The following is a 139,243-nucleotide window of genomic DNA, read 5'->3' as shown; positions in this document are numbered from 1 at the left end:
CCCCCCCCCCCAAGATTTAAAAAAACCTCTGCCAAATACAAACAAGCAATCATTTTTCCTTGCGTTTTCTTCCATGTTACTTAAGTCATTCTGTTGTGTATGTGTATTTTAAAGTAACTACCTTCAAGAATCAAATGCATTCACCCAGGCTGTGAAGTGCAAGAAAGGCAAAACACTGAATACTCTGTGTATTCCTTCTGCCTGTAAGACTTAATGTTTTGCAGTGGCTGCAGTGCACAGCTCTGCAAAGTGATAGCACCAGGCTGTGATGGAGAAACTCAGTTTCTGTTTAACCCACCAGCTGAGCATGCCATTGATAGTCAAGACAGTGCCTGAAGTTGACTATTTTAAAACCAATCCCTCTAGAAACAGAACATCCCTACAGGTCACCAAGGGGATGGTGGATTCAACATATGGGTTTACATTTCAAATCAAATCCGAATTTTAAAACTTCCTTTTCCTCGATAAAAGCAAGCAAACAAACAAATAAATCCGGCTTTCTTTGATTTCCTGTTGTCATATCCTTAAACCCTAGGAGTGAAATTGCCATTCAGGACCAGCCTTACATACCCGCACTGTTCCGGGACACATCAGAGAGTACTCGGCATCTTACACCAGGTGGCACTGTTAGTCCGTCCTCCATTTGCTAATGAAATCAAAGCCCATCGGCACTGACGCCTTGTCTGTCTGAAAAGCCACGTTACGTTTCTAAGCCTTCTTTATGAGATCTTCTAGATTTTAACTTGCTGTGTGTGAGTAAAAGCCACAAAACGCAGCATCTATTTTATATTTATAGTGACTTGAATTGTGATAGAACGACATTAAAGCTCTAGCAAGGCAGGGAGAAACAACTGATCTGCATTGGAAGATTGACTTCAAAGAATTATACCTTAGTCGAGTGTCCTACGAAGAGAATATTGAGTGGGGGTGGGAAAAGGGGAGGAGGAGTAGGGAGAGAGAAGAGAGATAAAAATGAGGAAAAAAAAAAAAAAAAAAAAAAAAAAAAAAAAGAAAAAGAAAGAAAAATGAAAGAATGAAAAAGGGAAGAAAAAAAAGATGAAAAGGAAAAAGTAAGAAAAGGAAAAAAGGAGAAAGGAAGAAAAAAGGAAAAAGTAAGAAAAGGAAAAAAGGAGAAAGGAAGAAAAAGAAATGAGAAGGAAAGAAGGAAAGAAAGAAAGAAGGAAAGAAAGAGGGAAAAAAGGAAAGAAGGAAAGAAAGAAAGAGGGAGAAAGGAAAAGGAAAACAAAAGAGGAAGGAAATTAAAAAAAAAAAAAGAAAAAACATCTGAGCCAACAAAAAAATTTAAAATTTTATCCACTTCTGATTAACTTCATTTGTGCTGTGGATAATGGGCTGTAATGATGATACATGATATTTACTTTATTTCTAGCCAGTTAGTTATCGATTACTAGAACTTAAAGGAATAGATGAAGTAACAGAGGTTTCCTAATCTTCATCAAGAAAACAATGTGAAAGTCAAGATACCTGAAACCCAGGTACCAGGTATACAGTTCTCTACTGAGAACTGTAAACCAGTGCACAGGGCAGCTGTATCAGCCAAAGTGTTTTCCATGAAGGAGTGTAGTAAAACTTGAATGTGTGGTAAAGCATTCTGAAATCCAGCTATGGCCTCCCGTGTTGCTTGGTTTGGTACTCAACAATTTGCAAGGTTGATTTGGCAAAGGAAGGCAGAAAGAAAAAGCAGATTTTGCTAGATGACAAAGAAAAGCAGCAACTCATTTTCAGACTCTGCTGCATGCCCACAATGTTTTTTGAATACTCTTGGTAAATTACTTTTCCTTGCAATCTCCACAGCTTGTCCCTGGGCCACAGGGATGTTGGGTGCAGCCAGGAGATGACATGGTCTGTCCTCAGCACCAGACTTTATGAAGGAAGAACTGAATAGGAGCCAAAATAAGAAATAGCTGTGGTGCTTCTCACTGCAAACATATTGTATGGGAACTGCTGAGTCACGGCCTGAACCTCTGATTAATCACCTGAGGTGAGCCTTGAGTCAGCCAGAGGAGCACAGGTGAAGGCAATTCACCTGTGCTGCCGGAAGGGGTGGAGCCAGGCTCCACCCCTCCTGGACCTATTTAAGAGCTGGCTACCACAGGGGAAGGATCTCTTCTGGAGATCCTCCTCTTTTGGTATCTTCTAGTGAGCTCAACCCAAGGGTAAGCTCTTCTACTTATTCTCTTTTGCGATCCTTGTTTGCTTTTGCCTTACTCTTTTGATTATATTGCAATTATAACATCTTGGTTATACACATATCCAGTGGCTTCTCCTACTACCTGGGACAGCTGTACATGACTCCTGAGAGTAAAGCAGGCCTGACACATGTCACATATGCAGAGAAGAGGTACACAAGCACTTAGAAATGCTTACAAAGGCCACAATTCCTGTCCAATTGGAGTGCCACACAAATAAAAGGTCCATTCATGTATATATCCAAGACTTCCTAGAGGACATCCTCCATCTTTGCTTAAACCATGGACCAGGTTTCCAAGTGACCAAGAAGTTTTTGGAGGCACTTACCAGTTACTTCTGAAAATCTGGATCTCAGGTGATGAAATAGAAGTTGGGATAAATCTGTCTCTAACAAGGCGTCTGAGTTTTAAATACTAGAGATGAAAAACTCTGTTGACTTATCCCTTATTCCTTCTAGTGGTTTCAAGCATCAATTTTTATTGAGTCAGATATTAATACTTACAGGAACGGGTGCTTTTAAAAACATTTATGTGAGCAGTTTTTTTTTCTTCTTCCAGTTTGTCACTTGCTCGCATATCAGAAGTTTAGAAAAAGACACAAAGCACCACTGTACTCACAAGCAGCTCTCTGAATAGTCCCTCTGCAGATGTAACTCAGCAGGAAAGCTAAGCTGCTTGGATGTGTTAATTAGTTGGCAGCTTACCTCAAATTTTCAGCAGCAATGTTTAGTTCTATAGGGCTGTTTCCAGGCATACACTTTCACTTTGTTTTTTCACCAGGCAAATCCTGTAAAAAGGAGAACAAACCTTAAGTTTAATAGGAGTTAATGCATTACTTCACAAGCTCTTCATGGTTGAGTCTAAAGTCTTCCCTTCAGTGATGTAATTGAGACAGCTGCAAAAAGCCAGTAATGACCTCGGTTAAATGAATCAGTCGGTTCAGTAGAGCTCCCTGTAGATAAATAATGACAGATATATCTACCCATCAGCTATTTTACCCAACTTTGGGAAGGAAATGCTGCATATGAGCCTCATCCTCCTGTGGCTGTGCATGACCAGCTGTATCGAAGTGAGCAAGAGTGAGGTTAACCCTGCAACCAAAACCCTACAGCCACAGAGCAGCTGGGTGCCACTGACATACAGCCATGAGGAAACATGGACAGCATCCGGCATGACACTCAGCTCCATAAATGTGAAAACAACTTTCTGCTATGTTTCTTTTTGTTTTAGTGGCTCATTACATTACCTCTGCCAAATGCATGAATGAATAGTGAGATGGAGACTTTTACGTTATATTTTCTGCTTGTCTTTTTATATAAATAAAACTATCACAATAAACAGTTGTCTCAAGTGGTTCTAATCATGGTCTCTTTCAAAGAAGGGTGCTTAAGTGCTATTTTATATCTTTGCTGATTTGGTTTAAACACATTTTAGAGTACCATGCTTGATCTCCAGAGCACTGACTGTACCTCCAGCAAGTACATTATGGAGCACCTCCCCTGTTTGGTACACTGCAGAAAGTTATCAACATTATTTAAAACATTAGACAAAACCAGAATCATCCATGAGCACAGGATATGTCTGGTTTCCAAAAGACTGGGGTTTTCTTCTTTTCTCTTTCATCAAGCAGCAAGTAATTATCACTTGTGATATTATTTCCACCTCTACTTTCTGGACTTCAGTAAGAAAATACCCACAAACAAGTTTGTTTCTTGAGTAGTTTTACCTCTGCAGTCTTTCCCAATTGCAGGGTAGTACCATAAGAGGACTTCAGTCAGTTGTATGTAGATTACAACTCATTTAATCTGAAATGCTGTATACCACAGTCATATATACTCATTTGTACAAATACTAAATAAATGCATAAGGTAAAAATAGAATACAACACCATTAACACATTCAAAGGTCAGTGAAGGTAAATGAGCATATACAGTTTTGTTTGGATGTTACAGTGTTGAGGCATTTCTCATTCGCATTGGCTAAGTGATATCCTTAGATGAATGAATGCCTGCACTTCCTTTACACTTGAGAAAAGGGTCAGTGAAACAACTTCACCCTTTCTGAGCAATTCTGCAAGATGATATCACAAAAACACCGTTCCCTGTCCCATTCAAACTCCATAAGAAAAACATGCAAGGTGACAGTAAATGTGCCCAATCAAGGCAACATGTCAGGAAGATAAATTTGTGGGGTGTTTTCATGCGCACTGTGCAAAAAATGCAAGGAGCCTGACCAATTACAGGCAATACAAAAAGTCAAGAAGCAGCACAAATGCAATTTGGAAAGTGGGGAAGGGACTGGACACTGCCACCTGTGCTCGTGGTGAAGGCACTCATCAAGGAGTGCCCTCCACCTGCAGGATCCCAGTCAAGGAATATTTGAAAACATTCTCTTCATTATGATTCTATGATAAAGCCTATTTACAACAGATCTGTAGCCTCACTTACTCCCACTGGTACATATGTGCCTTTAAAATGAAGTGTCTGTGGTGAGAAAGAAACTTGGCAGTTCTTGTTCCACTGCAGAAATACTTGATTAGCTGGCCACTGACATGATTCAGTTCTGATGGTGATGCTGCTGATTTTTAATGAAGTCTCCTTAGATTATGTGTGATTCTGTGATTTAGAGCTGAATATGACTTCGACTGCATCAACTGTAAATCTATACCTTTGATATCAAGATATTATCACATGCTTGAAACAGTCTTTGCTGGATACATTTCCAGCCACGATCAGGAATTAATTAGGAATTCTGAAAACAAAGTGTTACCAGAAATCATCCACATTGCTCACCACTGGATCGGCCAAGAGTTAGTGTAGTGAAATTAAACATGAATCATTGGTCTTTTCCTATCTCACACTCAAAGCACTACTTCTATTGTTATTATTACCAATTTTAAGAAGCCAAAGAAAGTTTTAAACTAGATCTTTAAAGCAGGTTAAGTTTGTCTTTAAAAGATTACTTCTAAATGTTCCTGTTATTGTGGGATTTTCAAGGGAACACTGAGCTGACACTGATACTGAGCATCCAAGCACTGCACACAAAGGTCTGCCCATGACACCCTCCCGGAGTGTCGGGCTTCAGCACAGCGAGGGCACTCAGTCACGCAGTCAGCTAGCACTCACTGCAAAGGCAGACATCGATACTGGCTGCCAAATACTCAGATCTACTAATGACATCCCAATCGCAACGTATCTCGTCCACCCAGCTGCATTTCAGGGCCCGCCCAGGCGGTGGCAATCTTGTCTCGCATTTGCGCCGTTTTCACCGGACTCCTGCAGCTGGCTAGCAGCCTATGAACCCGCAGGATGAATAAAGAACCACAAAAACAAGTAGATTTTAAACTGGCAGCTACAGGCTTATTAGGGGCACAGAATCAAAAGAAAAGAAAAAAAAAAAAACACCCTCCTCATCTCTAAAGACAAAGATATTATAAAGTTCAGCCTTTTGACTGGAAACTATTATTAAAATCGTTCTTAGTAGGTAGAATTATTTTGCAACTGTTACTTCTAGTCACTTTTCAGGACTGAAGAGCTGATAGACCTATTTTCACAGGCTGGGTGTTTTAAACACGTGTAATGAAAAGTCTTTGTTTCTTTACCTAAGGTTGAATTTGCCTACCTCTACAAGTGAGTACAAAGGAGCTTTGTATGGGAATGACTCCATACATTTTACTTCCTGGAAGATCCTAGGGTAGGTGTCCGAGCACACATGAAGTTGGTTAGATAGGTATTTGGAAAAAGAGCACTGCACAAAGCAGAGCGGTCCCAGTTTGCAGTCTCACGATTGAAGCTGTCTTGTATGGGGTCCCACATGCACTGCTCTGAGGAACCTCAGCAAGGTAAATGGAACATTTACCATAGCAAAGCCTGTGATCCCTGCTGCACTGGCAGTAACACCTCTTGAAAACCTCTTGGAAAAAAAAACTCCCTTTTGCAATCTGCACAGGAAAATAAAATCAGTCTCTGTAAATGTCTAATCGAGGAGCAATAAGTAATTCAAGATTTTACAGATTTAGACCATTTATATTAGATCATCTACAAACAGCACCAGAAGTGGGGGTTTCTCAGTGTACTCAGCAATATGCTCACAACCAGGGCTGCTCAGGGCTGTCCCTCAGATACAGCTAAGCCAGGCCTCAGTGTGTAGCTGCATTCCTGTCCTCACAGGGACAGCAAAGTGAGCTGTTTTCCCCAAGATCCAACAGTGCTTTGTGACAGAAGCTTTGTCATCATCTTATACATTTTTTCAGAGTCCCTCTTGATACTGTAAGTAGTCGTATTCTAAAAGAAATAAGAACATACTGAAGCTAAAATTATCCTTGGTTCTTTGAAGCATCAACTACTCAAGTCACACTGTGGCTGCTGAATCAGAGAAGTTTTCAGTGCCTGTTTCTGGAAACACTGTGTTAATTGTTCATGCTAGTGTCTATTAGAGTATCAGTCTCCTTGTTCTCTATGAGGGGCAGTGAGCAGTGGTACAGCACAGTAACTGTAATGGATGGAAAACAAGAATGAAGCTAAAAATGCTGTGTGCCAAAGCGCAGCCATCATTATGTTGCACACAGGCATTCAGCTAGCTTAATGAAGAGAGAGTGAAGGCCCTGAGACCAAAGGGTGTGGAAACCTTCAGTCTCCTGCAGACATGTAGCAGCAGCAATCACACATCTCCATATAAGTCCAAAATAAATCACTGAGATAAGAGAATTCTCTCCAAGAGAATGAAAAATACAAGAACATCTGGACAAAAAAAAAAAAAAAAAAAAAAAAAAAAAAAGTTGAATGTGTGTTTTGGATGCTTTGTAGGAAAAATATCTGCAAGAGTCTGTCTTGTCTTTAAGCACTGAACGCTGAGACCCAGGACATTTCCTGAGCATTAATAACTACCGAGGAGAGTTAATGGCCCAGAGAAAAGCTGAGGGTCATTAAAACCAGTCAGTCATCAGCTTGTCAGGAAATGCCCTCTGCTGAGGTTTGATATGGTTGCTCCTCTCTTACAGTAAACACAATATGTTCTGTATAGCCAGAAAGCTCTGCAGACATACCTTCGTGAAGGGAAATGTTTGGGTGCACTATCGCTGTGCAAAAAACAAACAAACAAACAAACAAAAATTCTTCCCTTGCATTTAGATTACATCACCTAGACAGTTAAAGCAAATAAGGTAACATTTTCTTTAGGACCATTCAACTGACAGGGTATATGATGAGCTACTGAGGGTCAAGGCCAATAACAAGTGCAGTGTGTTGACATGGGTCAGAAGCTGTGCTGCTCTTGGCTGCTGGAAAAGCACCACGTCATGGGCAATGGGGGAAAGGAGCGTGAAAACTTTCTTGCAGGTTTCTGCACATCCCTGGCAACAAACACATCCTAACTGACATTACAGAGTAGTTTAAAGCCCAACCATGGAATGCTTCTAAACCTGAGAATGGTTTCTCACTTTTGTACTTCTGCTCAGGGCACTGCCTGCAGCAGGCCCAACCCAATCTGGCCTTTGAAAAGTAGCAAGAAGGAGGAGTAAAAGCCTGATGAAGAACATATAGTGGCAGTGTACGTTTCATGCAAAGTTTTGTGAAAATGTCACTTCTTGGTGATACTCTTGTAAGTCTAGGGCATGGAGGAGAAGAAGAGCATCATTGTGAAGTAAGCCAAATACACCAAAGTAAGCAGCCGTACAAATATTTACCAAAAGGTATTTCATCTATAAAATGAGATGTGCGTGATAAGTCATACACACATATATTAAGACATTTCACATGCTTATTGTTCTGGAACATGTAGTATGTGTGTTTCTGATATGAAAAATAGTATTATTTTATCATATTCCAAAGGTTTCAGATTATGCAAGTTTTGTCTGGAAAGCCCTGGACCTCTATCCAGTAAATGCTAAGTATCCATTAGTTGAAGTATTACTTATGTATAAGGTCGTTTACATAAAATATTAAGTTATTAATAAGTGCACTTGAGGTTATTAATAGCATTTTTATCAAATGAGAACAGGTTTCTGCCTAAAGAGACCTCAGAAATACCAATTACCTGAACTCCCTGGTTTTGCAATAAGCGCTAGGATAAATGCAGTGATGTAATGGATGTCTGGACATTTCATTTGCCTGACAGTTTGCCTTTACAAAGGCAGGTACAAGTCAGTCAGCAACAACAGTCATACCTTTCTTACCTCTCTTATACTCTGTAGTACTGCTTCCAGAGCTGGTATATAAAAGCAATGTCAAGATGGTTCTGAAAAAGCAGCTCTTCCAGGGAAACTCACATGTTGAGTTCTTCTAATTTAGGATGGCCAGCCATGAACATTTGAGATGGCAAAGTTCCTTTTAACATGCAGAAGATTTGGTAATCATAGAATCGTTAACGTTGGAGAAGACCAGTAAGATCAAGTAGTTGTCACCACCATGCCCACTAACCTATGTCCCAAAGTTCCACATCTAGCTTTGGCAGGGGACCTTTAACAAAGATTGCTTGAACAGGAACTATCAGCTGTAGCCATCAGAAGACCTTAAACATGGATTGTAACTCTTAGGCATGCAGGAAGATCCATCCAGGAGGGCACTGACAGTCAAGGCAAGGCAACAGCCCCAGCACCACAGACATGGGTCTCCAGGCTACCATCAGGCTAAGCAGTGGGCAACAGCTGCCCAGGACTGCCCCAGCCAGTTCAATTCAACAGAGACCTGGGATAACTTTGCTGCTCCAAGCAGCTCTGCTGCACTGACCTCCAATGCACTGGGGTGGGCAGCAGAATTGCATGTGAGTGATTTAAGAAACACAAGGCAGGAGTTGTTCATCTCAGTAGGAAAAAAAAAATCATATAGACACCACAGTGTCTGTGTAGTAGGAACATTCTGTAACAGGGAGGCGATTCTTTCACAAGTCTCATTTCATTGATTTATTTGGGTAAATTATTCAGAACTGAAAGAATAAATGTCTATTTTCTTCTGTACAGAATCTTGCTGCACTTTCAGCCGTGAAACTTCCTTGCTTCTCTTGACTGAAGGAGTTTGGCTCCTCTCAAGAGAAACATTATACTGAATTTCTCTTCCTCTGCTTCTCACACAGGAAGGGGATGCCCTGCTCCTCATGACAAACTGTGTTTGGAGTTACCCATCATCAATTTTCAAGATGCGATGGGGGTGAAATACTAAGGACAGCAACTTCTTTTATTGAAGGGAAGAGAAAAGGCATATTATTAAGTGGTTCTACTTTTCAATCAAATGTCTCATCTTTGGGCTATTTTTTTCTCTTATTTTGTTTTTATACTTAGTAAAATCGAAGTTCATTGGAGACATGATCTCTCTCAACAGTGCTAATTAAGCAAATAAATTTCCCCAGTGTTTAGTTTCCTTCCAATCTGTTTTAGCGTGACAACATCAGTATCCTTTACAAGACAAAACAGAAGAGTAATGCAGCTGCTTTCACAGATGAATCCTCCCATGTTAGAGTTCTACCAACATTGACTTCTTGTCACCAATACGCCGGCAAGTGCAATAACTATTTACTGTAGCAGTCTGGCGATACCTTTTAGAAGGGACGGGGTTTGATGGAAGGACTGAAATGAACACAAAGGTGAGGCAAGGAAGAAGGAAGGCTGCCAGCAGTTCCAATATTTGCTCCAATTTTCATGCAAACATTACACTTCTGAGTTAGCTGGGAATCTTTCAAGACAGAGCCCTATCATGAAAATGTTTTTGACTAGAATAGTGGAAATTAGAACAAAATATAAATAAATATAGGCAAACAAATAAATTATAAACCTAATAGTTCTACTGTGACAAACCCGCAAGACTAGGAAATAGGACGAGGAGTATATGGCGATGTGAAATCAGAACTGAGAAGGTTCTGACTTCACTATCATGATGTTGTCAAATATTAAATACTTCACGATGCATGAAGCAGATGTCAGCACAAGAGCCTTGTCAGGTGGCAGAGGGATGTGTTGCACTGAGGTGCAAGAAAGCAGCCCTAGGGCTCTTACCAGTAGCAGCCAACCTTTACCAACACTCCAGACCCTGCTGGGAGAAAAGAAGAACCAAGAGGAGTACTAGGAAGTAGAGCTGGGAGAAATCCTTGAAAAAGTCTCCTGCAAATCAAAATGCGCATGTGGTTCTTTTTAATAAAAGAATAATCTGGCAAAGGTGGCCTTGCAGACTTTGTTCTGCCATCATTTTTCCTGCCACAATTAATGTTTCTACAGGTTTGGGAGACTATAAAACGAAGCACTGCAAAAGCAGCTACAATATGAGAGTAGAAGAATGATAATGGCCTAAGTTAAAAATACGATCTTTGTGACAGCACTATGAAGAGATAAGATTGCACTTGTCAAAGCCAGCGGGAAAAGCAAGCCACAATAAACTCTATGATGATAGCCTTGATGTGAACTAAGGTTCAAACTCGGAGCAGTAACTGGCTGTGACAGGACTGACTTTTCTAAAAATTCCTCTTTAGTCATCATGTGAAAGCAGAGACCAACAACAAATCAAAATCTGAAGACTAAATGTCTGTTTCTCTTCAAATATCAGACCCCTATACACAAAGTACATGTAGTGCGAGAAAAATATTTTAATACATACAGGCTCTCTAGCACAGCAGGAATCAAGAAACAGCACGGATGGAATCAAGAAACAGATAAAGAAAAACAAGAGTGAACAACTCACTGCACATAAATAGGACATTGAGTCATTACTATTGCCAACAAGGCAATTGTTTCGGGGTGAAAAGGGGGTTTCTAGAGCTTGCCTTTCCTACAGCCACCATGACCTGGCAGGACTGACAGTTCAGCCACAGGTTCCAGCTGAGAATTTGCATTTTCCATCCACAGGATCCTGAACCTGACGCCATCAGCAACCAACAGAGTACCCTGCCCAGACTTCCTTCTGAATTTAATGTTTTTCAAGGAGAATGTTTTCCCATGAACTCATGCACACAAAAATAAATGAACAAATAAAATCTCCTCCGTTCAAGATCCATTTTCAGAAATGTGTTTTCAATCTGATTTACTACTCAGACAACTGCTAATATTCAGTCTCTGAATCATTTTACAGAGAAAGGTAAACAATAATTTAATAAAGGGAATATACTACTGTACAGAATAGTGAACTAGCAATAGTGATGCTGATCAGTGAGCTTGTAGGATGGAAAGTCTCTGAGCTAACACGTTTCTGTGGTACTAAGAGCTGATAATTTAGATAAGCTTCTGTAGAACAAATTACAGCCTATTTCACAATACGTACCACCACATATCAAATCTGTCACTTTTAGAAATTCACAGAGCTGACAGAAGAAATGAAACATTTGTTCAGGGAGAACTGAGCTGGGCAATTTTCTTCTTTCTTGACCTGGAACGCCTAAATCCTCTCTGAGGGAGCACTAGAGATAACACTTGCTTCTGTATCTTGCAAATTCATCATCTTCCCGTCTGCCTGTTAACTGTGCCAGACAGCCATGCATCTTATTTTTGAAGATAGCTCTTACAGGGAGAAAGGATTAAGCTATCACAGCCTGAAGCCCAAGAAATTAAATTTGCTACTTCTCTGGATGTCACTTGGGGACTGCCTTAAACTTTTCTGGGGCACAGGGGTGGGGAAGTTGGATTTCTGCAAAGCCAGTGCTTTTTCTGTGCCTGCACATGGGAGGGAAAGAGAATGAAGCACTGGCATGTGATGTGCTCACAGGGTGCCAGACACCCTGCCCTGCTGCAAATACCATTAGAAACAATTTGCTCAAAAAACTAACATAAATCACCATCAGCATTGTAATTATTGTGAAGCTGTTGAATGGGCCACTCTGTTACCAAAGTCTGTTTTAATCTCTAAACAACATAGTTAGGATGGGAAAGACTTTTTAAAGGAATTTGAAATACGCATACCCCATTTCAGGTCCTGAGAATCAAATTACCAGCCCATAAGGGAGATGAGGCAGCAAGAGTACTGAGATCCACCCGTCTCCAGGCCTGGCAATTTGCTCAGCTTGGTCCTCAGCCCTGCTAAGCCCTGCTAACAGCAGCTGGAACGTATGTGGCACGGCCCCAGACAGCTGGGAGGAGGAAAGGCCAGCCACAAATTAAATTAGGAGGTGTAATATGCTGTGAGAAGAAAAACAAATTGAGATTGTGAAAACAGGTGCCAAGTGACATTTACTCAGTACTCAGTCACACTTTCCTTTCTCTATATGTGATTAGCAGCTAAGCTGAATTAGGATAGATTTCATGCTTCTGTGACCTTCCAGAATCCCCATATAGAAAAAGAAAAACACCTGTAGCTAGAGAGTTTGTTTTTTTTTTTTTTTTTTTCAAGAGGGTAAAAGTGTCCAAATACTACTGAACTGATAAATTAAGGGTAAAATCTGCCAACTGTCCTTCCCTAAGGAGTCATTACTAAATCTTTGCGTAAGGTGAAAAGTCAAAGGCTTGAGATAAAAAAGATAAATGACATATGTCAAACTTCAGATGGAATGGAAGGTTGGCAAATATTTAGAAGTAGAACCTAATAGTCCAAGTATAGTGGGGATAAAATCCCTCAGCATTGTGTTCACACAGGACCTCTGAAAAGCCAATGGACTTACAGGCAAACCACCATTCCCTACTGGCCTGGTTCAGGTGACAAGGAAGTCCCCAGCATGGCAAACCCTCCTGGGACAGCAATGCTATAGAGATGTACCAGGCCCACTTGCTACAGTTGGGACAAACTCCTTGCATACCTCAGCCACAATAATTTCAGAAAAGTCCCCTTTGAAACAAAGGCATCTACAGGCCTGTTAGGTAGGGTCTGTGACCACAGAGCAACTTGCAAAGCAGAAATTCCCCTCATTCCCCAAACCACTAGAATTGTCAGAAAAAAATGCTGTCATTGCTGCTTTCCATCAGCAACGTGAAGATACACCACCCAGGTATCACTCTTGGCTATCACCCCCACAACCTCAAACATGCAGTGATGCACAGATCCCAGTTGCTTCAGGTAAAAATTCTTCAAGCTACTGCTTCCACTCCTTTTGAAGCTTTTACATAACATGAATTTTTGTGACTCTGAAATGCACAAGTGTTGCAATAACATCTTTGCCTCTACACTCCCCATGGCTGACCACATGATGGCAAGCATGTACAATAAGACCACTGGATATAAGTGTCAGAGGCCTTAGAAATAGTTCACATTCTCTGGCCTTCAATTTCATGATCATTATCATAATAAAATGTTTTTTGCTTATTCCCTGCACACCTGCTGCATGTCAATTTCCCATTACTGCAGCTACACCACCACATGCACTGCTCAGACTGACACAATCACCTTCTTTACACCAAACAGATCCTCAGCACTGCTGGCCCATCACATCAATAGAAAATGAAGTACAAAAAGTACTTTGTAAAGAGAGAGGAATGTAGCCCAGGGATGTAGCTCAGGGTTAGATTAGATGAGAACACAGTTCTGGAACTCACTGTCATTGAGTTTTGGGTCAAAACTCCTAAATATTTCTGAGGTATTTGTTTTCATCTCTTACCGCCAACTCTTCTGGTGAAACATCAGCAGCAAAACCAAGCCAATAGATTTGCTCTTTGAATTTTGAAGTCATAAACCATAATTTTCTGCAGGGAGTGGAGAGGACAGACGGGAGCGTGTAGATACAGGATTATGGCCCTGCTTCTTTGTTACACTCTCCCCAGCTTTCTTAAACTGGAGGGGAGGAAAAGGGAGGAATGCATTTGGATATTCAGTTCCTCTCTCTCAGTTCTTCCTCACTGCTCTCAGTACTTCACTGCCTGTCCCTGGGTACCTTATCACACATATCTCATCAAAAAAAGCCCCTATACCTGCAGTACACAATCTCCTCCAAAATAAATTTGCTTTTAGAAGAATACTATTGCCATTGTGCTTGTACAAAACTAACTCAAAAGGTTAAATATAAACCATATATCTGAAAAAGAGCACATTCTAGTCATATCTTAGAATCACAGTATGACATGGTTTGAAGGGACCTTTAAAGACCATCTATCTCCAACCCCCTGCCTTGGGCAGCGTTGCCACTCACTAGGATCAGGCTGCCCAGGGCCCCCATCTAACCAGGCCTTGAATGCATCCAGGGATGGGGCATCTACAGCTTCTCTGGGCAATTTTTTTTTGTTGTTTTGTTTTAATAAGAAGCTATACTTCAGAATAAGATGAAAATACCGAGTAATTATACTTGCAATATTTCAATCTTAGGTTTTGTGAATTAAGATGACCTAAAAGTTGCAGCAGACTATTAAAATTAAGCAATGGAATTTATCTTGCATATAGAACTGTTGGTAGCAAAAATGATTATTTTGAATTAAATTACAGAATCACAGAATTGTAGGGGCTGGAAGGGACCTCCAGAGATCATCGTGTCCAACCCCCCTGCCAAAGCAGGTTCCCTACACCAGGTCACACAGGTAGGCGTCCAGGCAGGTCTTGAACATCTCCAGAGAAGGAGACTCCACCACCTCCCTGGGCAGCCTGTTCCAGTGCTCCGTCACCTCACTGTAAAGAAGTTCTTGCGCATGTTTGTGCGGAACTTCCTATGCTGCAGTTTCCAGCCGTTTCCCCTTGTCCTGTCTCCACTCACCACTGAAAAGAGTCCGGCCTCGCCATTCTGCCCCCCACACCTCAGATATTTATAGACCTGGATCAGGTCCCCTCTCAGTCTCCTTTTCTCAAGGCTGAACAGACCCAGTTCACTCAGCCTTTCTTCATAGGAGAGATGCTCCAGGCCCTTCACCATCTTCGTGGCCCTCCGCTGGACTCTTTCCAAGAGATCCCTGTCTTTTTTGTACTGGGGAGCCCAGAACTGGACGCAGTACTCCAGATGAGGTCTTACCAGGGCAGAGTAGAGGGGGAGGATCATCTCCTTTGACCTGCTGGCCACGCTCTTTTTAATGCACCCCAGGATGCCATTGGCCTTTTTGGCCACAAGGGCACACTGCTGGCTCATGGCCAACCTGTCATCCACCAGGACACCCAGGTCCCTTTCCGCAGAGCTCCCCTCCAGCAGCTCATCCCCCAACCTGTACTGGTGCATGGAATTATTCCTCCCCAGATGCAAGACTCTACACTTGCTTTTGTTAAACCTCATCCGGTTTTTTTCTGCCCAGCTCTCCAGCCTATCCAGGTCTTGCTGAATGGCAACACAGCCTTCAGGCGTGTCAGCCAATCCTCCCAACTTCGTATCATCAGCAAACTTGCTGAGGGTGGCCATTATCCCCTCATCAAGGTCATTGATGAAGATGTTGAACAAGACCGGACCCAGCACAGACCCCTGAGGAACACCGCTGGTTACAGGCCTCCAACCGGACTCTGCACCACCAACAACGACCCTCTGTGCTCTGCCAGTCAGCCAGTTCTCAACCCACCTCACTGTCCACTCATCTATCCCACACTTCCTCAGCTTTGTTATAAGGATGTCGTGGGGGACAGTATCAAATGCCTTGCTGAAATCAAGGTAGACTACATCCACTACTCTCCCCCTATCCACCCAGCCAGAGACAACATCATAGAAGGCTACCAGGTTGGTCAAGCACGACCTCCCCCTTGTGAACCCGTGCTGACTACTCCTGATAACCTCCTCTTCTTCCAGTTGTCTGGAGATGACATCCAGTACAAGCTGTTCCATCACCTTTCCAGGGACAGAGGTGAGGCTGAAAATTATTCCAGGCCCAGAATTTCCCACAGCCACCTAACATTTTGCTCACACCTTCCAAGAGACCCAAACTCTCCGTCTTTACAGCCAATCCAATGATGTTGGAGAAATGGATGGATCCATGACATCACTTAAACATAAAGGTGTTTGCACAGTCCATTTTTCAGGAGCAACTTACTGATATTTGTCTGAGTCTCTGAAAACTCAGTGTCACTGAAAAAAACATCTCATTTATGCCACTTTTTTCACAACTTAAATCCAGTAATTTAAATTAGCATAGAAAACCAAAATTGTGTGGATAAGATATGAAGCTGACCTATAATTTATTTTTTTAAGACTTTCAAGCAATTTGTTGTATGAAGTCTTTGAAAACAAGACAGAAAATATTGTCTTTCATAAAGTTGAACTTCACTTTCAAACTGAAAAATAAGAAACCTGTAGCTTGCTAACATGAGGTTAGCACATGTCTTTGTGCAAAGAATGCTTTGCACCTACCCAAGTACTGGTTAAAGGAACAACAACAAAGTTTCCTTCAATTTCTGGCTCTTTCATATATGTAATAATTGGATCACTCACACAATATTCTGCATATTCTCAATGAACAGGTGTTCTCAATTCCCACAGTTTTACCAGAAGCTCTTACTTAAGATTCCAGTAGTAGCTGCTATTCGAAAATTCTGTACCTCTTAACTCAGAACAAGCACATTTCTAGACCAAGCTGAGAAACATAGAATAGGAAGACTCAAAAGATTACTTGGAATTTGCTTTTAAATTGCTAAGACAGTCTATTTTAAAAAAGCTATATTCCTTACTCCCAATAAATAGCTCTTGATTGCTAATAAACGTAGTCTAGTTCTGTACTTAAAACCTAATCTCAGAATTAACTTAGGTGTACCAGTTCAATTATGAAATGTCAATTAAAAATTCCAGTTAGCCCTTTCCAACTAGATGTCAAACAATTTAACTGACACATGCACATTTTCTGTATCCCAACCCCAACATGCCATAGTAATCCAAAGAACTACAGCATGGGAAAGTTATTTGAGATCCACAGTAGTAGAAGCGCATAGGCATAGATGTTTCAAATTGTTCATGAAAAGAAAACTTTCTTTTAAAATCCTTTACTAAAACAAACTTATTTCATCCAACAGATAGAACATGAAATTTGTAGTTAAATAAATCACATGTAGAATGATGCTGATTACTGAACATCAGAAGAACGTCAGTAACCCTCATACATCTACTAAACATCAAAAAGTTTGAACCAGATAATGCAGTTGACTGTTAAATAGACAGTTAAGTCACAGGCACATACAAACATCATTTAACAAATGACAGATACTTATAAGAATTCATTGAAGAGAAATTATAACAGAGTGAATTTCCTGCCATAAAATTATTCTAGGATAACAGCTTCAACAAACATGTCTTTGGAGACAGTAGTGAAATTTCTGATGTGTTTACACCCTGTAGCAGAAGTGTGCAAGTTGTTGAGAACAGTAAACACATTACGCCTAGGTCAAAAAACTAACATCTCTGTAACTCAGGACATCTTTTTGATGAATGTGAAACAGCTGGAATAAGTATATCAAGGGTAATAATTGTGCTCCCATGGTAGATCCAGCTGCTGCAAAATGAACTCAGGAAAAAAGTGAAGTAAAAAAAAAACAACAAAAAAAACAACAACCAATAAAAAGAGGCATACACCATATATAGTTTCTGCATATATCTTTTTAGAGTATAGAACAGTGACAACACTGATTGAAAATCACTGTAGCAATGTCATTTGTTAAAAGCAAACCTAGTTCACAAAGCACTTAAAAATCAAGCAGTGATTTTCTCTGTTTTTAAAGTTGCACTTAACACCAACCGTCATCCTCAGCAATTTTTTTTTCAGACACAGAAACATTCATACCTGCTAGTGAGAAAGTTATTTTAAAAATAAATGTTACAGACTCATAATAATCCTGTTAATACTTTATTAGTGTATTTTTTTTTTAATTTTTTATTTTTTACCTTTCTATTGGACAGAACATAAATGCAAACTTCAAAAAAAAAAAAAAAAAGAAAAAAAAAATTCAGAGTCCTCTGCCATCCAGTAGAAGTGACCCTGGCAGTCTGTTTTACGTTCATTCTTTGTTACGGAAACAAAAGGATGGGGAAGGGAAGGAAAAAGCATCAACAGAACAATTAGGCACACAGCTGACACTTACTGTACAATGATATGCACAAGTAATCCATAACGGCTATATTCATGAGATGAGCTCTTTAGATTTTCCCCTTGTAATGTATGAGCTATGCTCCCACGAGCAAGGACCATTAAGAACAAGGGAATTAACGGCGGAGTAACAAATAAGACTTTTAAAACAAGTCCTTAAATAAACTAATCCAATAACAGAATGCAAAATTGTTCAGCTGAAAAGACATTTTTAACCTAGACTTTAAAATGTTAAAAATTCATTTATTTTACAGTTACTCAAATACACATGCATTAAATGAAAATATTGCACAAAATTAAAATTTAGATTGTGGATTTCATATATTTTTATTTTGGTACACATTCTGTAGCACTTAAAATTTACTGTTTAGTTCTAGCAAACACCAGCAGCACAAGCTTGAGGAGGAACCAAATGAAAAACTCAATTGCTCATTTTCACTTAAAAATAATTAAGGCTAAAACAAGTGCATTTGTTGACAATGGCACAATCTTCAATGGCCAGTCACAGCACCCAAAGGCCAGAAGATACACTTAAGTGCTGTATGTTAACATTCAGTTTTGGAGACTTCATAGGACAACAGGCTGCATGGTTGATAGGGCAGGTATTTTGAATTGACAAAAGGAAAATCATTGTAAAGATGGTACAAACTTTTAAACCAAAAGTATTAATTTCTGATCAATCTTGCCAGCCAACAGGCACAACTGAATTAGGGAGCCACATTCTGTAGCTAAATACAGAAGACAAAACTTTAGTATATATATACATATGCACACCCATAAGTGTGTAAGTATATATATATATATATATATATATATATATATGTAATAAATTCCAATAAGTAAAATGACTAATGAACATGGTGTATTATGTTCAGTTCACATTCCTAGAGATATTATTTTTATTTATTTATTTTTTACAGAAATGTACCAGATAATTAAGAAAATCCCAATTTGCACACAATCACCATTCTCTTGAATTTTTTCATGGTACCTGCAGATAGATAAGAGGTTTTTTGACAAAATTTTTTTGACAGATTTGACAAAACAGCATTTAAACTTCCCATTTTCATACTGCAAAACAAATTCAGCGATTTAAAAAGACATAAATTAGGTTTGGTAGTATCAATGATGTAACTACTATATCACCAAGAACAATTGCTGAACGATCTTTCATCAGCTGGATGTCAGGTATGCTAGAGTGTAGACTGACATCAGAGGAAGATAAAGGCATGTAAACAATAGTAGCTGGCTATGCTGACTACTCCACACAGGAACTCAACAATTTTGTTAAATTCAACAGCACTTAATCACACTTCCACAAAATCTGCAGAGAAGAAGGGGGAAGGGTTGTTACATATTTTCCAACTTGTCTTCTTGGTAATTATAAAAGAAAGGGATTTAACTTACAGTATTTAATTCTGCAATAAGGGAAAAAAAAAACAAGTGCACTTGAGCCCATGCATACTGTATGAAAACATTAACAGTACAATATGGTCATCGTTAAATAGTATGATAAAAGGCTACATTGCATGAGTAGAGTCCATAAGAAAAGTGATTTATATAGATGTTTCAGTCAAATTAACTAGGTCTTTTGAGAGCTTTCTATCTTCTCTGACAACGCTTTAATAAAAGGTCTGTGTTCCTCTCCCACATAGAAGGATTTGTTCCCATTTAAACACAAATTGCTGTAAGGATCCTTATTCGACAGTTGTATCATATCCCGTGTTAAGCGTTCTGAAGAAATATGGACTCTGCAAAATTGCTTTCTATTCACTCAGACAGTAGTGCTCATAAACAGTAGGGGACTATGAAAAAGAAAAGACAAACTGAGGTATGCTGTGGCCTGAAAGTATTATTTGTTGTTTTATTATTAATTGGACATAAATTATTTGATGGAACTAAACAGATGGATGTGGGGCCTTGATGTCAAATTTCTATTAAAATTTTACACTATGCAAAAAATAAAAAAATTATTTAAAAAAATATTGTAATTTTATCTCCTTTTTATTTTCATATATACACTAAGATGCGTTCAGGAATTCCCAAATGTTTGCATATGACTAATGAAATATTTTTATCTGTAAGGAACCAACTAATTCTACCTTTTTTTTCCATGAACCTTACACATTCAAAGGTAAAGGAATCTTTCAATTAGGTAGGACACAATCTTTTGCACCCTAAAAAGCTTCAGATTTTAGTGGGGAATAGTGTGAGAATTGTTTCTTAGTGCAGTTTCCTCATCTCCTAATACGATGTCTGTTCTCTTTGAAACATGCACCCCCTTCCTTCTGCAACTATGATCTTGACATATGTTCAAATACACCAATTGAACATAAATATGATGCCCCTTCTTCACTGAAGTTACATGCAAAATGTATGCCAGGTGCCATAAGAGCAGAAGATAGCCCTTAGAGCTACAGAATAGTCAGAATAAAGGTTTTATTTCTACTGCATCTTTACTAAAACCCCCAACAGATCTAATGTTAGTTTATTTTTCAAAACATAAAAGGTGAAGTTTGTGTGGCATAAAAATCACATTTCCTCAACTTTACTTTAATAAATATACTTTTATGATGGGGGTATTAACTGTTTCTCCCCTCCTCTATAAATCTGCTGTTCCAGAGATTGCTTTTCCTGTTAGCTCAGCCTTCACAGGAATGTTAAATAAGCCCTATAGAGCCTCAACAGACATAATGTAGAAAAATTCCACCTGATTCTCACACATTGCACTATCTCCCAGTGCCAAAACGTTCTTTTCCTCCACCGTATCATTCTTTTCCTTCACCGTTACGCTTCACTCAGTCTGGCACTTTTCATTGCTGGCAAACATCGCCTCAGGAACGGAAGGAATCAGCATTCTTATATAGTGGGCCAGTTTTCTTCTCAATGTTGCATGAAGACGCACCAAATCATTTAAGACACACGAACCCTTCTGGTAGTGGTTGAATTACAAGTGAAGATGAGAAGATCCACAGGTCTTACAGATGCATTAATAATCTACTATGTGACACTAAAAGACTGGTGCAGAAATAACAGCATGTGAGTTTGAAGCCCCAGAGAATCTGCCCAAGTAATAAGTCCTGGACAAACATACACCAGCTTAATAGGTTTAAAGTGTCACCTTTTCTGCAAGGAAGGCGCTTGAGTAGAATGTAGTCTCTGTTTATACCTCTGCATCTGCTTTGACCGTGAATGCAGTTTGTTGAAGAGCTCATGGAACTTATTTTGTGGAAACAAGGTTTCTAGAAATCTCTCCAGAAAGACATATACCATTCTCTTATTCAGTTGAGTATGCTGGAACATCTCAAAGACCCGAAGAATACCTTTTCGTGTCGTCTCAGCACCTATGATGTGCTTCAATTCATCTACAAAAATGAAAAGTACATGGAAGGTTAAATTTAATTCTATATCTCAGTTAATAATACATTGAATATTAAGTATGTCAAGCAATTTGCCCAGACTTCCTTTCAGAAATTATGCAGCTTGAAATTTGAAGTAACAGTGCCTCTATTACATATAGCTTGATTAATCTAAACGTTCTCTCAGAGTAGAAACGATCTCTGAAAATTACATCTATTCTACACTGTATATAGAATCACAGAACAGCTTGGGTTTGAAAGCACCTTAAGGATCATCTGTTTCCAACCCTCTGCCATGAACAGGATTGCCCCTCACTTGACCAGGCTGCACAGGGCTGCATCTAAACTAGCCTCAAACTCCTCCAGGGACAGGGTATCCACAGCTTTTCTGGGCAGCCTGTGACAGCACCGTGACATCCTCTGAGAAAATAATTCTCTCCCTACGTCTACGTCTCCCTAACCCTCCTTTTTCTTGAATTTTAAACTGTTCTCCATTGCTATATCACCTTCACACCATATACGAAGTCGATTTGTTTAAAAGCTCTTTTTAAATACTTGAAGGCCACAATGAGGTCCTTCCAGAGCACCCTCTTCTTCCGGGCTGAACAAGTCCAGCTCCTCACTCCTCTGGACTCACTCCAACAGCTCCATATCTTCCTTGTGCAAAGGAGCCCCAGATCTGAATGCAATACTCCAGGTGGGGCCTCATGCTGTACTGGAATATATGAATTTCACGTACTCAAATCCTCTAGTGAAACTAAATACAGGATTGGTTCTAAGAACTAAAGTTGCAAAGGTCACCACACGAGAAAATTTTCAGTGCTTTAATAATTAAAACCATTTTATTTGAATACAGTTCAAAAGTCAGCATTTCTTTTCATTTTTTCAACAAATCAACATTAACTCCAGCACCAACATACAGTAAGGATTATTTAGCTTCAATCTCAAATCCCCTTACCTGGCATTATCTCTAGCAATTTGGTCTTCCCTGCTACTCTTGTTCTCATTCTAATAGCTTTGTCTCTCCGTGGAACGGTCTCTGCTAAAATGCCATTGGGCCAAAAGGCATCTCTGTAACAAAAGCAAATCTGTCAAAATACATTAAAATTTTAATCAAATGGAAGGTTATATTTAATCTCTCCAAATTTTCTCTTAAGATAAATACATGCAAGCAACTTGTACAGAACCTAACACATACTTTAATTATTAGAGAAGGGAAAAGAAAGGGAAAAGTGGAATATTCAGAAGAAAGATCTACGATGCGCTAGATCTATTCACAGTTGCTTCATACTACTTAGAATGGAATCAGTTGAAAGAAAAATTTAAGAATATATTACACAGCAAAACCATTCAAATATCACATTGCATCAGTCTTTACTGTCACTGACAGACTTTGATCTAATTGTTTCAGTGGATCTTTGACAGAGGTAGAACTATTTATAAGATAGAGGTGAGATGAAGACACTTTAGTCTATTGAAATGCCCCATGCAAAACACAAATCTCAGTGTGAAAAGCTGTTTTTCATCAGTGTATGACACATTTGTTTTCTGATTAAGACACATATGTTCTAAACTCATTTTATTAATGAATAATAGAGTATCTCTAAAGTATAATCCTTTGGCTAATAGGTTATTCTACTTTATATCTTTTCCTCCATGCAAATAAAAAACAAAAGTTGTGAGGGGGTGTTTTATTCAACAAATACTTCTGAAGTCATTGAGATTTTTAAAAAACAGAATGATGAAACAGATTTTTCTAAAAGGGGTCTGACAATTTCAAACTCAGAATTCAGTACAATTGTTCGACCTTGTATAGAACATGTACTGGCACGGAGCTAGGATTTTTAATAATAACAACTGTTTGCTTTTTAAGATTGGATGCACACATGCCTTCATCAAGGTAAACACTTCATCCAGTAACACGATGAAATCCAAATACCACAGCTCTTCAGGACCAGTTAAAAAAGTACATGTTAATGAAGAGGAGAAAATTCCAAAATAGTTTTCTTTATGTGACAGATACTTTCTCTCACTTAACACAACTAAAAAGCTGGGCCTGGTCAAACAGGACTCCTGTACTTTAAAAATTTCCTCACACAGAAAGAAGAGGAAGGATGTATATGTATTAGACATCGATTGACAGGTACTCTGCATTTAACATATATCACGAAAGACATACCTGAAGCGTTTCACAGCATCTGCTACTTGTTCAGGAGATGTCATCCAGTCAACATGATCAACTATTTTCCTAAAATCAAAGCAACAAGACTCTTATTTTGTTATTTCAATGAAGGAAAGGAAAAATAAGTAAACCATTTTAAAGAGTATTGTTGTGCAAAGTGCAACTTCAGTTCTTCTCCAATGCTATTAAGTAGGTTCTATAAAATGGCACACTATGAAAACAAAGACTGATTCTCAAGACAAAAATTTGAAGTCCCTTACTGCTCCCTGAGTACTGCTGAAGCTAAAGCATTTTTCCACTTCAGTAAACATATGATGACCAAGCAGGTAGGAAAGATGACATTACATCTCCTTCCAACATGATATAAATGTTGTGCTTGCACAGCTCTCCTATTCATGAAGCACTGTTCAAATTCCGTTTATGTAAGCAAAGAACCTACTTAAAACTTATTGCACTTATTTATGAGGTTACCTGGTAATCTTGAACATAATACTGACTATCATTGTTGACATTATGATGACTTCAAGATAATTCTCATCTGGCCACTAGGAATAATTTCAAAAGAACCCAGTGCTATTCCTATTATAAAGAAGCATCACTACTGATACCACAAGAACCACCTATATTTGAAATACTGATGATGAAAACATTATAAGTATACACATGAAGGTTAAAAAGTACAGTGAGGAAATTTCCGGAAGAGTAATGGCAAGCTACTTCTCACCTGGCAGAAATAAAGTTCCTGATCAACAGCACTATGCCAAATTGACAATTAAGGAACCAATTATAATTACAATTCACCTAATTTGATAGTGCTCATGTATCATTTGTAACACTACAGAGATGAAACCAGAAATTGGGCAGAAAAAAATAGTATTAACAGCAAAAAATACAATGTAAAACATAAGTTAAAAAGCATATACAAAGCCAGTATTAAGTTACATTCATAAAAGCATGAACACTTCTGGCTCTGGGAAAGCAGTTCTCTGACAGTGTACATTTACATCAAATTTGCACTTGGTTTCTCTTCATTCTCTTTAAAGGGGAAAGCATGTATCAATTCAGCAATGTCAGAAAGGATTTCTAGTCAGTCTCCATAATTTCACTCACACAACAACTCTATATAAGAAAAGCAGTACCTATTAATTGTGTCACCATATGTTGCTCTAATAAGCTGTTGAAGAAGATTCTTTATATTTCTTCTTAACCATTGATTTCTTTCCTTTAAATCAAAGACTTCATCCATTAGGAGGAGCATTACTCGAAGAGGAATATTGTCATCCACCTGATCAAGTAGTAAAGATAGAATCAGTAAACATATTTCAGTTCACAACAGGCACAATTCACAGGCCAAATGCTTCTGTATAAACACAACAGGGTCAGAACTCTTTGATCTATTATTTATTATAATATGAAATCTTCCATAAATCTATAACAGCATAAAAATTGAAAAATAAGGATAAAATAGTCTTACACTTTTTTTTTTTTTTTTTTAACATAAGAAAAAAGGAATTGTTACTGTACTCAAGTGGAACAAACAATACAAGTATGCATGAACCGGAGAGAACTTGTCCCTTTGCTTTTTCTTAGTAGACAAATTCAGAATCACTGAAAAGTATTAAATTTGAGGAAGAGTTTACTAAATTCTAGTAAGAGTATTCATTTTTCATCTTTTTTTTATCCCCTATAGACATAACATCAGCTTCTCATGGCCTTCTTTTTGGTATATGCCAAAATTTAAGCCAATACATTGTTAAACTATTGCATAAAAGATGGAGTTATTTGGAGTTACAGTTGTATTACACAAGAGAACACAGTTATTTACCACAAATGCAACAAATGCATTTTTTGACTGAGTTGTTGCTTAAATATTAAATTCATTATTAATACTTCATAGAACAGCAAGCCAAAATTATCTTAGAAGCTAACAGAAATTGTAGCTTCTATACAATTTACAGAAGATCAATGAAATTTTTGCAAAGAAGCTGCTCATATATTTGGACTATATAATTTAGTATTGCCTGTGCAAAAATATCAGCCTCAAGAGTGATGGAAGGTATATGTTTGTAATTACAAATTTACAGATACAGTCTGATAGAATGAAAAACAATGAAGGAAAAGGAAAACCCAGAGGGGTTCAAGTTTGTTATTTGAGTAAAAATACATCTACCAAGACATCACTGCAATTATGCACAAGAAGACAAACAGGAATGCTTTGATGTGTTCTAAATCCTAAAATGTGAAAGGCGAAACAGGTGCAGACTTATGACCGTGGTAAACTGCATATAATCACTGATAATCTCACGGCATTTCTGTCCTACTTAAGCATGAAAGTTGTTTCTTTCTTTTTGTTGTTTTTTTTGTTTTGTTTTGTTTTATTTCCATGTACATGATCAATGTTTCAACTAAAATAACATCAAAATACCATACATCATGACAATTTCAACTTCACTGTCAAGTTTCTTAATATTACTACTTCATTTATTTTTGGTATCCACATAGTGAAAGTTTATTACTCAGGACTATATGAACTTTTTTTCTTTGTCTAAAAGAAATGTGCTAAACACTACTTATGATCCATTAGATGAAGGCCTCCTGAAATGTTCTCAGAAATCAGTTGTAACTGAAATTATGCTGACAGTCTGGTATCACATTTTCTTTGAATAGAAAGAAATAGAAGATTGAAAAAAAAACTTCAATCAAATCGTAAAAAAGTAAATATCCCAAACACCAAAATATTATCATGTGAACTTTAATGCACTACCTGGCCATCTTTGTACTACAGAAGAAGTTAATTTTAGAAGGAAACATCATTTTTTTTAAAAGAAATTTAAGCGCCTTAAACACCTGCTTCTAAGTGCCTCGTTTATTTATCAGTGTCAGACTCACACTGTCATCAATTGTTGCTGCAACACGGCAATGGTCAGGATCTGAATAGGTTTTCTGGATCAAAGGAGGCACCTGCAATTCAAGGAAAGGTAAGCTTTATGAAGGACAATACTGTAGAACTCCAATAAATTAGATTCATTTTCATACCCAAGGTGATTATGAAAACAGAAACTAAACATTTGGTCAAAAGTCAGTTGCATACTACAGCAGATTTTCATATTCCAGCAAATCAGGTCTTGTATGATCACGTACATTTTCTCAAGTGCCCAGTGCTTTAGCTGAAAAACCATAATACTTCTTAAGTTATTTTCCTTTTATCTCAACTTTCACTTTGTAAGTCTTCCTAGTGAGTGTAACTGCATATATTTTGCTAGTCACACACCAGAGAAGCTGCCAGCAAAGAGAAAGTCCACAGGCAGTAATTCTCACCCAAGAATGTAAAAATTACATAAAAATCACACTCCTTACAACAACAACAACAAAAACAACCAAACCCAAACCCAAACCATAGATTTATTATTCCCTTTTATGTTTAGTTCATCTGGGTTACTGTTCTACATCTACTATAAACAACTGTTTTGTTAGTATAAAATGGAATGGTCTCTGGCCAAAGAACTTTACAGTAAGACACAGAAGTAGAAAAGCAAGGGAAAGGAAGGTAAGGCAGGCACACCAAGAAGATTTCTAGTATATAGGAAGATAGCATGCCTTGCTATGACTCTATACCTTTAAGGTGTTGTATTTTAGGAATACATCAGATGAGAAAAGATAATGGTAGTACATGGCATTAAAGACAGAATTCAACAAGGAATAAGCAGAGAAGACATTATCTCCTTGGTAAGTTTCAATACATGCACTCTTTGTCCAATGAATGCAGTGACTGCAGGAAGCTAACTTTATGAGAATGGAAGGTAAAATCGATTACACCTCCACATTGTTCTCAAGTGGCTGCAGTGAATTGAAGATGGATCCCTGCATAAATTCCATCTTCTAATGTGTTACATAACATCAAAGAGAACTCCACATTTGCAGTATAACGACAGCTGAACTTCTAAAGAAGGGTACAGAAATAAAACCAGACTGCTCTCCTATCCAAGGACCTAACTCTTCATTATAATACATAAGTTAAAATGACTTGACAGTCTCCTATTAATTGACCAGTACATATTGACTACCAAACTTTTTCTTACCTTGAAAAATGATTGCTTTATGTCTTGTCCCAGTCTCTCTGACATTTTACCCATGTTGTCTGACATTTTAGTCATTCCCTCTGCGAGGCTGTCAGGGAGAGACTTGACTGCATTTGATACATTTCTCATAGAGTTACGCAGTGGGTTTACAAATGTGTCCATCTAAAGAGGAAGATGTTGAACCAGAATTGTATGATCTATGGGGACACTAGTAAATTAATGTACTATGAGAAGTATATCATGCTATTCTGTGTGAACAATTACAAGAAGGACGACTGTAATTGCTTAAGCTCATTACATACTGCAGCAAAAAGTTTAAATTTCTTTTTCATTTATTTCTCAGTCCTTACATCCCTGCTGCAAGTCTTCACATCTTTCAATTGATCTTCCTGAGTCGTTTCCACTTAACTATTCTTTAGCTTTTCTTTCCTTGTATTTGCTTTCCTTTTCTTGTCCATTTAATGCCATTTCTTTGCTCTGAGACTCCTGCTTCCAAAAGCGTTTTCCTTCTGCTTTCAGCTGACCGTCTTTGAAACATGGCTTTCACATATACCTTATATTCAGCCCAGAGGTACAAACACTAATGTGATGCTCAAAAGATTGTGGGAGATTTCTAAGTTAAAGCAAATCTTACTCAGTCATCACATAAATAATGATAAACTTACAAGAAGTGTTTTACTATGCTCTGGTGTTAAGTACTTTAGAAATAAAGAAGTTTTAGATGCTTTTTATATGAAAAAGTCAACAGAAACTTAGAAATACTTATATTTGTAAAGCAGCACTCACACACTGGTCAACTGAACAAAGAATCATTTCTCTGAAGAGAGTTCTGGTGGCTTAAAATAAATGCACAGTTCAGAGCTCTGAATTTGATCATTGGCACTGCTTACAACTAAACCACACAGCAGCTGCTTTTGAAGGGAAATGTATTTCATTTTTTGAGCTGAAAGGTGGACAGTATGTAACAGCAGCAAATACAGAGTAAAGAACTGAAAAAAGATATAAGAAATGAGTAAAAAAAAAATCAGAGATGTCTCTGAGAAAGTAATTTGCAACAAGCACAATTTAAAAAGATTCTTAGTGCAATCCATGGTTCTATATTCCCTCAGATTCTTAGTAAAGTGTTTTGAAAGCATGGCTTAATATATGAAATATTGTATATATGAAATATTATATCTCATATTAAACTGAATATCACATATTCAAACATACTATATATGAAATAGCTGCTTAATATCAGATCAATATCTTTGTTTAATGCAGCCTTCACACTAACAAATGCTCTACTAAAGTTTCATTGATGTTGAAAATAATTCTTACCTTTCGTGCAAAATCCCCCTTCCCTTTGCTGTAGGCCTTATTTTCCAAGAAGTCGTACACATAATGGGCGAGAGCTGGAGAAGCTTTCATCATTTCAGGATTTAACAGGAGCTGAGTAAAATATTTTTTGAAAGAAACTGTTAAAGTAATTTTGAAAACGGCCATGCAGTTTAGTGAAAGTCAGCATGTTTTGCAATGTATTTTTTCATGCATCCTCTAAATTTTATTCCAACCTAACACTATTCTAAAGATGGAAACAATCTGCAATTCTATAATTCTTAACTAGTTCATTAACTATAGTATCTCACAGAAAAATACATTAAATACATTTTCATTATTGTTAAAACACCTGTCAAGTCAGTCAACACACTTTGGTGCTAAGTGACAGGGAAGTCCCTGTGAAATAAAACACAGTTCTCATCTGAATGGGGAAGCTGTGCTGTTGTGGTATTCAGCAGAGTGGGTGCCACGCCAATCCTTATGCAACAGCACAGGAGAAAGTAACTACAAAAATGAGTGTAATGGAAGAAATGATTAAAGAAAGTTTAGTGGTGTAGTGCTCCAAATAAATAAACAGATAGATAGATAGATAGATACATAGATAGATAAAGCAACAATTGGAATCTCACTAGCTCAAAGAAGCAAGGGCAGAAATGGCAGAGAATAAAACTAAACAGCATAGAAAAGGTGAAATAAGTAGATAATATAATGTTTTAAGTTCTGGCATATTATTTGGATGGATTCTGTTTGCAAATGAGACAGAAAATTCTGTTTTGCAGAAAATGAGCACTCGCACTTCCCACATTAACATCGGGACATACTGATGACAGACCTATGCCATTCCTATTTACTCACATTATTCAAAATTAAACTTGGCACTTAACTTCTGCTGGGACACTCACAACGTGTTGTTTTGTTCTTTTCATAAAGCATCAACAAAAACTACAGGCAAATTTTCCACATTGGGAAAAAAAAATAAAATCAAACAGGAGACATAACAGCTTACCTGCAAATATGCATTTAAATCTTTTTTCCTCTTCTCCAAGAATTCTCTGTCCATATTGTTAAATGTCTTTTTGCCAGGAAGTTTCAGTATGTTTGCCAGATTTTCAAACTAGGAAAAAAAGATTTTTTGCTCTGTGTTCAATGGAGGTTCAACTCACCAAGTAACCTCAGAAATGATAGATGTCATTATGTTCCCTTCTCATGTACCATATCAGACCTGACAATTTCTGCAACAAGCTCAGAAATCAGATACCCTGGAGAAGCCAAAAGGTAGGCTGTAAAGAACGAGTGCATGCCAACTCCCAGGAGATAGTCAAGGGCAAAATTTAAATTCAGAACACATCAAGCAATACTGAGTTTTGGAATACAGATTTATATTAGTATACTCTGCAAATGCAAATTATTCATGTCCTCACATCTGCTCAAAAAGCTTAGGTACAAGATTTATCATTATTATTTAGGCAGAAGTCAGTAGGGTTATGACTATACATCAAGAGAACTTGCACATCATTCTAAAACTTCTTCCCTTTCTTCTCATACTTCCTACAAACTTATTAAAGAAGAAATTAAAGTTTTAATCACTACAGTATATGGCAGCACCCTGTTTATACAGGTTATCACGATGTCAGGCGCCAGCTGACTTCTCCCACTGTTCCAGTTTTACACCAAGAACAGCTGTTTCAGTGAAACATTATAGAAAGATGAGGCTCTAACATATCAGAATGTTGAACAATTTTGCTACAGTTCAAAACAGTGAACTGTCGTGAACTTGAAGTGAACTTGAAGTATCAAGATTATTCATAGACAGAATCCAGAAACTTTTCTAAATCTTAAATAATTTTTTAAGGCATAAAGACAGTATTTAGTACTGCTCTCTAAAAGGTTGTATACTTTCCTCATTAGAGAAGATCATAAAATTACAGATTTAATGAGGGTTTTGTTCCATTTCAGTTCCTGCATGTGGACTTTTTGTGAAGACATCATTAACCTTGGAAGGACACAAAGGCTGTATAACGTTTATGGCCTACAGAAATCATCATACGTAACACATCTTACCCATGTTACATATCTCATTCACTTGCAAAGTGCCAAGGAAAGAATTGAACAGAATGTGGTCTATTTTTTATTTAGATAACTGCATCAAAACAGAAGCATGTAAGCAAAGAACAGTTTATATTTTATAGATACAAAAAGCAACACAATACTTTGAATAATATTACTCTACTAACTGAAGAAACTGGATGTGAATCAATTCAGCACTTTTCTTTAAAGTCCATACAGGCACTGGAACACACCAAATCCTTACCCCTCCTATTAATTTTAAATAAAAGATTCAAACTTTTACCTGTAAGATAAGGTGTGATGTCAATAAGAACATCAGACATGAACACAAAAAAGGTTTCAGTGTACCAGTGATATTCTCATGCCTGTAAACTCAGCAGGAATGTTAATTTTACGTCCAAAATAAAACAACGTTGTTGGGCATTTGAGAAATCTAATTCTTGATTACTGAGGTGATGCAGTAATATCTGACTTTTTTACTCTCTTAAGGCCACTACTGTTACGACCACTGACTTTTTGATGTCAGGAGATTGTACAATTTACTTCAGTGAATTACAAGTGTCTCATTTGTTTTCTCTCTTTTGTTTTAGGAGGTTTAAGAATCTGAGCATACAAGTATAGCAATAAAAGTGCAGTCTAGCAGTACATATCCTTTTATTACAGGAATTACACAGACATCATGTACTGAACAATTGCACTTGTAAGCAGCTCAATACAAATTATTACATTAATGGAGGAAAAGTACACATTAATGCAAAATACAGTGCAATTAGTCCACATCTTAACCCACTTTGAGAAAGCCAATGTGCCACACCATCTCACAGAAAACAAAACAAAACAAAACAAAACAAAACCCTCTTTCATAGAGATCTAAAAAGACTTCAATGGAATGAATTACCTGCTCAGTGATCCTCATGTGAAAGTCATGGAAGTCACTGTAGCGCCGATATGTCTTCCATGTTTCCTCGCTGTTTGCATTTCTCCGATGGACTGTGATAGCATACAGCGCGTACGTCTTGCCATGGTCATTACACACTCCTGCCACAGCATATGGGTCATAGTCAGCATATACTAGTAGTTTAAAAACAAAAATAAAAAAAGGAACAAACAGAAAGAAGGAAGACGAGAGGACACAAACGTGAAGTGAAGAAATGTCTGAAATGACAGACTTGAGAAACTAAAATGGACATGCAAGCAGAAGAGTAAGTCATCCATCTATCCAAAACACTAGAAGTGTTTGAACATAAATTTAATTCACAGAGATTAAGTAGCCTTAAAGATAGGCTAGTTTACTCACATGCAAAACATAAAATAAATAAATAAATAAATAAATAAATAAATAAATAAAAAAGGAAAGGTTCCAACTTTAATGACTAGAGAATAGATCTTTTAAAAAATAAATTCAAGCTAAGGAATTCAAGATAGAGGTGAAAAACAACTGTGAAACCAGAAGAAATTCCAGTCTCCAAAGTACCTTCTAGTCGTATTTTAGAAAGTTTACAAATACAACAGAAAGCATAACATCACAAGCATCATTTCTTTCTTTACCATTAGCAGTTACTGGCTACAAGATAAAAAACAACCCCCACAGTATTTCTCAGTCGAGAGAAATTATATACACATAGACACACAAATGCATGTATTCTGTATGTGTGCACATGTATACATAATTCTATGTATGTATACACACATTTTATGGAGATGCCAATTCATAAATGGAAAGAACACAGATGGCTATCTTGAAAAGAAATTTTTAAATTTTCTTCTGCATTTTTTCCATCCCTATAAGAAAAATGTTTCAAAAACTCCCATCTAAACCACAGAACATCGTAAAACCAGCACTGTATACACTGCATATGTTTATACTCTTAACATGCTCTAAACTCCAAATACTGAGCCAACAGCTCTTAGCTAGATGAAAATACTTAAGTTCTATGAATTTCTTAATGCGTTCCTGCTCCATGAAATACAAATACACTTCTCTGCCAAATCATCAGCTCTAACCTCTTGGTATTTCATAAGAACAAGGCTGATATCTAAGCTGCAAAGCGAGCTCAAGGACAGGGGCTAACAAGGTAAGAATTCCCCACTAGTAAAACACAGTGGGAATGGAGCATCACCAATCTTCTTTGGCGTCAATCCTTTAGAAGAATGATGAGTGCTGAATCCAAGAGTAAAGAGACAGCAAGCCATTGCCCCATGGGTGTGCATAAAACGTATCCTCTAAACTCACACTGACCACTCTGCCACTGTACCACAACCCATGGTCCTCTAGTAGGACCACTGCCAGCCAGGAGCAATAGAAAAAGAAAGAAGCAGCTCCCACCATGCTTTACATTGTATCTTATTATAACAAACACATATTTTGCAACACAAAGGAAGCTGAATTCTTAACTTTTACAGAAAAGACTTTGTAACCCCCCTCAGCACAGTAAAGGGCAATAGACAGCTCAGGAAAGAAGCCTGCACACAGATGCACCATGTGCATGCTGCCTGCAGCACCCAGAAGGCAGCAAGACTTCTGTATCTTGCTCCAATACAAGGTAAAGAAAAAGGAGAGGGCTAGTTTAATTCTTACAGTATGAACCTGTGCATATTCCTTGTTTCATATGAATTACTATGGAATGATGGAGTCAAGGTGATAGTAATCAGGACTTGCTGGCATCAGACTATAAATTGAACATAATTCACGAGAGTTTCAGAGTTTTATTTTCCTTAGAGATTAAAACAATGAAACTTTAAATTTAATTCAGAAAACAAGTAATGCCCACAATTTTAGTACAAGAAAAATTGTGATTCTTAACTGTTAAGATTATTTTTCTCCTTCTCTGAGGGCTAACAACATAGAGACTATTGGACTGTACCATGCTGGGTTGCCATAAATTTAATTGAGCTAACTGACATTTTAATTTCTGCTCACAGCTTTCATCTGTGCTATATAAATACATAGTTTAAAAGTCATAGTAAACTCTACCCAAAGACTCGCTGACAAAATCATTTTCCAGTGGAATCTTGTCTTGTAACTAGAGTATTTGCAAATAGTACCTGAGCTTTATTATTTGCTATCCTATCATATATTTTTCTAGCTTATTAATAAACAGAAGTTTGCTAAAATAAACAAGAATTCCAGCACTGTAAAAACGAAATTCACTACCTTAAATTGAGCCAAGGCAATCAGGAAGCACAGAAAAGAGGGGATTATATTGTTGCAAGGGAAGTGAACGTTTAAGAATACAACTTGTCTGACTAGAAAGAAATTTCGTTTTCAGAAATTGTTCTTTAAATAGTTGTCAAAATAAACACTCAATATTAAACTTAATGAACAACAGTTCATTAACTTTTTCCGTCATCCATAGAAAGGAAAAATAACAGTGCTATAAACAGCAAGATTTGTATTTCATTTTAGGTACATATATAGTCTCGAGCTACAGCAACTGTAGCTGTATGAAGTTCCATTACGAGGACTTCACTGGGAGTACGAATTCAATGTTTTATGATATTAAAAAAAAAAAAAAAAAGGAAAGGATTAGGAATTCATGGGCCTGTCATATTAAAAACAAAAAACAAAACAAAACAAAACAAAACAAAAAAACACTCAAAAGTTGGGAAAAAAAAGTAAGCAGTTGTTGTAACAGATTAACTTACCAGTATCCGAGATATATGCATGGAGTTGAACTGTTTCATCAGAAGGGACATTTGAAAGGTCATCTAAGGACTGCAGGGGGAGAGAACGGGCAGAAGGAAGAAATGAGCAATAGAGAATAAAATCACAGACATGTCTCATTTGCAAGTTGCTTTTTGATTAATCTAGTTCATTTTCAAGTTCTAGCTCACTATACTATTAAGATAACTTAATGCACAAAATTATGTTCTTATTACCTGGTTACTAGAGTAATTCCCCCCAAAACATACAGTTTCACATACTTTTGTGACCACTCAAATGTATTTCTTTCCCTGTACCACTTTCATTTGATATTTCAATGTAATAGAATTACAGCCACAAACAGTCTTTCACTGAGCATTTGAAAAAGAACAGCAGTACAGCTATGGAGATACAGTTGTGGTGTAACTGAGATTTTACTTACTATTACTTAAATCTTTATACTGTTTGTTTCTTTCAACTGACTGCCAACTAGGCAAAGATATAGCACAGTAAAAGTTGAATAATTTCTCCACTCTATGTAAAAAACTGTGAGCAATTTTCTCAGACACGTTCTCCCTTATAAAATATGAACACATGAATCCTTAGGCTAATTCTATCTCCCTGTTCAGTAATAATTCGGGATCAAAAGAAGCTTAATAGATGTTTGAAAGATGCTTTTATGTGATGCTTTTTTTTTTTTTTTTTTAAATTATTTATGCCAAAGACAGAGCTACTGAAACAGAATTTATAGGCTTTTGGATCCTAGCTAATTTAGGCAACTCCAATACTTCACATACTATGCAATCCTGACATCAAACTACTGTTGTATTTTTTTTTTAAAGCATCATTACTTATTTTTACCAGTCCCTAAATCACCTACCTGACTTTGTCCTTTTTTCTTATATTTGCAGAGTTCAGACTAATATATATTAATGACATTCAAAAGATAACTCAGGTATTTCTGCTGCTATTTAAGGTCTTGGATATGTATTACCTTTGTAACTTCCTCTATTTTACTCAGTGCAAAAGAAATACAGAAAGTTCAGATCATGGAACAAGTCAGATGACATCTGCAAGAGCCTAAATATTCCACAGTTGTTTTATACTGCAAAAATGCACCCTACTGTTTAGTGTAGTAGATGAAGGTGTTAAATTAGAGACAGGAATTGAGAAGACAAGGATAACTTTTCCTTAAAAGTTTCAAATAATCTTAAAAGAAAATAACACAAGTTAATTAAACTTAAGCAAAACTATCATGCCACAACCTAATCTTTCTTAATGCACTGTCATTAACTAAAAGTACAGAAATTCCATGACCTTTAAAGTAACCTTACCAAGGTCTATTTTACTTCAAGCAACAAACTAGCACAAGGGAGCAATATTATTTGTACAGAAATGTACTCTTGCCATGGAATTCAGCCAGGAAAAACTAATCTACCAGTACTCAAACACCTGTAAAAGCACTGAAAGCCCCAAACAACCCTGAAGAATAAGGAATATAGAAAGTAAATTTTCTTCTGCCTAAGGGTTTTATTAAATATTTCTGTTTAATTAAACATTCTGTATAAATGTTTTTCATTCTTCATGAAAATAATATATGTTAAATTCTTATTAATTAATATGCAACAATGCTTAATAAAGGCTTTAAGATTTTCTAGCTTAGCTAGGAAAAGTCACATGAAAGTAAGTAGCGCTAAACATCCACCAGATGCTCTATAACAAAGAGGAACCCCTACCCAAGTGCAATTCTGATACATCAGGTTATGTTTACAAGAATACTTGCGATATTTGAAAGGTCTCTTTAAAGAAATGCCAATTACAATAATCTCCTATAACACTTCATCAGCATTGCATGCAAATCGAAAAATATAACAAACCCCTATGTTTTACTTCTGTATCTAACAGGATTTTGTGCAAGTTCCACCTGCTGAACCCTCTCATCGTATTTCAAAATGTAAACAAGATGAAAACAATAGAAATCACAACAACAAAAAAAAAAAAAAACCAACATGGAAGCTTGTTAACATTTACTGTAAAAGTATTCTTTTAACGAGTAAATTCTACTCCTCTGCATGCTGAGCATGCTCTAATGCACTGGAACTCAGACAGACGTGCGGAATCCTCCAAGAAGGAATTACAAAGGGCTGTGAGTCACATAAGCCAGGAAGGCACACGCTGATTGCAAACTTTTCTAAAACTAGACACCCAAAATACCCTCCAACAAACTTCTGAGTCTTCTTATCTTGTTCAGTTAGATATAATTTGAAGAAAACAAGTCAGAGGGAGGGGAGAAAATGCATCAAAATTGTTCTTACTTTTTACTTCTTGCAAATTTGTGATTGTAGCCATTCTATGATTCCATGAATCTGTGTATGTTTTTAAACCAAGTTTTAAAAAACCCCACTGCGTTAAAATTAAATGCTTTGTTTTGCAGCTTGAGATTTTAGTTTCAAAGCATTTCACCTATTACTCAAACTTAGAATTTATGTCTATTTTGACATAAGGAACAGGTATAAAGATGTATGTTTTTCATAAATTAACTGCAGTGCACTAATACACTTTTCATGAGAAACTATGTAAGCAATTCATTGGACTCAGGCAAAGTACAAAAAAGAGCTTTATCTTACAGACTAATTGAGCCTTAATGCATCTTTCAGTAAGTTTCAACAGCATAACAGACTTTTTCAGAAATTAAACTGCAATGAATTAACACCTCTAAGATGTACATAATTGAAACTAATTTACAATACTCTCTACTGTTGCGGAGAGAGGAAAAAAGAGCACTTACCAGATTTATGCTACTAGTAGGAGACCCATTAAAAGATTCTGGCATCAGTGAGGATTGGGAAAAGAAAAAAAAAAGTTAGATTTCCTCCAACGTAGGGCCACACAGAAGAAATAGCAGTCCTTGTAAGTTTTTGTAGTTTCATTTCTGTGAAAAACTGCTATCATGGTATTGAGAAACATTTGTACACAATACATAAATACTTCCAGTTCCAAAATAGCATCTAAATGAAAATGTATGGAAGTTTCCACAGCGATAAATACAAAATAAATACTCCAAAGAATGTGTTTTTATTTTAAGCTCATACCACATGAAATTGCTTCACTAACGAGTCAATTTAATAGTTGAATAATTTCCAATAGATTTGAGATAAAGTTAAGGAGAATTATTCAGTTGCAAACTTCCTCTGGGATGCACTGTGTTAGAAATCAGATTTAAATATTATTAAGTATTTAAACACGTAAATATTTAATACATATATATCTAATTAGAATATACTTATCATATATCTATGTGTTCATTCTGTATTGGAGTATAAATACCATATAAGTATGTATTCATATCGACTATTAAAGTGTTCTAATTCATCAGATTTTTAAATAAAAAATTACTGTAATCTCATCTCAATCAATAGAATAAGCAGCTAACCCTTTGACCCAAAAGCATTCACAAGAAAAGGTGCTAAGACTTGAGAGTAGTTAAAGAAACAGAATAAAAAAGGACAAGATAGAACAGTTACCTAACTCTCACATCATATGTAAACAATTTAAATTAAGTTCAGTATATAATTTCCTCAAAAAGGATTCATTTTTATGGCCCATCTAATATGTCTAACAATAAAAACAGATACGATACTACTTCAGATGACAAAGCAACATTTAAGAAAATTCAGTACGATGAGGATACAACAACACAAGAAAAAGTACAGAGAAAAAAACCTCTTCCCCCTCCACAATAATGCGGATAGAAAGGAAAGCAACATTAACATTCTCAAAGCGAAATAAAGCCAGTATTCCTGTCATTCTCACACTAGCACAACAAAAAATAGCTACTCAAAAGTAGCTTGAGTTGTCAGCAGTGCACTTTAGCTTACTAGCAAACAACCAAATGCTGGTAAACACCAAATGCTATTAGGAAATTACAAAATACCAGAAGGCATCCCTACAGCATGAAGTCTGCCTAATATCCAAAATACTTAAACAAATAAATGTCCATGTTCACTGATGACTTGCTTTCATCTTTATTCAATCTAAGATTAAATTAAATTATTATGTTATTCAATTTACATAACTTCTAGTGGTAGGACTACATCCAACATGCTAATGGCTTTGTTACATTTACAAATTCAAATATGTTAATTAAAGAATGACCTAAAATGTATCTGACCCAAAATAAATATCCTCAGGATTCCCTTGGATTTGTTAAAGAATTTACAAGGCCATAATAAAATAGAATGAGAAAATGTTAAGCAAAGAAATTAAATGTTATAAAATGAAAATACACGAATATTATTTAGACCAACTTTTATGAATATAACTAATAATACAAAGGATAAAACCACTAAACAAAGAACAGGCAAAAGAACAAGTAGATCAGATTAGCTTGGGAACACAAAAAAAGGGAGGTAGAAGTGTTATTAGGTAGTCTGTACAGTCGTGTAAGATCTGCAGATACGGGAGGCAGTTAAGTGGGAAGAACGAAGCTGATTATCTTAAGATTCTTCAGGCATTAACAAAATACATCACTAGAGGGTAGTAAAAAATACAGCTCTCTTTCCATCTTCAATTGCTCTTAATCTAAGTATTCACATAAAATTGTAAGGAAGTGAAAAACTTCAATGTTTTCAATGAATTCCCATGTTTTCATTTTTCAGAAAGCTTAAAAAAACCGTATCTATGTACTTTTGTTTTCTATTATGTGAATAACAAGGGTATGTATTACATCCTACATGAAGCTAATAAAGTTACTACAGAAAAACCTTTCTGCATCTCCAAACAATTTACAGGAAAACAGAAACAGAAAACACTAAATCTGAATTTTTAATTTATTTGAAGGCAGAAAAAAAAAAAAAGAATATTTCCAGAAAATCTCCCAAACAAGTAAAGAGCTCACCTCCCTCACCATCATCTGATCCTCGGAAACTGGGATCCTTCAGCATATCTAGCTCAGCTAACATGCGGACATACAATACGTTCTGTTTGAACGAAGGGTAGAATCTTTCATCTCGCAGCATCAATTCATACACCTTATTGAAGTAAAAATCCCAACATCAGAAATATTAATGTTATGATTTTTTCACTAGACAAGCTTTCATAAATTCTATTTGAACAACACATATCGCCATACTGTATGACTGTCAGAGTTGCTTTTAAAACTCTACTGTAAGCCTGAGAAATTTCAATTTATGCTTACTCTTAACAAAAAAGTTAAGAGAATTAATTTTGTTAGCAGCATAACAAAGAATTAACAGAAACTCTTTCACTTACTAATGATGTATGTACATATAGGAAGAAAATTAGTGAATTAACTGTGAACACTTTCTTCCTTTCCTCTTAACTATCCCAGCAGCACTCATCAATTTCATGAGAAGTTATTTCTCTATCTTAAACTCTAAGCATAAACTTGAAAACACCTACAGGAAGAGGTACAAGGGAGAAAGGAAAGGGAGGAAGACTCCACATACTATTTTCTTGAAGATTTTCAATTCAGCCAGAACGGTACCATCTTACATCACATAGAATTAATCACATCATCTCAAAAATTTGTCCACGCAGCCTGAACAATTGACATATCACTTTCCTGTTATACTAACATACTCCTCAGTACCATCACACCCAAACCACCATCTACTCATCCATGTACACAAATTTTATCATGAAGGTAACTAGTAATTTAAGTAGATATGGGTTTTTAAAAAGAAGAACACACAATGTATGGCATTTTAATCCCCTACAAAATTTCCTTAGGAGAGCAAGATTTTCATTCATTGTTTTTCAATCAGTACTCACTAGCAATCCACTTGTATATACGCACAGACAAATATTCATATATATTTTTATGTATTGTGAAAGAATCTGTACAAGTGCTATCACCTGGAAAGAACGGTCCCCAAAAATTTGTGCCATTCTGAGGAAGTCAAATGCAAGGCCCTTGTAACCTACTTAGAGCAATGCAGGTTTTATAACATGCTTTTATTGGTCTTAAATGCAGTCCTAACGTACAACAGAGTGATTCCAAACTCTGCAGTTCATATCACTAATTTTTAGTACAAATGAGAACATTTAGTGACTGAAAACACAGAACTCTCTCAGACTGGATATGTAATTTACTGACTCATTTTTTGAAAAAAAAAATTAGGCTCGAGTGATAGAGGCTAAGTACTCAGGTACTGAAAAGATAGTTTCATCTTTGCTATTTGCTGCTTTCTGTGCAGTCCTACAGAACAGAGTTGGCCAATTAACTTCCTGAAAGAAATAAAATTTCATACAGTAATACACTTATACTTAACTGAAAATAGAGAGCCGATGACAGATGAAAATCGTACCACCTATGTGTTACTTGCATAGGCACATTTTCTGAGATTGGTGCACAAACAAATAATAATCACATAATTTTTATCCATGCTTCATAATTAATTTCACTCAGGTCACCATCTCTTTCTGCCCATTACTTTGACAATTATGAACTACATATGGCTAAGCAGAAGGTGGCAAGATAGAATATTTTTACAGAAAAGGAAATTATAGAAAAGGAAAATAGTAAAACAGGTTTTAGGTTTCTATACTTGATTTTCTTCCTCCTCTGGCTGCAGTGAAGTTTAATACCCTGTTGCCATAAAAATGCCAATGAAATACAGCAAGAACAAAGTATACCTTTCTTTGAATGTCATCGAAGATTTCAGGTGTTGGATCCTCATGGTTCAGTGTTTCTGCCAGTTTTGCTACCAAGTTGTCATCAATATTAACTCTTGGAGATGCCTGTCACAGAGATCTAAATCAACTTTTGCAGCATAAGAATAAAAAACTTCTATTTTCACAAATAAAATCTAATACAATTCTGCAAGTATCTGAGCAAAATATATAGGTTTGTGATGAGTATTTCTAGAACTAAATCCGCCTAGGACAGAAAAAAGGGGAAAAAAAAAATCTATGATGAAATTCAGAGTATTAAAGCTCAGAAATTTCAGAATACCAGAAAGCACCTCAAAACACAATTTAAGCACATTAATATGAAGCAATACATCATCCAGAAAATTACTCAGACTCAAGCATAGTTTTATTTATGAATAGAAAGACTCAGATTCAGAAATAAAGAAAAACCCACTTAAAAAAAAAAAGGCAAAAAAAAAAAACAACATCAAAAACCTAACAGCTTGTCAGTTCTACTAATTTCTGCAGGCTATCAGGAGCTGTAAGCACAGTAGCTTCTTACACTGACAGTATTACAACCACCAGAAAAGACAGCCATCAGATTCTCAGTCCTCCCTTGATATGAGGTATTTCAAAATGCTGCCAGTTAAACATTTTTTTTTTTTTTTTATATAGGCCTAAGCTCACATAATTTCCCATTTTCAGCAGCAGACACAGGAACCAGCACTAAAGCAGACCCAACACAGCTGCTCAACTGATCTATTTAGTACAGCTGACAGGCTGAGTTGGTTGGCTTTGGAATAGCTCTGGGATTACACGGCTCCTGTGTAAACTGGTGAGTGTTCAGTCAGCAGAGCAAGATCTGGACAGTCTAAAGAAACCCTGCTGATATGCTTCTGAGGTGAAAATACAAAATGAAAGAAATAATGCAGAAACACTGCAATAGATTTGAGGGAAAATTTCTTGAGGGAAGCTTTTGAGTAAGCTGAAAGGTGATTTTTACGCATACGCAAATTCAGAACAAAGATGCTTCGTTCACAAGTCTGAAAACAGGGGTCAAGATTGCCAGAAAATCACCAATTTTTTTTGTTTACTTGCAATTTCTCTTTCAATCAAAATTAATACATGACCTGCAAATTTTCAAATGGAATGTACAGAGTTGCAATCAGAAATTCAACTTAAACATTGGAGCATGTCACTCTACTGGACTTACATAAACCCTGTCTTAACAGAGAGAAATACCTTTGTTTCACAATTAAACCTTATTCACGTCATGGCTTTTTGGCAGCATGCACTTTTGTGAGCAACATTTTTCAAGGATGAAGCACACAATGAGTAAAATTTCATAAAAAAAATCTCAGAAGAAACCCATGAGAACTCATTAAGAATTGCAACTGCTTCCATCCATCCAGAGTGACGCACTGGTTTCACAATAAATGGGGTCAAACATGGGCTGTTTGATAATTTTATGCTTTTGTTGTCCTCTTTTTCATGTTTTTATAAAAATAAACAACAACAAAAAAGTTTTGCTACTTAAATACTATAACTGCAGTTTATCTTTTATGAGGTCTGCTCCAAAAGCAATGTCTCCTATTTCATTATGTCAGCCCAAAATGTCAGATGTGGATGTTGGTGAAGACTGAACCTTCCCACCAATATTCCATGACATTTTGTTTCCGTATGACAAATGGCAGCAAAGGGGCAGTCTGACGGAATGGAGCCTGACACAGATGTGCATATGAAGCAAAGGTAAGCTACTGAATTCCTCCAAGCAGAAATAGTGGCATCCATTGACAATCACTGACACTTTCTGAATGTTTACGGAGACCAAACTGTGGATATGAGTGGTACATCTCAGCAACTATGTGGATACAGAAGCTGCAGAACATGGGTTACTTCTGCTGATGCAAATTTTTGCAAGCATGGCATTCAGGCTCTTATTCATGGCTGGTGAAAATGCACAGCTAACAGTAGTGACCATGTTAGAAAAACAGCGTTTTGTAGATGAGAATTTGCTCTAGCAGGTAGCATTACTACGCTCTCTGTATGGGCTGTAGTTTGCATAGAAATAAACAGGAGGCATTACTTTCAGAGCATCCTACATATACATGCCCTAAGACAATTCCTGTTCACTCAGTGCAGCCCAGGCAAGCTGAAAGGTTAGGCACTCATGCACTGCAGGAAGTAATTCCTTATTATATCTTAACATTTTCTCCAGTTTTTCTATATACTATTATAGAAAGAAAGCATCGGAAGGTCACATTTTCAATGCTTTTGGTAAGATAGCCAAAGAAACTGAAGAAATTTTCTTACTGCTCGACATAAGGAGAGAAGACACGCAGGTAGTACCCTAATGTTAGCCTGTAAACAACTTGTGCTGTATCAAATCAACTTCTTATTACTGTAGTCATAACTACCAGACAACCATCTATAAAAACAGTACATTTCAAACAATTCAGAAGTACATTATTCCTACCTTTTCTGATAAATATTGCTCATAAACTCCAACTGCAGCTGCTCTTAATAGACCCTTGGTCTGATTAGTCTGATGTTTTCCATCTCTTTGCCGGCTTTGAAGTACCTCCAGCTGTTGCTGTGCTGTAACCCTGTATCCTTCCACTGTCATCCAGAAAAACAGATGTGCTTGGCCACCAGTCTGCTGCATGTAATCTACAAAAAACAAACAGAAAATATCAAGCAAACAAGCACAGTTATTTCATCTTAAAGTAAGAATTCTCTAAAATGTTAGCTAAAATTTGAACTCCAGAACATGTTAAATATCTGGAACAATTATCCAGGGTGAAAAAAATAAAGAGGGCTATATATGTATTGGTCCAATCAGTAAACAAAACTGACAGTAAAGAACTAGGCTGCTAATCTTAAAATGCACATGTAAAAACTGAATCAATCATTACTGTGTGGAAGCAACAGAGTTGTATAGCACGATACAAGCAGAGAGGAAGTTCAAACTGGAATTCTAATGAATCACATGCATGTACTGCATTAAAAAAAGTATCAAAAACAACAACATAATAAAAAAAAATTGATACTCTTAGTGATGATCATCAGGAGCATTATTTATTTACAGAACAGCAACAAGCACCAGAAAATGATAAATATGTTACTCAAAATCTGATCTACCAAATTCTTGATTATATAGTAAACCTAAAACAGTACATAGATTCCTGTTGTATTTTAAGAGAACATTCAGAAGATCCATAATACTTGAAAGATCAATCTAACATCTATAGCCATTAGCTCCATTAGCTTCAGTGAGGCCAGCAAAAGACAAACAGTAATGATTAAGTTTCAGAGTTACATCAATTACAAAATTCTAAGCAATTCTTTTCTAAACAAACAAATTTCTTCAGTGACATACAAAGAAAGAATGCATTTTATAGAGAGATCAGCACTGAAACAAAATTAATACAGGTATTTAGAAGTGCTGAGCATGGTGTTCGGAAAAGATAATTAATTTCATTTGCAAAAAAAGGTTCTGGTCACCTCTGGCAAGGACATATTTAACTCTCAGTAAATACTTATATTTAGGTACAATTATACAGTGCTGTGAGTCAGCATATTGCTTCTAAATAGAAACAGAAGATAAACTGATACTTACCCATAAAAAACTGTAGTGCAACATTGTCTACCAGGATATGGTCCAGAGGGACTGTGCAAAGTTTTCCAAAGTTTGCTGCCAGTTTCACAGTATCTATTTCCTATAAGACATAGTTCAATGTTCATTTTTCTTAAATTTTTTAAGAATTTTCCCTTACCATAAAGTAGGCATCATAATTAAAAATAATAATTATAAAAAAAAAAAACACAAAGAAAACATATTATAGACAATAAACCTGCTTTTCTATGGATAATTATTTTTACAGTCACTAATGAGACCAATACGGTCATTTTCTCATAAATATTTGGTTTCAACTATTTACTACTATACGAAGAGTTGCTTTTAGCTCTGTCATTCACGTCATGCTATATAAGTCAAAATAACACCAAATCTCTCTTAACTGCTTACAATAGGATGAAAATAAAGTAATTTCAGAGTTTTATGGGGTGCAGATCATTACAACTTAAATTTATGTCTGCTCAACTGTATTCTGTTAAAATGAATTAATTGGTATTACTGCAGTGCTTCAGGATCCAGCCACAGAATTTTTTTAACGTTTTAACAGTCAGTACGCACAAGGTTACATTATTACAGAGACACACTGAAGTCCAATTAAGAGAGTCATGAAACAAAGTAAACATACTAACTCTGTATAAATATAAATCAAAACATACAAGTCAACAGAATAACGTTAAGTTCTCAAATTTAACATCCAGTCTGCTTCAGGTTTTTTATGAACTAAAGCAGCAAAATATCTGACAAAACACAATACATGGAGTGTCCATAAGGCACATAAAATAATCAAGTGGTGCCTTAATAAGACTAGGAGAATTTCGCTAAAGACTAAACTTAAAATGCCAAAGGTATGTATTGGAGCAGCAAAAATAAACAAAAACCTGATCTGAATCCAGGTGCATAAATGCAAAGATGTAAATATTACCTACACATCATTTCAGTTTATCCTTTATACTGAACCTACAGGTTGAGGTGTAACAACCTATCTAAACTACCAAAGACAGATTTTAATACTCTCCAATCATGTAAATTAGAGACTAAGTTGAATTTTATGTATTCCTATAATTGCACACTTCAAATTTGTTTCAAAAAGCAAGAATTAAGAAGTTAGACTGAACTATTAAGCTTTTCACTTCACTCTCTCAGAATGAAAAAATCTTTCTAAAATACTTACTTTTCCTGACTGCAACCTCTGAATTCTTGAATCACATACTTTAATAACATATAATAAACTGTTTATTTGATTTTTTATAGTGTTGATATCTGAAAGTAAGGAGAAAAAAAAAAGAGGATTAAGTAATGCAGATGAGCAAATAAACTCTTGTCCTGAAATACGAGACATACTTTAAGAACACGTCAAACAAAGAAGGGAAATATTACATAGCAAACTCATCAGATTTGCAGAGGTTTACAATTTAAATACTTCACTGATAGAAATCAAGGAGAAGAATTTCTCTCTGCTTTCAGACTGTTAGCTGACTTCTCATTAACATCTAAAGTATTACTGAAATTCAGAACCGGCTGCCAGGTAAGTTTCAAATCACTGGAAGTATACATATCTAATCAATTTTCTGAACTAAAAAGAGAAGAAAAACAAACAAACAAAGAACACTCTCCTGTCCTTCCCCCCAAAAAAAAACAAAAATGAAAACAAAACCAGACAAAACTAAAAGCACAGGTCCTAGGTAAGACACACACAAAGAAAATACAGATGGTTAAAATTGATTTGCTTTTAAGCACAGAAGATTATCCAAGTTTCAGCACTTTACTTTTTTATTTTTGTTAAGAAGAAAATGTTTTTATACTAAGTTATATCAGTTTACATTTCCTGAATTTTTGGAATGTTCTCCAGTGATCATGCTGGTAACTACGTTTCATATTTTGTAGAATAACACAGTACTAACCATCTCCTGCTGTATCTAGAGATCGAAGATATTGCAGTTCTTCGCTTGCTTTATCTTTGACTGCTTCCAACTCTCCTATATTATCACTTAATTTAATAATATTCATAAAGGCCTCATAGTTACAGTTGGAATCACGAATCTGAAACAAAATTTTACAGCATGAACAATATAAAACAGATAAAAGCAAGACCTGAATCATTATGAATTACTTCGATGCAAAATAGCATTTTGAAAACATTTTGATACTTCTAGGTCTTCTTTTAATGCTAAAATTTTATACTGTGAGGGAAGCATAAAATTTTCAGAAATCCAAATGATAAATGAAACTGGTCATCTTAAGTCATCCATATGTTATAAAATCACAGAATGGCCTGGGTTGAAAAGGATCGCAGTGATCATCTTGTTTCAACCGCCCCACTATGCGCCAGGGTCGTCAACCACTAGACCAGGCTGCCCAGAGCCACATCCAGCCTGGCCTTGAATGCCTCCACGGATGAGGCATCCACAAGCTCCTCTCCCTGCTGGCCACCCCTTTTCTAATGCACCCCAGAACACAGCTGGCCTTCCGGGCTGCAAGCGCACACCGCTGGCTCATGTCCAGCTTCTATTTGTACTTTCTATTTCTGTGGGCCAATGGTAACATTCCACCTCACTGCCTTGTCTGTCAAACATATCAACCTGTCTCTAAGCTTGAGCCAGCACTGCCAGATGATTCCTTCCTGTACTACATACATCTACATATTCCCAAACTAATGGTGTCTTAAGATTCAGAATTAAGAAAAGAAATGAAGCATTCTGTAACATATCCATGACCTAGTGTAATAAGAACTAGGAAATGCCTGAAGTAACATTACCTGAAAAAATCTAATTCTTGAGACTTCTGTAAGACCTACTGAGCTGTTTCAATATACATACTATTATCCCAAGGCTTGCTGTCCTAATATTGTTATAAGATGAATGCAGTCTGCTATAAGGACACAAAGGAATTTATTCAAGTAAGGGAAGCCTGCTGCATTGTTGAGATCATTAGAAACTGCATTATGAATGCAGCATGGGATCTCAGGAATGTTGGCAGCTTTACAGCATATGCATGCAGGTGCAGACAGCTGAGTCCTATAAAGCTGTCTTTATATCCAAAGCAAGGGTGGAGAGAAAACCACATCACTCATGTCTATCATAAAAACTCACTATCACATGGAAACATAGCAGTTGGTCTGCACAGCCAAAGCAGACTGGCATGAGCTGCACAGAAAAGAGACTACAAAGCACATATACCTTTAACCATAGTTAATTTTAAAATATATTTCTTATAAGTTGCAATCAGATGCTCAGGTTCCTTCCAGCCCAAGCTATTGTACTGTACTACCATAAGCTTTTTTTTCCATGTAACAGTACAAGAAATAGTTCAATTCTAAACATTTTATTAAAAAATGAATTTTATGGCAAAAAGACAAGCTTTGATTAATTTCTAATTTTAAAACAAAACGATTCAATATAAAACAATTAGTAACAGTCTACCATATGTCAAGAAACACAGTATTGAACTTCTCATTCAAAAGAATCAATTTTTTTCTCTTTGAATCTGATTTTATATCAAAGATTCCCATTAAAGAGAAGAAATCAAAATTTGCCCTATTTTCTTTTAACCTTAATTTCTACACAAGCTTTCATTTGTAAGACTTGTATTAAATTTTTGAAAGCATTTACTGTTATATGTTAGCCTTATTTTCCCCCAGAATCTTTACTTCTTCATCTCAAAGAAATTATGAAATTAACAATTGGGACATCATCATAACAGAAAGCTTTATAAAAGCCTCAGAATTCTATCTTTGGATGCAGTCGGGGGCAGTGCTCAGTAAATAAAGAGGCCAAGTTACTAAAAGCAGCAGATGCGTAGGAGGAAAAGGGAAACAAAAATTGAAATCCTTAGTACGCAGAAGCAGCAATAATTTTTCATACTGAAGTTCCTTTAGAAAAGCCTTGCAAACCTTGCAAACTTTTACATAAAATGGAGATTAAAGGAAACAAAATATTATGTACACCTGAAGCAATTTCATACATTAAAAAAAAAAAAATCCAAGGTTTTCAGCATAGTCCTGGAACATGCACTCCAAGATTAAAATGTACAATTGACAGTAGAGAAAACTTGGAGAAGACAAAAATAGATGTGACTCATGGCCCACAAGGAAAAAGCAATAAACTTGAGTTTTAACTTGGACTATCAGACAATAACATTAATTAAAATGAAAATGTTCCATGTATGCTTTTTGTACATACTATTACTTTATGGAGGGTTTTTTTGCAGGTTACTTTTGCATTAGAGAGAGACATCAAAGTAAAGATTTTCTTTCTTCCCATTTGGTTAAATTATTAAGGATCACCACAAATACCCTTAAAACAAATCCTGAGATTTCTAAGCAGAAGCAAATGCACACACACACAAAACCACTTTATTACCTGTCACTCTGCAGGTCTCTTAAGCTTTAGAGTACACTTATTAAAAAAGAGTCAAGAAAAAAATAACTTTCAAGGTTACCACCATACTTCCTGAACAGCCAGCCAATTTTTGCCAAAGAACCACAACACAGGGTACAGGTAATAAAGACAGCATATACACACGTGCATAAACATATACACACATGCCAGCCAAAGTTATTCCTGCCAATATTACCATTGGTTAACTTTTCTACTCGATACATTTTGCCATGAAAACAAGGGAACACAAGCGAAGGCATATAAAAACAAAACGATTATAAATCTTACCATCCATATGACATACTGATTAATATAATCAGGATCACTGAGTTGGTTTATTAATGGAAGAAGAATTCCTCGGGAGAGGATTTCCTAAAAAAATAAGATACATAATTTTCAAGTAATTATTCATAAAATAAGTGTGATAATTTCAGTAACACTGCATACATGTTAAAGAAAACATGTAAGAATAGTTATCATTCAGCAGACTCCAGCACACTACCTTTCCAGTTAACATCAGAAGATATTGATGTATCACAGAAAACAATATTCATTTCATCACACTTTCCTAATATTGCTAGAGGTTAAAAAAAAAAAGCCCTTGAGCATTTCATAAAAACCAAATTATTCTATTAAATACTTTTAAGGATTGTATTTCATTTTAAATAATTCAATGCAAAGTTAAATTGATTTTCTAAAACAGAATTAAAGAAAAAAGACCGTTCTAAAAATTTATGAGGTATTAAACCACAGAATTAGGATGACTTTCAGAGTCAGCATTTACCCTGACAAAGTATCGCATGATCTTGTTCTGGAAGTCTCCAGGAGGTAGCAATATATACAGTAAGACCTCACACAGATCCCTTAGGAATCCTATGGAGAGAGAACAAAATGAAAAGAACCCTCAGCACAATTTTCTATTATTTTGTTTCTCATTTTACCTGATATCATAAAAACCAACAGATAAATCCTTAAAATAAAATTAAAACATAGAGTAATATATATTCTTACAGTTTTAAGCACCATAGTAACGGCTTTCAGAATGAATATAAGCAGCGCTGACACATAATCCAACTGAGTTAACTACAGTTCCAAAGCCAAAGTCCTAAGAAAGCCAAATTCAAAAAAATCAAAAAAGTAGCTCTAATTTATTTTCTTTAATATATAACGTTTTTCCTCCTACATACTTTCCTCAAACAGTGATTTCTTTTATTAAATGAAGACTATTCAGTAGTGGTAAGGATAATAGATCTAATAAAAAACAATTATCATCTGCAAAGCTGCTCCCTCTGTGCTAGAAAGCATTTCTAAATTTTTTTTTTTTCCCAATGAAAAGAGAAATAGAGATATACATACACTTTCATAATATTAATAAGTATAAATTAGAGGAAATATATATGTGTTGTAGATAATCATGCTTTGAAAGTCACAGGCTAAGGTTTCAGTATATATTTTAAAATCAATTGGTAGCATTTTAATTTAGTCTGCTAAACTACAATAGCTTCAGAAGAATATTGAGAGACCTTCTTCATCTTTGGGAGAAGTGCAGACTAGGTCACGACAGACTTCTTTTTCCATTTCAACTTCAACCTCAAAGAATGTATCTACAAGTTCCTCAGCTTGGTCTATACAAAAGAAAATAAAAGCAAATATACTTTTCTGTAAAGATCAGAAACTTGAGAGCAAATTTGAATTATAAAGTTAACTATATTTCACATGTAAAACACTTGCTAACTCAAGACTCAAAAAATGCTTCAGTTATTATATTACCTTTCATCTGATCACCTTTCTCTGCTATTCTTTGCTGAGCTTTTCTGAAAACTCGAAGATGAGTGCCGAAGTCATCAACAAGTTTTGTAGTGAAGTAAGGCTGCCAGTCTGTTTCCTTTGACCTATCAAAGTGACCCATGAAAATTAATTAGTTTATCCTGAATATAAAGAGCATTTATAAATTTCTACTTCTCATTCCTCCCTGCCAAGTCAGTGATAGCAGAGTGAAGAAATAAAAAAGCCTCCTCATCTCCTGTTCACTGAAACCAAAGAAAACGTTGTAAAATATTGTTCTTATATCTACAAATTACTATTTTTGCTTGAATTACTTTCAAGTGAACACCGATACCTAGAGTAGTGTTCTGATTCGCAATACCTTAAAATATCTGCTAAAAAACCCTAATGCAAACCATCTACAAGTATCTACAACTTAAAACTAAAATACTGCTCAGGGTTGATTTTTTTGTTTGTTTGTTTGTTTGTTTGTTTTCTCCCCTTTCCTTCTTTCTCACATTTGTCGCATCCATGAACCTCACATCCCTGAATCTCTTGGTAGGATGTAAGGGAGCCAACTCCCTTGCAATGTAAGGGCAGAGCAAGTCCAAGATCATCTCATGAGATCGAATGTGTACCGATCTATGGGTAGACAGATGACATGCATCCCAGGGACCTAAGGGAGCTGGCTGACAGGGTTGCCAAGCTGCTTGTCATCATGTGTGAAAAGCCAAGGCTGTCAGAAGACCCCAGGAAAATGGGAAACATCACATCAGAAGAAGGAGGACCTAGGAAACTACAGGCCAGTGAGCCACAAATCTGTGCCCAGGAAGGTCATGGAACAGATCCTCCCAGAAGACATGCTAAGGCACATGAAGATTGAGTGGGTGATCCAGCACAGCTTCACCAAGGGAAGTTCATATCTGACCAAAGCGGTGGCCTTCTATGATGGAGTAATAGCATTAGTGGACAAAGGGAAGGCAACTGATGTCACCTACCCTGACTACCTACCCTCCAGTGGAGGACTCACATGGTCCTCCACTACATTCTTATCTCTAAATTGGAGAGATATGGTCCTGAAGAGTGGGCTACTTGGTGAATAAGGAATTGGGTAGAAGGTCACAGCCAGAGGGCTACAGTCAATGGCTCCATAATCAGCCAGAGGCCAGTGAGAAACAGTGTCCCCCAGGAGTCTGTCTTGGGACTGGTGCTCTATAACATCTTCACCAATGACACAAATGATGGGATTGTGCGTACCCTCAAGTAAATCTGTTGATGACACCAAGCTAAGTGACACAGTTGATACAGCAAAAGAAAGGGATACCATCCAGAGGGACCTTGATAAACTCAAAAGATGGGCCCACATGAAGCTTCAACAAGGCAAAGTACAAGGTTTTGCACTTAAGTCAGGGTAATCCCAGATATGTATACAGACTCGGAGAAGAACTCCTTGAGAGTAGCCCTGCTGAGAACAACTTAGAGGTCCTGGCAGATAAAAAAACTTAGCACAAGCCAGCAGCATGCACTTGCAGCGCAGAAGGCCAATGGTATCCTGAGCTGCATCAGAAGAAGGGTGGCCAGCAGGGTAAGCAAGGTGATTGTCCCTCTCTACCCTACTCTTCTGAAGCCCAATCTGCAGTACTGCATTCAGGTCTGGGGCCCTCAAGATAGAAAAAATGTCAAACATTTGCAGAGTGTCCAGAGGAGAGTCATGAAGATGATCAGAGGGCTGGAGCACATCTCCTATGAAGACAGGATGAAGGAGCTGGAGTTATTCAGTCTGGAGAAGAAAAAGTGGCCGGAAAACCTCATTATAACCTTCCAATATTTAAAGGGAGGTTATAAACAGGAGAGAAGTCAACTTTTTACACGGGTAGGTAATGACAGGACAAGGGGAAATGGCTTTAAACTATAGGATGGAAGATTCAGATTAAATGTCAGGGAAGTTTTTCACTGACAAGGTGGTAAGGTGCTGGAGGGGTCTCAAAGGGAAGTTAATCAAAACCATTGATAATCCAGCTCCATCATCCGTACAATCAATTCATACAAAACCACTAGGTGGCAGCTTCGCAGCACTGTTTTGAAAGGGGGGGGCGCCCCGGCCCCAAGGTCTGCCGTACTCATTCTCTCCAGAAATTCATAGTGTATATGAAATTAAAGTTTATGGAACTAATCTAAGACTGCTATGGCTGTAACTGACTGCAGTTGTTATAAATACACTAGATCATTTTCTCCTGATAATAATAAATTGCTGCAGCCCTAGGAAAACGATCGGAAATGTACAGGAAAAAGAAAATTGTACAGGAGTAAATGCTATTTTTGAAGAAATGCAATAGTATAGGAGGAAAAATCAAGGTAGTTACAAGCTGACATGCTTTGACACAAAGTCAAAGCTCAATATCGCCCAATGAAGTAACTTCATCCAATAGACAAAATCACTGAAGTTGAGTAGTCAAATCCACTTCATATGTAAGAACAGGATTGTTTCCCATAAGGTACTGCTTATTTAGCCTAGTTTTCACTATTTTCAAACCTGTTTCCTACGGTTTCCATTATTTCATGATCAATGTGATTTTATTATCATGAACTTTTCCCAGTATTAAACCTAGCTCTCCATCTTGCCAGAATAGTGCTCTGACCTGCATTTTCAATAGAGGTCAACAAAGCCTTAAAAATTGCTGAGAATTTTCTTATACTTAGGTAACTAACCCACAACCTCTTACTAAAGAGAAAACAGATAATTACTGCAGTGAGAGAAATGCTTGAAATCATTACTTAATAAAGTAGTATTGAAGTTTACACAGACATAAATAAAGGTGGCTTCAGCCATACTAAAGATAAACAATTTCCTACTCGTTCACTCCCTGATTTTCTGCTTCTTGATTACAAACAGAAAAACAAGGGACAACTAATAAACCATCAGTTTTCATAAACTAAGTAATAAGCAAGCATCTTTAAGACAAAATTACATCTGTAAAAAGAAATGATACATCACGTTACAACCCTTTTGAAATTACTCATTGTTTATACATACTGAACAGAAAGATCCAATTTTAAAACTTATCTAAGCTGATACAAGTATTTTAAATTAAGGTTTTCAGACAGACTCATCTTGGGAACAGCCCTGCTGTTTATGCGAACCTGACTTGCATGCAAGAAAATGAGGATTCATACTGCTCAGAGTCTAAGTTACAGAAAAATAGCTGTTCAGTAATTTTAGGCATTAATCAAAATCTGGAAAAGACTGTGGCAACAAGCATCACTTCCTCTCATTGCTTACGGGATCAGCAAGGCTGTACTTCTTTTAGATTATGATCTTAAAATATGTTAATGTTCTTTCTGTATAATATAGTGAACTCTGCCAACAGATAAACTAAAAATAATTTATTAAATTGTTAAAATAATTTGTTAAAAATAATTTCACACAGATATTTGTACAATTGCTTGATAAAATAATCTTACCTGGCAGAAAACTGAACAAGTGCGTACTGAAGAGCTTGCCTGATTTCCAGGAGAAACGATTCATCATCACTTAGTGTGTAATACCAGTACTGCACATAGTCTCTCAGGGAAAACTGGATCACCTGAAATTGGAAAGGAAAAAAGAAAAATGAAATAATGAACAAAACAGGGCAAAAAATATGTGCCTGATAAGGCAATATCAATCTGCTTAAAAGGCTCATTAATTAACTTATCTACCATTATAAAACCGTGAGTGAAAAAATAAATGCTGAAAACTCTCTTGTTGATTCACATACATTCCCACTGCTATGCTGAAAAATTGCAATATATAAAAAACAGTCAAAATATTGCCCGATATCCTGGCCCATCCCTGATTTTTTTTTCCGCTTGCCAGTCTCAACTTCTATTTGCCTCACAAATATTTCAATATTACAGACTCAATACTTGGAAAAACAAATTAAATAGTACTGGTTAGAACTTACCTGTTGCAAAGGCTCATCAATTATATTTGCACCTGTCAATCTTCTGTCAATCTTAATAGGTCTGGCTTCACGTTTCATTTCTTCTATGCACTTGAAAGAGATCAGAAAATTTAATTTTGTAGTTTCCAGTAGAGCTGGTTTTTAACTATAGCTGTTTGTGATATTTGTACATTTTTTCCAGTAGCAACTTTATGCATTTTTTTTCTTACATTTATGTCTTATGTACTATATAGAATAATATGGGTATATAGTAAATAACAGTGAAAAATTGACCTACATTAATTCTTGTTTACTGTAAAAAAGCAAGTTCATTAAATAACAGATAAGAAGGAAATAAAACTCAAACAGCAGTGAAAGGGTGGGAGAGAACAGCAGCACAAGATAGTTTGTGGGTAAGACTCCATTTCCATACTTGAAATATACAAAACTTTCCTATAGCCTCATGCAGGTGATAGTTTAGGTTCCCCTATACACTTCCTTTATCTTTCTCTGATTATTATGTGCTGATAGAGAAATTACTCTTTTGTACCATCACTACTCGACAGACAGCCCTTTAAAAAGTAACTGATGAGGCTGGTCAGTTGAGAAAAATGGCATATATGCATTAAAAATCCACCCTCACACCAGAAGTACAAAAACTGCAAGGATTACACACAAAAAAATTACATCATTTATAAAACAACTAGAGCATACATACATATAGAGATCAAAGAAGGAACATTAAAACGTTTCATACACATAAGTTTAAAAAGACAGAACACTTTTTCTAAGTCTGCTCTTCAAATAAATAAACAAATGAGATATAAGCAAAACTTCATAATTAACATAACCATTGAAAGCTATATAGCACCAAGAACTTTAGTCCTCTAAAATGAATTTCTTTAAATAGAACAGAAAGTAGAAACATTAATTTGCCTACTCCTTTTCAAAAAGTGGCAATAAAGCCTTAAACTTTTCATTTAGACCAATGAATTTACACTCAGGTTAGAATATACTTGAGTTTTTTGTTTCTAAGATACATCTGAGACTTAAGAGAAAAGTTAACTTTCCAACTGAGCTATGAATGATTCACAAAAAAACTGCAATTAGAAAACATACTGCTGAATCTCAATGCACATTTCTTTAAATGTGCAACTGATAATAAAGTTGAAACCCCCTCATCACAAACATCATAATGATTGACTATCTAATGGCTGAAGGATGTCTCAGGTGAAACGTATGGAAGATTAATCATCATAACATAACTAGCAATCTTCAGGTTCATGCATTTTTTCTATTCTGAGGAGTTCAAACCAATTAGGGCAAGATATACCTGTCAAGACACATAGATTCATAAACTAGGAATTTACAGTAATTCCATATCTTAGTTAGCTATTACGAACCTGTTCTAAACAGACGCATATTTATGCAATTAGGAAGCCTGAATTTAGAACTTCTAACCAAGATGATCTGCCTGTTAAAATTTCAAAAACAAAGTTGGAAAGGGGATCACGTTGCTCCTCCACATTCATATACGCATTTCCATTATTTTTCTTTGGCCCTAAAGTTAGTCAAAAGATAAGTCATTTGACATTATGAAGCTAGGAACAATACTTGAAAGAAACTTCCCATAACTGCTGTATTTGTTTGTATTTCTAGAAGGAAAAATCTTGCATTGTACTTTCATAAATACTTTTGCAGTTGACCGAAAACAAAAAGGCAGGATCATTTATTCTTGGAAAATTGGTACATTTATAATTTTTAGACTAAAATTAAGTAACTTAGAACTCAGTTTTAGAGCTATAAAATCTGATCTACAAATTAAGGACAGTAAAGTCTCCTTACCTTAGGGATACCAACTGATGTACAAGGAAGAAATGAATGTTCACACTGCTCAAGGTACTTTTCTGAGTTGCTTTTTCCAAATAAAAGAGTAACCACAAAACCCCTAAAATTGAAAAAGAAACACCAAATAGAACAACAGTCTTTTTTCTCTCCCCACTAGAAAACATCACACAGCAAGTTATGAAATACCAGTATATAGTGACTTTCACCTGTTATCATTGGGCAAGGTTCTTCCAATGCATCTTGTTACACAAAATAACCAACACAATACTAAACAAAAAGTTTCTCAGTCTTATCATAAAAGCACAGAATGGCTTAGGTTGGAAAGGCCCTCAAAGATCATTTAGTTCCAAACCCCAGCCATGGGCAAGTTTGCCACCCACTAGATCAGGCTGCCCAGCTCCCCATCAAACCTGGCCTTGAACTCTTCCAGGGATGGGGCATCTACAGCTTCTCTGGGCAACCTGTTCCAGAACCTTACACAATCTTATCTTTTCACCCTCACAACTTCACAATAATATTTAAATCATGACTTAAGCAGGACAACAGCTATTTTTATTATTTTTTGTTTGTTTGTTTGTGATATAATGAATGCACAAGAGAAAATAACTATTACAATAAATTCAATTTTCCTGCAACAGGAATAATTTACAGCTTATGACACCAGGGTGCAAAAACATAAAGCCTGTTTTAATAAGGAACAGTTGAAAACATAAAGACTGTGCCAATTATAGCACAACTGAAGTAAGCAGCCTTTGAAAAGTTAAGCATAAAGAAGACTGAGAAGTTACTGCTGCTCAAGACTAGCCTTGGGATGGCTGAACACACATAGCTTTTTAACTATTCAATTTAAAGGCCAGCAGATGAACACTTGTGACCGTATGATCTCACAAAGCTGTCCCAGCCTAGAAATGTCCTGAAATAACATTATTTTAGCATAGATTTTTCCTGTTATACAGCATTCTTCGTGTATGATTAGAATATAATTTCTAACCAACATATCTAAAGCAGACAAAAATAAAACATTTAAAGGTTTTAACCCATAAACTGGGAACCATTCTTCATAAGCTCTTTAGTGGTTAGTACTTCAGAAGTAGGGAGTTGTAATTTATACTCTAATATGTTAAGGCCAAAAAAAAAAGCTACACAAAATTATTATGGGTAACTTCATAAAGAAGAATATTCCGCTTGACACTCTGATTTCCTTATGGCCTAGAGCACCCTCTTTATCTGCCAATCACAAACACTCTTTACATATGAATGAAGGACAATAAATAAAAAAAAATTACAAGTTCTAATTGCTTTTCTGCTCTAGATGCTCCCAGATAGCTTTGAAATCATAACACCGACAGCACTATTATCATTTCAATTCAGTTCAAGGACAAAAACTTGCTTAGAAACCTTCCTAGTATTTGTTTCATTATGCTAAAAATGGTAATTTTTTTTTCACTCATCACTTAGACATACTTCATTTGTTACCTATCAATTTTCTACTAGAAATCTCCATCTACTTTTAAAGAAAAAAAGTACTTTCAAAATGCCTTTTTTTCTTTTTTTTTTCCCCTAAGAAATAGTTCTAACTTCAAACAAATATCAGCAACTTGGAGGAGAAAGAAGGGGTGAGATAATTCTGTTAATTCAAAAGGATTGAAGCCTATAAAGTAACAAGCTATACATTATGAATCTTTTTTCTCTCAAACATTTTGACATGTTTCAAGTGTCAAAAATTACACTCATTCAGAAATACTCATATGCTACCAATGTAGTTGAAATGTATGTCCATCATCCTATATACATTTCCATTTTTAAGCTAGATAAGCTAAGAACTTCTGCCTCCAGAGCAGAAATTAATACATTTTCTTCTTCAGCTTAAAAATCTTGAGTATATTAGAGAAGTATACATAGCCTCACTATTTGTTATAGCTGTTAGCTAATCAGAAGCTTCCAGTGCAAATGCTAATCCAATTAATCAAGAGGATATAAAATTCAGTAAATGCAAAATCATTTTAGTCTTCTAGAAATTATTGGAATGAGACCATAGTTCCCAGTTGGAAGTTCTTCCAAAGATATTGTAAGATCAGCTTCTCACAAGGACAGATTAACACTAGAACAATGGTGAAAGACAGAAAAACGAAGGCAACAGATTTATCATTTTCCCATCAAGTGTGAAAAGTAACAACCTCAGCGGAATGCTCTCTGGAAGTCAAAATGCAGCTTCACCATCATTCTCAATCTGGCCAGGAATTGAACTAACAGGTGTAGGCAGGCAACACATACACATGCATATGATTAAGCATCGATAATAACGCTTTTTTAACAGAGCAAATTGCTTTATATGTCAGTGATTTCGGGTCTAAGAAATTTTAGTTCTGGCAACATCAGCTACTGGCAGAACCACAAATAACGTTGTTCTTATTTCACTGCTTTGAGATTCAATGACAGAAGGAGAAAGAGTAAGGTAAAGAAACACACATGATACAAAGAGAGGACAGGTAAAAGACAGGCTGAGGACTAAGGTGAATGGAATTGCAACAATACTTGAAACAGAGGCAAAAAAAAAAAAATGTTGTAAAGCTCAACGCCTTGTAATCATCTTGGCTGCAAAGGTTAAAGAAACAATCTCTCCTCTTGTTTGGTGGAAAGAGCTAAGTGAATTTCCTAAGTGATCAGTTTTCAAATCCCAAATTGAAGGAAAAGGTATTAGAAAACATGCAAAGAACAAAACCTAATATTTTGGAAATGAGTCCTGATTAAAAAAAAAAGAATAAAATTAAACAAAGACAATTTTTGGTTTAAATCTTTTATTCATATGCAGAAACACATTCATGCAAATAACAATAACACACTACAAGCTAGCTGTGCTTGTAGGAAGAAATGCATATTTAAGAATATATAAAAAATAGCTAAATACCACAAAACTGAAGTAAAATGGTAGAAAAACATTATGTTGATACAGCTATAGCATCAGCATTTTTCTTCACAACTCACTGGCATACACTACAAAAATTCAAGTTGATATTCAGGATGCAGTCAACTATAATTCAACATTTTCTCCTGTTTGAACTGCAAAATGGGACAGAAGCAGACTGCCAGCTAGTTGAAATCCCAAACCACTGATATAAACCACCATTTATGAACAAGTGCAATAAAGCTAAAAAACTGCATGCCAAATTGTTTAACAATTCAAAATTTTAGCATAACAAAACAGATTCAGATTTGTTACTCTGCTCCAAATAAGGGCAACGTAATTGTTAAAAAAGCTTTTACAAATGAATCAAAATTAAATTATTATTTTCAGAACTTATGAAACTGATGTTATATTATTTCTAATCAAGGTAAGAAAAACAGGAGCAAGCATTTTTCATAGCCTCATAGGAATTAATTCAAAAAGGAAAAGCATGCGGGAAAATTTTGGAAATAAAGCCGTTTGAACAACTCAGAACTAGTGTATGCAGTATGCTGGCTTTACCTTAAGTATTACACATCTGATAAGATTAACAGAGTAATAAAGGGCCAGATCAGAGACTTAGCCAAGAAGATGTGTATATTAAACTAATGATTGTATTGGAACAACTAAGACCTCATATCTATTCAAATAAGTAAACACATAATAGGAAAATGGATACAGATTCTGCTTCAACTGAACTTAACATTGCCAGAAGATGATTTTAGATCTGGGATGGTAAATGTTCATTGACTAGCTACAACAGTAAATTAAAGTACACTGATGTTCTACAGTCAGCAAAATATGCCAATCGTATATGTATCAAAATTCAATAAGACAGTGTATGGGAACTGCAGAGTCACGGCCTGAACCTCTGATTGATCACCTGAGGTGAGCCATGAGCCAGCCATGAGAGCACAGGTGAAGGCAATTCACTGTGCTGCTGGGAGGGGTAGAGCCTGGCTGTACCTCTCCCAGAGCCATTTAAGAGCTGGCTACCAGTGGGGAAGGATCTCTTTTAGAGATCTGCTCTGCTGGCATTTTGTAAGTGAGCCCAGGATATGGGTAAGCTTTCTATCTATTCTCTTTTTGTTACCATTATCTGCTTTGTCAAATTCTCTTTGTTTATTTTGTAATTATAACATCTTAATGTTCATTGAATATACAGACAAGCTAATTTTTGAGTAAATGCCTTTAACTAACTCATCAATCTAGTAAACTGATAACTCTGAATTCTCATGGATAGGATTTTATGTTTTACGTTGTTTAAACCCAAATAGCATCTCCAGTTCTAGTAACTTAACTCTATTGTACTTTTCAGTAGGACATACATACTTTACTATACCCAATAAGAAAGTCAGAACAGTATTTCAGAGAGGAAAAAAAATCAGACAAAAATCCTCACTAGAAATCAAGCAGGTGTGGGAGAACCAAGAAATGTTACTATTTTGCAGAACATTTGGATGATTAAGAGGAAGGAAGATTATCCTACCAATGCTTCTGGCCTGGCATCAAAAAATAAAGATTATAAGGCAGACATTACAATGTACAGTGTAATAATTTTTACTTCTATTAGCATTGTATTACATCCTTCCTGTCTACAAAATTAAATATCTACAGATTCTGAACTGATGTGCTTGTTCAAGGTGTACCAAGACAACATTTCCATACATACAGAAAAACACCAGTTTGTTTCCCTCATGAGTGAAGCATCTTACATAGGAAAATGAGCTAGCAAGAAGGAAGGAAGATGTAATTTCTTAATAAGTACCTGGGATAAGAACCAACACAGTAATAGAAAGTAATGAACTGAAGATAACATTGGTGTAATGTGAACATTTGTCTACTAGTAGCTATTAAAAATACTTAGATCTGTTTACTAAAAATCAGTCATCTTTTTCCTCTTTGCAAAGATAGTATAAACACCATTTAAATATATATATACGTAAATCCTAATTTTAATAAACTTGAGATCTCAAGAAAAAATAACTTGGTCATATTGAAGTTGCTTAAACACACACAATTACACAGAAGTCATTTCAGATTTTCAGAGCAAATTGCTGACAGGCATGTTAAAATTCTACCTCCACTATATACAAACAGTATGTAGCATACTTACCCACCCACAAAGCAGAGGATATAAAACGCAAAGTAAAATATAGCAAAGGGTCCAAAGGTTATTAGGAAAAGCACAACACCAAGACTTCCCCATCCCCATATGGAAAGACTGGTCTGCAAACAAGAACACATAGGAAAAGAGTCATTAATACATGTACAGCTTGAAAACCTCCAAAGCAATATTTATAATTACTCAGAATCTTGATAAATTTTAACTAGGCAGGAAATTGATGTGTTCTTGATGAAATAGAAACTTTTTACAATAAAAAAAAGCATTTTGCTATCAATTTACACTGTGAGCTAGCAGTTCACCTTAGCCAATGTTAGAGCATTTTTCTTTTAACTACTGTTTCCCATTTCTCAATACAGATGCAACTATCACCTTTATCACCTAGACCCATTTAAGAGCTGACTGCCAGTGGGAAAAGATCTCTTCTGGAGATCCCTCCGTTGGAGTTTTACAATGAGCCTAGGACACAGGTAAGCATTCTGTCTATTCTCTTTTGGCGTAATAATTACTTACCAAAACTTTCTGGTACACTTCATAATTATAACATCTGTAAGTTCATTGATTATACAGATAGGAAGGAAGAAAAATGCTGTTTTGAAAGTACTTCGTATGGCTGAAGTCAACTGTGAGAGCAGCTGTGGGTTTGGTGGATTTTAGGACTGGTGTGTCACATAACTCACCCATAAAACAGCCTGAAGGGAATGCAGGTTACTGTGCTGTTATACATTGCAATGCAAGAATCTTAACACAGAAATATGTACACACATGCATAGGTGTTTGTGTGTGTATGCATGCATGCGTAACAAAAAAGCAATACAGTGACAACCTGACTGCACTGTCACAGTTTTGGACTTTCACAATGCTGCAATGCAGCCAACAAAGATTATGTAATGTTAATTCATTCTATTCCATAGTTCAATAAGGAAAGTGCATTTCAGCCAAATCCCAAAAGTGTGAAACTGAAGCTGATGAGAATTTTTAGGCCACGAAAACTGTTCCAGCTCTAAGGTTCTCAACTTTTCTATTTTTTTGTCTAATTTACACCTTTCCTACCACTGATCAAATGACACCCTGAAAGAAACACAGACAACTCAATGTTAACAAGTAACACTAAGAAAGTATTTAAATAAACTTGTCTTGCAGTTTGACATTCAGAAAACAAGCAAAGATCTAGCACCATACTTGAAGGGAGTTCTTTTTCAGTTTTTAATGCGAGGGATGAGGGGCACCTGCCTACGTTTCTTATTTCTCTGAAGGGAAATTTCAGCTCTTTCTCTGAGGCACAGAAGTCAGAAAAAACTACATAATGACAAAAAAAAAAGGTTTAAGAATCCTATGAACAATGAAAAGTAATTTAATTCAGCTACATACAATAGGAAAGTGGCAGGTGCTCTCATAGTCTACATTCAAACACACAAAGATGAGTCCTCAAATTCATGCCCTCAGAAATGTACACATTTTGAAACCTCTACAGAGTATTAAACAACAACAACACGTGCACACAGAACATAACTTTTAATCATGATCTTATCATACCAAAATATCAGTACATTTAATAGCACAATTTGAAAAAAAGTTGAAGTTCTGAATATGGGGTAAGGACTCTAAATGACTTAACAAAACTTAATTAACAAGATAGCGGGATGCATATTCAGAGATGGGTGAATGCATAATTAACAAAGAAAGTTCCATAACAGATAGAACAGTGACCTTTTGTCCTACACTCTAGCTCTGCAATTTAGCATATGGCTACAGAGATTCAAATCTCATTTGGTATTTTAATAGGATTTCTTAAAACTCAGACAACTCAGCACACTGCAGTAAGTACAACAGATACTGGCCCAATTCTTACACACTTTTGGTTTATAATCTAAGGATTTTGAGAGAGAAACTCAAAAGGATGGAATGATCAGAACAGTTCAATTCAGGCTGACTGTAAATAAGGCTTCCTGCAACTTCATGCTTCTTAAAATTTCCAGCAGTACAATTCCTGGGCAAAATTGAAAACTAAGTCCCCTTTGCCATATCAGAAAAAAAGTCCAACTATTACTTAAATATTTCTGTGCAGCTACTACCAATTAGTACTTTCTAAGAAGGAATATGGAACTAGTAGGAGTATTTAAAAAAAAAAAAAATCAAACCCCACCACTTCAAACTTCTTTACAAATAAGCTGTATTTTAAAGACTAACAAATTTACTGACATTTTGTCTAGTCTTACTGAATTTAATTGTAGGGAGAATATTTCTCACTCCTAGGAGAAAGTGTAAGCCTGTAGAGATGGCATAACAGCATTTAAGTAGCAGCTGCCCAAACCTTTTAAAAGACAAACTTCTAAACTGAACTGTCAAAGTATTGGTTACTGAATTTCAAGCAACTATGGTCAGTGACTCAGCACTATAGAACTAATACAGGCCTTAATCCTGTAGGATGCACACATGTATACAATGCACACACAGATGAAGGCTCTGCATTCCAGACAAGCAGTGGTTCCACCTTATTAGTTTTACCCACATTTGCTTACTTTCGCTTCAGATGCCATATGTTTACCTTGCCATCACTACATCTCATTTTTGAAGCCTCAAGACCTACAAATACACTGCAGAAGTCTTTCTTTGTAAGGCCATACACATGAAGGGCTAAGGCAGCACCACATAAGATTCAGTAGCCTTTTTTCCATGATATAGAATTGATTTAGGAACGTATTAATTGCAGAATAGGGCTGTCTGTAAATTGAAACAGCACAGTGAAAAACCTCATCAATCACTAGGGGTGATTAGATGCTGGTGACAGAATTAATGAGATATCACCTCTCAATGATATCTACTTTTTTTAGTAGGTGTATGGGAACTGGTGGGTCATGGCCTGAACCACTGATTGATCACCTGAGGCAAGAACTGAGCCAGCCATGGAAGCACAGGTGAAGGCAATTCAGCTGTGCAACTGGAAGGGGTGGAGCCTGGCTGCACCTCTCCTAGACCCGTTTAAGGGTTGACTGCCACTAGGAAGGATCTCTTTCTGGACATTGTTCCTTTTGGAGTTTTCTACTGCAAGCCTAGGACAGGTGAGCATTTCATTTTTGACTGTCTCTTTCCACCATGATAATCATTCTAACTATAAACCTGTAAAATGCCATCCTAACTGCGCCACTCTAACTGCACTTTTGTTAATTGTACAGTAGGCTGTTTCATGTTTCCCACTGTAGGTTGTTTTTCCTCTTCACAACACACAGACACTAAAAGAAACACATTAAAAATCTGCTTTCTTACATTCTTCTGCTCTGCTTTTCTTTGGCTTTTGCTATCTACTAATTAACACCACATTCTGATGGTTCCTGTTGCAAATTGCTGTTGGCTGACACAGCAGAGCTGACTGATTCATCACCATTCACACAAGATCCCAAGTAAATCCACAGAATTCACTACCTTGAAGCTGCGTGCAGTTGATTGCCTAGACAGACATGTGGTATTATAGCTTACTGCTCATGAATTAACAAGATTATTTTGCAGGCAAGTCAGCAGGAGTGTGGCAAGGATTTAATGTAGCAGCTGTAACAGCAATGAGCCACTCCCACAACTAACTGCCTTTCTGAAGTAGTTTCAGTAGGCTTCTCCTTCACATAATCCAGCAGACAAGCTGTCAGAGCTTTGTCTCTAACCCATCTTTAAGCAAAACCTTCAGCCCTAATACTGCTTTCACTGCAAACATGCAGTGAGGAAAGTACAGCTGTGCTATGCTTGGACTCAAAACTGGTGTTGCCAATTCTTGTTTGAAACAGCAACTGACAGGTAGTGAAGTGTTTCTCCTTTCATGCAAGAACAGCCCCAGGTGTTCCCCTAACAGCTGCTCTTTTCTCCCAGCTCTCTTCTTGCCCCAAGCAGCTACACTCCTATCCCCACAGGTCCAGGCACCCCTGCCCTCTCACTCCTGCTGGAACCCAAGCACCTCATTCTTTATGCTTGGCCTTGCAGACCCAGAATAACTGTAATTGTGCTGTGAAGTCTGGGGACAGGGCAGAGGGAAAGAAAGAATAGCAAGATAGAAAGGGTGGACTCAGAAATAATCTATTTCTGCATCTTAAGCTTCAGCAGAGAACTCTGAAGTCTTACAGCTGCAGTGTTCAAAGAGCTGCTTTGGATGCTGTCCCACTGCTGCTGACCACCCTTTGTGACTGCTTTCACACTGAAGTTTTGCCACATAATATTGTGGACTATAAAGAAAATCACACTTCCTCACTCATGGTTCTTTTACTGTGTATATCCAACTGCATTTGTCTGGTAGCAATGTTTAAATGGCAGCAGCTGTTATGTCCCTAGCCAGACATTGATAAGCAAACTAGTCTTTGCTCTTTGGGCACTTTTAACATTTATTTTTTTTCCTCTTCATTTTCTTAATATGATGTTTGGCTAAATGTATTCAATGTCATCTGTGGGCTCACATTAAAAATTTGCTGAGAGTAGATGTCAAGTTTAATTTTCTGTTAATTCTACACATCTGCGCTTTCACTTCAATTTTAAGTGTAAATGGAATGTGTTCACGTACAGACCTTTCTATAATTAAGGCAAGTGTCACTTTTCTCAAGTGATTAAAAACATTATTTTAGCATTCAAATTACTGTGCCCTCACTAGCATGACAAGTAGGATGGGAAAGCAGTATCAACTGGAGTACCAATCTCATATTTAAAAAGTACAAATTAAACCACTGATATCATGGTAGTTACAGTCTTACTACATGCTAAATCTAAACAATCCAAGTGAAAGTCAGGGTACAGGGAGTTATGAAAAAACTTCTCATATCACTTAATGTCTTCTAACTCCTTCCACCTTATCTTTTTGCCCTTTGCCCACCTCAGCCCAATAGATAAAGGGGTAGATAAAGCAATACTCAACAATCCATTCCTCTCTCAGACTATGTTAAAAAAAAAAAAAAAAAAAAAAAAACTCTTTTGCCTGCTGTAGTACTTACAAGAAAACTCTTGGAAAAGGCTTAAAGAGAAGGACTTTAATGTAGTCTGTTTTGCTTTTAATTGTTCTAAGTTCAATAAGTTTGTTTTTCTTTCCCAAAATAAGCCTAAAATATTAGAGGACATAAACAAATCACCTTGTAAATACAGAATATTATGCAATGTTCTCAAAAGTTAGGCCCATTAAGTTTCTTCTGGATAAGTGCAGAATTCTTGCAGGTTCTTCCTGGTCACACAGCTGGAAATTCTTCTCTGCTAACTATGGTCCCATTTGTTCCCTCAGCTCAAGATATGCTTTGTATGCCAAAAGGTTTAATTGGTTAACAGTTGGATGAATCTAAGAGCAATCATGCCTAACCCTACTTAGCTGAGATTTTCCTGCTGCTTCTCTCTCTCTCTTTGAGATAGAAGAATTTTGGGTAATGCTTTCCCCTACTCTGCTCCATTATACAAGCTGGTCTAATCAGCTGCCTCAGAATGGGTGATAAGTATTGGTTTATACTCTAAAGTCACAATTACTGCCCTGCCTCTTAACTTATGAAGTTCACTTTTAAAAGTACAAACATTTAAATGTAAATATATGTTGGCACTTTCTTAAAATACATAGTACAGTAAAATTTAATTAGACCGTAATTAAAAAGTTTAAAAGCTATTCTGTATGTCATTGCAATTTCAGTTTATCAGCAACAAAATCCACTGCCTTACTGCACAATATTACCCTGAAAAATGGCAAAATTATGCACTATATGTACTATTATGTGCTATATTTTGATGTGAGTGTTTTATGCACTGAAGTCAATGAAGAAAAATAAGTATTTTGATTAACTTTCATTCTGTCACAAGCAAAAGAATTTTCAATGGCAAATTTTCTTTTCAAGTGAAAAAACACAGTCAAACAGCCTGGATTGAAAAGTCAGGTTCTACTGTTTCGTTTTCTCTCACCTGTTCCATCAGTATTCCTAACAACAAAGTGAAATCTGGATTAAAATTCATTTATTTGAAAGGAGCCAACCTTCATTCTTCTAACACTTATTCTCAACACTAAACAGATATTTTATTTAACATCAGAATTAACTGCAATGGCTAGGAAGTCATATTTCACAACCAGATCTTGAAAGTGGAATAGATACTTATCTAAGTAGGAAAAACAAGAGGCCAACTTCACAGACACAAATATTTTCTGCTCGCATGCTTGCATTGAAACCCCAATTCTATACTGCATTCTAACTAAAAGAACTGGGAATCATGTTCATGTTTAAAGGAGGCGCTTCAGCATGCTGGATACTGATGGGAAACAGAAGCTGTTAGCCCACTTTCAGCTATCTCCTTAAATCTAATAAGAAGTGACATTCTCAAACTCATTTTTAACTTCCTGTAAAAAATGTATAAATCCTTACTGACTCATATCTTAGTTTAGCCAAGCAGATAGAAAACAGGGACAAAGAAGAGCAGACAAACAGAAGTCTGTTCTCGACAGGATCATCTGATCCTTGACAGGATCATCTTAGTTGACCTAAAGTAAGAAAAAGTAATCTGTCTAATTCAAGCTTGAACTCAAGCCAATGAGATAATCTACACTGTTCTGTGTTCAGCTTCTGGACTAACAAATTGCATCTATTCCACACGTTGCTAGTGCAAAACTCTGGGGAAGGAAGAGTAGGAGGAAGCCCCAGACTCTATCAAGTAAAGAAAAGTGTTGTCCTAAGTGGCTAAAAACAGTAAACTGACACCTCAAGAAACTACCTTACCGTACATCTCAGTTCTGATTACTGATCAAGCAGCTTATACTTTTTTGCTTTCTTGTCCAATACTGGAGCAAGGAATTATCAGAAAGTTCCCTTTTGTTTTTCGAAGAAATCTGATCCCACTTAATGAATTCAAAGAATCACCAACTTTGCTTTGAGTGCAATTTCTACCACTCATGATCCCCAATGTACATCTTGACAGAAATTTGTTACGTTAGTCTCATTCCAACAGAGAGCAAGTAGGCTGTCTCTTGATGTTTAAACTACTGTATATATATTCTTCATATATGTAAATACTGAATGTGTACATAGGAACATGCACAATCCAGTTCTTTCTGTTTACTGTAGAACAGTACAGTTATTAGTACCCTGGGTATAAAATTAATCACTGCAGTTTTTTGTTTATCTGGCAATATTATTCTATATCTGTGCTATTAGCAGCACAATCGTGACAGTGCACCAAAATAGATACATGTACAACACTTATTTTGAGATGAAGCAGTTTTGGACACAGTGTAGTACTGTACTGTTGTATTTGATGTGTTTTTTTTAATTATTTTATTTTAAAATTACATAATGCAATCTAACATTCCAAAATAAGCAACAATCCTTATATAGATGAGAAAGTTACTTTAAAATATTAAATTAGTAACATAACTTCACAGTATTTTATCTCAGGATTGGCTAAATATAACGAGATACGCTAACGGCCTTATTAGGTCAGGTTAAGGATGTGAAGGAACACAAGTTAAGAAGATAATTCACATTATCTACTCTAATTGCCAGAAGGATTCTTCCAGAAATAGATACAATGAGACCAAGAATTAATTTCTATATTGTCCCCGGTGGGCAGAGCTGCTACCACTACCATCACTCACGTCACATCTTTGTAGAACTTGTTTGCTTAAAGGAAATCATATGGTTAAAAGATCCACCACCACTCCAAAAAAAGAAAAGACTAAGATATGAACCATAAACAGTAATGTATGGTTCAGATTGGAAAAACTCTGAGCTGGAGCTGTAATGCCAAATTGTACTTGACTACAGGAAGTCAGAAATGCCAAAGCTCGACTGAAAGCCAACACAGATGATTTCTCAAATTATACTGGCAGCAAACAGGCACCTTCAAGAACAGTCTGGGCCAGCAAGGAAGATACAGGCCAGTCAGACTCATCTCAGTCTCTGGCTAAACTGCAAATAACCAGCACAGATTTAGCAAGGACAGATTGTACTTGACCAACCCCACTGCTTTCTATGATGAGGTTAGAAATGCTGAGGACAAGAGTGCCTCACATGCTGTGTATATCTTCTCTTTTGGCGAGGCCTTTAACAGAATACCCCCATAGTCTTCTTATCACCAAACCAATCAGCTGCAGGCTGGTAAGTGGATAATAGACTTGGTGAAAAAAACTGACTAGATTTTGGGACACAAAGATGTCATCAGTGGTGCAACATCCAGCACCAGTAACTAGACAGGCAATCAGCACATAGGCAGGGACCTTCAGAGTTCAATACAAGGACCAGTGCTGTTAAACGTCTGTACCTACAACCTGGGTTGCAAGTTCTTGTGCAATACCAAATGGAGGTAAGTGCACAACAAGTTGGATGACAGGGCTGCTGTTCAGAGGGACAAGCTAGAGAAATCATCTGACAAAACCTCTGAACATTCAACATAAACTGTTTCTCAAAGATGTACTAATTTCCAACTTTTTTTTTTTTTAAAGCTTTTACACTAGGATGGTAATTAGCTTAAACTGCAATATTAAACTGATGTAGAAAGAGGAACTTCAAATATACAGTGTCCAGAAACAAAATAACAAACAGCTGCAACTGCAGCGCATTTTTAAATAGCAGCTTAAATCCACTGACCAATAGAATCTTCCCCTAAAGATTTACTGTTACACCACTCCTTCCTTCTTAAGCTTAAACTTAAACTTACTGCAGTTCTTTAAATGCCCTAAATTTTCTTGCCCAGTTACAAAAAAGAAACAGATACAAACACTGCACTTTACCAATAGTCTCTGAGATTACATCTGATCTCTTACAAGACAGAACTTCATATGAAGGACACTTACTGGATGAAGACAAAATAGCTGTGTAAAGTGATGCTTTACAGAACATATTACAAAGCCAGAGCAATTGTCCAAAATTCCAGTTCCTTACAACTGTTTTTCTGGACAAGATATAATTCAGCCGCATAAAGAGAAACAAAATTAGACCTGTGTGTCCAAATCACTCAGCATTCTTCAGCATCAAAAGACTGCAATTTCATTAAGCATCAATTGATGCTTAATTCTTTGCAGAATGGACAGTGCCTGACCAAACGGGGGGGGAAGCAGCATTTCTAGGGTAAGGCAAAAATGTCCCTATTTCAGAGGGGAGGAAAAAAGAGCATTTGAATATTATTGACTTTTTTTTTCCTGTGGGATTTACGTAATGGAAATACTGATTTGAAATATTCCCAATCTTTCTTCCCAATGTGTTTAACATCCTCTTTTCCAATCCTTCTTCAGTCCTTATGGCTTGTCTGCTTTACCTTCTTAATTCCAAGTGGCACTTGATTCACCAACCCTTTTGGTAAACCATGGTCACACTGATCATCTCTTTCCCAACATTCTGTGCACTTTTCACTTCTTCCTGAATGTCATCATTGGCAAAACCATTTTGCTCGCTGCCTTCAAAATGTTGAAGCTTCACAAGGTTTATCTAAGTGATGTGTTATGATTTGCTATGCTAGCAGGCTGCAGTGTGTAGCTCAGAAACAAATCTATGTGCAAGTAGACAAATGCCTCCTACAATTTCTTCCAATTTCTTTTGCCCCATGCCTCTGTCCACTTGGCCTCCGTATACAAAAACAGCCTGTTGTGCACCTGATGAGTTTTTTAGCCTCAATCTCATGCTTCTTTCTCACACACAGTGGGTCAGAGTCTCTGTGCCAGCTACATCCTGGATGGCTCCCTGGCGCACATATGGTGGTACTGGAGAGGACGGCAAGTAACAATATCTGCAAGTAACACATACAGAGGGACAATTCTGAGAACTTGCTAGAACGTTTCATTCTCAAATAAGCATCATGGCATGGAATATATCCAACAGATGAAAAGGAGTTATTGGAGTATTCAGCTCTCAGTGCAAGTTTACAGAATGCACCTACAAACCTCAGCCACTGTCACTTGTTCAACATCAAGAACAAGAAAATATTAAGCAAAGTGGATCAGGAAGTAACTGTTTTAGATGTACAGAAGCACAGAAGGAAAAGGGATGATCTCCACTTACAAAAAAAAAAAAAAAAAAAAAAAAAAAAAACAAACAGGAATTCTTTAGGGATTTAGTTCTAGTTTAAAATCTAAATGGAAGTAAATGCAGGCAGGCCCTGGGCGCTTCCACTGGATCATGCAGCCACTGACAGGAACTTCTGTGTTCCTGCCTCATCCCTCTCCAGAAGACCTCACTGCTCATGGGGCTGCTGCTCAGCTGCCAGACCCCAAACAAGGAGCAGCGTCACGCCAGTTGAAGCGAGGGGAACGGAGCAGTCCCTTGAGCAGCAGCCTAAACCAGATCTAGGCAAGTCTAATGGGAAATGACACTCAGTATCTTACATTTCTTTAGGTGTGAAGCGCATCTAGAGAAAAATATATGGCTTACTCAGTAACACCTGCAAGAACACAAAGATAAATACCTGAGGTAGAAAAACAAAGAAGAAACACATGTCAGTGACAAGTAATAAACAAATGAAGTGCCACGCAGCAAGATGGAAGCCTTCATATGAAAAAAAGACCAACTCATATTGTTCCATACAAGAGCAGTGTGGTTACTTTGATCCCTGGAAAACACAGTTAAGGGTGAATCTTGAAAAGCCACGAGAAAAATTAAGAAGAGCGCAAGCCAATGTTAACATGTTGAGATTATTAAAACAAAACAATTTCAAATAGAAAACAAAAGAAAAGAGAACATCAGTAAAATAAAGCAAAATTAAAAGAAACAGTGACTGGCCAGAGCAAACCAACATTAATTGAAGAATTCAATAAAGGAAAATACCCAGTAAAGTAAAAGAAGCACTTAGGGACATTTATTTAAACTAACTTTGCCTTTGGTCTCTATTTCTAACTCATAATCTTCTGAAGAATTCTTTAAGAAGCTGTAGTAGGACAACTGCCAACTGAAGACAGAAGAGCAATGCTATCCAAAGTCCAAACTTTAAAAATAGTGTAAAGGAACACACACAATTTTGAAATAAATTTTATTCATGCAGGTGAAATTAACACAAGCAAGAAACACAGAAGGGGTAATGCAGTGTTTATAGTCACAAAACAGGGCACTACTCAATACCTGTACACTCACAGTAACTATTTAATACAACTACTAAACTCAGTTTAGAAAAATGAATCTTGATTGTGAAAGGGAAATTTCTAACGGGAGTGAAAGTTTAAAATAAAGCCTTATTCTTCCAGCAGTGAAGCCTTGTAAAGAAATACCTTCTTATCAAAACAATCAAAGTCACATTCACACACACATCTCAAAACATTTATTTTCCCCAATAATCTTAAAGAGAAGAAGTAAATGAACCATACTGTAACTCCATTTTGGTTGTTCTGCATGTATCATCGGATTAGATTTGTAATTGAGGTGTTGAATCACAAGATAGAATATCACCATATTAATAGCCTACATTTTACAGAAGATGAGGACATTTCATTTTCAGTGATCAGAAATACAAACTGGAATATACAAAACACTATACAGAGCACCCTTCTTCAAGTTATGTGAAGAGGTTAGGCACCACAAGCAGATTTCAATATTAAAATCTAAGCTATGTTCCAGTGACAAACATACCAACGTATGCTGGAAAAAATGTTCTGCAGGGTATTTGGGGAAAAAACTGCACACAAAATACAGGTGCAGTTGCAGGTAGATGAGGAATACATATCTGCTTGAAGGACTATTTCAGTATTATTGATCATAATATTTTCAAGACATCACAAAAATCATTATATAATGTCTTTTTCTGAAGCATATGTAACACTATATTACAACATGGAGCAACGCCCTGAAAATAGACAAAGTTAAGGGTTATTTTAATAGAACAGAAAGAAGAGGTGTCAGCTTCTCCAGGAAGAAAAGATCCAGCACTAACCACAGACACTGCTCCTCAGCCTGCAGCTGCAGTTCTTAGAATAGCAACGAGCAAGGTTTCATCACACCCTGAAGTCAAAGATCATTTTTATGAACAGCAAAGCTTCAAAACAATCATTCTTTTTACAGCTATACAAGACAGATACTTATTTCCTCAGCCCCATCTGCCACCAGATTTTTAACTCGTCCTCACAGTCTGGAATGTCTGTTTCTAACTATAGGATGACCAGGAATATCAGGCACGTTCTTTCCAAGCTTTCAGCACTGATTAAGAGCTATGACAGACAGTATCCCAAATCCGAAGCACTGTTTCATCATCAGTTAGCTGTAAGAAGAAATCCACAGCCAACTTCTAGAGTATTTTCTACTTTACTCCAGTCTGACAGTGTCAACAGGAAAAGTGGAAGTGCAGAACATCCTACAAGATATGTGGCAATGCAAACTTCCTGCTTGAGTCCAGTTGCTTGTATTGCTGGAGACAGCCTAAAACATACCACCTTATAAGGCACAAGTGCTGAGTAGAATTAATTCTTAGGATTGCAAACATTTATGGAAGAATAGAAATAAGTGATCTTAAAATGGCAATATTTATGGAATACTAATACTAACAACACTGTGACACAAGCAGATTCAGATGAAACAGAATTCAGATCACCCCGTTCCTCCCAGAAACATGGGATTAAAGCAAGAAAGGCAGAGGAACAGGCATCATGATAAATCACACTGTAGAAAGAGTACAACTGCATTTCAGCAGCTCACTCTCTACTAAGTCCCAATTCGTGAACATTCTTAGAAAGAAAACGCATTTAGTTCATCTTCTGACCCAAAGCTCTATCAGCAATACTAAACTAAATATTTTTGACATCAATGATCCCAAAAACAGGTACCTGCCAACTTTTACTAGGCTGCATTACCTCTCACTAGAATAAGTACGTATTCCTCCCATCCGTGAAACAAAAATAAGTTCTTGCTATTTAATAGTTCCATACACCAAAAATTCTTCCAGTCACATCAAGCTGCAGTGCATGTACCATCCGTGCTATCTAGTGTAGGTGAGACTTCAATAGAAAGTGAGCAAGCAGAGGAGGGTTTCTCTGACTCTGATAGCCTTCTGACAACCCAGTGAGGTTCAAATCAGTCTTAACAAATCTCATGTACACTGTGTGAGAAAATGCACACAACTGCAAGACTCAGTATGTTTGAAACCATTTTATCAGTGTCCCTTAAACTAATGTATTATTGAAATAACCACTAAGGTCAAATTCCATATTCTGCTGTAGGAAGTCCCTGCATTTTCAGAAAATCCCCCTTGAACAAAATGAGTCAAAAAATTCATCAGGCATTTAAAATGTTTATTGTATGCCAAACAAATTCACAGATAAACTTGGTTCATAGTGTTTTCTCTGCAACACATCTCCTTCAACAAACCAATCAACACCAAAGTCATCAGAAATCTACGTTCTTTCTCCAAGGGTTTTATAGCTATTTCTGCTTTTGAACAAGAATAAAATGCTTGACAGGTATTTCCAAACTCCAAGAGGATAGAATTTGACATATATCCAAAATAAATGACAGCAATAGAGGAAGTCCCTAGCTGAACATACTCACCACCTACACTTAACTCACACTAGAAGCAAATGCATATAAATGCTCATAAATATGATCATAATTACACTGTCATCGTTTTAAGGTGAAACTACTGAACTTATGTAAACAAGGTTAGAGTGTTCCTGTCAAACATTCCCATATGTTTACATAATGAAATAACGTCTCATTCCTCCAATTCAGAAATCAAAAACATTATTTATGGAATAATAATTTTAAAGAGAGAACAAGCAATTAAGTCCAAGATCATGATGTCTTGTGCTTCCTGAAGTTTCTCGTGTAACTGGAAGCGCCAATTACAATTGATTTTTCTATTATTTCAGCCTTGATGCTTTCGGCCAAGTGACAGTGAGAAGTGTTAATGGGACTTCAAAATATTAACTCTCAAGTGTTACCAATAACTTATACACTACGCTGCCAGTTTCTCATTTCTAATAATAGCTATTCTCCTAATGTTAGTTCAAATGAAAACATGCTTTGTCATCTTTGTTAGGGCGGAGATAAAGGAACAAACATATTTAAACCAGAGTTGATTCCCCAAGAGCACTACCAACATTTGAGCTCTTCCAGCTATCTAAGCAGACAAGCTGTTACTATTTTTACTGAACTAAGGAAATTTACACTTTTCCTTTACCACACTGTTTTGGGGAATTGTACAGACTGACATTTTAGAACTGCTGCACAACTCTGCATTCAACCTAAGCAGTTTGTGGCCACCTAAATAAGAACAGTTCTCAGAATTTAAACATTATCTTCCCCTAATAGTTAACAAAACATTTAAAAACAAATATTAGGAACACGTAGCAGCCATTCTTTTTATAATGTTAGCTTTCCCAACTTTACCATTCCTGAACTAATTTTATCTGAGGCCCCACAGAATTCAGTTATGAAAATAGTTGTCATAACAACAATTAGGGACTGGGAAGATTTCATTTACAGAACAAAAAGAAAGAGGAAGACAGGATTTTTACCTCCCAAAGGTTTGCAACTGTTCCTCCAGATAGATATTGTGTCACAAACCACAGGCACTCCAACACAAAAGTTTCACAGAAGGACAGAAAACTAATTTAATTCTGCGTCCTGGTTAATTGTCTGCACACTTCAAATTGCCCCTGCTAGCAAATCATAGTTCAGCTACACAAAGCATTAGAGCAGCCTTCCACAGCTATTTATCAGAGAACAACAACAAAATAACAATGTTATAGTACAGTTCACTGCATGCTTCCTCTTTCAGGGCTGGAGGAACATATACATTACAATATGCTACTGTTTCAATAAGGCTAATTCATTATTATTCTGGAGTAAGTCAAAACAAGCTGCTGGGTCAATTTTTATTGTTATAAGCCAGACTAATTTGCTGTTTTCCTTGAAAACATTTCTCAGGGCTTAGCAGCTATCAAAGTTCAACAAGAGTAAGTTTGCTCTAGAGCTTTTACGTATAAAATACAGTTTAACTGAAAGAAAATGTACTACTTGCTGCTGGTGAGTTATCCGTCAGGCTGCAGTAACAAGAAATACCACCATCTCAGAGTTCATTTTGAAGGGCTCATTTTCAGTTGTAGACAAGGAAGGAAAAACTAAGTTTTCATACTCGGTCAAATTTCAAAAGCTCCTCAGCTGTCACTAGACAGTGACTACAACACAGTACTCGCTTGCTAAGAATTAAACTAAATGCTGACAAACTCAGAAGGATGTAATTGCCAGTTTAATAAGTAGTTGGACAAGGAAGATGCTCCTCGTTTTTTTTCTAAAGCTTATGCTTCCAGAGGCAATACTGACTGCCACTTGGTTGCAAGTTGCCATTTTTAATTTTAATACATCTTGTGAACTAAGTATCATTGAAATCCAATTTAATGTTTTTCCCAGTCTGAATTTAAGGTAACGTTAACCAGCACCAGTCAGTACTGTTGAACACCAGCTGCCATGCTGTGGTGAGAGCAGGACAGCTGTCACTGCACAGAAGTCAAGATTGGTGAAGACAGCTGTGAAGACACAAGAGCTGGACGAGGGCAACTTGTATCCATCATAACTTCAAAGAAAACCAGTACTGAGTGCTGAAGTTGGAAGTCACGTGGAAACAAGATTCAGTGGGTCTTGAAAAGCAAAGAAGACATCTGATGAACAAGCAAGAAGGAAACAAGTGAAAAGTCACAAGGGTCAACACTCCAGCCAACTGGAGAAGCAGCCACTGCAGAAGCACTCTGAACGCCACAGAAAGAATGTATTTAATATGACTGCAGAATTGAGTTCCAGTGGCCAAGATGAAAAACAGGGGAGGAGTGGTCTTCAGGTAGGTAAATAAATATATTTGTCTAGCACCCAGCAGTGTGATCTCTGATGCAACTGAAATAAGATGTGCATAAGGGGAAAAAAGTGAAAACAAAAATAAAAAATAAAACCTAGTACTTTTTCTGGACAGGAACTGCGATCTTCCCCTGAAATTACTGATTATATCCCAATTGTATCAGAACTGGACTGAATCTGCTGGAGTCTGCATATGTTGAAACGGTCCAAGGATGTAGGAAATTGATTCTGAGAAACTACATTACATTTTTACTGTGTGATAAGAGTACATGTAGAACCAGATTCTGCCTTTTCTTCAGGCTCAACAACGCAGACTTAATATTTTTTTTCCTAAATATTTACTTTATAAAACTGTCACTGACTGCAGGATTTTCTTCCCAAGTTCCTAGTGAAGAAATGAAAAAGTGCAAAAGAAATGAGCCTGGTCATTTTAAGCAGCAAAGTCCACAAATTAGGTTTTCTGATATTTTACTGTGTATTGCTTTTAAATAACTAGATAGAGAGAGGAAAAAATAAAAATAAAAAAGACTTAATGGCTGTCCAGTGATCCTCCTTCCTGAAGTTAGTAGCATAGTGTCTCTATTTTCGGAGGTACTGCATTCAGATATTCAAATTTATCTGGCCTCAAATCACACACAGTTCTCACAATTGTGTTACCTGACAGCCAACCATATACTCCACCTAATTTCTCACTGATAAAGTGATTTATAAAAAAAAAAAAAAAAAAAAAAAGTTTAAGAATTCACAGAATACTGTATATGCATTAGTAGGCTTGAAGCAATCTGCACTTTCCTGTGAAGTGTGAAACAGTTTGAAGGCATGTACACAATTTTCACAAGATGATTTTGCTTCCAAGTCACAATTGGAACAGCCAAAAAAAGCATGATGAGAATGATTCCTTCCAGTTCATATGTCAGAAGGTTTTTCTTGTTCATTTTTAAATTGCCAACATTGCTGTTGCCACTGCACAGCTGTCTGGTTGTTTAAAGAACTCCTCCCCACAACTGTCGTTCTGGCCAATCAAAGCCTGCAACTTTGCTGGACACCCCAAAATTTTAAAACTTTGTCTTCTGGGCAGATACCAGGCATGGAATGCTTCATCTCAAAGCATCATGTTTACAATGAGTTTATATATGGAAGCTAGAAGGACACCAGAATCTAGTCTTCCAAATAGACACCAAGGTTATTTACCACTGGTTATTATGTGCATAAGCTCAAGCTTTTATCTCTTAAAGTCAATGGCTGAAATATCATCCATGCTGCTATACCAGTGCCATTTGTCAAGGCACACACAGACGTCACCAAACAGAACCAACAGTCGAATGAGGCAATGACCCAGAACATTCTATGCTACCCTTAAAATAATCTAAATTAGCACTGCTAATGCATGACTCCTATCAACACTTAAGCAGATCATTAATGCTGACCACTCAATAAACATCCTGTGTGCAAAAATAAGTCCTGTATTTTTACATGTTTAACTCATTCAGCAAATTTTATCCTCCTGGGGGAATCTCGGAGCTCAGCACACTGCAGAATAACTAGTCTAATGCTCTGAAACTTTGATGCAAATTAGAAGTGTCAGTATACCTTTTTAGTTGTCATTGAGGAAAGCAAAGCTGAATTTCTCAAGTGCCAGAATGCAAGTCTTCATCCCTTAAGACTCTTAGGACTTAAGAGAATTCAACTTTGGACAAATAACCTTCAGTGCTGGATAAAATGATAAACTGAAAACACGTAATGCAGGTAACGTAATCACCATGTCTGCGAAGTGTCTGTATGCCAGGCACCTTGTTGACACATTAAAAATAGAAAATCAATCAGTCTGTGTAGACAAAACTAAGTACAGGGGAAAGTCCCATCTACCGCAGCTGACACCACACAAGCTTCCCCCGACCGCTTTCCAACAGTCAGCCTCCCTCAATCCACACCGACCCTCAGACACACATTTGACTCATCCCCTCGGGTCAGTCCCACTGTTTTAGGGCTGACCCCCTCAGGGAGATGCAACTCACTTCTATAAATGCCTACACCCAGCAGAGGCAAAACTGCTTGGCTTAAGCCCTTTAAGAAGAAAGAAAACACTAAGCAAAGCCACTGACGACGGGGAGATCAGAAGGGCTTCGAAGCGCTTTGCCCCACGCTCTCTCGGCCGGGGGCTGAAGCACGAACCGGCAGCCGGGCACACCCCCATTGCGAGGCCTAGGCAGGCCTCTCGCCCAGGTATCTCGCCGAACCGCCGCCCGCCGCGGAGGAGCGGCCCCGCGGCCTCGTACTGGGAGAGCCCGCCCCGGCCCGGCCTCTTGGTGCCGCCGCGCGGAGTGAGCACGGAGAGCCGGGTGCACCGCAAGAGCGCTCCCCTCCCGCCCTGCCTCGCCCTGGCGGCTCCGGGTCGGGGGAGGCGCAGGGCGATAACGGGGGCCCCGCGCTGCCCCTTGCACGGCTGCGGGGCGTGCTGCCTGCTACCGACGCAGCTCGGGGGCCCCGGCTGAGGGCAGACCCTCATCCCGCAGGGCTCCGGCGCAGGTCCTCTCGCCCGGCCGGGCGACGCGCCCCTCCCACCCCTCCGCAGCCCACCGGCCTCAGCAGCGTTCTTACCTCTGCTAACATTATTACCCCGCTGCGGCGTCTCCGCGGCTCTAACCCCGCAGCATGGTGAAGCCCGGCGGCCGCGCGGAAAACTCCCCCTATTCGGCGGGGAGGGGAGGGGAGGCGAGGCGAGCTCCGCCGGTCCCCGGCCACCTCCCTCAGCGGCTGCCCGCCGCCCCCAGCCCCGCAGCCGCCCTGGCAGCTCGGTCCGGACGGGCCGCCATCTTGGGAGAGCTACGTGCGCCGCCGCCGCCGCTCCCCGCCCGCCCATTGGGGCCGCGGGCTCCGGGGCCGCCCCTACCGGGGCCGGATCCATCCTCTCCCCGCCCCGGCGCGGCCCTTCGCTACTCTTGGTGCTGCCCTGCTTACCTGAGCTGGGGCGGTCATGACCGCCTTCGGACTTCTGCCAAGGCCCGGCCCTGATGAATTCGGGCCGGGAGGGCTCGGGTGCCAAAGCCGGGCCTTGGTTACAGCGGCCTGAACTTCTGTGCGTGCCGAAGGGAGAAGTTGAAGGCCGCAGAACTTGGGGCGTTGTTTTTCAAGGCAGCTTTTTGCTTCGTCTCTGCCGAGGCACGGCTTTTGTTTTTGTTTTTGTTTTTTTTTTCTTCCACTGAGCTCGATACAGCAGTTTTGCAAATGTTCATTTAAGTATTTTCTTACATTTTTGACTAAGTTTTGACTAAGCAGCATGCCCGATGCACCAATAAGACGTACAGCATCTTTTCCTGCTCAGGCTGTTTAGAAAGAGACATCTGAATGTTTACTACCTATGTTCTTGTTAAGATACAAATTGTGGAACACACCTCAGAAGCTGAGCCTGGGTAGCACTGGCCCATCCCTCTCTTGTGCCAGCATCTCCATAAGCTCGGTGTTTGAAGGCATTTGTAGATTCCTGTGTGAAGTTTGTTTCTTCTCCTTTAAACGTTGTTCTTTTGGTGTTCTTGTTTGCTTAACTAGGCTTCAGAGTTACTAAGTTAACCTTAGGCACCTTACTTTGATAGGACTAGAACCAAGATATATTTCTTTCCTGCACTGCCAATACCAGAAAATGCACACAAAGGAAAAAATAATGGTTAACACTGAAGATGAAATAAATGCAAAAATACTACTATGATGTGGAAAAAAAACAGCAACTTTATATTCTCACCAACCTGCTCTTTTGTTTCTTGCAAAGCTGCAAGGAGAGGGAGGGAGGATGCTCTTGTGGCTGCAGGGCTTTGTAGAAGTTCTCTAATTTCCCTGGGGATTTTTAAATAGTTGGCAGTTCAAGGTTGCCCACTTCTTACTTTTATTCATGAGAATTACCAAGTTTCAGTTTTACTCATGCGACTGTTTTTTCCCTGTCAGAAACTCAGCTGTTAGTCATGTGAACTGCACTTTCCAAAAAAAGTAGACTCTTGATATTCACAGTGGTTTATTTGCTTTTTCTAAAAAAAAAATAAAATGAAAATATGAAAAATATCTTGTTTTTAAAGTATCTTGTGAGCTATGTATTTTTGAAATACTTTTGTATATTTGAATGCTTGCTCTTGGCATTACTATTTTCTTCAAGTGTATTGCCAAAAGAAAATCCAAATTTCACAGCAGACTCACCTATTTTCAATAGTAAGATTAACAATAACAGAACAATGCAGTGGCCTTGCATGTAGTATTTACCATCTTAATTTACCATCTTGCTAAATTGAAAGTTGTTTGGAAACATTGATGAATGGGAACTGTGAAATGCCTGCCATATTGTTTTGGACCCCTAACATTTATTTATACACAGAAATAAAGCCTGCTGTGGATGCTTGTTTGGAAAGCACACTATGGTTCCCTATGCATGGCTTTCGTCACACTGTAATTCAGCCAAAAGACACTATATGCTTAGTGAGAGGAAACCCTGAAGGAATCCATAATATAGCTCAATAAATCATCAGTTGTGTAATTATGCAAAAACACATACCTAGGCATGAGTAGAATCAAAATATTTTAAACATCTACCATTTGCATGTCACTTAGTCTTAAATGCATTCTCTGGACAAGGAACAGTGGTAACATAAATTACCCAGTTTATAATATGAAAGAAGCAAGCAGGATGTGGAAGTCTCATGATTTTCATGAATTTAAATAAATGGTAACTTTTCTGTAGTTGAACTAAGATGATGGTATAGCTAAAAAAAGTGTCAGTTGGCACAGAATTTCTTTACCTTGTGGTTTCAAGCACACTGGGTGAGGTATTCAAAAGGAGCATAATCCCCTTCTAAAACTTAAAACTGCAAAACTGGGTTTATCCCAAGTGTGATAGATGCAAGAAGAGGAGAATATTTTACAAACCTCACAAAAATTTTGTTGTTACAGGAAGCCCCTTCCTATCTTATCTTACTGGAATGAACCTATTAATAGTGGCACTGAAAACTGTTGACTGTTTTCACAGTTGTTAACATCAGTATTGTTGCAAAATAGTTATGAATGGTGTAATCCATTATTTTAATTTTAGGTGAGTACCATTTTACTTGAAAAGTGAAAGGTGGTGTAATTCTAACAGCAGGAATAAAGCTATGAGAAAAGGACAGAACCATGCAAATTAGATTCAAGGCAGAAGAGAAAGCAGCATCATAAAGGAGAATTGACGTGTGATGGCAGCTTGGAAAGAGTTAAAATGGACTTCTTGATGTGACAGTCTGCTGGGAGTAGCACAAAGGAGCAAGGGAAAAGAAATTCTCCATTGCTGAGGAATTAACAGTTACACTGTCTATTCCCATTCCTGGAATAAACTGGAAAAATGTAAGTACAAATTCTTTTCCTTCTTGGGAGGAGGATGTATTTCTAAATTAGCGTGAGCAGGTCTGGAAACAGGGCTTTAGTGGTGATTGACAGGATTAGCAGTAGTACTTGGTAGGGCAGGAACATTTGAACATCTTCTGTTTTCCTGAGACTATCTTCAAGTGACAATAATGCTATTAAACCTGATGAGTCATCCATATGGAGCCATATTCCCTATGTTTTATTCTTCTGCATTCTTTACAGATACATCATGGGACTGACCTTGTAATGAACTTGCCTACCTACCAGAAGCTTTGTAGCCACATTAGCACTGTGCTTATTCAGGCAGAGCACTGTGCTCATTATTTTTATTGTTGCTTCCACAAACTTGCACACACTCTGCAAAAAAATTGTGTTACAGCAAGTATATATATCTTTAATCAAATACAGACCTGGCAGAAAGCTTTTGCAACTAGTCATTCCTTAAAGTATTTGGAGATATTTATTTTTTTTCTCATAGAGCTATAAGTGCTAAATTCAAGGAAGGAGTCAGAGACAGTAGCACCATAAGGCAGATGACTACAAGTAAGACAGCTCCTACCTGTTACCAAATTTCTTGGTGTTCTTTACAATGATTACAGTTTTCACTGACTATAAACAAGGTTCTTTGTCTTACCAGTCTGAATCTACATTTTGAAATCCTGCTGCAAAGACTGGAAACTGCGTGCATATCTACTGAAACTATGAGTGAATGCAGTATTATGAACAAAAATAGATTAGGAGGAGATTGGGACAACACTGCCAGGCTCACCAGCTAGAAGTTTATAAAAATTTTTTTAAAGTGCAACAGTGAGTACTCTATGTTGCGAGGCAGTCTCAGAGACAAAAATATTGTGAGGGGGTGGATGCAACACACACAGAAGAAGGGGCACAGGCAAGATTTAGCAGAAAAAGAGCAACTCTGCTGACTAGCAAAGAAACACAGAAGAACACAGATTATTTTCTAGTACTGAAAGGAGGGCAGTCCCAAACCTAAATAACTATCAGCTCACTGTCTAATGAAAAATGAAATCAATGACCTAATTGGCATTAAGATACCCTCTGAAAAAAGGAGCAACCTGCATTTGAAGGGCAAAGAATAGGTCCTCTTGGCTTTTATCAGAAGACAAATGAAGACTAAGGAAGAAAGAAACAACAGCCAGCAATGGGGGAGGAACAGACTGAATGAACAGACCAATTTTGCTTTCCAAGCAGGTCCTTTAGAATGGTTACAAGACTGTATCCAAGTTCATCAGCAAGTCTAATGTTTCATATCTTTTGCTAAAGTCTGTAATAGATCTTTATAGCATAGTTTCTGTATACTATAAATTAGTTTTCATTGTCCACAATCAACTGATGTAAACCAAAATTTAGCTTCTGTTCTCTTGTTGTTTAAGCTGCTCCTAGTTTAGCCTGGCAGTGTGGCTGGAGTTTCTTAGGGTTTTTTATTGGTTTGGGATTGTTTTCTTGAGGGATAAGAAGGTGAAAGAGATCTGAGGAATGTATAGTCATTAAATGCTTCAAGTGTTCAGCTGCATTGTTTAAAAGCAATTCTGTATCTCTGTGTTTGAATTCTATTGCATTTCAAGTAGGATCAGATGACCTCAAAAGTCTAGGGGACAACATAATTGAAAGGGGAACTTGGTGTCTTTTATGCCTAACATTTGAATGTTCTGTTATTTTAGGACATTGCCTATTCTATACTCTTTGATGTGAGCTGCCAGAAGGTTTGGTTCTGATCAGAATCACAGTTCAACAACATTTAGTTAAAGGTCTCATTCACTTCCTAATTTCTCAGCATTTGCTAAGGTATAGCACAGACAGAAAATGCAAGGGTATCTGCAAAAGGGCCAACCTATACAATATTATTTGAATACTGATCATTAGACAGACAATTACTAAAAAAGTATTACGTCCAGGTCCTGCTTCATCCTTTGCAGTATGGATGCAATATCTACCTATTGTTCAGGTTCTCTGAATTGTTTATGGGAGCCTGAAATTTCTTTTAAGATTTTTGCTAGTCTATCATTCTTCACTGTAGGGAACTTTCTGCTATTCAAAAAGCTGTCTCCAGCTGGATCAGACACTGTTTGCCTTAGCAGTTTAATCCTAATTGTCTAAGCAATTGTTTGAATAAAGTATAGTATAGTATAATTTCCGATGCTGTTTGCACACTGCTGCTATGGAGAGAAGGAAGAAACAGCTCTTTTTAGAAAAGCCACCTTAATTCATAAAATTATTTTGGAAGCAACCTGTCCATATCTCTGCCTGAATGATACACTAATTCAAGTATAAAACTGGTAACTGAATACTGATTCTGCAATATGGTAAACAATCCTGTTCCTTCATTTCAAGTGGGTCAGAAGTCATGAGAGCATATGTCCATGTGTTGAAGATATTTCTGTTGCTCTTTGAAGGATTTGCTGTTACCCCTGTTTGACCTATGTCAGCAACTACTTATTGTGAAAGAGTTTATTAAATGGCTTCTCTTTTGACGTTTGAACTCCTGAATGTGTCTGACATTAAAATCATGATCAAAATCAAGATCAAATCACGATCAAAATAATGTGTCTGACATCTTAAATCAGTTTAAATGAAGGGCCCACAGGTCTGAAAAGTAGCTACTCTTGTTATCTTCTTGAGCATACAATATGGACATTTTCAGAACATACTGCAAACAGAATTTGTATACACGAGTTTTAGCTTTTTTTCCAGTGCTGAAGACTTAGTTTACGTTTCTGTTAGAAGAATTTGTATGCAGCATTATATTATGTTTATCTTTCCTGGCATTTATGTTCATGTCACAATCAGTTGGAGTTTGGGCCTGAATTTTCAGGTAATGTACCGCTTTAAACATGATTAAAGTGGTACTGATTCTGTGATAAAATGTTATAGGGATATTGAACTTTGCCAATAGTTCAAGGCCAAGATGAAGATATTCAGCAGAATGGAAAACACAAAATGAGTTATATCTAATACACTTAGATGGAAACTACCCACTTAATAAGACTGACAACTATTGAATGAAAACTAAATAGGAAGCAAAACAATTCACTATGCAGTACAAAAATCAGCTCTGTTTACTGAATATTTTTGTGCTGCAAAATTGGGATTGACTGATCTCCTTTGCATAAAACTAGATGAAGATCATCCTGATAACTCTGAGGAATCTGACTGTGTGCAGTTCACAGATGACGTGAGAGGTTCTTTAATTAGGAAATGTATTTAAAAACCAAGGGCTGGGGGGATAAATATTCTTGTAATTCAACGCAGTATCTAAGGGACAGTGAAGGGAATTAGAAGAGATCTTAGAACCTTTTCCTTTTCTTAGTGTGATGCTTTACTTTGATTCCTAAATGCCAAATCCATAATCAACTACATTTCTAAAATAGATAATCTGCTTATGGGGGGCATAGGGATAAAACAAGAAGAATGGGCTAGCTATGTATAAATAAATATTCTGGTTGTTGTATTACAATCCTAGGTGTTCAGAGCCATTAGCCAGGCTGTAAGAATCTTGACAGTGGAAATGAAAGTTGTTCACTTTTTTTGTGTTTCCTGAACATTTAGGAAGCAAAGTCATACTTTTTGGCTTTTCGTTGCAATCATAAAGACTACAAATTCTTTTTAAAAGGTATTTCTACATATATTTTATAACATGGCTCCTCAAACTCAGAGAAAGAAGCTAAATATTTTAAGTTTTGAATAAATTGTAGGACGTGGCAAAACCTGTGAAGAATCGCGTGAGTTTATCATATTTTCTTTCCATTGAAAGAAATCCATCACTGCTGTTTGTATCTTCTCTATACACAGAGAAGTTTATTAGTGCTGTGCATGCTCTCATAGCTGGTGCTCTCACTGCTCACACCCTTGAGGCTGCTTTGTACATTGGCTTCATTCTTCAAGTCATTTGTTTTGCTGCCTACTTATAACAGTTATAACAAAGACTGATGCAGAAAATAATACAAAATGTAGACATTTAATTCAGGAAATCCAAACTCCTGAAATGAAGCACTGCTGTTAATACATTAGAAAGAGGACAAAGCTAAGGAGTACAACAAGCATAACTTATTTGAATGATAGCCTTTCTCTCCGTTTTGTTAAATTCATACCCAGAATATTCTCTTCTGTATAATTCATACCACAAGTTGGTTGCTGCTCCCCTGAAGGAGGGTTGGTTCTATGTCAATTTCAAGTTGTTTTTCATGCAGCACAATAACTACCAGGTCCTTCCTTCACCAGAAAAACCTGTTCCGTGGGCACTCCTGTTCCTCATAGTTACATGCAGAGTCAGAGAGGCCATGAAGAAGAATCTTTAGCTGGCCATAGTTTGTATATAAAATGTGTCCTTGGTGAAAGATTGGATGCCTTGAACTATTTCTAGAAGTTGTTTGGTTTAGAAAACAAGGTTGTTTTTTTTGTTTTTTTTTTTTTTAAATCATTACTTCTGGGAAAAAAAAAAAAAATCCTTCTGATTATACTCCCTCTGTAAGTTGGAAGACTTTCTGCAAGATCACTGCAAGCCATTCAGGATTAAATCAAGGCTTATTATACTGCTATCTTCAATACTTACTCAAATGTTGCAAATACTCCCTTTTAACACAGGAGCATCTCATCTATCAAACTGAGCCACTTAGGGAAGTGTGAGGTGGAGCCCAGGTCTCTTTCTGTGGGTTCTTCTTTCACTTTACTATGGGGAATAATTGCCACTTGTCCATTCTCATAATTTAGATCCAGTTTCCTGAGAGAGAAACACCCACTGTCTATGATGAAAGAATTGAAACAGCCTATCCCACTGCCACTGGCATGAGAACTTCAGCAGTACACCTAAGGTCACGGAGTTAAGGGCATAATCTGAGCTTTTGCAGTGGCTTACGCACGTGAGTATTAATCCTTGCAGCAAAGGCATATCCTAAAGTAGGACAGTGAAATTCTCCGTATAAAATCTCAAAATTTCCTGATAATTTCCATCCTCTCTTGAAATAGATCCTCTTGAAATGTTAGCTTGAAAAAAAAAAAAAAAAAAAATATAAGCCTAAAATGCATGTTTCCTCTTTCTCTTCCTCCTTGACTTCAGTTGGTTGTGCAGAGGCTATCACATTTTTTTTCAGGCTGTGCTATGCATACAGTACTTCAGGCCTATTTATGCCTCATATTACAAACAGTACAGATGCTGCTGTCAGATTATGTTGTTGTGTGAAACCTGCCATAGGATCACACAGGTTTTATTTTAAAACACTGAATATAAACATCACTTGATCCAGACTACTCTGGAGTCAAAGTTGAGATTGCAAAGTTACAGAATGAGCTAAATTCATGCAAGCAGCTGTGTACAGAAGTCTGCAGTGCAGTTTTGAATTGAGTTTCAGAACTGCCTAGTCATCATAAGAGATTTTGGATTGATGCAGATTGATTAACAGCATTCTACAATCCACTATTTGCTAGATTCCCATGAGGATCACAATTTCATTTTCTGAGAGATCAAATAGCTGCTAGAAAAAGCCTGTCTTACCCCAAGCTCACCAGTGCTTTGGAGGTGAAAAGGAAGAAAAGCACAGAAGAAAATATATTCTGTCCTACCCTGATATGTAACCGCTGGCATTAACACTGTTCCTCTCCTCTCCTCTCCTCTCCTCTCCTCTCCTCTCCTCTCCTCTCCTCTCCTCTCCTCTCCTCTCCTCTCCTCTCCTCTCCTCTCCTCTCCTCTCCTCTCCTCTCCTCTCCTTATTAAATTGGAAACTTTCCAGTGAATATCAGTATTAGTTGCATCAAATGTTTCCCCATACAAAAAGCTACTAAGAACTGATTTAGTATCTTTATTTCCAGACTTAAAACCCAAACAGGAACAGGTTCTCTAATTTAAGCTCCAAATTATCTGACAACAATGACAAAAAGCAAGTCTGGAACAGAAAATTTCCAGATACATAACAGAAATCAACTGCACTTCATTTATTTGTTTGTTTGTTTTGGGACTTCTTTGAGCACTCCTATAGACACAATTAGGAAAAAAAAAAAATGTAACTGGAAAGAAATAAGAGTACTTTAGAATAATATTGCAATTTCATGATTTTAAGACTTTTAAAATTACAGTCTGTCTGTGTCCAGCTATTGTAAACAAGTTTTTATCCTGCAGTCTCCTTGAACTCACCACCCGTATGCTTTCTGCTCTCCTAGTATTGTTTTCACCTAGTTGCTTTGTTTGTTTGTTTGTTTGACTTTTACTTCTCACCCCTCAATAATTTCTTCCCTTAAGTTTCAAACTTCTCTATTTCTAGTCCTTACTTTTCTTGCTGCTAACATGCTTCCCTCATGAACCCAGTGCAGCAATATTCTGCATTGCTTCCACAACTGCCTTTCATTCCCACCACTGAGCATGAACACAGGCTCATGTTTCCTACTTTTCTCCTGAGGAGGGAACCATCTCGGGAGGAGAGCAAGCTGTCCATCTTACAGATCTCTTTCACACAAAAGAACTTCTCTCTACTACAGAAAAGGCTCTCTGGGATAAGGCTGACCCTTACTATGCAAAGCACTTCTGGATCTTAGATATTTTGCTAATGGAGGGAGGAAATGTCATCTCTGCATTTTTAACCTGTACAGTTTTTTTGATAGTTTAAAATAGCCTTAACTAGACATACCAAATAAATGTTATACTTCATTTTTACAGCAGGTCCTCAGATTTGTTTTCTTTTCGTACCTAGTCATCAAACACAGAGTCATGTGTTCAAGCTGTGTGATGATAAAAGATTCTGCTTTAGGCCAGCAAGTTTTCTTCCTTCCTCTTGACACAGAATTGCTTACGCATGTGAATCCTAAAGCCTTAGAAAACCAGGGAAGGACAGAAGACACATTTTTGTTCTGTGATACAGAAACCCCATAATTCAAAATCCTCTCTTTGCTACTCCTCAAATGTTTTGTATCAGTTAACCTTGTTGCTGGAATAACTTGTACAATTACTTTACACATAGAACTAAAGCAAATATGCTTAGTTGCCTGTAGGGTTTTAACAAAAACATGTTCATCTGTCTTCTGACACTTCCCTATCAACTGGCTTTGGATAGCTCTAGTTCCAGCAGTGCTCTATAAGCAGATTGTGATTTGTAAGGACAAATCATTAGTAGTCTTTTCAGAAGTCTGGAGATCTCCCGAATGCAGAAGTTTTCTTTATCACATTTTGTACCAAAACAAACTATGAAGAGATGGAGTTCTGTTCTCACAAAATATTTATTTCTGTGATAATAAAGAAATATGTTTTTCTTCTCTTTCCTTACACCTCTTAAGAGGTGTGAGCACAATTGCATTTATTCATAGGGATGCACATAGCAAGTACTGGGTTAGTTACACAGAACATGTCATATTTTGTAAACTCCTTAAATCTTTACATTTGTTACAAAAATAATGTTTAGTGAGTAAATTACAATTAATTGAAATGAGTCTGGAATGAACTGAATAGCTGCACAGGAGCTTCAGAAAGCAAATTTACATCTGCTTCCACTGAACATTTTCTTTTATTTTTTCCTTTTGTACTTAGTATTCTCATCATGTATGTAAAGTACACAGGTGTTGATTAACAGATTGCAAGAGAGACATGGAAAACATCTTTATAAACATACAGAACAAAACAGTTTGAGTGGCAATTTGTGGTTTGTTTTCCAATTAGGAATGACATTTAATTTTCAGAGTTGAACTGTTTTTAAGGTAACATTTTGTTGGTGTGTATGCCTACTACTGTGACTACCAACTGTAATTTTCAGGAGTTTAGGCACTGTGTTGACTACCTGCTCACAGCTTTAATATATAAGCCTGTACTTACTGTGATGAATGACACAAGCCCCAAATTAGTCATGGTTCCAGTTTTTATGTACTCACAGGTTATTGAGGAAGATGTAGGTTTCAGTTTTTCACTGACTTCACTAGTATTTGAGGTAGATCAAATTTTTTAAACTGCTCCAGCTATGTGAAATATCTCACAGAAATAAAACTACATCTGTATTGTTAACATCTTGCAAATCAGAGGCCTGCAGCAATGGCTACACGCTTAAGTTAACCTGGGACAAACTGACGCTGTCTTCCCATTTGGCCAATTGCTCACTCCCATCATCTTCCTTGTGCTGGCAAGAGCACTGAGGCTTCCAAGAGGGTGCAGTCAGGCGAGTCTGAGATCGCAGGCCACCCTCTTGACAGCAGCAAGCATTTTGTCACATACAGCTGCAAGTATAATCATGTCTAATCATGACCTGATTCTGCAAAACTGTCAGTTCAAGCTTTGCATCTTGAAAGACTGCACATTTTAATCATGTTATAAGATACTAAGTACAGAACACGAGGCATATGGAGAAAAGTATCTACTTTCGCTTAAGTATGATGCAGCTGACAGTAGTACTGAAGGTAAACAGTGATGGGGGAATTAGTATGTTGTGGCTGTACTTTTAATGCGATATCGAAAGCAGGTGTGCCACAAAGTAAAGGGTGAAGGACAGAGAAGAAGATAGTTTCCTGTTTTGTTTTCCGAAAGCTATTGAATTTAACATACTTGAATGTTTTTACAATGCTTTAGGTAAGCTTATGGTTTCATGAGTTATGCTCTGTCTTTTAGGGCTGGAGCTTTGAACTTTGACATGTTGTATCATATTAGTGCTTATTACAGACCACTGTGATGTTATTTGGCAAATAAGTAATTTTTATGCTAGGACTTGCATACAATCAAAGTTTATTGCTAAGACTGCAAAAATAATCTTTTTTCCTGTAGAAGCTTAATGCTATAGTTAAACTTTGTTTTTCATAAGCTGTAGGGAAATTTTCCAAATGAAATAAATAGTCAGCTGATCTTTTTATACCTGCTGTTGAATAACAAGCAGATTACTAGTGAACTTTGTTTTAAACTGTATTTTTAACTTGATTCTTATGTGATATCAAAGTTGTGCGTACGGGTGCATGTATATATGTGTGAGTACGCATGCATGTTTATCTTTCTGTTTTCCATTAATAACTTTGAGCCCTTAGGCTAATTCCAACCAAATTAACCTAGGAATAGAGTTCTAAAAATAAATATGTTCCTACAAGGCTTGGAAAACAGCCAAGTAAAAGAAGGAAATCTCGTCAGTGTCCTGATTATAGGAAAGGTTGTATTGTAAGTGCACATATTGACACTGGAGAGTCTGCCTACAGAGCAGCCTGCATAAATATCTGAGATGTGGGAAAAAAGGCAGTTTTTTGGTCAACGCCTAAACTGTATGGTGCATGTTTGACACACTCAACATTCACAGCTGTCTGGTTTTATGTCTTCTTTCTTTGCCATTCCCAGGAGTATTTCCAAATCCTCCATTCAGATGCTACTCTTCATGCTAAAGACAAATGGCTCTGGAATACTCAGCTTCATGAAACTGCTTATTAAAGAGTGTTATAGGATACTTTGTGCCTGCAGCCAGCCTGTGTAGCTGTTTATCACCTGCAAACAGTAGGGCCAGAAGGGAAAGCCTGCTGCTGAAATTTTTATCTTGCCCTGCTACCCTGTCTTCCCTCCTTTGCAGTCCCTCTAGGTTTGTAGAAATGCTCTGTAATCAGACAGCTAGCCAAACTAATCTCAAGAAAAAATTGCAAATGCTTTGCTCTCCATTTTCAAAGGTGAAGTCACAGATCAATCTACCTAGGCAAGCTAGTGCTTCACTGGAGTGCATGGCTTACATGAACTTGAAGTGCATGAAACTCTACAGGGTGTGTTCCACTTGATATTTTACAACTTTTTTTTCTCATTAGTTTGATGCTCCAATGCAAAATATTATGTGGCATTATAAAAGTTTATCCTGTGTTGTGAGTCTCACGGGTCACACTTTCGTCTAAGTTCTTAAATTTACTTATTCTTATGTGATCTTGATTGTCTTTAAAAAAGGACATAAGCTCTTTAATTTTGTGACTGGCAATAAAACTTTGAATATCTGACCCAGTAACCAAGAAGCAAAACAAAATAAAGGAAAATGCAACAGTAATCTCAAACTGTAGATCACTCTCATGATTTCAATGCATGATTTTTAAGGTCGTTGTACTGTCCCTGCATAGCAATAGTATATCTTGACAAAGAAGGCAAAAGGGGCCACTCAGAGTCTCCACAGGAATGACACCACTACAGTCTTGTTTTCTTTTCTGTTTGTTTTTAGTTGGCTATGAAAGGTACTCTCCTTTTGGCATACACCATATACCTTCATGATAAAAATGTATCGTAAGTTGCAATGTGGTCTTTTCTAGCTATCATGTATGCAAACATATTCAGAATGTGTGACAAAGAACCAACATATTCTTCTCTATTAAGATACTTAGTATAGAAACTGGGAGATTGTCTTACTGTATTTCTTATTTTAATTGACAGATATTTGGTTTCTAGAAGATTTTCCAGGTCCTACAGGGCTCAGAAAACATCAGATATTTACATGCTTATGCCTTTAAAATTAATTATGGAGGATTTTTTGGTAAATAATCACCATCCCTGTATCAAAATTTCACTTTAAAGCTAAATAGCAGTCAAAAATAAGTAGGTCATTTTGGCCTCTTTTATTGTCATTTGCCTATATAAGAATTTTAATTATTTTTAATGTATATTTTCTAGGATACTGATATTTCTAAACTAGTTTACTGCAGAAACTCATACAAAAGACCACTAATATATAAGTCAGGGTTCAGTTCAAAACCTCAAGTTTCCTTGAATATGTTCCAAAGTGTGATCATAAAGACGTAAAAACTTCAGTGTTATAACTGAATATGCATCTACTTAAATCTATGGCTAAAATTCACTACGGCAAAAAGAGGCTTTATTGAAGATACAGCTTCTTGCTATTTCACTAAACGTATGAGATTTCAAAATAAAGCATTGTAGGGCCTGTCCATAAAACTAAACTTAATGTTCTTCATGTCTTTTGTTTTATTTTTGTCTTTGAAAGTACCATTAGTAATGTCCCTCTTCTCTGGGTGTCATTTTTTTCCACTAAACTTGAGGACATACACTGACTGTGAAGCCTCAGTACCTTTTCTGCAGTTGCTGTTACTAGATTGCAAGCTACAGGAAGGGGAACAGAACAATGTCACAACCCTCATTTTCTGAGGAAAGGACATGCACAAAAAATGAGCCAAAATCAAGTTTAAAAAATTCAAATTTCCTTTTGATTTTCTTCTGCATTTTCTCATGCGACTTTGTGAGAAAGCACAAGTAATTCTGTGCATCTTTTATTTAAAGCCCTTGCATTTCAGCATAGTGTGTAGCTCACAAAGTCATACTGGACTACTTACATGATTCTGAATTAGTATGAAAGTAGGAGACCAACAAATGCAGAAGAAGAACAAGCTTCTGAATCAATATTTCCAATGTGAAGTCAGATCATATTCCCCAGATAAGTATTCAGGGATGACCCTTTATGTATAGCTGCAAAGCTGTAATACAATAGGCTCTCCATTTCCACGGTAATGCAGTCCTTGGATTTTGAGTGTGGGGTGTCAGCAGTGAGCATTTCAATTGTGAAGTTTATTCTACATGCCTCTGTCAATCCAATTATAATTATGTTTATTCATGAAAATCTGTAGCAGTTTCTACAGCTCTCCCAACCTTCTAACATTAGTGCAGAAATACCTTAAGATTTGTCATTTTGCCAACTTTATAACAATCCATCTGAATTTCCTTTCTTAATCACATTGTCTTCTTTCACTTCCCCATATAAACCTAGTAGCCCTAACTGATACTTTTTATCTTCCAGAGTAGGGATGGCTCTACATTCATGCTTAGCTTAAAAACTGACTAAAAATTAAAAATAAAATTCTGCAGAAGCTAGTAACAGATGCTTACCTTTACAGCATAATTTAAAATTCAGAAAGTGTAGCTATTACAGTTGCTATCAAACAGACAACAATAACAAAATAGAACTATCATTATAAACTTTGGGACAAAATGTTTTCAAGAGGATTGTTTCATACAAGGTCTGTTTGGCTGAACATTGCATTCTCTGCTGCAAGGCAGATAATACCTTACAGGGAAGAAGTGACACAGTATTTGCCTGGCTAGTCTTACGAATGTTTACAAATAAATATCTACATTCAATTGTCTTTTTAGGATTGTTTTCTTCCTGAGAAGATATCAAAGGACTTTTGGTTCTTTAATCCCATCAGTTGCCTTTCAAGGCAATATTTTTGAGTTACTTTTTTCAGCAAGATAACTGTAATTCTTTAACCAGGGCAGTTCTCCTGGCGAATGCAGACATACTCCATATCTAGGCCTTGAGTGCAATAAGAGGCTGTAATTGCCAGGAGAGGTCTCACCTGGAACCTTTACCTACATAGCTGCTGCTGGTCCAGGTCCTCCATTCAAGTTCTAGCTCGGGCCATTAAATCTCTTTGCCTGAGTTATGTTGCAAGTGCACTTGTTTTCAGTTCTATTTGTTGAGATGTTTTATTTTTTTTCCTCCCGTTTTTGCTCTGCCTGCCTTGTAGTGAATTGGTTGGACCATGCCTTGTGGGTGAAGTACTGCTTGTGCTGTGCTCATCCTCAGCTTCCTAGCTCATTGAATAGCCCTGCTATCACTGCTTCTTAACTTTTTATGGCTCACTCTGCTGACTGTAACTTCCTGGCTTGCATTTTTTCTTTCTTAGAATACAAAGTCCATCTATAAAAGGAAAAGGTGTTAAACTTTCCTCTTAGGTTTCATTATACCACTTAAAAATAGGAAGAGGGGGCATGCTTCTAATTTGGGAAGAGCATTGTGAGTTTTCTGCTTATCTAAGAAGTTGCTGATACACATAGAAATCTTAGTAGACTTAGCCAGTAACTTTTCTTTCCTTACTTAGTAACGATTACTCATATATTTATTTCAGTATCAGTTTAATATGCTGTTTCTTTTTTCAAGCCTATTACTATATATTGAACAAACTGGAAAGTATTTTGCAGTGGAGTGATTGCATAATGTACAACTTCTGTATGCCAGAAACAACAAGTGTTCATTTTGGCCTGCTGATTTCATTAAGTGTGTATAACACTAAAAGAAAAATGTGGCATAATGTTGTTCTATCTCTTACTTGAAATTTAACTCCTTTACCATTAACTGTACTAGATGCAGTTATGCCAAAATCAACAGTTCTCTCTGCATGCTACCAACCCATTTCTCTTGAAGTTCTCTTGCTTGACACTTCAGATTAGAGCTAATAAAACCACTTCTCTCTGTAGAAGTGTGTGACAAACCTATTGCATGATCTAAATTACCACAGCAGCTGTGGGGAGAAGGAAGCAATGTGAGTGAAGCAAGCAAGACCATGGCTTGCTGGAAAAATCAAGGGTACTGGATGATTCCTTGTATTTTAAAATGTCTTGGGTGTTTTGTCACCCACTGACGGATGAAGTTGGTTTTATACTGGGGCTATGATTGGTAGTACTGATCTTTTTATGTTCTGCAAGAAGTGCTGGAGAACACAGTGTAAAATTTTACTGTGGAATGTGCTAGAACATAAGATGAATTTACTACTTTGGGAAAGCAAATGAAATTGCTGAGCCTAATTTACTCGGAGGGTGGTGGGGCACTGGTGCAGGCTGTGCAGGCTGCCCAGATAAGCTGTAGATACCCCACCTATGTAAGAGTTCGAGGTCAGGTTGGATGGAGCCCTGGGCAGCTTGATCTGGAGGGTAGAAACCCTGCCCACAGCAGAGGAGTTGGAACTAGATGGTCTTTAAGGTCCCCTCCAATCTAAGACAATCTGTGATTCTATGAATCATTGATGTGACAGAGGGTGGAGCTCTACTTCCATAGAAGGGCTCTGTAGATGTCACAGATGGATCACTCTAGTGTGAAACTTAAAGGTTAAAAGATCTGGAAAAGGACTTTTAAGACCTGAGAGGAATGCTTTCCTGGGGAACAGCTGAGAACTGCAGCTGAATGTCCAAGAATGATAATTTAAAAGGTGTTTTACACATGCGCTCTCCAGGGAATGGTATAACTCCATGTAATAGTCTTTTAACTGTTTGCTTTGTGTACAGCAATTCTGAACCTGTGAAATGCCAGGCAAGGGCTGGGAAACATGATTGCTCTGTTTCTAAGAAAACTATCTTAATTACTGCTAAACACTGTCCTCAATGGCTTGGTTCCATTCTCCAACCCAGACAGGCCCATGGCCTTTGCTAGCACTACTGGGTGCTGTGCATCAGCAGGACTGCCGCCCTGGAGCAAGCTGCCCAGCCTTCCCTCTGCCTCCTGGGTCTCTTCACTCCACGCCTCTCCTCCCCCAGGCCAGGGCAGCTCAGGAGTGCTGTATTGACCTGGTAAAGTCAGGAATGCTTCACTCATTGGTGCCTGGAGAAAAAAAGCTTGACTTTGTTTATTAAGTTACATATAAGAACTTCTGTCCTTAAGCAAGGATTCTGTCCAAGCTAATACTAATTTCTATCTGTCTTTGAAACATGCACTGAAAGCGTTAGAATTTCTGAAGGTTTCAAAGGAATGTGTGGCTATATATATATTCAGATTTTGTTTCCTTCATTGTAGTCTTTGTCTTCGAGCCATTCAGCGACACCTGAAATAAGAGCAGGTTAACTGCTGCTTATAGTTTAGCTCTGCAATTAGACTTCCGAATTGCAATAAATGAATTTCTGCGGTCAAAGACATAGTCAGTGAACAAACATTTCTGTTCAGTGCAGCGTTGTCTCAAATGTCACTTGCATGATATCATTCTTCCTAGATGAAGTTGGCAAAGTGTATACCTTGTGGATCAACTCAGCTTACAACTTTGACAGCTGTCAAACTTAAGATAATGGTAGTTTTGTTGGTATTTTTTATTTTATTTCCCTTTTATTCCTTAGATATGACTTGCAAGAAATGTTTAATGCCATTTTGTCCATATCTGATAGCTAAATACGCAGCAAAGCATGGATTGTATTTGGCAAGAAAAGGCAGGGATTTTTCACCATTTCTTTTCCCAAATGGGACTCAATTTCAAAATCTCACAGACTGAGAAGGGCATAGGTTTTGTTTCCCCACATTTGGAACTGAGTCATTAGAATTTGCAAGACATTTTACATCTTGAAAGTGCTCAGGTTGCTTATTGACCAAAGTCTGCCTAGGCTACTGGTAGAATTGGAACCCAACTTCCGCTAGTTTTTTGTTGTTTTGTTTTAAACAAAGATTACCAGAGAAAAAAATGATAGGGATTCAGTTGTCTGAAGAAAAAATATGCTTTTCTACTGTCCTTTTGAGTACTTTGATAGCTGTCTGTCACTGGAGTTAAGTATAGAAGTGTACAAGTACTTGAAGAAACACACCTACTAATACTGCAGATGAAAGTAATTCTGCAGTTGAGATCTTAATGCAGACCAGCTTTGAGGGAAGAATCATGCATTTGTGGATAGTCCAGGTATTCAACCTAGTTGTCCTAGGAATCTGGGGCCTTCAGGACTGACTGCTGTGGTGTAACTGAGTAAGGCATGAGCTTGAACCCCCCTATCCACAAAGATAATCGTACTTCTAACACGAATTATGTACTCATAAGCTTTCAGAAAATATTACATGCAGCGTTCCTTTCAATACTGATCTATGATAGAATTCTGAATATATACAGGGTATACTCAGAAGGAAGAATAGGATCCTTTAATCAACCAGAGACAAGGAATATTCCTTCTAATAATACCTAAAAATACTACTGATACTAAAAATTATACTAATGATGCTGAAAATACTATTGATAATGAAGCCCAGGAAACATCCCCAGCGTGAGAAAGATTATCTGCTGGCATGTGTCTGCATCTGTTCACAGTTACCAGGTTAATACAAAACTAAAAGGACTGAAAGGAAAGGAAGGCATATGAGGAAGGCAGGAAAAGCTTAAAAGCAGAGTAGGCTTAAGGTAGGGAAGCCATTTACTTTTACTGTGTAACTACAGCTTGATAAACAATACTTATTTGATGTAAACTGACCTGCACAGTTTTCCTGTACAACGGGAACTCAATACTTCAGCTGTGAAAGTAGATACAACTTTTTTAACATCTGATGACTTGTAGTGAACTCTGTATACTTTTTTTTTTACTGCTTTAATATTGATGATGTCAATTCTTCACAAGCCACAACCATGGATGTAGCAACAGTAAGAGCATGTTTTCTGCAAGGGCTTACACAGTGCTGGTGACAGACATAATGCTGCATAACAGCTTTATAATGGGAACTAACATGATTATAATAGTCAGATGCTGTATGAAATAGAGTTTATAGGTGGCATTAAGTTCTACTGTAAGCTATTACAGAGGAGAGAGACAGTATTTCCAAATATAGTGGCTGCATAGTGGATATGCACAAATGAGCCTACTTTAAAGTAGTGAGTATCTATACAACTATATAAAAAAAGAACTCCCTTTGGTTTAAGTTTTGCTGTTGGAAGGAAGAATATAATTCTGGTCAGGATTATAGGTGTTAAGGAGAATAGTACAAACAGCCAAAAAAGCTTAGCACGCTTCAGGAGAAGCTGGAGGAAAAAAAAGTTATTTGAGAAAGGGATAATATTATCCAGTCTGTGTAGCTTATACCTACTGGAAATTTAGAGCAAGGCTGTTAGATGGTTCTGCAGTACTAACATGAAAGCTTCTGAATGAATGTTTTGTATTTTTTCTTAGAAAAAAAATCAATGTCTTATATAGCAGTACAATAGACATTCTTTTATATGAGGAAAATGTTTTCACTAACATAAATGATTCTTGAACATCAACTTGCATGGTGACTAGAAGGCCAAATTCAGTAAGTCTGAGTATAAAATTAATCCCTAAGAGATTCATTCTTAAAAAAAAAGTATTCTTACTGAAGCTAATAAAATATTGATAATTTCTGTTCCAGTCAGATAGGATAAAATTGCATGCCTGCACACTTTCATAAGAGCACGTGCTCAACTTGATATTTTTGAGATCCAAAGACAATCATGGAGGAGATTCAAGAAAGTAAAACTTCATACAGAGAAATGATATTATGTTGCTTTGAAAGTAATACCTTCTATTTATTTCCATGGAGACTACAACAGATATAAAGAGCACAGTAATGCTATCTGATAGAGCAAATTCTCAGTGACAGAACACTGTGGTTTTTTTGTTTTTTGTTTTTTGTTTTTTTTCCATAGCCAGCAACATTAACTATGAATTTTCAACAGGAATGAACAACTGCATGCATGCCATGCTCTGCACCAGCAGAGGTGACCCACTGTTTCACAGCTGCTATGACAGTATCATTGCTAGGAAAATGTTGCCCATGCAGTCTATCTTTCATTGGCCCAAATACATGGAAGTCATAAAGTGCCAAATCTGTATTTGGAATATACAATGGATTTGGTAGGAAAGTCCAACTAAGACTGGCAACATGCTTCTCAGTCTTCAAATTGGCATGGAGTCTGGCATTATCATATAGCAATGGAAAGGTTGTCTTCTTCTCTGTCCTGATTCTGGAAATTTGAGCCATCAGCTTAGTTAGTCAGTGTTGTGATGCACAGGTCAGAGTTGATGGTTTGTCTGGGTTCCAGGAAATCTAGAAATATTACTCTTTTCCTACATCCAAAAGACAGTGTTCATCCCTTTACCCATTGAAGGCTTGTGTCTTGAATGTTTTCTTTGTTGGAGAACTCACATGTCACCACTTCATGAACTGCTTTTGAATCCAACTCATAGTGGTGACATCACATGTCATCACCAGTAATTATTTGATCCAGGAAACTGTCACCTTCAGCCTTGTATTAATTCAATAATTTCTGACATACATGCTGACATGTTTTTTTCAGTTCCTGTGTGTGATCATTCATGGGACCTGTGTAGTGTAAACTTTGTGATATTCCAATGTTGCTACCATAATTTCCAGCACAGTGAAGCTGATATTCAGCTGTATAAGCAGTTTCCTGTTTGGAATCCACAGATTTGCACGGATGAGCCAATCAAGAAGCTCTCCTTTTTTGGTTGTGACTGCTGTGCACAGCCATTTAGAATATGGCCTACACTATAGGAACCATCCCACCAGTATCCCATTACATTTTGTTCCTGTGCAACAGATGGCAGTAGAGGGGCAGTCTGACAGAATAGCATCTGACATGGAAGTGCAGATGAAACGAAGGTGTGCCATTGTATTCATTCATAAAGAAAAAGTGACATCCACTGACATTCATTGATGCTTGCTGAATGTTTATGGGGACCAAACAGTGGATGTGAGCGCAATAAGCTGGCAGGTAGTGTGTTTCAGCAGTAGTGGCAGTGACACAAAAGAAAAGCCAGTGGGACATCAGTGGGATGGTTCAATCACTACCACCACACCACCAACATCCACTTCTGATGTCATGGGGCAACACAATAAAATAGGAGGCATTACTTTGGAGCACTACTTCTAGCTAACAAATTGCTGTTGAGGGAAGAAATAACGATTCCTTGTTTGTTATGGATTTTTCTCTTATTCCTAGTGCCTCTCTCCACTACAAACCAGTCAGAAAGATTAGCATAGTGGAAAGATAAGACAGGAATGGATAACAAAAGGGACAACAGGAAAGAAATGCTCACCCATCCCCAAGGAACTGGGCTCAGAGGGGAAAACTCCATAAGGGAGGGATCTCCAAGTAGAGATGCTTCCCTAGTGGCTGTCAGCCCTTAAATGGGGTCTAGGAGAGGTGCAGCCAGGCTCCACCCCTTCTGGTCTCACAGCTGAATTGTCTTCACCTGTGCTCCCAGGGTTGACTTGGTTCTTTCCCCAGGTGATCCATCAGTAGTTCAGGCTGTAACTCAACAGTTCTCATACAGTATGTAATAACCCTGTCTTACATTAAAGGGGGTAGGCGGTGGTGTAAGGGGAGTTTTTCTTAGTTCTTTCTTGCTTTCTGTCTCAGACTTGTACACCTCTATGATGTACTTGTGTCTCCAACAAGGAGTTAATTTGTTCATATAAATTATGTGTAAAGTGCTATAGAAAGTCATGTTTAGAGAATCTAGGGACCTGTGGGATTCAGTAGCCTATGTTGTTTGTACAGTGACCGTCTACAAAACTAACTGCTGTCCTCAACTCTCACAACGGCTCTATGTAGAGATCAGGATAATGTAGTTTTTCAGCTTATGTTACTTAATACAACAGTTCGGTTTATATACGTCAAAATTCAAGTCAGTATGTGGGGGGCAATAGGTATTATAAAATATCTACTAGATAACATGAACCAGCTAATGCAATTGTAGAAGCTTATTATATGTGCATATGCAGTCCCAATCAACTGAAATTCTGTCAAGAAATAAAAAATAGTTCCTTATTTTTATTATACTCTTTCATTCTATTTATCTCCGTTAATATTCAGTATATTCCTGTCAAATGGGGTGAGAATAACATGCTAATAATGATCTCCAGTTCCTTACTGATTTTAAATTGATTGATATCTGTCAAGAAATCATGTGCATCATCACATCCCGCTTGTAATCTGTGACATATCTCTACCTATTTTGTCAGCGTTCAAACACTGTACTGACAGGTGCTGTTTAGGTCCTGAATATTGAAATACTAAAGCTTTCTATAAATATCACCAACATTAACATCAAAGTTTTAACTCTAGGTGGCAGTTTATTCCATCTTTTTTTTTTTTTTTAAAGTAGGCTTAGCAGCAGCATATTGATTAGCAAGCTTTTCTAAACGCAACATTATAAATATTGAAAGAAAAAGCAAGTCAGACTATGATAACAGCTATTCTGATTTTTATGTACACTTTCCTAGAACCAGATCATTGAGTGTCTGAGTTTTAGAGGGTATGACTCACAAATTTTAGCTTCCAACTGATTGCGATTATCACTGAATCTGAGATAATTGGGAATGGCCTGATCCTGATCCTAAAAACTTTCTGAAGCTTCTTTTACCAAATGTGGCGTCAAACCAGTTGGTAGCTACTTAATAATTTGTCTCCAGTATTCTTATTGTTGCCATATCAAGTACTTGATGTTGGTTGCTGCTCCTGAGCAGCTCACAGCTGTTTTTGCAGCGTTATGCTGAGACTTCTGCTGTTGCAATGCAACCCTTTTGCCTTCTGCAAGACATTTGCACCAGCACTGTGCATTCACAGCAAGCTAACTTTTTCTGTTTGCACTTGCTGAACTGTGTAAAACTACTTCTTTAAGGATATGACCTCCCCAGCATCTTTCAAAATCAATCAGACACAAGAATTAAATAGGGATGAAAGAAGAACCAACAAGCAGTGGTGTAATAATGCTGTGTTTGTCCTATGTGCAGTTAAACCAGTGTAGTTCTCCAGGAACAGATCAGATCAGATCTCTGATCAGATCCATTTTATTGAAGCTTGACACCCATACTATGTGGAAAAGTAGATAACTGTTAGCGTACGTAGGAGTGATTCAAAAAGAAAGCACTCTGAAAAGTTATTGGCAAATTCCTCAGTCACTAGAATTGAAAAAGATAATAGGTTTTCAGCACAATTTTGGATGTTTCAATTTTGCTCTTTGCCTTTTGACTGTGAGGGGCAATTGTGAGCATTCATCATTTAACAGGCAGAGTCTTCAGGGTATTCCCGGTAAGAAATGCTAATACTCCGATGTAGTAGATGAGAGCTATACTCAGTTTTTTTTTTTCTGGAGCTTGAGTTTACTGCAGATATTACTGCTTGAAGTTAGATTTTTAAGGAGTTAATCAATTTAGGCTGCACAGTTGAATTAAATCATTGAAGGCCTCTACAAAGCTAAGAATATTCTATACTGAGCTCCACAGCCTTTAACATAGCTTGGTATGCTTAAATTCAGTCTCAGAGGCTTGCCACCAATCTGGTTTTGTAGAAGCACTGGTGGGCTGATGATTTTAGAGAGGACATTTTCATGTTAAGAGGAGAATCATGACACCATAATGTTGAGGTTGGAAGGGAAGAGCTCTGGGAGGTTCTCGTCCCAGCTGCTCTGCTTTGAGCAGGAGGTAGGAGTCAGACTGGGTTATTCAAATCTCTGCCAAGAGGTTCATTTTGTAGGACGATGACTGTTGCATTACAGATGCAAAGAAAACTAAGGGAGAGGAAGGCACATCCTTCACATTGGCAGGAAATTATTTTTGAAACTGACAAAATACCTTGTAATTGCTAGAGTCAGTGGGCACTATTGGGTGTTACTTACAAGGAAAAAATGCTACCCTTATTAACAGGCATATACCTCAACAGAATTCTGATATCTCGTGTGATGCACCTTGTCACTCGAGGCATAAACATTTGACAGGCAGCAAGAACCAGGACCACTGTTTGAACCATATTTTTTTTCAGTTGGAAAATCTAAAATGTAAAGCTGAGAATTTCACTACAGACCTCCTTTGTAAAACGATGCACATTGGAGAAGTTCAGTAGGAGAAATACAGACAGGTAAGAAGGTACACAGGAAAGGCATAATCTGTCAGAAACAAATCTCCAGCAGTTACTGTGGATGGACTAGGCTATGATCTGTCTGCTAAGCAAGATGAATGAAGACATGAACTGACATAAAATGTAAGCAAAGTGGACACAAAGTGTTTTGTGGCACAACTAAGATAATCTCAGATGGTCTGATATTCTCTTCTAGACAGAAAATGGAGAAAGAAAGAAAAAGTCAGTGCTTTAGACCTTCTTTGCTACTGAGGGAGGGAATTGAATACAGCATGGTGTGTTGTCAAACACTAAGTATTTGGTAAGAGGAAAATATATATATCAGCTTGGACAATTCTTTTGTGTGTGGTTGCAGATTATCAACCATTACTTTCACAGAAATTACATATACACAGGCAAAATCTCGTTACAGTTCACCAAAGGGAACAATCTAAATACCTGAGGGAAAAAGAAGAAATAAATAGTACAGAGCTTAGAAAGACAAGAAATTGAGCTAAAAGAAAACATTCAACGTTAGGTTGAGGAGCATACTTAAAAATGAGAGACTAGAGAAGGAGTTAAATATACAAAGAAGGAAACTGTATGTACTTTTTTTATGTTGCCTTTTGTTGATTCGGTAACAAGAAAACCTATCCTGCTGTTATCAATGACAGTGAAAAAAGTTCAGTGGCACCAGCTGTGTCCGGATCAGGCTCACTAACTGCAGCACCTGTAAGTGAGGTGGTAACAGATGCGTGTGCTCCAGCTAATCCATGTGCAGGGGTACCATATGCTAGCTGTTTGGTTTAGAGTTAATTGGAAAATGTCCCCAGGTTAGACTTAAATGTCATTGTCATGTTAACTATTCTCCTTGTGCAATGTTTCCCACCTGCTGGAGTGTTTTTACTGTTGATGCTAAAGATCTCAGTTAATGTTTCCTGTGAGCCTAGATGAGTGTGGATAATTTTAGGTGTTTGATTACTAGGACTCTGTATCATATCTGAATACTCAGACTATTATACGAAGATAAGCAGAGCTCTGTTGCATGACTGGCAAAACACCAGCACCACTTCACTTGTAGGCAGGCTAGCAAAACGTTTTTTAATCTGATGGTATCTAATTTAAAGAAAAAGTATTTACATAAAATGTGGAATGTCAACATTTTCAGGCAGACTTCTCTGAACATCAAATATACATGATAGTTCCTAAGTTGGAAAGGACTTCTGTATTCTGTGTTTATAGAAATGAAGCATTTCAACTGACATTGTAGTGCCACAAAAAATTTGAGAGACACTTGCCTCACACTTCCCACAAATTATAGGCTACTTGTGGGACTTGTTCAGACTTGGTTCACTTTGGATGATGTTTAATATTACTAAAAACAGCAAAATATTTGAAAGTTAAATGCTGCTTTCAGAAGTGATAAAATATTTAAGAGTTAGCTGAGAGCCCAAAAAACTGTGTCACAGTCCCCATTGCAATTGCATCTACTTCTCTTATACAACATGGTTTTTGCTCGTACATAATGGAAATACTAAGTCATGTCTTGAACCAGTGATTGAGCACCTGGTGGGAAGGCAGGGCCAACCTAGAGCCCAGCAATGCACCTGAGTGACTGGAAGGGGTGAAGCCAGGATCCATCCCTTCCCAGACCTCATTTAAGGGTTGGTAGTGGAGGCAAGGGTATCTTTTTGGAGATCCTTTTGCACCTGAGGCTTCTAAGGGTAAGTACTTTTCTCTTTTATCTAAGAAACTCTGTGGATAGCCATTACAAACCTTGTATCTCAGGCATGTAATCTAAGTGCTTTAAATAAGGACATTCCCTAATGACTTTGTACAGTAATGTATGCTTTCATTTTAATGAATACTCCTTTTGAAATGGCCTAGTAGAGCTGTACTTAACCTAAATGAACTAGTGGAGCACTCACACCAGAAAGGACCTAAAATCTTACCTAATCTTTGGTGTTTCTGTAACTATCAGCTATATATCTGCCTTTGCTAAATTCTGTACAATTGGGATTTGATGCCTGCATTCTGGTAGATCTGTGGAATACGCTTTATTCTCCCAAAAATTTCCTATGGAATTCAGTCCATTACAGAATATTCTTATTAGCTAATCGCTCTGACAGTTCTTTCCCCTACAGCAGGTTGGTACATGTCTTACTATCTAGAGTGAAACTGTAGACCACGATGTGGTAAGCTTTACTGATACAAAAGTAACTGAGATCCATGTGATACATTGCCCTGCAGGAGATAACATTGTGCAGACACACCTGAAGAGTGAGCAAACTGTGTCAGTACTTAAGTTCTTTAGAATGCAAGTAAATGAAATGTTTCTCTAAGAAGACAGTTAAAGGAAAAGACATCCTCCACAAGATGAGGTCCTTCCAAAAACTCATCGTAACAAGCTCTGCTTTCCTGCTTTTTTCTTCACTTAATACAATTCAAATCAAGGCAGGCTGTACAATCTGCTTTTGCCATTAATGCTTTATGTGCTATCCATTTTTTCTCTTCCAAATCCTATTATTTTCATTATAACCAACTAAACTGTCTGACATTAAGAATGTTAAGCTCAATCACAGAGGCTCTTGCATTGGTGTCATTACAAAATGGGAGGCATCTCAGGGTTGGTATGTTCAGTTTCAGTGCTTTTTGAAGACCTTCATATGGTATATAACACTTCTGAGTTCACTGACCTCTATGGTTTTGTTCTTTTATTTCTGTCTTGAAAATACCCAAATCCTGAACTCACAGGCTTCTGGCTCAGGAGGGATTCATTACTAACACTTCTTCCATCTCTTATCCTCAATTCAATTATCTCCCTTAGATGAATGCCCTCTCACACAGGTATATGCATTGTCATCTCATCTTTTTCCTCCAGAAGATATGCTCTAAGAAAGACTATGGGCCAATTCAGACCACTGAATGCAAGTTCGAAGTGCTGTCTCTTCAGTTTTGGCAGGCATGTGACTACATAATAATGTCCTTTAAACTTTCTGCTCATGTCAGAAAGCATGAATACAAAGTGGTTTATCATAGGCTAGATTTCTGTGCATTATGAAGACAATAGGGGACCCAAAATTATGTTAGTTTGATGCAGTCTCACTTTAAAGCACTACAGTTGCAGGTTATAACCATTCTAAGCATTAATATTAATGGCAACATTTTTGTTTTTCTATCACTACTGTGATTCATCAAAGCAGTGCAAAACTCTACTGGTTCAACAACTTAAGATGCAGTACATTCGTTAACATATGAAAATCAGAGTGAATTTTGTTTTCAGAGTAGGCACGAATCTCCATAGAAAAGATATTATTTTTTTAATAACTACCTTGTTACTTTAAATACTCTGTTTTTCCTCTATCGTGCATTTCCCCCCACATGCCATTATGTTAACACAGGATGTCCTTAACTTCACACTGCTATATAAGCACATGTTAGGAGCATGCCATTGATACTCAGAAATAGACGGTATGTAAAGTTAGCTCAGGTCTCTCATCTTCTTATTCTGTACTTACCTTTTCCTGTACTGCAGGATTCCTCCCAAGGTACACATCCTCAGATAGATTTCCAGATGTACTAACAAAAAACTTCATTTTTTGAGCAGATTCATTCTCCATGGTTCTGATGGAAACTTAGAAAAACAAATAATTAAAACAGTATTTCTTCTGGAACACGTACTGAAGTTGATAACCTGACGCAACTTTATCTGCTGAAACTTCAGTATGGAAAGACTATTGTTCAAGACCAGGTTGGATGGGGCACTGGGCAACCTGGTCTAGTATGAGTTCTGAAGGTCAGTGGCCCTTCCTGCAGCAGGGGGGATGGAGATCAGTGATCTTTGGGGTCCTTTCCAACCCATGCCATTCTGTGATTCCGTGACTATGCAATGAAACAGTTATCTTCCACTCAGTTCACTGCTGTTAGTGTAGGATATCCATTGCGTGGACTCCTCTGCTCTATATTAAGGAGATAAGGAACTGTAATAGAACTAATCTGCATATTAGATAAAAATATTTTATGTCAAAACCTCATGATAGTTTTGTGGATTTTTTTTTGTGTGTGTGTTTTTTAAGCTACTATTTCTAATGAGTTACTTGTATTTAATAATTGTTGCGAACTTTGTATTTTCTTTAGCAGCTTAAGCTATTAAGGATCTTGGAACAATTTTGAAGAGATGAGAGTTTCTAATATGTTAAGATCCAAGGAAATTATGAAGAAGTTTAATTCCAAAATATTTTCTGGAAAATAACTTGTTCTAAACGTTAGAGACATCAGCTCTTCTAATAATGATGGACTTGGGCATTTCCAAACTCTTGTTAAAAATACAGAAAATAAAGAGAGAAGTAATGGGATTTATCAGGGAAACATCAGCTTTAAGTAAAAAAAAAAAAAAAAAAAAAAAAAAAAAAAAAAAAACTTGATTGAATGTATAGTTGCTATTCTTACACAAAAACAGATTCCCAAAAGAGAAAATTGGACTGTGAATTTGGTTAAAGAATATGTCACAAGTAGCATTAATTGAGGAAAAAAAACTGCTGTAAAGCAAGTATTAGTTATTGAAATATTTTTATTCTGTTTCAAAAGCAATTCTTTTTTTCTTCTGGGAACTTCTTGATAATCATCAGCATTCAAACATTTTTGTGCTCAGTAGTAGCTGGTAATTTTTAGGCCTTTCTGACAATTTCAGCCTTAAAACACAGTTGCAAAGATTTACAGGGAAATTATTCTGTTGAAATAAGCAAACATTATAGCAGAGCACCTGGTAGTATTATGAAGAGGAATAGATGCATCCTGGGGAAATAATATAATCAATCTATCAGAGCAGAGTAGGAATGTTGTGCCAGTTCTCCTTCAGCCTCTGCTGTTAATTGATTTCAATGTGATATTTAGCTTTTCATAGCAGTGTGAATCTGCTAACTCATTCCTTTCATAGTGTATATCTCTTAGCTCTTCTTCTCCCAAAGTAGTGTTACCTAAACTTTGTGTATTTTTGTACTTCTCTCACCCAAGCACTGTATTTTCACTTTCACTATTGTATTCCCCTCCCGGCCCCCCCCCCCCCCCCCCCCTTTTTTTTTTTTCTAGACTTGCTTAGTAATTTGTCAACGTCTCTGAATTATGACCTTCCCCTTCAGACTCCTTCTAAGTCTGTCTTTTCCTCAGGTATAATAGCTCTCAGTATAACTCTATTCAAACATCAAAGCTGCACAGAACATTGACTAGAACAAAAGACAGGAACCTTTACATTTATGTCTCTTTTGCCAGGGAAAAATACATCTTTAGGTATATTGCCCAGTTTGCACCAGTTTATGGCAGTTCCACCTGGGCCAGGCTTCCCGTTTCCATATAAAATTATACAGAGCAGTGTGTAGTTATACTGAGCAGTAACTTTGTTACTTCAAGATTAAGGAATCTGGTTTCCTTTCCCATTAAAACAGTAATGCCTGTTATAAAGGAAAACAGATTGGTTTGATATCAGTTGTTTATAAAATCTTCAGTTATAGATAATTTTGTGGGGATTTTTGATCTGGATTTTTGTGTGGTTCTAAAAGTACAGTTCTGGATCTAAAGTTTACTCTTCCATCTGAATCTGAATTTCTTTACATTAAAGTATCTGTTCTCTTCATTCTTTGAAACAAACATACTGCTCTGCTGGTGGTATTAATGTCTAGGCCTCTATCAGTTAGTTGTTTTACTAAAAACATTTAATTAAAAAAGGCTTTAAGCACTTTCAGCTTCTCATCATAATAATACTGTGGTGCTTGCTCATCGTCTTATTGCTGCTTATAAAATTAGTTCTTGTAACCTTTGCTTTCTCTTTTTATTTGTCTATATTTTATGTTCCTAGTTTCTGCCCTGTGTATCCATGCACTTTAATATTAGATAATTACAAAGAAACCTGATTTCCACTTTCTCCCTTCGTTACACAGTATACCCCTGAGATTTTTTAATTTATCAAAGAATTCATGATTTTGACTACTATGCTTTCTTCCTTCATCGTATTTCCTCTGCTTTGGGGTAATGTGTATGTGTGCTTATATTTGGGTTTAATATAATTTATCTGAGGAAGAATTTGTTTTACTTTTTTTTTTTTCCTTAGATGCTTACCTATATTTAATCTTCAGTCTGATCTTTCTTTCTTTACATTTCCTTAGGTCACTATGATTTTATCAGCCACATCTCTGTGTATATGGGGAGATATGCATTGTTGTTAGTTTCCATTCTTCTCTTCTAGGGAATAAGAACTCTTCAATTTCATCTTTTCCATCCAATTTAACAAGGACTTAAATCTTAGTATTCTTATTAGTCCTAATGACATTTGGAAGAATTTTCCTTCAACTGTCTTCTCCATTTCCTGTATTAAAAAACCATTGAAACATATTCCCATAACTTGCTAGGAATTCTATGTTTTGCAGTATCCCTCCCCCGGTGCAGCTTGTAAATATGACACTACCCTAAATTAACCTCTCAAATGCATAGTCCTTTTCCTGAAAATATGAATAACATCTTACCTGTATTACAGCTATGGTTATAATTCTGAGAAGATGCTTGCATACTAGAGTCCTCCATAAACGTTATACAGAAATGTCTGAAAATTTTCTGTCCATTGGTTCAGGTTTGCTTCATTCCAGCATGCAATTTGAGTTACTCCTCTGCAAAAGGCAGTGTTACACTTGTGTAGAAAAAGCATCTCCAAGCAAACTGATTTCTTAGATAAAAAGCTTTCGCCACAAGAACTGAAATGCTGGCTTATTTTTCACTGCATCACTTATTCATGTGCATGAAACACAATCTGTACATAGATCCAATGGCTTGTGGAAAATGAGCATGGAATTACTGGACACTGGTGCTACACAAGTGTAGTGTTTGTTTCAGAACGTGCTTTACTTTAGGTAAACTTGCATATCCTGAGCTATCTTGTTCACAGAGCTGAACATAACAGAACAAGTCTTATGAGAAAACAACAATGAATGGCATCATTTAGGCAAATGGTTAATTTTGTCTTTATTTTACTAAGTCACAATTCATTGTCCTTCTTGATGGTGCAAAACTAATTGGCTCTTATTGGAGTTACATTACTTCCAAAGGCAGATAAAATTAATGCAAAGTAAACATCACCATGATCAGAGAATCACAGAATCACAGAATTGTAGGGGTTGGAAGGGACCTCCTGAGATCATCGAGTCCAACCCCCCTGCCAAAGCAGGTTCCCTACAGCAGGTCGCACAGGTAGGCATCCAGGCAGGTCTTGAACATCTCCAGAGAAGGAGACTCCACCACCTCCCTGGGCAGCCTGTTCCAGTGCTCCGTCACCTCACTGTAAAGAAGTTCTTGCGCATGTTTGTGCGGAACTTCCTATGCTGCAGTTTCCAGCCATTTCCCCTTGTCCTGTCTCCACTCACCACTGAAAAGAGTCCGGCCTCGCCATTCTGCCCCCCACACCTCAGATATTTATAGACCTGGATCAGGTCCCTTCTCAGTCTCCTTTTCTCAAGGCTGAACAGACCCAGTTCACTCAGCCTTTCTTCATAGGGGAGATGCTCCAGGCCCTTCACCATCTTCGTGGCCCTCCGCTGGACTCTTTCCAAGAGATCCCTGTCTTTTTTGTACTGGGGAGCCCAGAACTGGACGCAGTAGTCCAGATGAGGTCTTACCAGGGCAGAGTAGAGGGGGAGGATCAAGAAGAGACTGATTAAAGGGGAAACAGACTTGCGTAAAGTTGATGCAGAAACCCACTCTCAGAATCATAAATTGGAAAGTTCCACAGATTATCAAATGCTGCTCTGGTTCATTATTTTGCATTCTTTGTTTTAACATCCGGTCATCCTTAATATATCTTTCTGCAGTGACTAATATTACTGATGAAGATGAACTATGGAAGAGCTGTGCTGTGTTGCATGACTAATTAGTCATCAGATTACATGTTTGCAGCATTTTAAAAATGTTTCTCTTCACAGAAATAATTCAAAGCATGTGAAGCTCCACATCATGTGAGAAACACTATCGTATCTGACCCTGGAACTTCCAAAGGCAGGTGCTTTTCTCTTCCAAATAATTTAAAAATTGAACCACAATGTCTCCACCACCTTATTTTCTTACATTAAATCTCTTTAACGTTTGCAGGAAGCTCCAGTGAGAGTCTGGGAATTATGTTATTTCTTTCCTCAGAGAGTTCACACTTTAACAGATCTGTGTACCAGATTCCTTCTAAGAAATCTCAAATGTCTTTGGCAAGAGGAAATCACTGTGGAGTCTGACTGGATCAAGGAGAACAGGGCATGCTCACTGAGAGGTCAGGGTTGTCATTTGCCCTTATAATTTTGAAATGAAAATGCTAGTAGCTTTAATCCTTTATCTTTGGAAGAGTAAAGAAATGCTAAGTAAGCCTGTAATATTTAATCAAAAGGTGCAGTTTTATGTGAAGCAGGTGAATATCTAGAGAAAGATGAAGAGGGATTTCTATTTACAGGGGATTTTTTTTTTTTTCTTTTAGGGATTCCACAGTCTCTCTGTTCAAGATGTTTGAATTCTAGTGAATATAATTCTTAACTAAACTGGATCAAGGCCTCCTATGTGGGAATTATTAAAACCTGCAAAGAATAGGGAAGTCCAGAAATCATTGGATGCTGAACTCTATGAAGATGTAGAAGACTCACATAAAAGAAAGAAATGCATTGTTCTCCATGTGTGCTTGTGTCTGAACAAGAATTATGTGGCTTAAAATGTAAGGAAGATGCCTCTGTGAAATGTGTGCCTACGTGAAGGACAGGGAGGAGGACCTCCTCTTCACAAATGTGCCTGGACAGTCTATCTCTTTCTGATCTATCATAGAATCATAGAATCACCAAGGTTGGAAAAGACCTAAAAGATCACCCAGTCCAACCGTTCACCTATTCCCAATAGCTCCTACTAAAACATGTCCCTCAACACAACAATCTAAATACAATGTGTTTGTGCTTTTGCAGAGGACACACTGATGATGACAGGCTTAATTAGTTGTATCTATAATTAATATTCTCTATAATTTTTGATATGTGGAATATTAAATACCTGAAAGAGTTTTAAGATTTTACCTGACTGAATCCAAAACATTATGAAAATGGGAACTGGGATTTTTCTATATATTTTCTGTATATTTCTGTATTTCCTATAGAAACATGCTGAAGTCAAAAGTACATCTAGAAGATGATATTCTTATATCTATGGTCAGCTCTGTTTTCTGTTTAATTTACGTGTTTTTTTTTTTTTTTTTTTTTTTTTTTTTTTTATTCATCCTTCAAAGCACAGTTTGAGTTTCAGTTTTTCAACTTAAAACAGTGTGCGATTATTTACATTGTTTTACCATCACCTCTTTCTCGCTTTATGTAACCCAGTGGGTGGATCGTGTTACAACTGGAAAACTAATTGTGTTCTGTCTTCATGAAGAGAAGGAATTAGTATGTAAATGGAGTTGTGGCAGTATAGAAGGAGCTAAGCTGTAGAGGTTATGCTTCGTAAACTGAGAACGCACAGAATTTGCTGAAAGTTTCCAGAAGCTCACCATGCAGTCACTATGCAGTCAGACGGTGCTTTTGAGGTGTTTCTGATAGGTGTATGGTGATGGCCTCTTGTAGGCTGCAGTCACACATCTTACTGCACAGGCCCTCCTGCAAGGCATCAGAGTAAAGCTTCCACTAGACAAGTCCACGCTAGGTGGAGGGTTTAGTAAGTTGTTGATTAGGTGGGAGGTTGTGTAACCATATTTAGAGGTTTCTGAGAGCAACACTAATGCAAGACTTCTCCCAGCAATGACAAGATACAGATGATTTAACTTAAGAACATTGAGGTTTTTGAAACTCTGTTTCCAAGATCATGTCTTTGACTTCCTAAAATCCGGCACCTATTTTATGGAAAAGAATCTGTATGCTACTTCATTTTGTTGACAAATGGTATGAAAATATTCACTTCCAAATTTATTAATTTTCATGTAAAGACCTGAACGTGTGATAAAGACAAACTGTACTTCTGTGTCCATAACACTGTTTCAATGACATGTACACTTCCACCTCAGAGATCAAGTCCAGAGAAGAATTAAACACAAATCTGTTGCCATGCATTTGTACAACTGACTTCTTAGTCATTTTTGTATATAGGAATGAATAACTGTAGCTGTGTTTCCTACAGTAGAATTGGTAAACAGAAAGTAAAACTTCTGAAAATACCAGCTAGGTCATCCTATAATGAGGGATTGAATCTGGGGCAAACATACTTGAGGAATGTAGGGAGTTCAGATAGGCTTTTTCATGTTTAAATGTAATTTCTTCTTTGTTAATCTATTACTGGCTCATTCTAATGTACGTGTTTGAATCTGAAAATCTTATCAATGTCTCTTTTATGTATATGCTAATTCTTTTACTTTTCTGCCACATCTTTGTGAGTGTTAGAGAGCAAGTCTTTCTATTTCCCTTTCCATCAAGGCCAGCTTTTCTCTTGCATGAAGAAGCTTTCTTGCAGGGCCATTTAGCTGAGGCTGCTGACAACTGTCAGAACGCTTTCCCATGGACCTCCTAGCAGACAGCTGTGTCAAGGCCTGGGTGCTGCTCTGATGGCCATTAGCCTGCTGCCACCATTTTGCTTAATGTTAGCATCTTTGTACCATAGCAACATACAGGAATGCTAAGCACATCTAACAGCACAGTGGTGTTTTGCTACAAAGACAATTGGAGAATTCCTGACTCTTACATTTGAATGATCTTTATGAGCAAAGGCTGTTACACAAAGCAGGTTTCCCACATCAGGTACATAAATATGTCCTAGTGTCAAACCAATTTCCAAATAAGCAAAATGACCTCTTTCTGCCTTAGAGTATGTGACTATATCACCTGTTCTTCCATCACACAAGGAGAAACAAGTTCTGCAAGGTAGCAGTGATGGAGGCAGGTCAGCTGGTTATTTTTAGCTCCAGCTAGCACATTTAGCAAACTTTCTTTACCTGCAGCTGATTAGCATTCAGAGCCACACTACTCCATCCATTTAAACATAAAAACAGCTATTTTACTCTTATTCTTAAAACCAAATGCTTGCTGTTCGGTGTGAGGAAAAAGGTACACTCCAAAGAAATGCCATAAAGCGTTTCTGATCCAGAAAGCTAAATGCAAATAGTGATTACTGAAGTCTCTTACAGTGGAATAAAAAGAACATAAACATCAGTATTGGAACACAGTTACCTTGTCACTGTGAAGGCTGTAGCCATTAAATCTTCCCTGGAGTAAGGAATGGAATTTTCCGTGTATTTTTTTGTAAGGCTTCTTTTGATGGAAGTTCCCATTATCAGTTCAAAAGCTTTTATTTAGGAGCTGTTAGGATATTATTTTAGGACAGGCAGAGTTTCTTTTAACAGTGCCCCTTGACCTGGCTCCAGAGTTTTACACACCGAAGACTTTCTCTTTCTCTGTACTCAGCTCACCAGACACAGGTATCCCAGGAAAAATGCCAAAGTACCTGGAAGGGCTGGAAGTATGATTAAGGGTATTAACGGCATGCTCCAGCAGAGCCACCTGAGAGTTGCTCTCAGAAAGAACCTCACAAGAAGTCCTCCTGCAGACTGTCATCTCCCAGATTTCTTTCCCATTACAGGGGAACTCAATGTCATTTTAAAACTGTTGTTTACCAGTAAAGAGCAGAAATATTCTTTCCTTCTCTTCTACAAAAGCCTGTTTAGAATACAGAAAATATTTTTTATCACTTCTCCTTGTATATACTTATGGACAGTACTTATGATCATAAAATCTGAATTATTGAATCCTAAGATGAAAAGGGCTCTGTTGGTCCCTTTCTAGTTGCAGTAGGTGCTGAGCATTTATCAGGGACTCTTTGCATCCTCTTAAGGTCTCAGTGTGCCATTTTCTATTCCCATCTTTTCTAAAGATTCCCTGAACTCTTCTGCCTCCTTCTGTTTGCTGCCCTGTAGAGAGCTCCCAACCCTCATTCCCAGAATCTCAACATTTCTGTTTATGTTCTAAGCTCCTTGTTCTCACTCCCATCCAAAGCTCTTTCACTCCTCCTCTTAGGCTAGTGTTTCACTTTACCAGGTTCGTTTTTTAGGTCATTCAGGATGATTAAAAACTGCGTAGCACAGCTCAATAGCCAGATAATGAACCCACTGTTCTTCTGGAAGGTGTTACTAGTTGGCAAATAACTGAAGCATTCTTCTGTCTCCAGTTACACACACCTGAAGCTGCTGGATATCTGAGCACATTGTCAGCATGTTCATTGGTCCTGTATTGCCGAAGTTTTCTCTTCCAGTTTCCACTGAGCACTTCAGCCACCTAAGGGCGGAATTCAGTTATGCTTCATTGTCTGCGACACAGGAACAAGAATGTAGAAAAAAAATTAATTAATAAGGAATATACAAGGACTGCTCGGGAAATAATGCCTCATGTTTTATAATATTGCACTATGATATTAGAGGCAGATGTTGGTGGTATGACAATAGAGATTAAACCTTCCCACCAATACTCCTCTGCATGTTGTTGTTATGTGATAGATGGCAGCAGAGGGGCAGTCTGACAGCATGGCATCTGACGTGGGAGTGCATATGAAGCAAAGGTGTGTCATTGAATCCCTTCAGGCAGAAAAAATGGCACCCATTGACATTCATTGATGTTTGCTGAATTTTTATGGAGACCAAACTGCAGATATGTGCTCACTGAGGCAGTACATAGAGGTGTGCTGTGGAGGCAATGACAGTGAGTCACCTCTGCTGGTGCAGATTTTTATGAGAGCAGCATGCAGGCCCTTACTCAAAGCTGTTGAAAATGCACAATTAAAGGTAGTGACTATGGTGAAAAATGATGTTTTATAGCTAAGAATTTGCACAGTTACATTTATGTTATAGTTCTCTTTGTGTCTGTTGTAGTTTCTTTGGAAATAATTAGGAGGCATACATTTTGGAGCAAAGTACTTATAAACTGAGACAAGTGTGAAAACAAGAACAAAGCAGCAATTCTTTGTATTTTGGTTTCCTAGCACACTCCAATTCAAGCACCAGGGAGGAGGAAGGTTCCGTGCTTTTGCTGACCCCTCCAGCCAACAGAGACAGCTTGCCCTGAGCATCCGTACAGCCCCATCTCAGCACAGCACAGTCAAACCTTGGGTATGCATTTCTAAGCACTGGAACACATGGCAAGGGGAGGCCAGGCATGCAAGTTTAGATCTAGGGTCTGGGGATATCCCTTTGTATGCTTTCTTGCTATAGTGTCACTGTGACACCAACTGCATGTGGAAAAAGTGCCAATTCTGGCATAAAAGCTCTCCAAAGCACAGCTTGCTGCTTACTACTTGTGAGCATTCCTGTGAATCAGATTTGATTGCTGGATTGTTTGTGGTAAATAAACACAGAAGTACCGTGAATGCTGCCAGAGAGATGAAAACAATGCTTCTGATGTAGTAGTGGTGACTTTTAATACTTAGTATTTCAAGAAAGCAATTAAGGTGAACTCTTTGGCCTGATGAGGTTTAGGATGCTCCTGAACCACCCAGGGAATGAGAAGTTCTGCTTTAGTTGCAATCTGAACTGTGGAGGCTGTTGAAGTCCAGAGGCATCTCATTTCCCTCATCCAAAGCTTCCCTTGCTCTTAGAGCAACAGCTCTTGTCTCCATCCTGCACCAATGTTTGCATGTGCTTTAGAAGGCCTATAGGCAGAGGACGAAGTTGACGTAACACTGAGAGTAACAAAATCAGCAAATACTGGGATATTTGCTCCTCATTTTCACCTTGGTTCCTGTTGTGATATTCAGAAGCATGTCTTTCAAAACCAGCTTGATGTTCAAGACTTTTCAATGGTGTCAATGTCTTTGTAGATGTGCTCACAGAATTTCTGTTCGATTGCTGTTGGTTTCCACCTGCTAATCATTATTCTTTTAATTTGAAAAGTTTCAACTTCTGTCACTGGAAAATTAGTGACAAGTAAAAAGGAGTAACAAAAAAAAAAAAAAAAAAAAAAAAAAAAAAAAAAAGATCCTTAAATCTGACTTGCAACCTCTAATGAGAAAAGAAAAACAAATCTGTCATCTCATTCAGAAAGAAAAAAATGCTGTGTTTTTTTTTTTAAGCGAAATAAATGCTTTCCCTAAACATGATCGCAGTTGACAAAATGCTGGATGTTTAGGTAGCAATTATAGCTCTTTCAGAGTCTGTCAAATCTTGTCACAACACATGTTATAAATGAGGACAGATTTAGACATCCTTTATGACAGTTACGTGTAGGATGTGGATGGTTGGCAGTTAAATTTCAAATGCAAGGAAATTTTCCTTCCAATAGATCTTTGCTTGTTTATTAAGAGGGAGTTACCGTGCGCTGAATCTTGTATCTGCCATGTGCAGCTTTTCATCCTTACAGCTTTTGACATTTCACTTTAACTTTCCCCATGACAGCCATCTGAACATTGTTTTAGGTAAAAAGTAACCTTCAGTGCTCTAGAGATGCATGAAATTTTTAAAGCTCTTCACGTTTTCGTATTGAGATTGCAGATGGAAATGTGTCATATTATACATGGATGGATAGATAGTAAGAAAGCAAATAACGTAGATGGTAACAATAATGATTGAAGGGAGCAGCTTCATAATGTTCACAGAAAAAGGGATAATGCAGTAGCCCACATTCATCATGATTCACAAAAAATGTTGACGAAATATTAAGAATAATAATGTGTATCACATAGTACAATTCATGCGATGACAGTCTGTACAGATGCCATTAAAGCTAAGCCTGACATGGATTTTAAAGTGCTCCTGATGTTAACAGCATAAATTGCATGAGGAGAAGAGATAGAAATGAAGTCATGCTGCCATGGAGAAGAGTCCTGACACGGTCAAACAGAACTTTTTTGGAGAGTGTGCTGCAGCAGCCTAAATGTCACATTTCTGAGTGCAGCATAAGCATTTCTGACTGCACCAGCCTCACTCTGCTAACCAGTACAGACACTGACAAGCTTTGCATTCACCCTTTCTGCAGAGCTCAATAGAGGTGGGAAAGGGCTTGGCAGCATCTCCCAGATGGGCAATGTACAGCATGTGCTACTCTGCATGCAGCTAGTGGAGAGAGGGAAGCTATATCTGCTGTAGCTCTCTCTCCAAATTCTAATAAGTCTTTCAAGCTCCTGGAAGAAACTGGTAAGAAGAAAAAAATCCGTTTGCCCATTTTGTAGTCCTCCCACACTTGAATACAGCAGGCTATAGACTAATTTTTATGAATGGTGGTGTATGAAAATCCAGAGAGTTATGTAATGCCAGCATTTCCACGAGAATGTAAAGAAGAGATCTATGATATCAGGACCTTGTGGCTCCTCTATTTAGCTATAGTAGCAGTTTAGTGCAGCAGAGTTATTCATGTGCATGCTGCTAGGCAGATACTTGAGCTTGCTGGACTGGGACCAAAGTGCTCGCTGTGTTGGAGGACTGAGCCCGTAAACTGGAACACTGTGGGCAGCTCTACCTTTTGCAGAACTGAAGTTTTTGTACTTTCTATTTTAGTAAGAGTGACAGTGTTATGTAACTAGCAGATACATGAACTTGTGATCATAAAATACTCAGAAATATTTGTGAAAGTCTGTCTTGAGTAAAACAGCCTAAGCCCTTGAATTCTGAATGGAGTAGCTCTCCTCTTTCTGTCTGGCTTCAGACCATTCACTTAGCGTTAATGACACGCATCCAAATAAAACTTGCTATTTCACAAATGTGAAAATAAATGTACTGTTTCTATCAGCATTCATTGCCTCATTTGGGAAACCAGCAGACTCACTTGGTTCATTTATACTCTATCCAAATAGTGTTTCAAGACAGGGACCAGCATCTTGCATCTCAGAGCTTTTCATAAACAGCTCCATATCTTCCCTTCTAATCGCTTGTACAAAAAAAAACAAAAAAAAACAAACAAACAAACAAAAAAAAAACGGACAAAAGATTATAAGATATGCAGCCTTAATTTACTTGCAACTTGATAAAATGCAACATAGCCACAATCTGTTATTTGCTCAGTTCCTAACGGATAAATTCTTATGTCTGTTCTTGATTTCAGAAATTGACTTAATTGTGTGTGAATAAATTCTACCCAACAGTCTCTCTCCTCAATCTCTTGACCACTGAAAACGTTCTGGTAATAAAACATTACAAAAAGTTTGCCTATTTGAGAAGTATTTTGGAGTATTTTGAACTTCAAGGGAGAGTCATATAAAAAAATTGGTGACTTTAGAAGACAGCCTTCAAATAATCAGTCTGTGATGAGAACGCATCATCTAGTTTTACAGCTTTATATAGTAACTCTGGATGTGAGAAGCACACAGAAATTTAAAAGTCCCCACAATTTCAGTCCTCTTTAGTATCATAAAACGAATCTTTAGGACTGTCACTTCTAATTGAAGGAAAAAAGATACTCTCCATAAGGAAAAAATAACATATTTTTGGGTAATGTTCACAGTGGAAGTAATGACTGAATTTGAGAAAAATTGAAGTGCAATGACAAAACATTCATCTTTAAATAGAGGAACTCTAAGGTTTCTCAACGGCTCTCCTTCAGGTCAGATAGACCTTTTTTTAAACTCGCACAGTAATAGGTATACCTATATTCTACCTGCTTAAAATCTTGACCTCCAAATTCTCACTCCAAAAAAGAGCTCCAGGTCATAGATAATAACACTGCCTTTGAGGCTGTAATGATATTCTGTCACTATTTCTGCTGTTGGTGTCAAGATGGGGACAAAGTCCTCTTAGATTATAAAGGAATTTTTGCAAAGAGAAGCAGAAGTTTAACCCCTCTGCTTCATTCCCTGATGTCAGTTCTTAGTTAAGTGAAGGCATGGATATATGGAAGCCCTCTTATATTGCCAGGACACTGCCAGGATTTACTGCCCTTCTTCCCAGGACTCAATTCCCACCTCACTTGATCTGAAAATTGCCGTCCCTTGGGTAAAGGAATCTGAATGGTGAAACATCATCAGAATGAGAGATCACATCTCCAGCAATCACATCTACTTCCAGCAAAATCCACATGGGTTGCATTGTGAAACTAAGAGCAAAAGATGTCTGATCTAAACTTGCTGTTTTTCAATGAAATCGAGAGGAAAAATGTGTTGATGTAGATTTGTATACTTAATTCTATGCACCAACATTCTGATGATTTGTTGTAATCAAGAGCAGTATCCAACACTGACGAAATAGCTGTGCAATTCTTCACCGTTTAGCTGCCCACCACTGAGATCTGAGGGATAGTTTTATTTCAGCTACTCAGTCTCCCATTAAAAGCTATCTGTAATTGGTGGTAAATGGAATCTTCTGCATCACTGCCCACAGAGTGGGCCCAAAAATAATTAGGGTGGTTGTAGATACTCATGCTTGTTATGCAATCAGATCTTGAAGAGTAGCTTGCTAGTTTTCTTCAGGCTCTGGATGAAAGTATAACAGCCATTCCTTATCTTTGCAGTGTTCTGGGATAGAGTTACATCTTAAACTTGTCAGGATGCTAGGTCACTTTAATGCAAGAAAGAGCAATAGAGAAAACACAGGAGAATATATTTGGGAAGTTTGATTTTAGACAGAACAACAGGGAAAAACAAACAAACAAAGACACAAAACAACCACAAAAAAGCACAGCTTAATTGGAACTTATGGTTGTCAAAGTGATCACTATTTTTTCAGCCAGCAGTCGTAAGCAGACCTGGTATATTCTGCTTAGTTTTTACGGGGGTTATTATTGATGATTTTCTTTCCAATCAAGAAATCCCCTCTTAATATAAAACCTCTCAGATGAGTTTAAGATTTTCTGAAGTTTTAGTTGGAATGACTGCTTAAGTTGCACAGTTGTATTCCTTGTCAACAAAACACATTTTTTTTTTTTTTTTTTTCATTTAAACAACCTTACACAAATAGTTGTGTGGGTAAATTGAGTTCTTTAACAGATAAATCTAATGGTTTTTTTTAATTTTATTTCCAAAAAGACCTGATTATACTCTAGTAACTACAGTGAATGAAGAGAAGATTTAGAGCTGAGATGATAGTTCCTCTGCCTTACACGCAAAGGACAAAAATACTGAAAGAACAGATTCTCTTTATTTTCTGCTTCTATAATTCTACTATTGTAATTCAGTGGAGAAGGAGGAGTTTGAGAGGTTATGTACAGGTGAACTTTATTATATTCTTAAATTCCTTTTTTCCAGGAAACAGATTGCAGTGATTTGAGATAAAATTTCTCATTTAATACAGACAAGCACCCCAGCTCTCAACTGTAACTTGGAATGTGCATGTACTTAATATATAAATATAATACATACACATCTATACACAATAAACTTATGTTATGTGCATATGATATGTAACAGATCTTCAGGCATACGACAAATACTACAGATCTTGTAAGATCTACATTGCACAATTCAAAAATATTCCTTTTAATATAATCATTAGCAAAAAAGGAATAACAAAACCTGTGACTATTTCAGCCCTACAGAACAGGTGGTATTCAGTGAGTAAGTACATTTTTCTCTTCAGGGTACAATACAGAGCATGAATTCTTCAAAATCAGGCATTCGTGTAGTAGAGCAAAGATGTGTGACCTCTACGAAGATATTCATCTATGCAAAGTAACGGTGCAAAAAAAATGGTAGGCTGATAACAGTTAAACGTGGGCCTCTTGTCAGCAGCATTTCCTGAATTCCTTTAGCTGAGAAATAGTAACCGTGTAAAACAACAAAAAAATAAAAGAATGATATAGAATAGAGGACACAGAAAATTAAAAGACACCCCTTTTCATTGAAATAATTTTGTCCACTCTCAGGTTTGTCAGGAGATCACATTCAAGTGTTAAAATTGAAAAACACTGAAATTCTAGAAAATGCATCCATTTGATAATCTTTATATACATAACATGCTGCCATAATGGCAGGTGTATTTTTAATTGGATATTAATTTCAACGATCCAGATTTCACATTAGAGTAGATATGTCTCTCCTTTACAGTCTCCTTTACTTCTGTATGTGAGAAGATCTATTTCTTGACCACTAGACTGATAATAATTCTCCTACAAGACTTCAAACAATAAAAAACCTCATAGGGAATGAACAAAAAACAGCAGACACCTTGGGCAGGCTTCATCTCGTCTCATTTTAGGCACCTGCAACTGGATGAACAGTATTTCTCTTTATTGCCTTAAGAGGGAACCTAGGGTAATGCAGCCTGCTAAGTTGTGGAAAATCAGTTCCACTCCTTGTGTGAAAGAAAGCAGGCTGCTGATACAGATTGCTGTTTGTAGGATGTGTCTGTTGGAGGATGCTGATACAGCATGGTAGAGCAAGAAACATTTTTTGATGTTTGTTGGGGAAAGAGAGCCTTGATGCTCTAGGCACTTAGACTCTGTGCCTCCTGTTGGGTTTCGCATAAACTGGTGGTTCTTCACACCTGATGTGGCTGCCAGGTCAACACATTGCCTTCCTTGAGCACACCAAGTACCTGCTGCGAGGTGCTGAGCAACCTCAAATTTCATTAAAGTCATTGGATAGAGCCCTCAGCTAACTCATGCGATGAAGTTGCACTATTTATATGATGAGAACATATGCATGCTGTACTATTAGTGCTAATATTTTTGTCAGAACACTTTTTTGAAGTAAAATGTGAGAACATTTGTGGGCAGTAATCACAAAACAGGGTTGACAGCTCCTTCCTTCTCATACTCAGTCACAAACGTTTTTCCTTTCAACACATTATGAAATGTAAATGGAACTGGTCATTTTCAGAAACCAGTGTTATTTGGTTGATAATATGTGAATACCAAAAAGGAGCTGACAAGGTTATCACTAGATAGCAACTGATAACAGCAGGCTGCCTGCAGCTCTACCTTAAATTGAAAGGGTATCTACGCAGCTTGACAGCAATACCTGTGAGAGGAAACTACATACTGCACTTGCAAAATTTCATAAGAGATGAAGAGCACTAAGACTCTTTCATCATCACCTGTCCAGCAGTGATTGGGCATTTTTATTTAACTAATAGCCTTCCATTCCATAGTTATGGAAGTTGTGATAATATAAAATACGTATTTTAATGTTAATATCAGATGCTATTACAAAACTATCCTGCTTTCTGTCTCTGTGATTAGAGGTTCAGGTTGTATGTTAGGAAAATTTTCTTCTCAGAAAGAGTGGTGACGTATTGGAACAGGCTGCCCAGGGAGGTGGTGAAGTCACCATCTCAGGATTTGCTCAAGAACTATGGAGATGTGGGACATGGTTAGTGGGCATAGTGAGGATGGATTGACAGCTGGACTAGATGATCTTAGAGGTCATTTATCATTAATGATTCTATGATTCTGTGATCTATGAGGAAACGTTTAACAGTGAAGTCCTTCAAGGTGACCGCAACAATCAGCCAAGTCTATTGCACATTTCACCTTCTCCAGCTAGAAGAGCCAAGACCGCATCAACAATAATCTCTCTTCACGGCTGATAACTGTGCGGGAAAAGCTCTCTTTCTATGAGCATCCTGATTCACATTGCTTTCATCCTGAGCTATAGGATCTCTGGAAATATAAACAGTACTGATGTTTCAGAACAAAAGGCATGAAATCATAGGAAGGAATAATAATATCATCAAATTGTTTTGTTCTCCTCACCCAGAATGGCAAAAGACTTGCTCAGATATTCACATTCAGATGTTTGATGTGCTTGATCATCACTGAATCACCGCTGTGCTCAGGCAGCCTGAACAAAGCTTGACACAGGCTTACGGTAGTAACTCCTGCCTGTTCTCCATCACAACTCTGTGTCATCACTATAGAGCGTGGGATAATATAAAAATAATGATTAAGCAAAAAGCTGAAACAAATTCTACCTAATGAATCATTATAGTAAGAAAGGTCTGTATAATTTCAGGCTCGCTCTTTCCTTCAGTATTATCTATTAAATCTGCTAATGCAGTTAATTGTAGTAAGCTCATGACAAGAACAGATGCAATTGTCCACCAAAAGAAGCATGATCTGGTCAGGTTTAATGTCAATGTGTTCCTCAGAGTTTCTCTTCTCAGCTTAAATACAGCTTGTGTTCTGAAAGAGCAGCTCAGTCAGGAACTAAAGAAATTCATGTACAACAACATTTCTCTTCCAACAGTGCTTATGAATTGTCAAATGAGACATACCAAGTGCAAAGACCAGATTTATTTTTATTTTTTTATTTTTTAATATTAAATACTTTTACAAAGACTGATGCATACTGGAATTTTGTAAGCTAGATATATTTACGATCTGTGGGCAGCTCTTTATATAGTTATGATCTATCCTTGTTTGGATAAAATCCATTTTCTATTCAGGGTAAAGGACTAATTTAATGTCTCCTAGCTTAGTAATGGATGAAAGAATAGAAACCACCTTCCAAACTGAATCAACACTGCAAGGCTGAAATAGGTGCTCGGACTCCAAAACTCAGCTTTGTAGAATGAGATGTGAATCCAGCAGCACTCCTTTGGTGGAAGGGTACATTGCATGCCAGGAAGAAGCAAGGACAGTAGAAAGTCAAGAAGAGAAGAACATGGGGGTTATGCAGACAGGGAACAGAGTGATAGAAATTGTGTCTTGGTGGGAATAAGGCTGAGGGTAAAGACAATGGCTGAATTCTGTCATCAGAGGACTTCAGAGAAGATCATTTCAGAATGAGGAAGAGGTATGGTCAGGGTTAGAACATCCCATAAGTTATTTGCATCAAAATAATGGGATGTATATTTTCAACACAAAGTTTAGAAAATAGAGCATCTCAGCAGCAGAAAGAATGGAATAAAAAGGTCTGGACAAAAAGCATGCAAAATTGTAACAGAGTCAGAAAATGCTTAGGGTCAGAATAGTAGAGGGTTCAGGATCAAAACTGAAGAACAGCATTGAAAAGCAAAGAAAGGGTTCAGCACTGGTCAGTTTAATGATACCAGGAAATCTCTGAGCAGATACCCAAGCCAAAACAGACACTTGGATCTTCTTTTTATACAAAAAGAGCTATGCAGTTCATCACATATTCAGGGGTCACTTAAAAGCCTTTATTTAATGTGATTGAAAGAAGTGCTTTGGGGGCACAGCACTGCTCTGTGTAGGCAATGCAAGGGCTTGGCATTCTGAACAAATGGCTGGGTCCTGTCATTCATGTCATACTGTGTTCAAGGAGACAAGATTTGTTTACATTCTCTGCATGCAAATAGGTCTGGATCAAAAAATACTTGACTCTGTCGTGTTTCTGAGAAACAACCCACACACTTCCAAATACTGGCTAACCACTGGCCCTAAAAAAAGGGGTAATAACATGTTTCATTTTAACCACCTTAATAAAACTATCAAATGTAGGTATGTGTATACATTCCTGAAAGTTCCCACACTGAAACAACTAATCACACATTCAATTCTCTCTATTGTGCAAGAAATACATTTTCATGAGACATTTAAGTATGCATAAAACTATTCTTTTCAATGTCAATACAAAAAAAATCTGTTATATTTAAAATGTTGGCACTGATGCTGGTTTGTTCAGATTGCACACTTCTGCAGCAGTTGAGTGGTTATTTACAAATCAAGTAAAACTCTCTGATCAGCCAAACCACTGTTCTTTTTCTGTAAACAAAATTGACAATTGCATCCAATCTGAAATGCATGCAATTTTCATCTTCCTGAGCCACTAAACAAAATACTTGCTAAAAGGCAAACAGTCTTACTCAGAAGAAGACTTTTTAACTAGTTCTCAGTCAGACTAACAGACATCACCAATAAATTAGACTCTAGCAAAATTTCCGTTTTTTTGATTGGAGAACAAAAGCAAATCTTAAAATCACGGTGAAACAAGCAATGTAATTCTTTTTGTAAAATACAAATAATTGCAAAAGCAGACACTTTTGTAAGCAAAATACCTGGACAAGCTTGAGAGCTGGGCAGTAAGAAACCAGATGAGGTTTAACAAAAGCAAGTGTAGAGTCTTGCATCTGGGGAGGAATAATTCCATGCACCAGTACAGGCTGGGGGATGAGCTGCTGGAGGGGAGCTCTGCGGAGAGGGACCTGGGTGTCCTGGTGGACGACAGGTTGGCCATGAGCCAGCAGTGTGCCCTTGTGGCCAAAAAGGCCAATGGCTTACTGGGGTGCATTAAAAAGAGCGTGGCCAACAGGTCGAGGGAGGTGATCCTCCCCCTCTACTCTGCCCTGGTTAAGACCTCATCTGGAGTACTGCGTCCCGTTCTGGGCTCCCCAGTACAAAAAAGACAGGGATCTGTTGGAAAGAGTCCAGCAGAGGGCCACGAAGATGGTGAAGGGCCTGGAGCATCTCTCCTATGAGGAAAGGCTGAGTGAACTGGGTCTGTTCAGCCTTGAGAAAAGAAGACTGAGAGGGGACCTGATCCAGCTCTATAAATATCTAAGGTGTGGGGGGCAGAATGGCGAGGCCGGACTCTTTTCAGTGGTGAGTGGAGACAGGACAAGGGGAAACAGACATAAGCTGGAGCATAGAAAGTTCCGCACAAATGTGTGCAAGAACTTCTTTATGGTGAGGGTGACGGAGCACTGGAACAGGCTGCCCAGGGGGGTTGTGGAGTCTCCTTCTCTGGAGATGTTCAAGTCTCACCTGGACACCTACCAGTGCAACCTGGTTTAAGGAACCTGCTTTGGCAGGGGGGTTGGACTCGATGATCTCTAGAGATCATCCCCTACAATTCTGTGGTTCTGTAAGCAATGACTACAGCTGCAAAGAATATACGGAGAACTGCACAGTGGTTAGAAGTGACTGCAATTTTTATGTATGTGGTGCATGGATGCTCTTTACAAAATGTGAGGCACCTGTTGATTTTCCTTTTTAGAAATCTAAATCCCTAAAAAAAAAAAAAAAAAAAAAAAAAGTGACTGAAAAGATGTAGCTCAAAAAATGGCCAGGTGAGAGGCAGCAGCTATTGATTTCTACAGAGGAGTGCAACATGACTTGAACTTCTCAGGACTTTAAGGATAAAAAGCAGAGCCACAAAGCCACAAGTTCAATTTAAAACTGGATGTGAACTTAAAGAATAGACGTCAGCTAAGTTTTGGTGTGCTAATTCATCTTGCTCAAAAAGTAAGTGGCTGCCTCTTTGATCTACACACTGAATTTAAGAATCATCTCTTCAACGTACATACTGTTAGTCTGCTCTGAATGTGACTAGAAGCACAGGTGCGTTGCAAGATTGCATCAGGGAAGAATAACCAAATGTCTTGACTGTTGAAGAAAAGGTTCTACTGTCTGACAGTCAAGGAGTAGAAATACATGAAGACTAACCATTTCAAGAAAGAGCTGGTATACAACAGCAAAGAATGCATCAGGTTTAGCTTTTGTTCTTTCCTCAACATATATTTTCATGGGCAAGCATTACTGCTTATTTAGATCCACATCAGCAAGCACTCATGCACTGGGAGTGCAGTTTGGTCTTGTTAAATGTTACAGATCTTTTTCTGATCGTTTATTAAAATCAGGGTTTTGCTTTCAGTGAAGTGATGAATTATGAATTGGATTGGAATAGCTGAATATTGTCTTAATTTTAGTGGTTGCAGAGTACAGAGTATCCCACACATTTCCTTGTGGTATTATGGAGAGGAAATTGTGTGGACAGAGCCTGTGATTTGTTCAGCGTGTTACTGCTTTTGTCAGCTCTCAACTTGTTTTAAGCACTCCTCCATTTGTGCTATACCTCAGTGGCTTTTTAATACCCAAGGTGGTTCCCAGTGATGTAAAGGAATTTCAGATAGATACTTTCCATACTACTAAAATGTGTCATTGTGAGAAATAATTTACTGAGAGGTATAAAATTTTGCATGCATTGGCTTTTCCATTGTTTACAATTTTTTACAGTGCTTCTAATTGAATAAAAACTTGTTATTTTCCCCTTATGGGTCCTTCAGCCTTTTCTGGTGAGGAAACAGTTGGAGAGAACATAAGATTGAATGTAAGAGGAAGCATGAAATTTTCATTATGGCCTTTCTCTCACTGTCCCTTATAAAAGTATTCTGATCTCATGAGGACCACAGGAAAGACATTTTTTCTGTTTCTGTGTGGTTTCCAAAACCCTTCTGTGGCCCTTCCAAAAATGACCTTACTCATCTTCTGTGTGACAAATATACAGGCTTTATTCCATCCAAACCCCAGTTACTGTAAATTGGAGTGTATATGATGGGCATCAGAGCTCTAATGGCTGGCAGACACCAGTTCACAATGTGCAGGGATGCTGCTACAAGGATGTTGCGAGTTTTCTTTTAGGGATGAAAATCTTTTAAGGGATTGAGCAGCTCACCTTGGGCTTTTACAAATTAAACTTATAAATTATAACGCAGGCCCGCCACATTCTTTTCTGACCCCCATGACTTTCAGTAAATGTTTGCAATAACTCAGAAAGACAGTGATAAAATGGGGAACACTGTGTTTGGAAGAACAACTACACATATCCACTCCAGCAAATCAGCCAGGCATATAAATCATTTTCGGTCAGTAAGATTAGGAGTTGATAATGTAGGAATGGAATAGGAATGCTGAATCTAACAAAAGCAAGATAAAGTCTGCCTGATGATTACCATGCAACATTTCATTTTATTTTTTAGCTCAGAATGGAAATGAGTAGGGCAAGCATAGCAGTAACCAAAACTTGAAGGTGCCTCCAAGACACTCTCACTTCCGAGAGTAAGTTCATGAGTTTCCAAGGAAGCATTAGAAAAGTGACTACTCTTATAGAATATAATTACAGTACTGATGCTTCCTTTGAGTATACAGAGGACAAGAGAATGTAATGAGACAGAAAGTTGTATCAGATTGAAGAGCATCAATTTGTTACATGGTGTGATTCATGTTAGCATGGTGTGATTTCATTAGCCAGTTTGGATTTGGACCTGTCACATGGTACTACATGAGTTACATATAAACCTAACATTTGAAAACAATATAGTGGAAAGTATAAGACATAAAAAAATAGAAAGCATTGAATAAAACACTGTGAAGTCTGGGCAACAGTAAGTGGAAAATTAGCAAATACAAATTCTGAAGACCCATCCACAGCATGCTCACTAACCATGCCTGTCAGTGCCACATCTACCCTCTTCTTGAACACCTCCAGGGACAGTGACTCCACCACCTCCCAAGGCAGCCTGCTCCAATACCTCCCTATTCTTTCTGAGAAGATTTTTTTCTTAACATCTACAAACTGAAACAAATGCTTTTAAAACATTCCATGGACTTAAGTGCTTCAAACGCCCAATAAAATAGCATTAGGAAAGGGAATTATGGAGGCTATCAAGCATTCCCAGAGGAGAAGTCTAACGTGGGCTCAGAAAGAAGACCTCGAGAATGTTAAAACTAGCAAAAAGATGTGAATGTGGAACACTGCTAAATAGAGCTGCAGAAATTCACAATAACCTTGGGCTATGATGGCCCAAAGGAGCAAAACCTTGTAGTCTGTGGTTTCTCCCAGTGGGAAATGCCAGAGGCGTGGTGGTCGTAGTGGGTGACACCACCTCACGGTACTCCAGCACACCTTTCCTTATTGGAGAGACGACCCACAGGTGCACCTCCTCCCCTAGAGATGCTGAGATGTCACCATTGGAAAGTGCCACCGTGTGACACTCCCGCAACCAGCCCGGCAGCAGTCGGAACGGAAGCCCCGCGGGGGCCAGGTTCAGCCCTGCGACGGCTGGCACTGCCTTCTCAGGCCGGAGCGCGAGCCCCTTCCCGCGCCGGGACTGTCCCGGTGCTGAGCGGGAAGCGGAGCCCAGGCGGGGTCCGCCCGACCCCACAGCCAGGCGCTGCCGACCCCGCCGGCTCGCGCCGCGCAGCGCCCGGTCGGCTGCGGTGCCCCATTCGCCTCGCGGGCGCCGCCCGGCCTAGGCGCTGCCCGTCCTCCGCGGCCCGGCCCGCTGGCCCCCCCAGTGGCGGCGGCGGGGAGCGCGTTGCAGCCCGGCGGCCGCCCCCCCCGCCTCCTCCCGCTGCCGGGCGGCTATTTTTAGTAAATCCTCCCCGTGTCGCCACGGGCTGCGAGCGCAGCGCTCAGCCCCTCGTCAGCTGCCGCCGCCCCGGCGCGGCGCCCCGCCCGCCCGGCCGCACTCGGCACGGCTCGGACTCGGGCTCGCCCCGCCGGCTGCTCGCCGCACCCTGCCTTGCCCTGCTCTCCCCTCCTCGCCGCCCCGATGGCCCCCTGACCTCGCCGCCGCCAACTTTTCCTCGCCGCCTACTCCCCGTCCGCTCCCGCGGAAGATGGCAGCAGGGGGAAGGACTGGAAGTTACAGCCCGAGAGCAAAGAGATAAGGAGGCGGCGCGGGAAGGTGAGTGGCACCGGGTGGCTGCCCAGCTCCGCTCCCGGCTCTGCCCGGCTCCCGGCCCCGCCGCGTCCCGCTGCTCGTGGCAGGTTGGGGAAGTTGCGCTGTGCTGGCATCCCGTGCAGCTGCAGGCTGCGGAGGTGGGCGCCCGCGGGCAGCCTTCTCCGGCAAGTTTCCTTTAGCTGCAACGTGCCTGAAGCGGGAGTTCTCTGCGCTGCTCCTCGGGGCCGCGGGCAGGTGGGAGCGGGGCTGCCGCCCGGGGCAGCGCGGCGGTGTCAGCCGTGCTTCTCCGAGCGGCGGTTTCAGAGGGTGGCGGAGCAGCGCGTTGCCTTCCTGCAGGGGGACTTCCAGGGCAGCAGCGTGGGGTGGTTCGGGGTGAAGGTACGGCTGTTTGGACCTGATCGCTCGTGCTTATCCTTATAATAGGGAAAAGAGAGATGCTGCTTACAAAATGTGTACTCGTCTTAGAAAGGCTGCTGCCTTTTGTTTTTTTAAGTGCTCTGAGGAGGTCTCAGAGCATCCACAAACTGCATGAAAATTAAGTAGGGAAGGAGTGTTTAGAACAAGCCTAGCGTTGATGCTGAAGTACGGAAGCAAATTGTGGAGCCCTTCTGACACGTGGAAACGCGTGAGTGTTCTTTTCTAGTGCGAAAGCTGCTGAGAATGTTTGTCATAAACAGCACGGGATAAGTACAAGCACAGAAAGCAGGGAATTCTAAACATATCTGTCTTCCAACGTTGTCAGCTTTAGTTCTGTGACATTTTGTTTTCTGTGACAGAAGTGTAGTTTTGTGACAGTTCCTCAGGATGCAGTCTGCAAGCTTATAAAGGCCTGTGAGCTTTGGTCAGAACTCAGTGAGCAGAAGCTGTTTCAGCATTACGGTTGTTTAGATGCCCTCTCCTATTTTCCTCTCCCATCTCTCCTCTCCCTCTTCCCTCTCACTGCTCCCCAACAGTTTCAGATCTGGGTGCTTTATCTTTTCCTTTATTGTTTCTAGATTTTTCTCTCATGTCCAATGCATTCCTGTGGCAATGGCCCCAGCCCACGTATGTTTTGTACCCAAAACGCCTACTTTGTTCAGAGAGAAACACAGGCTTGTTCTCTGCCATAATACTGGAGCGTTCTTGGAAGGCGGTTCCATCCCCACATACTACTTGTGTTGTGTCATTATGCGTATGAAATATATAGGTCTCAACTATATATAACTTTCCACAGGCAATGATACAATAATGCACTATTTTGACACCTCTTTTTCATTACGTTGGCAGAACTCTGATCCAACATGTAGGAAAAAAACATGCAATGGCCCGAGAGGAATGCTACAGTCATATTTACCTAATGATTGTGCCAGCTTCCTCCTATAAATATTAAAATAGCTCCGTTTTATATGAAAATGGCATTGTCAGTTGAGAATTCCTAAAAGAAAAAACCACGCTATTGTATGTGGCTACCAAGTTCATGCCAGTGCAGCACCGCAGTTAGTTAAGCCTACCCAAACACTGCTCTCAAAAGTGTCAGATTGCTTTTTATTTTGGTATCAAAATCTGTGTTTAATACACACAAGTATCTTCAACCTGACGTTAAATTGCTGGTTTTTGAACAAGTAGTGTTTGGTTTTCTGTGAACCCTTTTTTCCATGAATGAAGAGCAGCCTACGTGCTGAAACGGGAGTAGTCATCTGTAAGCTGCTGGGTGTCTTCTGTTTGGCACTGCCTTCCTGTGCTGAGAGCACTTTTTGAAAAAAGAAGCGAAGTGTGTCCCATTACATGCTTAATTTGGTGCAGTTGTTCCTATTAGATCTTATTTTCTTCATGACAAAATGGTATATCTTCCATTATGAAAAAGTGTAACAGTAGTTTCATTTATAAAACCTATCTACTTTCTACAAATATTTAAGGTGGAAAACAGTTTTCAGTTGACTTGCTGCCCTAGATATTTCTGTTGAAGCTGCTGTTAAAATATAATTTGCAGAAAATATAATACAGAAAATGTTGACCAAATTCGAGTTTTTCCATTCCCAAAATGACATGAATCTTGGTACAAATTACCATGAATGTTGAGAGTGGCCTAAATATTGCTGATATAGTTTCATCTTGTTCACGTAGTGTTCATTACGAGAAATGTAGTTTTGAAAATAATCAAATCCTGATGTATATGAACCATTAGAACTAATGAAAATGACCAAAGAAAGTTTGAATGTAGCAGAGTGATGTCCAAAATGACTAATTAAGTTAAGCACATGTTGACCAGACATCCTGCACTGTCATTGTTTTTTATTCATCAGGATTCAAACCAGCTAATGTAAAGTTGTTTTGGGTACATGTACATAAACTGCAGAGGAAAGTGCCTCTGATTTACAGCCTGATCATAGCTGAATCATGGGGCTTAGTGAGCTGCTTTCCTCTCAGGAGTGAGGGATTTTTCCCTTTTAGAGAAGAGGTTTGGGCCTGATGTCCTGAGAATTATATGATATTCCTTATATGCATACTATATAAATGAATTTCAATAGGAACTCAAATTAGAAGAATCAGTATTTATCAGAGCTTTCCAGTCTCTCTAGGTCTGTGCAAGAAAATGTTTTCTATTTCTGTGTTTAGATAGGAAGGTGCATATTACATTGGAAGAGTTTAAAAAAAAAAAAAAGATAAACCACACTTAAGGACAAAACGTTGGACTATTCCATGATAAAAGATATTTGTCATGCTTTGACCTTTTAGTAATGATTTTCAAAGGAGTAAATGTTTTCTCAGACAATGTTGGGTTGCTGAATCAAATAAGGTTAGACTGTTTACTGGAATTGATGTGCAAGTCATTTTTAGAGCTAACATTTTGACAAAGTCACCTTTCATTTATTCACTTGGTTTTGAGTATTTGGATGAGAATAATCATGCAACCAAAGAGTTTATCTCTTATTAGATGTAGCTTCTGTGGAGTTAGTATATATCGTGTACTTTGAACTATGTCAGCTAGTGTTGACTTATTATAGTAACATTTATAATACTATGAAATAAATTCACGTTACACTATGTTGTCAACTTGAAGCAACTCTAAATGGAAATGAAACAGTGCTTAATTTCTGTACAGAAATGTTTTAATACCTCAAATCCACCTTAAAATCCTTTCCACCCCAAGGTCTGATCTAACCCTGGTGAGACATATCAAAACTTTCTGATGTTTATCCATTTTTATGTACTATATAGTTTGTAACTCCTTGATAGAGAAATATGTCAATGTAAAATGTTAACGTGAGTTTAAAAACTAAAAAAATTCATAGATGGAAGAAATGAGCCAAGGGCTAGAAAGCACGATAGCAGTTCTAGATCAAAATGTCCCCAGCCTGCATATATATCCCAAAGACTTCAGGGTATTCCAAGGAGGTACTGCCACTTGGTTGCCCCACTGTTCCTTACTCATCTGCTGCTGGGTATCTGGGAACCAGGAGTTAGGCTGCACAGATCACAGGTCTTCACTTGCTTAGGTCATACAGTTCATACATTCTCACATGGTCAAGATTGACAAACTGAAATTTTGCAATTCAGAAATTTCTTTGGGAGGAAAAGGAACTGTGAAGTTTTGTTATACAGCCTTCAAGCTCAGATGTTCGCTTATCTTTAGCATTAATTCAGTGTGTTATGAATTGGGCAGATAGCAGGATGCAAATATTTATCTTTATTTTCCAGTAATTCTTGGTTGTATTTTTAAATATAAATATTAGTGTTTATCCCCAACAAATCATGATATATTGTTGAAGTTTCCTTATCATACGTAATGACTATAAGGACAGTTTGGCTTTACAGCTGTTGCGTAACTAAACTGGTTTTTGTTCAAGGAAATGAGAGTCTTCAGCAAAGGTAACTCAGAAGTTAACTCAGAAGATGATGGCTTACAGCACTTATTTTGTTCTCAGTTTAGTTTTGGAGCAGAGGATGCTGGGTTCCATATCTCACCATTTGACTTCCACTCTGAAGGATTCAGTCTTTGAAGTTAAATTCTGTTCAGGGTTCAGAGTGTGTGCTTTCTCTGGAAGGGATGGTTCTGGGCCCTTAAGTCCCACATCTAGTTGAGACTGAGCAAGTGTGAGCAAGTCCAGTTTGTTGTGCTGAGCAAATCAAGCTTTTGTTTCTGTGCTATTTCAACCTGTAAAGCCTTATTCAGAGTACCTTAAAGATAGTGCCTGTTCTACCAGAGAAACCATCAATATTGGAAAATAAATGAGCTTTATTTTATTTATACCAAGATAGAAAGGGACTTGAGCTGTAAATTATCTGTGAGGGAGGTGGTGTGCTGCATGATGTTATATGCGCCTTAACTATTTGCTGAGAGTATTCCATGGATAGCTCTGCATTCTGCTTATCACGTGGGGCCCTGTAAGTTTTCACAGAAGCTGCTATGGCACTGTTTTTCACTATAATCTTCGTGCTCTTCTCATGGCTTTGTCCCTGCAAAACTACTATTGTCAAGTTTCCCCTGGAAGTGATTCCTACTGGTGCAAGAGCCACCAGCTTTTGCTTTTCCCTTTGCCTTTTCTGTCTTCTCTCTCTCTCTCTCTCTCTCTCTCTTTTTTTTTTTTTCCCTGAAGAAACTTCTGTTATTGGAACTGTTGTATGATGTATTTGCACAGTTTACAGCTGACATCAAGAAGGGGTGTGAAAATGCTTACATACTTGTGGTGAGAAGTCTATGTATGTGGGCTTAGTAGATTAATGTAAGATCAATTTGTACCTGTTTAAATACAAATTATCAAGTAGCTTTCCTTGTTTTACTTTTTTGGTCGAACAGAAATTACAAATCTTTGCTTTCATTTTGACAACCTCAGTTTCTATTCCTTAAATATATTTGAATCCTTCTTTGTATCCTTTTCAATTGAGTTTATAGTGCCTCATTGAATGAGATCAGAGTGATAGTCTGTGGCCATGTGAACTCTCATTAGCATCTTGTTCAACAGCGTTAATATTTTCTTTTTGAAGAAGCTCAACTGATGTATACTAGAATCTATACCGGTCAAAATGGAGGTTTCATTTTCTGTTACTTTTTGAAGCTCTTTGAAACACTGAATCGGAGAAACATTCAGTTAGAAGTGACCTTGGGAGCTCTGTTGTTCAGCCTCTCACTGGAACCAGGATCTGCACTGAATTCAGGAGGGATATTCCACAGCCTGTCTGACCCAATGCTTAATTAAATTCATGGTGTTTTTTTTATTTATTTATTCTGAGTTAGAACATCCCATTTTCAACTTATAACCATTGTCTCTTGTCCTTCCATCATGCGCATCTGTGAAGAGCCCAGTTGCATCTTCTTGGTTACCTTTTTCTGGCAGGCAGTTCTTAGGTCTCTTCTGCAGGCTGAAACATTTCTCTCAACATCTTCTTATGGGGCGAGTTATCCAGCCTTGGCTGTTCTGGTGGCTTCTGAAGGACTCGAGAAGAAGCGTCTTTCCTTTTACTGGGAGTAGTAAATCAGGAGTAGTATCCCAGATGAGGTCTATTGCTTGAAAAGAGATGATTCTCAAACATCGTGTTGGTAAAAGTACCAAATACTAAGCACAGGATCTGAAAATGCACAGATAAGGCATTGAGCAGAACTCTACTGTCTTGAGATTATAAAATTAAAAAGATCTATTATGTGTTTTGAAGAATGTTGTCTTGTATTTTGCATGGTGGAAACACAGTTTAATTTACGGTTCTTATCAGATAAGTTCTTGAATAGTGTTATTTTCTTGTAGTAATGTGACTTTGGAATTTTGTTTTAACATGACTTACGTGGATTGAAGTACTCCCTTTGTAGAAGCATACAAAGCAAATGACATAAACAACCTGTGTCTAGGGTTTTAATTATGCAAAATTCTAATTATTTGAGTTTTTGACAGTTATCACTAGATCTCCAGGGTGCCTAACTATTGAACTGAAACCTTGCTTTGACAAGAGGTGAGTGAACTACAGGCATGAATGTAAGATTTCCAAGGGAAAACATTGAAACACTAAATTCCAAACGGAAAATAAACAGTGTGCACAAAGTAACTGTATTTTGTGTTTAAAATATAAGATTTATTGACATGTTGCGTGATTTATAGGCACACCTATTCAGATGTTCATACAGAGCTTAGAAATAGATATATTGACAATATAAAATAGGTACAATTACTACTTTAATCTTTCATGTTTCTGCTTTTGGTGGACAATATAACCAGCACTGATTAATAAGCCATACTTTTAATTAAGTGGAATTTGATATTTAAGATTGAAGTAAAAGCAGTTTTATTTGGGATATAGATATATACTATCTTCTCTGTGAATATGGTATAAATGGGAAGATCAGTGAGTTGAAACAAGACAGTATTCGGTGGCTAAAACTGCATGTATGTTTAAGATTTGTATTTTAACATATTTCTATTGTTACGAACAAAACTGAAGGCAAGTTAAGAGCTGCTGCAGTCATGATCAGCATATGAAAAGAGTGCAGAAACTGCAAGAAAGTTTTTCCTTGCTTTTCAGTATTCCAACACATAGAATCTATTGTTTTGGTCTCTTAAGGAGCAGGAACTGATATTAGAATACCGTGTTTTGTTATATTCAGCAGAAGTTAATAGAACGAGCAGGAGAGAATTTCTTAATTTTCAGACTACAGCTGGTGTGATCTTCCCAAGTCCCCCCTAGAATGTTTTAAGAGAGAACATACCATCTGGGAGTGATACTCTGTCACTGCAAACTCTAAGCAGCAAAAACATGAGCATTGAGTAATTCAGCAACCCATTCTAGATATTGAAATAGTTGCTTTCTCTGTACTGTATATATCTGAATATCAGAAGTCACTTTGGTCTTTACAGTACCAGGGATCTGGCTGGATGTTGCCCTAAGAGCTCTTTTTTTGGCCCAGTTGTCCTTGCCATACAGATTAGAGTAGGTAGGGAGCAGAGAAAAGCTGTTGTTCAGTCTCACTGACAGCAAGAAGACATGACAATTTGCAGTCCTGAAACTCTAGACCACAGAACTGACAGTCAGTAGTTGGTGAGGAATCTGAGCTAAGACCAAGCCAGAGAAAGGAATTGTCATTTATAAATGATATATCTAGATTTACTTTTCAGATAGTCATTCGTAGCTGCCCAGCAATCAGTACCTCTTACACATGCTTGTTCCTTGCTGGAAGATAGATGCACTTGACACAGACAGAGAGAGTACTGTTGGACATAACATGATGAAGAAAAGCTGAGCAAAACCTGTTAGAGGTGTAAATTCTACTGGTTACATATTGATCTCTTAAAAAAGGTCAATGAATGATGTATGTGTCAAAGAGAGCGTTCAGCTGCTCTCGATGAATCGAGATTTCTTACGCATACTTGCTTAGAAGAGTGTAAAGGATCCATGTTTATGTCATCACATATACCTTGTCTCCTACTCTATCTGACCGTATCTTTTTTTTCTATGAAAGAAAGAAGTTAGAGTCCTGATATGAGAATGCTATTTGTTACAATTTAGTTAGTA

The 139,243-nt window shown here is 37.7% G+C and overlaps 2 protein-coding genes across 7 annotated transcripts in view; one reads left to right on the top strand and one right to left on the bottom strand.

Annotated features, from left to right (window-relative positions):
- Positions 1 to 17,828: 17,828 nt before the first annotated feature.
- SNX13 (sorting nexin 13) lies at positions 17,829 to 80,504 on the bottom strand. Of its 5 annotated transcripts, none has more exons than XM_042888817.1 (27): positions 80,350 to 80,503; positions 61,994 to 62,106; positions 56,931 to 57,033; positions 55,107 to 55,196; positions 54,625 to 54,746; positions 51,169 to 51,290; positions 50,922 to 51,023; positions 50,183 to 50,271; positions 49,687 to 49,770; positions 46,924 to 47,062; positions 46,194 to 46,282; positions 45,005 to 45,104; positions 43,862 to 44,055; positions 41,389 to 41,493; positions 39,629 to 39,761; positions 37,520 to 37,557; positions 34,734 to 34,803; positions 31,987 to 32,159; positions 30,028 to 30,135; positions 29,022 to 29,132; positions 27,702 to 27,863; positions 26,512 to 26,583; positions 24,762 to 24,907; positions 23,620 to 23,688; positions 22,399 to 22,511; positions 21,203 to 21,446; positions 17,829 to 21,099 (listed from the first exon to the last, which is right to left on the bottom strand). In XM_042888817.1, the coding sequence occupies exons 1-27, from the start codon at positions 80,359 to 80,361 to the stop codon at positions 21,060 to 21,062; spliced, it is 2,943 nt and encodes a 980-aa protein (XP_042744751.1). In that variant the 5' UTR covers positions 80,362 to 80,503; the 3' UTR covers positions 17,829 to 21,059. The 5 variants fall into 5 exon arrangements, with proteins under 5 accessions (XP_042744751.1, XP_042744752.1, XP_042744754.1 ...); XM_042888818.1 differs by having other exon boundaries at positions 31,987 to 32,126; XM_042888820.1 differs by lacking the exon at positions 27,702 to 27,863 and having other exon boundaries at positions 80,350 to 80,504.
- Positions 80,505 to 131,575: 51,071 nt separating this feature from the next.
- HDAC9 (histone deacetylase 9) overlaps positions 131,576 to 139,243 on the top strand; it is a 443,223-nt gene continuing 435,555 nt past the window's right edge. Inside the window, exon 1 of one of the 2 annotated variants that reach the window (XM_042888328.1) lies at positions 131,576 to 131,770. The gene's annotated coding sequence lies outside the window, so the exon portion shown is untranslated. The remainder of the gene's footprint in view (positions 131,771 to 139,243) is intronic. The other variant, XM_042888325.1, reaches the window with a different exon arrangement.

This window comes from Lagopus leucura, unplaced genomic scaffold (genome assembly GCF_019238085.1).
Source record: "Lagopus leucura isolate 7727_CA_CO unplaced genomic scaffold, USGS_WTPT01 Super-Scaffold_100157, whole genome shotgun sequence".
Taxonomy (NCBI): domain Eukaryota; kingdom Metazoa; phylum Chordata; class Aves; order Galliformes; family Phasianidae; genus Lagopus; species Lagopus leucura.
The sequence above is the reverse complement of the archived record's forward strand: the minus strand, read 5'-3'. Positions and strand labels throughout refer to the sequence as shown.

What these genes read in the sequence shown, in the direction of transcription:
- SNX13 (XM_042888817.1), bottom strand. An exon ending in TCATGCGATACTTTGTCAGG is followed by an intron (nt 49,771 to 50,182) that starts GTAAATGCTGAC and finishes TTATTTTTTTAG; the next exon opens with GAAATCCTCTCCCGAGGAAT. An exon ending in TCTAGATACAGCAGGAGATG is followed by an intron (nt 46,283 to 46,923) that starts GTTAGTACTGTG and finishes CCTTACTTTCAG; the next exon opens with ATATCAACACTATAAAAAAT.